Genomic DNA, 124,115 nt, shown 5'->3' with positions numbered 1-124,115 from the left:
GATCCATTGTTTCTTATCCTGCTCCTGCAGTCCTGTGTGATGATTTATTGCCATAGGGAGTCTGTGGACCTTCAGAGTTTACCAGCTACCTTTACACAAAGTATTGAACCCTACATGCACATTGTATATAGAACCGCATTTGTTGCTTTGAGTGAGGTTTTGTTATAGAAGCAGACACCGATAATAATGAGAAAGGACTGGAAAAAATAAGGTAACATTTCTTGAAAAATGAAAACTAAGAAAAATATTTCTTTTTTAAAAAAACACTAAAATAAGTTTTTCAAAATGTTCTAACACAAAAAAGGGAGAAACTGTATTTGTTTCCTGGATTCCCTACCCCCACTCATTCACCTCTGAAACACTCATCATACCTGTTTTTCAGTTGAAACATTAAAATTAAATGAAACCTTTTTTTTTCCAACAAAATCTGTTGTGATTTCAAACACATTTTATGTTGGGAAAGCAAGAAATGTAGATGGGAAGTATTAATCTAACTTTCCTGATGGCTATGGCCCTTCTTTCTGCCATTAATTACATTTTCTTACATGCTTGGAGGGTTGATTTCAAGCCTTGTTCTCCATTGCTTTCCAACTATATTTAGGGATGTGAAAGGAATTATTTGCATATAATCATGGTAAAGCTAAGCTGTGACAGTCTGGTGCAGCTGCATGGGTGAGTGTTCTTGGCAGATTTCTTAAGGTTCCCATTGCTGTCTCTAACAGGGATTTCCCCACGAGAACTGTCTCCTACAGCCAGAGTGACAGGAATTAAAGATGACAGCTTTTTCTGTGGTGTGCCTTAATCACAGGATTCTTGAGGAAAAAACAAATTCTCCTCCAGCCAAGAGAATGATACAACAACAGTATTTCAAAGCAACTGTGCTACAACAACTGCCTTAAACTCAGCCAGCTGTTCGCTAGGTCAGCTGCAGGGACGGATCGTAGCATCACAGAACCATTTAGGTTGGACAAGACCTTTAAGATCATCGAGTCCAACCGTTACCCCAGCACCGCCAAGCCCACCACTAAACCACGACCCTAAGCACCACATCTACATGTTTTTTAAAACACCTCCAGGGATGGTGACCCCACCACCTCCCTGGGCTGCCTGTTCCAGGGCTTGACCACCCTTTCAGTGATGGTGCCAACATGCCCCCCCTGTGCAGACTGACCCCTGTCATTTCCTCCATGGGATTGCTTGTGATGGTGGGCTCCCACAATGAGCTAAGGCAAGCTTTGCAGACACAGCACCACCTGCCCAGCTGCCCTCCCGCACTGGCTCTGTCCTGCTGGAAAAGTCTGCCCGATCGCTGCCAAATGCTACTAGTGGAAGATCTCTAGAAATGAATGTACTCATGTGTACACAACCAGGGGACTGTAACTGGTTTTATTCACACACAAGATCTTTGTTACTGGGTAGAGAATTGGGGTCGATACTACATTTATGTATTTTTCCAGATTAATTTCCATTAATTTTGTGTAAGCAAATGAGTTAAACAGGCTGGGAGGTTGGTGGGGTGAGACTAAGGGATCTGTACTAAAATGGTGGAGGGTAGGAGAAACAGGATGAAAAACTCAGCAAAATTTTTTTTTTGCTTTCTAACTAAAATGTGCTAGCGTTTTATTGGTTTTGTTGAAAGAAACCTTTCCAGAGTTACGTTTCTTTCTTATCTGATCTAAAAGATTAGAAAAAAGTATACTTTCATGTGAAAATTTCAATTCTGTTGTAGTTTAAAAGAAGTCCATTCAGAAAGCCAGTCATTGACCTGTCCTCATGTTCAGATAAAGCGTGTGGAAGGAGAATTCCCTCTTCTCTCCCTGGCTGGGGTGGCACCAGCCCCACGTGCTAAGACAAGCCGATGTGCGTTGACAACTCAATCGCACAGGCTGAACCCTGCCAGGTGCATCGCTATGGGTTTGTGGCCGTGGAGAAGGGATGCTGCAAGGGATGTCCTAAGGGAGAGGTGCAGGGGATAACTGGCCAGCTCACAGCCGCTCCCTCCAGGCGCTGCCTTTCCTCAGGCCTTTCCACTGAAGCACCTCAGTGGAGCTCCTGTGAGGGCTGGCCAGCACCACGAGAGGAGGATGGAGGATGAAACAATCTTTTTTTTCATGCCAGCCTAAGAAGTGATTTGCATGTGACTGTTCACTGAGCGTGCTGCAATGCTATGAATAAAGTCAGCAGGATCTGGATTTGGACCAAACAACAGCCCTGGCTAGGGATGAAAAAGAGGGGTGGCTGGCTGCTGCTCTGTGATTATAAAGACCCTTTAAGAAGCTTCCAACTTTTTAAGCAATAATTTTACAATCCTTATTCAAAGCCAGTTCCATATGAAAAAGATGTTCAAGTGGCATGAAGGGATCTTGCTCCAGCCTCTCCCTCCTAAGATACAGCCCCTCTTAAAATTAATACTCTGCACAATGGAACCAAATGCATCGCAGGATGGCATGTTGCTAAGACATTTACACTCTCTCTTTTACTTTTTTTTTCCTTTTTTTTTTTTTTTTTTTTTTCCTTTTGGCTATTATGAATATCTAAAGATTAGCAGATAGGAAAAATAATTTTTAAACTACTGATCTGTACCTTTGGGACACCCTGTCTTTTTTAATTTCCTGCATGATCTTGGACAAATGACTTGATCCCCAGTAGGCGACGGTGATGACAGTCCTTCCCTTCTCCCAGTCCTCAGCTTGTACTAACCAGCACAGTTCATGAATGATGAATATCACAGCTGATTCTGTTGCCATTCATCATAGAAGACATTTATTACACTGACCCTTGGCAAAGCTCTAGTTTCCAGCTCATTTCTATTGTTAAAAATCTCGAGTCATTTCATAGATTCTAAGCAATTACATAAAAGCTCAGAAGTGACCATTCTGCTTGCCCTCATAACCCTAGCCTGCAAATTTTACTCGGTAACTCCTACGCTAATCCTGTACCTGGTAGCTGAGCTGTAACTTGGCTACTGGTTTCAGTAGTCAGTTGACGCTCTCCTTAAACACTTGGTAAAGGCTCCCAGAGGTTTGTGAGCCTCTTTGTCAAAAGACACCAAAAACAAAATTATGAAAGGCAGCAAACTATTTACAATAATATATTTACAAGTTACTGTACATGTATGCACCCTTATAGTACTGAATAGATACAACAGCATCAAAATCTGGCTCTTAACTGACAAGGACTGTTACATTTATTTTTCAGAAGTTTCCTCAGGTAATTTGCTCCCACAAAAACAGCACTGCCTACATTTTGGAATATTATTTCTGAAAGCTGGGAAGGTAATTACAAATGTATTAAATGCTGAATAACGGTACCTGCACATTAGTACTGCAGCTGAGATCAAAGCCAAGCTGCGCCAGGTGTTGTGCAAACACATCATGAGAGCTGATCTCAACTGAAAAGTTTACAAACACAATAACAAATCTCTCAGATTTTATTGATAAACTGGTCCTGAACAGGAAAACAATCCCTAGCAGATTGTACGTTTCACAAAAAGCTACAGTTGGAAGGGAAAGGTCTTAATTCCTGTCTTCTAGGGATACTTCCAGTCTCACAGGAGCATCTAAGGGATTAAAAATAAACAGAGCAGGAAATTCCAGCTTTCCAAGAGTAAGAGTCACCTCCCACAGCCATAGATAAGCAATGCAGGGAACAATTGCTCACCAGCAGGTGCCTCACAGTGGCTATAAGACCTCACGTAATCTCCTGAACTACCTGGGCTGCTACCAAAGCAGCCCTTGTGCAACAGCCTCCACGCTCTGTCCCTGCTCTTCTCCTGAGAAGAGCTCCTCCGCGCTCCTCCGCGCTCCTCCACCGTTAGGACTCAAGCATCAGCGCCGTGCACCCCAGGAGCGAGTGAAGAGGCAGCTGTCAGCTGAGTCCCTGTCTAAAAACATCTCTGTGGGTCCCCCATTCCTACCGCCTGTGAGTATAAGGGGTGCAACCCCATTCATCTTTTGTTTTTATCTGTGGTCTGGTCATTCATAAGCTCTCTGGAGAAATAAGCCAGATGCCACTCAGCTCCAAAATCAAATCATGCCCTTGGAAGTTACGGTCTCTAGTTCCTGCTCTTAGCCAGAGAGGACTGAACTGACACCCTCAGAATATAGAAGGGACAAATCCTCCCGACTTTCCTTTCTGCTGACAGACGCTCGGATGCGTATTGGCGATGCTCTCCTATTGATGACTGACATCAGGGGTGACTTTTCCACTGAACTGCTGTAGCAACTCCAGTGCTCAAAGCGAGTGTGCAGACTCAGAGGAGGTGGGGTACCTGATACATCCACGGTGTTTAGCAGTGTCCAAGTTCAAGAAAGACAGGGCTGGAAAATTAACAATTTGCTGTTGGTATTTAATTTCTTCCATTGTTTATTCCCCTTTCTTTCCTCCTCTTCCTTCCTTTCCACCTGCAAGGAGAATGAGTGCAAGCTGGGAGAACGTGGCTTGATTCCTTGCCCTTCCCGGTTTTCCCTGTGGCCTGAAGGGAGACTTTGGGCATTTCTAAGTGTCCAGATGATTCCATCAAGTGCCCTCATCACTCCTGATGCTCACAGCCTTGGGACTTACAGTCCTGGTAGAATTAGCATAGGTCCTAGCACTCCGATGCAATGCCTTCATCATCGGCTGAGCTTAAGCTCCGGCTCACCTTTGCAGACACCAGCAGGGACCAGCTCCCGAGCTGCCGTGGGACCCCGCTGCTCTGTGCCGGGGGTCCCTGCCTGCGCAGCCTGGGGCTTGCTTCAGAGCAGGGGCCAAGGCGTCGGCAGAGAACTCTGAGCATCCTGTAACCCACAGTGCAACTAGAAGCATATTTTGATGTGTTACCAGAGCTTGTAGAACACAGAGAAAGGTCCTGCGGAGTGCTGCATGTGACAGGCCTAAGTGACCACAATGGGGCCTGTCCCGCTCCGAGCGCTCGGGGTCACCCCCAGCACCGGGCGCTTGTGGCTGCAGAGGGGGGTCGGGGGGTCTGGGGGCCACAACCTCCTTTCGGCAGTTTTTAAAGCAAATTGAATAAACAGAAATTGCAGGTACCGGCCCGGAGCCGGCTGTCAGGGCTGGGAGGAAGCACAGCCCTTTCCTGGTGCCTCGCTCCTGCTCTGCCCAGCCCCGGTGCTCAGCCCCAGCCCAGCTCCGCGCTCACTCATCCTGCTCTGCGTGTCCTGCGCCGCCGCTCCCCGCGCAGCCCGCACCGCCCCCCGTGCATCCCGCACGCCCCCGCGCATCCCTCGCCGCTCCCCGCACCGCCCCCCGTGCAGCCCGCACCCCCCCGCGCATCCCTCGCCGCTCCCCGCACCGCTCCCCGCGCAGCCCGCACCGCCCCCCGTGCATCCCGCACGCCCCCGCGCATCCCTCGCCGCTCCCCGCACCGCCCCCCGTGCAGCCCGCACCCCCCCGCGCATCCCTCGCCGCTCCCCGCACCGCCCCCCGTGCAGCCCGCACCCCCCCGCGCATCCCTCGCCGCTCCCCGCACCGCCCCCCGTGCAGCCCGCACCCCCCCGCGCATCCCGCACCGCCCCCCGCGCCCGGTCGTCCCAGCCTCCCCCCACAGCCCCGTAGCGCGGCGCTGCCCACCGTGACCCACCCCGGCCCCTGCGGGGACGCCCGGCGCAGCGCAGCCGCCGCTTTTACAAATACCCCCACCCCCGCGGGACGGGGGCACCTTCCCCCGGCCTGGCCCCGCGGGACCCCCCACCGCACCCCCCCTCACCCCAGAGAAACACCTCCAGCCGCAGGGGAGCCCGGGGACCCCGCGGGGGGGCTCAAACCGGCGGGGGTGGCCCCCAAGCGCCTGCCCCGGTGTCCCCTCGGCCGCGCTGCCGGCGGCAGGGTGCCCCCCGGGCCGAACCGGGCCGGGCGGCGGGGCCGGGGCGCGGGAGGAGCCCCGGGGGGCGCGGAGCGGACCCTCCCCGGCGGGCGCTGCCCCGGCGGGGGGCGGGGAGGGCCGGGCCGGGCCGGGCGGATAAAGGCGGCGGGGTGCGGAGCGGCGCCGCCTCCCGCCCGGGCTGTCCCGCAGAGCCGGAGCGGGCGGCCCGGCCAGCCCGGGGTAAGGAGCGGGGCGGCCCCGGCGCCGCTTCTGCCGTAGTTCCGGGCCGGGCCGGGGGAGCCGGGTCCCCCCGAGGGCCAGAGGGGGTCTGGGGCGCTGTGGCTCGGGGGGGGCGGGGTCTTTCTTGTCCCCAGGCGCGCCAGGGTCTTACTAATGGGGGGGGGCGCCGTGCCCGCGGGGAGGGTGCAAGGTGTGTTTGGGGGGACTTTGGTTTGCACGTTGTTTTGGGGTGGGTGGGTGGGTTGGTTGATTTATTTATTTATTTATTTTCCCCTTCCTGGTGGTTCAGCCAGTGGGCTGGGTCGGGTGGGCGCCCCCGGCCGAGGGGGCTGCTGTGCCCGTGAGGCCCTGGTGCTGTGCCCAGCAGGATGGTTTCCGTGGTGCTGGAGGTGGGGGCCAGCCTTGCTGCCTGGCTGCTCCTGTACTGCTGCTGCCGCCGCTGGGGCAAGCGCCGGTCCTGCGAGTGGAGCTGCCGCCTGGTCACCCTGCTGCACGGGGTGATTGTCACCTGCCTCTCCGGTTACGTGGCTCTCCTGGACGGCCCCTGGCCTCTGACCCACGCCGGTATGTTTGGAGTCTCACCCTGACACATGTCCTTGTCATCGCTGCAGGCTCCTGGTTCTGTTACAGGTGGAGCTGGGGGGGGCTGATGGCTTTTGCTGTCTGTTCCCTTATGTGTATGTTCTTGGGGTGTGTCTGGGGCAGGGGTTTAACTCCTATGCTTCTTTCCCAGCCCTTACCACTTCTTAATGTTAATTTTATTTTTTTTTTAGTTCATGTACATATTGGAAGTTTTCAGGTTGGCAGCATAATTTTATTGCAGCATAGGTGTAGCAATGTGTTGGGAATAGATCAAGTGCTGCTCACATCTTTAAGGGTGTAATAAGGTGTTGCACCTGGCTGTGGGGTTTTGTTTGCTGTTTTCTATCATCACGTCTCAGTTCTGCAGATGGGGGTCAGGCTTTCTAGAAGGGTGGAGAGCGGAAGAGAAACAGAAGCATGGCAGGATGAGATTGCCTCCCTGGGCCTGCTGGGCAGGCTGAAGTGTGAAGGGAGAGCAGGACCAGACATCTAAGCTTCCAGCCTGGCACTTGTCCAGAGGATAAAGCTGGAAACTAAGGAGGAAAGAGATATACTCACAGCCTGTATTGCTCCATATTGTAGAAGAATGTCTCATTTAAGACCCCAGACTAACATGTATCTTTTGTTTCAGGTTCGCCAAATACATCTCTCCAGATCCACGTGCTGTCCCTGACCTTGGGTTACTTTATCTTTGACCTGGGCTGGTGCCTATATTTCCAGACAGAGGGGTACCTCATGCTGTTCCATCACATGCTGAGCATCTGTGGCATGATCATGGTGCTGGGGCTCGGGAAGTCTGCTACAGAAGTCAACGCTGTTGTATTTGTTAGTGAGATCACCAACCCACTGCTCCAGACCCGCTGGTTTCTGCGGGAAATGGGCTGTTACCACACTTTCCTGGGAGAGGTGGTGGATTTCCTCTTTGTGTTCCTCTTCCTGGTGCTGCGGATCGGAGGAGGAGCTTTGATCATGTACGTGATGGTGACATCCCCTGATCCCAACTGGCTCCTCAAGGCTGGAGGCCTGGCCATGTACTTTGTATCTTTGGGGTTCACGCTTGAAATCTGCCGCTTTGTCAGGAGAAAAATGTTGAAAAAAAAAAATTGTTCCTGGACAAGCCTGAGGAGTGTGAATGCACCTGTGTGAGATGTAATGGGCACTTGGCAGCTCGTTAACGGGTTGTGGATGACAGTCCCTTGGGCTGCAGTCCTGGCTACTGAAGCTTTTTCCTGTGGAAAGAACTCCTAAAAGCAATGTGGAATTGACTTTCTGGCACTGGCAGCGGTCTGCTACCCCTGGGGGAGATGAATCAGCGCTGGGAACAGGAGAAAACTGACAGAAGAGGGGTTCTAGTGGAAATCTGAGGAACCTGGCATGTCTACTAACTCTGATTCCCTGCCTTCTGCAGCGATGGTAGAGGCTCAGGGAGGTGGCAAAGCCAGGCTTGCATTCAGTATGCAACCGATAACTGCACAGACTGTATGTTCTATAATCCATATTGGAGGCAGAATTATTTTACAGCATAGAGCCAGAAAATCAACCCTGAAAAATACCATCTACCCATCAGGTAGGGGTGTGACCTAGCAAAGATTTACTGAGCCTCACTCTCCCTTAATCCTGGAGTTGGACAACACGCTTGACTGAGTACTTGGATGAAAGCTTCTTAACAAGATTCAAGCGCTTCCAGGGGTAGAGCAGATTTGTCCTTTGAGTGTGAAGTGATGGTACTTGAGGTGAGGCAACGTTTTACCTCATTGTTTTTAATGATATATATATATATTTTTTAATACTTGCATTCAAGCAGATACTGATCTTAGAGCAGTGTGACTTCACTGGACTGACTCAGGCCCTTGTAAGCAAGAGTCAAGAATTAGACTTGTGCCAATAAACTCATAAGCAGGTGTTCACCTAGCCTTGGATTGCTTGGGGAAAAAAGAAGACACACCAACAAAATCAGGCATTTTTGTGGGTGGGAGATGATAGAGAAGAACCCCGTTTCTGTTCTGGGGCTGGCTCATTTACAAGCCACTTAAGCTGAATGCATGATTAATGAATCTAGTGGGTGACTATATTTTCAGGGGTGACAGTAATGTTTAGGCAGTCTCAAGTGTAGCATTGCTCCATACCAGCAGGTCTTGGAGTATGGACCAGTTCTCTTGTTTTCATTACCTCTCAGAACTGTGTTCTGACATTTCCCCTGGGGTTTTAATGTGAATTTCCCTCTGTTCAAGGCTGCAGTTCAGATTTACTCTCCTGTACAAACCTTGCTTACAGCTGAGAAACAAATGGCCTTGTGTTGCCCTCAGGTTTAGCAAGGCTGGTTGCCCTTCCTTCCTGCCTCCAAAGACCTTGTTTAGAGGAGCTGCTTCATGGTGCTAAAGAGCCCCTGAAACAGCTTGTGCGGCTCTGGCTCGAGTGAGGTGTCACCCCTGCTGCTGAGGTGAAGGAGGGGAGCTGCAGGAATGCAGCTGCTGTGCAGATGCAGCTTTACCAGCTCCTCCCTGCCTCTTATCGCACTAACTTTAGCACTGTTCAGGGCAGATAGCTGCCTTGGCTGGGGGTTGGGATAAGGTGCTTGGAGAAATTAAGTAACAGTAAATAACCTAACTTCTGACATGCCCTTTGAATGCAATGCAGCTGTGAATCCAGACAAGTTAGCAGGCTAAGATGTCTAGAAAAACAGGAGCCTTGTGCTCCCAATAAGTTGCCAGCATGGCTCTGGGGGCCTGGCCTCATGAGCTATGAACTCTTGCCAGAGTCACTGTGCGCTGCCAAAAACTCCTATGAATGATGAGACTTCTAATAAAGTTATGTTCTCTTCTTTTTAAAAAAAAAAAAGAAACGATTGCTGGAATGTTCTTTTGTTCCGGATCTTAAGGAGGCAACAGGAGTTAACGCTGAGAAAAACAGGTTTGAGGGTAGCCTAAGCATGCTAAGGCTGGTAGTCACTGACGGTGCTCTGGCTCATGTCCTGCAGTTCAGGAAGCAGTGAGCTGGTGGGGAAACAAGCACAGGCTGAGTCACATGCTCTGGAGCTCGGGCTTTGAGGTGTGAAGGATAGATGAGGGTCAGCAGAAGCTCAGAATTGTGACTAATGAACCCATAACCTGCCACGCCAATGAACAGGATGTTAAATTGAGGTGTCTGCTCTTGGTGGATGCAAGGTCACAGGGTAACTGTTAAGTACTGGTTATGGCCTCCATCCCAGGTTGCCTTTTTTTTTTTTTTTTTTTCCTGCAGCACCAATGCTTCTCTGTTCCTGCATTTCATCCTAGGAATGACCCATTTGGATAGCTTGGGTTGCAAGGTGGCTTGTCTACACTATCCTTGGAGAAGCAATTAAAAGCTTGAGAACACCTTGGGTGTTATGAGACATCCTAAGCCACTGCTGAGTGGCTGTTTCCAGCTGAAAACTACTACTGCTGGGCCAGGACTCTGCTGTCTGGAGTGGATGTGGGCCTGGGCTTGGTTTCCACCAAGTAAACTCTTCCTGGGACAGTAACCCAGTGACCCAGCTTGTCTGCATGCAAAACAACTAATGGTAGTTACCCTGTGAGATTTGAAGCAAAGTGCATGCCCTTGGGTGGTTGTGCACCACATTTCATCTAAGAATAGTTTTAGTGTTAAACCCTCTAAGGTTATGCTAGAAAAGCATCTGGCTCTACCCTCCATATCTCCTTGGATTTCTTATTTGCTAACATTTCAAAGAATGTAATTTTTAATACAGGTGGCTGATTAATGTCTGTCAAATATCCTTGAAGGCTTTTACAGTTAAAAAAAAGTGAACAGCAGTTGTGCCTTGTCACTGTGGAAGGCTAGTGACTTTTTCTTGTGTATTTCCAGTTCTTACATATTTCCAGTTTATTTTTGGATGAGATGTTTCCCAGTGTTGGCAAGCTAACGTGTTCTGTGTAAGCTCTTGTTAGCGTAGCTACAGAAAGAAGATAAGAAAGAACATACTGCTGAGGGAGGGTGTAGCTACACTAAAATGGGTAGCAGTGTGCAAATAGCTGTTAGCAGAGGTGCCTGTCCTGAGTTGTTCTGCTGAATGCTATTCATCTGCAGGCAAAATGAGCTAGTGCAACTCAGCCTGCCCATTTAAATGGCTGACTGTGCACAAAGCAAACAAGAAAATTAGTGTATAAGCTGCACCTAACTTCTGGTACAATCCATGGGGAGATGATTTAATTTGCCACATTGCATCTCGCTAGATGCAAATTTTGCGCATTGTATGATCAAAAACCCCCACCACTTCTCTGTATTCTACCTCGAGTGGCCTTTGCCTTGTTAGGGCTTCCAAAGCCACCTTCTGCAGCCATCCCTGTGTCCCTGTAGTTCTTCCTGGTTGCTGAGTGTCGGTGCCATGAGTCAACATGAGCCCTGTAGCTTTCTGGCTGGCTGTCCACACTCTTCTTTAACCTAAGCTGAACAGCAGAACAGCTCCATCTCTGTTGTTACCGAGGCTTTTGGAGAGGGCCTGGTGCAGCCAAGGCGGAGGAAAGCAAGATGAGACCTAGGATTTGTCAGAGAAGCAAAGGGACTGTTAACGCTAGCGAGGATGCTGAAATAGCTAAAGGACTGGCATTTTGTAGCAATAGGAGCCTGTGCCTGGCCTGAACGGGAAAAGTAAGATAGATACCCAGCTGAAAACAGGCTTATTACAAGTGCGGTAAGAAGCAGGACAAGCCGTTCCCACCCTCTGTGTTTCAAAAGGTAAAACCTGACAGGATGAAGGAGAAAAAAACCAAAAAAACCCACCAAACCACCTGTTTCTGGGTGGGAGAGATCGCAGCTTAGGAAGGCGGCGGGACGGCACCTCGGGTGTCCCGCATCAGCCCTGGGCTCTGCTGCTCTCTGCATGAGGTGAAGGTGGGGGAGAGCGGAGCCGTGGGCTGCCGGAGCGGGCTTGTGGCGAGGGGCGGCCCGGGCCTGGGGGCCGGGCCGTGACCGGGGCGCGTTCCCTCGGGGACACGCGTGGGGCGAAGCTCCTCAGCCCAGGGGCGGCCTCTGGGGGGCCGGCGGGAGGCCGCGCCCGGCGGCCACGGGACCCCTCCCGCCGCGGGCTGAGGCGGCCGCCGGGCCCCCCTCCCCCCGCTCCCGCCGCCCTTGCCGTCCCTCCTCCCCGCCAGCAGGTGCCCCTCGGCCGCCGCCGCTTCCTCTTCCCAGCGGCGGAGGCCGGGCGCCGGGCCGGCCTCAGCGACCGCGGCCCTGCAGGTGGGTGCGCGGGGCCGGGTCGGTCGCGGGAAGCGCTGCGGGGGCGGCCGGACCGAGGGGAGGCCCCCAGGGCCCCGCAGCTGGGCGAGCGGGGCCGAGCGGGCTCGGCCGGCGCGGTTCGCGGCTGGCGGCGCGGCGTTGGGCCGCTCCGGGTTCTTCCTCCATTTTCTCTCTCTCAAAAAAAAAAAAAAACCAAAACCGGCGCGTTGCTGGACGTGCCCATCTAATTCTTGAGCTCTGGAGGTGCCCATCTAATTTTTAAGCTCTATTCGGGGAGAGCGGGGCTGTTTCGGACTCGGTTTTAAGCACATACAGTTACTGTAGAGCCTGCTGTCATTCCCGACCCTGCTACTGGTTGTACGAGCAATAGTACAGTTACTGCTGGGTTTTATTGCCCTGCTGACAGGCATCGTTCACAGGTGCAATATATAGTGTATACGCACATGATAGATGTTGAGCTTTGTGCAGCTGGAGGATGGACCCCTTCTTTCTTTCCAGGGGATGAGAAATGTCTTCTTCACGTGTAGGTGTGGAAAATACCTTAAAACGTTTTAAAGGTCATTCCTCTTCCTTCTGCCAGCCTTCTCCAGCTGGTCAATCCCTTTTGTCACATCAGAATTCCTCCTGCCTTACCTGCCCTGGCTCTTGAATGCAGTGCAGACCTCACGTACCAGGGATGTCAAAGGAAACACCTGGGCAGAGCAGTTAATCACATCCTTGTTTCATCTCCCCATGTTCCCAAAGCCCATTATAACGTAATGGTTTTGTTTACCCAGCCTCCTGAAGCCATCCCTGGTAATTCTTGCAACAGGCCGGGCAGGAAGGTTGGGCACCGCAGCTCTGACGCCTCGTCACGTGCAGCCCCGGTGCTCCCGGCGCGGCTCGGCGGGTGCCAGCAGGACCAGGGCTGCTTTGCTATTGTGCAACTGGAAACTCGCGTATCCCAGAGCGTGGCTTGGCTTTTTTTGGTGCTCTTCCCTGAATGCTCGGGAGCAATGAGACACATCTTATCTTTCATGGAAAGGTATTACAAATGTGAACGAGATGTAGATGTTAGAGTGTTACGTATCTGGGGGGCTTTTAGCAACCAGACCAGTGTCCTCCACCGATGTTTGTGCACTGTAATCTTCTGGCATGTCTTTTGCTTGTTTGAGAGATTCTGTGTTGCACAGTGAGTGAGGGAAGGTGTATGAAAGAAATACTGCTGAAAAAAGTCTTTTATGGGTATAGATTCTAATCTTCTCGCATCAAAAAGATTTGGAGGTCTTGGGGCCAGAAAAGATGAAGTGGAGCCCGCAGTTAGGAGAATTAAGTGGTTTGCACCTTGTCTTAAGCCTCTCAAACTGCAGAGGAGGGAGTGCCCAGTGCCTTGCCCAGGGGAGGTGCGGAGCAGGCGAGGGGCGCCCAGGGTGTGTAGCCAAGGGTAGGAAAGGGACTGGCTGTGGGTGCTTGGCTGTTCCCCAAGGTGGTGGGCCACTTGATTTGATCACCATTTGCTGGGGGTTGCTTTGTTCTAATCTGTGTTTTGTCCTCACATGCTCATGAAGCAGTTTGAACTATATATCATTCCACTGGAAGTCTTCCTGGGGAGGATGAGGGCAATTTTACGGTGTTTTTCCCCCGAATTATCTTGCAAATGTGTTAGTGCTAGAAGGTTAAAATTCAGTAGCAGGAGGAGATGGTAATGCCTTTATGTTTCTCTTGACTTATTTGCAGTTGGTGTCACTGCAACGGGAAGATTGATTAGCAGTGGACCTAGCAAGAGACTGTGTGTTTTGGATTTTCATCTTTTTTTTGTTTCAGGAGAGGAGGAACCAAGCTAGCAAACAGCGTGACAGGATGAGTAGGTCAGGTGGGGCAACATAAGCAGACCAGTCAAATGCAGATATATGGGCAGGGAACTAAAACTAAAGGGCAGGCGTAGCTCTGGATCAAAGTGTTATTGCTGGATGTGGTGCTCCTCAGCCTGTCCCACAGGCAGTGCAGATGAGCACTAACATATCCCAGCAGATCCTGCATTGCAGACTGGTTGGGGAAGTCCTCTGAGGTGCTTTACCAAGTTGTAGTATGTTTTCTGTTCAACCAGGCTAGGAACTCGCTGCCTCACAAGGTCATTGCTTTCTGTGTGTCTTCCCGCAGCTGAGGTGACACTGGTGGGGGTCTGTCTGCTGGTGGCCACATGGGGAATCTGCCCTAATTCTCAAGGATACGCTTCTTTGATGTAGGCCTTTCCCCAGAGGAACCACGCTTCCTCTGCAGAAAAAAATTGTTAGGAGGAAGCAACACCATCAGGAAACAGCACTGTACACTCTGGGATGGTTACGGGTGACATGCTGTGCTGGGGTTGTGCTAACACTGCCGAAGGACAGACTTTCTGATCCGTTTTGTCTTTCTGTTCTTGTGACAGGATGCTGTTCCCCCTGCCTGTGCGAGTAGCCTGCAGTCTGCTTGCCTGGCTGGCTCTCTACACTTGGTTCTGCCATCGTTACAAGCACCGGAATTACGAATGGAGCTGCAGGCTGGTCACGCTAACCCACGGCATCCTTGCTACCTGTCTCTCTGCATACATTGGCTTTATTGATGGTCCCTGGCCTTTGAGTCATCCAGGTAAGTAATGAAGTTGTGGTCCCAAGTCCCCCAGAGAGTGACGGCATAAAGTGGGGTTCTCCTACCGCTTTGGTATCCAGGCCACTTGAGGAATGATGATTGTAATGATATCAGAGCTGCTCTGTGATGGAAAGTACTAGAGGAAAGGAGAGACTGGTACTGTATTTTGCTAGTGTGTGGCCCTCCCCAGCTGCAGTCTGGCAGAGTGTGTGATCATACTGTGTGGCCATTACGTGTGCGCAGCTGTTAGACTAACAACTATAGTATTGTGACTTGCCTGACTTTTCCAGTGGAGCTGTGATCAGTACAAGCTAATACCAGTCTGCCAGTGCTGAAGGTGAATACCCCTTTCTTATCTTGGAACCTGCCTGCTTGTTGCCTCCATGCTTTAAAGCTCTCTCTGGTGTTATGTTTCAGGATCACCAAACACAACTCTTCAGGTACATGTGCTGTGCCTTAGCTTGGGCTACTTCCTCTTCGACCTTTGTTGGTGTGTGTACTTCCAGGCAGAGGGTGCCCTGATGCTGGCCCACCATCTGGTGAGCATCCTGGGCATCACAGCATCATTGGCACTCGGGGAGTCAGCTGCGGAGGTCAACGCCGTCATCTTTGGTAGTGAGATCACCAACCCACTGCTGCAGGCTCGCTGGTTCCTGAAGGAGATGGGGTGTTACCACAGTTTCACAGGTGATGTGGTGGATTTCTTCTTCGTGGTCCTCTTCACTGGGGTGCGGATTGGAGTGGGGGCCTGGCTGATGTACTGCGAGCTTGCTTCTCCCAAACCCAGATGGTACATTAAGCTGGGTGGTGTCATCATGTACGCTGTCTCCTGGGTTTTCATGGTCAGCATCTGCCGCTTTGCTAGGAGGAAGAGCATGAAGAAGTACCACGCTTGGAGGAGTCGGAGGACTGATGAGTTGTACTTGAAAACTAATGGACATCTCAAAAAACACTGACTGGATGCTAGGTAAAGACTTCCTTGAGTTCACAATCTGGCAAGAAGGGGATCGTGCCTGAAATGCCACTGTTGGGAGAGGAGCCAACACACGTTAGCAATTCTGGAGCCAAATTTATCCCTGGCATGACTCCATTGAAATCCATGGAGCTATGCCATGGATTCACTGGATCTGCAGTGTTTGGCCTGGCAGAGACTGGCTGAGTGTGTACATAAGCATACGTTAAATGATAGGAGTGAAAGAAGGGCTAATTTTACAGACTGAACGTAACCAGTCCAGCAGTGCAGGTGTAAATAGTAATGTTAGTAGCTAACTCCTTCAGCACTGGTATAATCTTGGAAGAGAGAAGAAAATAACACTAGATCTTCATGTTTGGTGTCCTGTACAGTCTAGATAGTTAGAGTGACTCTTCATACTGTTAGGAAGAAGCATGTTCTAGTGTTTCGTCAGAGCTAGGATTCCTGGCTTTTCCACCAACTCGTTATGTGACCTTGGGCAAGTCACATAACGCTAACTCTGTGCCTAATTTCCCCATCTGTGAATTGGGGGTGATGGAGCTGATCCATCTGTGTTATGCACTTTCAGATTTTTACTTGAGAGGTGCTATATAAATGCAAAATGATGGTTGTTAACTGCACTTTGTTCATTATCCCTATGTTTCCTTTGGGAGAAACAATTTTGGTGGTTGAGCTAGAGTGTGACTCTAGAAAGAACAGTATTTTAGGTAGGTCGTTTCCTACCCTTTCTAATTCCTTTTAATAACTTATTTAACAACATATTAATAACTTATTTTTCAGTAGTGTCCAGAAGCTCTAATCAGCACTGGCGCCTTGCAGGACTAGGTGCCCTGTGAACACACCCAAAGATACGGTACCTGGATGTGAAACGCTTTTCTGACGTTTTCCCTGTTCTTCATCCCTGACTGTTAAAACTCCACCCGCTCCCCCACCCTGCAAATACTGATTTTAGCTCCTTGAGCGACCACGACTCTGTTATGAGAAGCACCATCAGGACCTACCAGTAAGTGGTTTTCTGGCTGATGAACCAAGCCCCAATTTGTCTGAAGAATGCCAAAATCTGCTCTGCTGTGCTTATTGGCCCAAATGCAGGCAGGGCATGGAGCTAGCCTGAGTCCAAACGACATGCCTTGAGATTGTTAGACAAATACCTTCTCCAAGCTGCAAGAAACTTTTAAAAATAAGAACAGTAAATGCAGAGTGTTTTACTGCAGCAGTCTGCAGTCTCTACTTGGCTGTTTCTGAAATCTAAAGGGAACAGGGGCCAGAACCTGATTTGTAGTGAAGGCTGTGGATTTCTGCTGTCTTTCAAAATGTCATCCTAGATTCAAATCAGTGTATCTGAACGCAGAGTCTGCCACAGTTTTTGGGGATAGTGGGGGCTGTAGGTGGATGTCTGGGAGCTCTATGGAAAAACAACTGAAAAACACTTGAAACCAGCATTGATGTTTTTCCCCAGGACCATAAGGTATCAGTTTCGACAAGAATGTTTCCTCAGGTCCAGATGGGCATTTCTGGTTGAAGGGCGGCCAACATGTTTCTTCAAAACACAGTGGCTAAGGTGGAAGAGCTACCCAGCTTCAAATCTGTTCTCTGCCCTGTTCAAGCCAGAAACCTAAACTTGGCTCTCCATCTGAATTGATGCCTTGACTCCTGGGCTTTGAATTTACTTCTGTCTCCCTGCTTGGATCTGGGCCATTTTATAAAAGGGAGCATTTATAGGGTAAGAGATCTTATTTCACAGCCTAATAATCAAAGAAGCAAGAGGCACAGATTCTGGCCTTTTTTAAGCAAAAAAGTGAACCTGACTGGGGGGGGCGGGGGAAATAAGCGTTAACTTACTTGGTCCCATTTACAGGGAAAAACACTCCCCCATTTGGCAGCTTCTAGTGTTTATTCCACTGCATGTTCTTAAGCACTGTTCCTTTGTTACTGCTGTTACTATTATGATCATTTATTCTGAGCCTCAGCACCAGGCCTCCAGTGCAGCTCAGGTGCCAGGTCTGCTGTGAGCCTTGCCTGTTGCAGCCAAAGACCTGAAGAGCCCAAACCACTTCAGATTAGCAGAGCCAACTGGTGGGTGAGCTGGTCCTGAAAAGGAAACGTCACTCATTTAGCACAGCATAGTGATAAGACTGTTGATCCTTGAAGGGTGACGGGAAGGGCTGGCTGGTTCTTTCCCAGCTCTGCTGCTGCTGCCAGGCATGTCAAAGGAGTCTTTTTGCCTCAGCTTACCCACTTAACAAAGTGGGTACAGTATTACCTACCTCATGGGGTGTTTTCATTTGTTAACACTGAGCCATCTTTTATGGAGGCTTGGTGGTCTGTGTCAAGCTGTGCTGTATAAAGGCAAAATGCTGTTGCTTTGAGTGAAGCATGTCTCACTATGATCCATCATCAGCACTTTCTCACCTGAACATGGCACTTCCCAGCATCTGGCTTGCCTCACAGAAGCAGGAGTCCAAGGTGTTTTGCGGTGGTGCTTATGGGTAGGAGTCAAAAGGAGTAAGCTAGACACCCGCGTAAAGATCAGCTGTGCTGCTTTTGTTTGCGTGGGCTCCCAAGTTGAAGGATGTCTGGTGGGTTTTCCCTAGTAAGGATTGCAGTAAATATGGAGCCAAAAGAATTTCGGCAGCCAGCCTGACCAGAGAGTAAGGGCTTTCAGCAGCAAGTCCTGAAGAAATGTAGGTGAAAACAGCCTGTTCATTTCTCAGCGCAGCTGCTGACTTGCCCACCAAGAAGAGTTTCCTGAGCAGTCCTGTTGATTTGGACTCTGACCTCTGCTGAGGTTTGGTGTGCAGCTTACACATGCGTGGTTACAGCCCTGCTGTGGGAGCTGTACAGCCCATACCTGCCTGAGTGAATAACGATGTCAATTAGTGACTGCAGGTGTCTGTGAAACACCTGGTATGAAGATGTTTTGAAAGATAATGCACTTAATGGCTGGGAGGAAAACTTGGTTGGAAGAAGTAGAACACTGTTCGATGTTGAGGCTTTGGAAGTTAAAGGCGTCAAAAAACAATAGAGCAATTAGGAGTGACTTTATGAGGTAGAGCTAGTAATGATGTCTCAGAGCAAAGCCTTGCAGTCTGTCTAGTGGGCTCCAGCATAGAATCACAGACCCAGAACAAGTATAACTTTCAAGCTGTTGAATACGTGGTGGGACCTGTCCTCAGGCTAGTCCATAGTGGCTAGAGCAAATTGTGAAAGGAAACTGCAGAACTAGTGCAAAATAATAACTTGTGTTTGAATTACTGTGTAATAGCAACTAATGTTCCACCAGTGAATGGTGTAGATGCTTTGTAACATGTTTTATAAAATAAAGATTATTTATTATATGAGGAATTTGTTTTCTGTCTTTGGATGCAGTTCTTAAGTCATGTTGTGTATTGCTGGATGAGTCAGCACTGGCCATGTAAATTAACAAAGTGGCAGTCACCGGGTGCTTTTTAGGGACTGATCCAACAACTTCTACAGCTTTCACCATTATTGCTTCTTAGACATGTTAACAGACAAAGCTTTCTTTGTAGAGTCATCGAATGGTTTGTGTTGGAAGGGGCCTTTTATTTGCAAGGTCATCGTGAGGAGTACTTAGGAGTTTGGTGTTTGCTAATAGGTGCTTTCAGGTTGTTGACTGGCTGAACATGGCCCATTTCTTCCATAGTGTTTGTTCCCAGGCCTATCCTCAGGCAACTCGTGGAGCAAAAATGCTTCCTTTGTTTTCTGTGCCCTATATGCTAAAGGAGAAGGTTCTCCTGTGTTTCTGCACCATGGACCATGAGCTCTTCTCATTCATAAACTAAACGTACTAGGAACTGATGGGAAGAGAGTATGTTTCAGCGTCATTTAACGTTGCCTTGTGGGGGGTACTTGCAGCTGTAGAGATGAGCCAAAGTTAGCACTGTGCAAAGGTGGAGATTTAGTCTGGGGTCCCTGTGGTGCTAGTCTGTCTCTCCGTGTGCCTGCTGTAGTGTTACCACTTACGTACTGCGGAGCTGTCTTCATTCAGAGCCGGCATGAAACTCTCCGGCTGTGGAGCTGCTGGGAGCTGTTTATATCGTGTTCCGTTCATGCCCCAAAGCTCCTTGGGCAGGACTGCCTGTGCCACATAACCTGCTGTGGGAGATGTGAGCTGCCGGGAGGATGTTGTGCAGAGCTCAGGTCTGTTTGCACAGGGGCTTCGTGATGCAATAGCTTAGCACCAGGAAAGCCAGCAACACACAGAACGGCTTTGTCAAGTGATTTAGAAAGTTGTGTGCTACTTTTGAAAGCTCTGCTTCAAAGGATGCTCCTAAAATAAGAGGAGAGGGAAACATTTCTTTGAGTGATGCTTTCAGCGATTGCAGTAAGAGACCTCGGCACCAACAAGAATTTCTGTGAAGCAAGTGCTGTGCAGAACAGAAGAAAAGCCCTGCCCTGCGTGGCCTGTGCCAGCCACTCTGAAACTGTGTGTAGCCAGGCCACACCCAGGAAAGACCTGTAGTGTTGTGTTGGTAAAGAATAGCTACTCTGCCTTGCTTACTGTCGCAGCAGTTTGCCAGAGATCCAGCATGGCAAAAGTCTGTCTTCTATAAATAGTTAAGCCAATTTAGTTGTTTGGATGTAACCCTTAAATCTACCTCAAAATCCTCCAGCGCTGGGGAGCAGCTGTGTGGTGTTGATCCCTCTAGAGATGCTGGCTTGTTTACAGGCAGCTTGGCTGCATGATGAAGGGGTCTTAGGGACTGCAATAATTAATGCTGAGAGTTTGTTTAACCTCTGAGGTAGTCCAGAAGCAGAGAAGAAAGTACAGCAGCATTGTGAAGGTTTGTTTTAGAGCTGCAAGCATCTTGCAAGTTTGATGTCTTCAGGAATGACACATCAGAATCTAGCCTTAAGTCAATGAGCAGATGTGCTTTGACTGTACAGAGTGAAATCTGCTCCCCTACCCTCAAATTAATTCCAGTTTTTATCTTCCTGTTACTTCTTTTTAAAGCCATTTCTTCCCTGCTGCCTGCCTTTTGCTTCTACTGCTGGCCCTGCAGTAGAGCTTTACAAAATCAACCTCCTCTTTCAGTCCTCTGCCCTCTTTTTGGAGCTGAACTCCTTATTTGTATTTGAATAAACTGTAATTTTATTATATTCAAGGCTTTATTCCCTTGCAACAGTAGTCCAAGCACTGATGTAAAAGCATTAACATTTTAAGTCTTTGGAGGCTGCTATTAGACTAATACCAATGCTGTCAGCAAGTCTGTTTCTTGGACAAGGGAAGATGAGAGACAGTTTTAAACTTAATGGAAGTTGTGGGTATGTTCCTGATACTTGCAAACTTTGTATAGCTTGGCTGGAAGTAAAATAACATGTCTGCTGCCATTTCCAAAGAAATAAAATTTCAGACACAGAGAGAATCAGTCAGCATTAGCTTTGTGTTGCATAAGCAATTTCTAGGCAAGGAGCAACTCTTTTTTGGTTATACCAGTATACCAGCACTTTTCTTTTTCCAGGTCGGCTTCAATATGTGCTCTAGTAAATCCTTGTAAGAGAAGGTGTTAGCTTCGCTGGCTTTGTTCTGTTTCCCTCAAGTTCCAGGGGGAGTTTGGGAGCTGATAAGTTGGCAACATACGGAAAAGCTTTTGCAAAGTAAGAACGGTTTACTGGTAGTTCATTTCACATGGGAAGGAGAAAGGTTCAGTTTCTGTGGCTTCTCAAATGTTACAAAGTACAGGTTTTCAGCAATGCTTGTATTAAGTTGCTGTTTGAATTTTATATGGTCTCAGAAGGTTAAGATCTATTCAGTGTAACTGATAATCCTCAAATGTAATAAGAAACAATGTTATTTTCCATTTCTTTAGATTTTATCCTAATAAAAAATTATTTGTTTTGTTTTAAATCCCCCCTCCAATTACAGGACATTGATTCTAGCAGAGAGTAAGAAGGAAGCTCATGACAGACCGTACAGCAGCTTCATCTGTCCTTACAAAGGGTGCTGCTTTAATTATGCTGATATGGAAAGAAAGCTTAGTGCAATAAAAATGCTTACTGTGATGTGGATTATCCAGGTTTAGGAAGTCTAATAGGCAGTCTCAGTAGAAGCTCTGGTAGATTAGGCTATCTGTGTCTCAACAAAGTCAGCAAAGTATTGCATTTGTGTCCAAGTGACTAAAAAGCACGTACCAGCTGTGTATACATTTCCAGCATTTCCAGTGAACTGCCTGTCTGTAGGTAGCAAATCATGTGCCTATTTTAAGGTATGAGATGATAAAATGATTTGAAATTCCATAGCAATGTGGAGCACAGCACAAATTCATGGGGTGGGGTTTTTTCAGGTTAGAGTTCTATCCAGACATCCGTTAGTGGCCATGGATCGGTGGCATCAGATTGTGAAGCAGGCTGCATCCATGTTACAGTGAAGCTGATTAGCATCAGCCCAGCACCTGGCTGGAAAAAGCAGTAGAAGGGCAAGGAGATAGATGTGTGTCTGGATTTGATTCAGAGTATCATTACTATCTTCAGCTCCCTCAAAAGTTGAATCTCAGCGAATAACAAAATCCCACACACATTCTCAGCTGGCTCAGAAGAATCTTGTGCCAGAGTAGTCCCCCAGGATCAAAGGATGCTGAACTAAGCAGCAGCTGTTAGCTCTTAGGTGAGTTTGATTGGATGGGATTGCAGGGCACTACAAAAAAATCAGTAAGGCAGGAAGGTTTAAGTTGTGCTAAGCTTGAGAGCAGTCAGGCTTACCCCATCCCTGACACGAGGTCAAGGTCTTGTCTGTTCTTCAGGAGTCATGAATTCATACGCACGTTTGGGAAACGAGCTGTCTTCTCTGTCGGCCTTGGGAGTCATTTCCCCTGTGCCTTTCCTCTCCAGCTGTGCAAGGAGTAAAGGTTGACTGTTGCTTTGCAAAAGCATCTGACTTTTTTTTTTTTTTTTTTCCAAACAGTGGTTGGCATGGCAATTTATGGTAAGTTTACGTAATAGTCCAAAATACTGGTGCATTCTGTCACTGGTCTTAAATTGATTACTGGTAAGTAGCAAAAGTTAAAAGACTAAAAGACATTATCCATTTAATTTTTATGATGGAGGTCAGCAAAACTCAGCTAATAGCCCATCATGTCCAACTTAACAGCACACAGTTTTACAAACCTATCTGTTCCTTACTTGAGGTCTGCAGGAGATCCATTGCACTCACAGGTAAATTGCTCTAACGGCCGATAATCCTGTCTGAAACGTTACAAAGTGAAATTTTCCTGAAAGAAACCCGATTACATTCACTGTTTGCTCATACTTCAAATTTGAAGTATAGCAGCTGTCAGAGGCAAGGCAGTGTGATAAATCCGGCATCGGGGCGTAAAGGTAGGATCATCTTTTGCTGCTTCGCAGAGTCCGTAGGGGTGCAAAGCCTGGCCAGACGGCCACGGGTGCACCGCGGCGGCCGGAGCGCAGCAGGCACAGCCCCCCCCCAGCTCCACCGCCCCACACGCCCCTTCAAAGGGGGACCCAGGCGGTGAGCTGCACCTCGCCGCCCGCCTGCCAGCAGGCTGCATTAATATTGCAGGCAAGTTTCGGGAAGAGGTGCCGTACGCGGCGTTCCCAGCAGATGGCAAGAGCTCCTCGGTGAGCTCCGCGGCGAGCCTGGAGAGCTTCGGACTTTCTGCAAGGAACCCTCGGGGAAACCTTTCTCTGCCATCCCGCCTTCTCCGCAACCCCGTACAAGGCACCTCCAGGGACGTGCCCTTTTTGTGCCACCCTTTAAGGCAAAGAAGTTATATTTCGCAGGAGTCAACCTTTTGCTTCAGGGTCCTCCTTACCTGAGTTGCTCTGGATTGTGAAAAACGGGCTGTGGGGGACGTTGGTGCTTTGCCCTGGCGGCACGGACTGATGAACTTAGTACGCAGTTTCCACTTCTAGCATATATGTCTGTGTGTGGTACTCTATGTATATTCAAAGTGACGACTTCAGAGCTACCAAAACCCACCCCAACCTTTCAATTGGTACTGCGCAGTGTAACTGCTTATTGATTTCCCCTCCCCACCCCCCGGATTTCACATTGTGAAACTGCCTAGGCAGAAGTATCATAAATATGCACCCATATTAATGTAAATATGCAACCAGCTCCCAACCGAAAAAATCAGCATTTGCAGAAAAGAGAAGCAGTTACGGTTTCAGAATGTATTGAATATAGCTTCAAGCAAGGTATGGTCTTGCATGCCTAATGATGTATCTGATCCTGAGTTTCCAGAACCCTGTTTTCGTCTCTTCCCAATGTTGAATTGTTTTATTAGTGCTTTTTCTTTTTAATAGTTGCATTAAACATTGAAATGTGAATGCAGCCCATTATGAGCAAGAGTTAATCTACTGAACCCCATGGCAGAAGTTTATGCTTCCTTTTTGTCACTGGTATAGTCTTGTGTGATGCTGCCTTTGACAATACTGAGCAAATTTTTGTCAGATGTTAATCACTGTCACTCCACTGAATTTTGCATCAATTCACTGCAGCAGTGGATAAGCTTCCTTCTCCTTCCCATATATATATATATATTTTTTTTTTAGGATTTCGTCCAGCTAATTGTTGTTGTCATTATGTTGTCATGCTCAATAAAATATAATTAAAGTAATAAAAAAGCATCAAGACCTAGCATGCAAATGCTGGGCCTGCCATGAAAAAGATCTCCCAGGAGTCTTCCTTTCTCAAGGCACAGAACTTGATGTTCCCCAAGTTAAAAGCAGGGAGGGCTTGACTGCAGAGGAGATGCACTAAAGAGATATATAATAAATGTGGATAGATATAGTTATTCATTCACTCCATTACCACTGGCCAATGTATTGCATACAGCTGCAGAATGAGAGGCACCTGTGGTTGCGTGCCATGCACTTCTCCCCCCCACCCCCCGGCCTTTTTTTTTTTTCCCAAGCCTCTGTCTTCCTCAAAAGGAAATGAAAAGAGGAAGTATAAATGTCCTGCATATATATGTCAAGTATCACGTAGAAAATTATTTCATCCCATGCTTCCTCTCTTTGCAATGTACTTCATCAAAACGACAAATTCTTCAGACTATCAGTCTCCTGGCTTCCTGATTCATGCTCGCTTCACTCCAAGGGGGGGAAAAGCTGCATGTTGTGGAACAGCAGGGTCCTGACTATAGCTTCAAGCAAGGTACGGTCCTGCATGCTTAATGATGTATCTGGTCCCGAGTTTCCAGAACCCTGTTTTCCAGACTCTTTCCAAGTCCATTGTCCTGGCCTTGAAGAAGTATATCAAGGTAAGATTAATTAAAGGGAGGGAGGATGGTGTCCTGTATGATTTGGATTAGCTAATAAGATTATTTTGGTCTGTTGGCGTGTGGCAGGAAAGACTGATGTTCCACAAGTCCCTCTGCACTAGGAGGCCAGGTATTCATGCCCACCTTCCCTGGCAGTGGAGCTGTCCTGCTTTCTATTCCACTCCCGTGGAGCTCATGAGCTTTAATTCCTGGTGACATGAAGCACAGTAGCATGGAATGTTCCTGAAGTTCTAGCATATAGATATTATTCCATCTTATTTATCCCCTTGTGCTGGCAACGAGATTTTGGGATTAGGTAACGTGCCTAAAACTCAGCTTCTGATCTCTTATGGCTTGCTTTGTGCTGTTTGTGCACTGTCAGGAACAGGCTCTGCTGTTGAAATGTGTGTGGAATCGAGATGGGCCTTTCTCTCCAAAGCTGTGTCCTACGGGGCACAGATGGCAGGGAGCTAGAGCAATGTACCAGCAAGGATGGGTTTCTCTAGAGAGCTGTGGCTGAGGAGGGGAAAATCTACCCATGCTGAAATTTGAATGTCCGTATATTGTATGTTTAGCAGGTATGGTAAGGGGCAGCAGTCTACGTCGCTCACCTTTTCGTGTTGGAGGGGATTTTTTATGTTAAGTGGGGCAGGAACAGGCCCTGGGCCGCCCGTGTTCTGGGAAGGCTGCGATGTGCTCAGGGAGGGATCAGTGCTCGTTCTCATCTCGGGGTTTTGTCGACCTTCTGCGAGAAGAATCCCCGACGAAAGGCATGGTGGAAGTGCAGGGCCTCGGGATTCGGCACAGCGCTGTGGATGGTCGGGGTCTGCGGCGCAGGGGGCACTGCCTGAGCCCCTCAGCTGCGCGCCTGCGGCACCTCACTGCCTTAGTTTGCTCGTTACTTTCTTCCCGAGTTTCTTCGTTGTCGTACTTTCCACGCCGTGCGTGGGGAGGCACGGGCGCCCCTGCCCCCAGAGCCCGTACACCCCAAACCCGACGGCTGGTCGGGCCAGGGTGGCACATGGAGGGGACCGGCCCGGGCGGCGGGCCCGAGGGGAGGTCGCTGTGAATCCGTTCGGTGGGAAGCGAAGGCAGCACCCGCCGGCCTGCACACGGCTGAGGCCGGCCCGGCGGGTCCCCTGAGCGCCCGGGGGCCCGGCCCGGCCCCGCGTTCACCCCCCGGGGCCGGGGCAGGCCGCGGCCCGCTGGAGCCCCGCGGGGGGACCCCGGGCGGCGCGGGGGGGGGGGCCGCGGGGCTCGGCCCGGAGCGCCGGGTCTGGATGCGGAGCGGCGCCCGGTGCCGGGGGGGCGAGGCGCCGGGCCTGGTGGGGCGGTGAGCCGATCCCCGCTCCCGGCCCGCTCCTGCGCCGAAGGGGAAGGCGAAGGACCGCGGGGCTGGGCAGGGCCGGGCCCGGCCGGCGCCGTGGCCGGGAGGGAGGAGCGGCGGCCTGCTGCCGACGGAGGGGTCGGCGGCGGCGGAAGGACACGGCGGGAGGGGCGGGGGCGGCGTGAGGCGGCCCGGAGGTGCAGCCCCCCCCCGGAGTGCGGGGGAGGGGAGAGCGCGGAGGCGGCCCGGCCCGGCCCGGCTCGGCGCAGGCTCCGCCGGGACGCGCGGCTCCCGCCTCTCAGCAGCGCAGCGGGGCCGGCGGCAGGGCCGCGTCGCCAGTGGTCGCCGCGGGACTTTGCCCTGAACCGGGCCGGAGCGAGCAGCGCGCAGGCCGGGGCCCGAGCGGACCGAGCCCTCCCGGGGGGGGCCCTCGCCGGCCAGGCCGGGCCGCCGCGCCCCGCTGTAGCTCGGGCCAAAGCGGGACAGGCGGAGCGGCGGGGCATGGACCTGCAGGCCTAAGGGCGGCGGCGGGGCGGCCGCCCTGCCCGACCCCCCTGCGGGCGAGCCGGCGGGCGGGGGGTCGGGGCGGGCCGGCGGCGGGACATGGGCCCCAGCGCGGCCCTCGGGACACCGGCAAGCGGGCAGGGCGCGCCGCCCGCCCCCCGCGGGCGAGAGGCCGTAAACAGCGGCGGGGAGGGGGCGCCCCGCGGCCGGCGGGCACCCCTCGGCCCGGGGGCGGTGGGCGTGCGGCCCCGGCGTGGGGAGCCCCGCCAGCAGCCGCCGGCGCCGGGGCTGCCCTCCGCGCTGGAGCTTCGCGCCGCAGAGGATCGCTGCCTTCGGAGGATTTTTCCTGCTCGGCAACGCGTTGTATTCCCCCCGCCTGGGGGCCGAGGGAGCGTCGAGGGGCACGGCTGCTTTTGGTTGCTTTTTTGGCTTTTGTTTTGTTGTCGGAGTTGTTCCTGAACATCCCCCACGCCCCACTTCCGTGGTCTGGATATTCTGGGTGACTGCAAGAAGAGTTTCGGAGTTGTTCTGGATTCCGGCCCCCCCCCCCCCCCCCCCCCCCCCCGCCCTTGAACTGAATTTGTCCTCTGTGCATGCCTCTTCTGGACCAAGGCTGGATCCTGAACCTCAGTGCATGTGGGGGGCAAAGCCTCGTTAAATATTCCTGCAGTAATAGTAAAATGTAAATTGGATAATACGACTTATTGCCAAAGGCTCCAATGAGTGGCACACAGTCCACAATCACGGACAGGTCAGTATAAAATGAGTTTTCTTCCTTTTTTTTTTTTTTTTTTTTTATTTTATAAAGTCTAGGCTCTTCCCAGAGCTCGTGTACTTTGCATTCTGACGAGTGACAGCGGGACAGGCAGAATCAGAAAAGCGGGATTAAATCTGAATTTCTGGGAGTTGGTACATACCTACGGTGGTTGACTGTCAAGGCAAGTGGGTTAACTTTGAAACTGGAGTATTTCAAGTCCAACAGCTTTCAGGCCTGCCAGGCTGACTTTGTACGATCTAGAGGTTGCAATTCAGCTTCCCGGATGGGTTGGTGCTGGGAGGAACACCAAAAGCAACTGCTCCTGCCAGAAGTTAAAGCAAGAGGAGTGACAAGACTGTAGGATACAGCTGGAGCCTGAACTCAAAAACCGTGCAGAGGATGCCCTTGCTTCTCTTTAGGTCAAGCATTGTAGCCTTCCAAAGAGAGGTCACTTCAGGTGAGGGCAGGAAGGATAGTTGATGAGCAGGAATGTCTGCTGGCGTCTACACTACCTTAGCAGTAATCTGTTCCATGCTTTAGATACCTGCTCAAGCCTCTGGGCTTCTCTGCAGGTGCTGCCATGTGCATTTCATTAGCAGTCTGGGGTTCTTGCGCTTGTACTGGGATGCTTCAGAGACAGAGGAAGAAGAACATGTATTTTCTATTGTAAGAAAAAAAATCAAGTAGGAAACCTCTTACATGCTTTTTAGGCAGAAGTATGGAGTAAGTGTCTTCAGGCTCTTTTGAAGAGAGGAAGAGATACCTTTTTTTACATTTGTAAGCTGAAGAAACTTCTACTATGTGTTTTGTTATATTCTCCTTAATTGTGCACGTTGAGTAGTTAAGGTGTGAATGTGTGTGTTGAAGGCCTCGCTAGCCTTTCATGACCGATATGGCCAGTTCTGGCACAGGAGAGAAGCCAGGGCTGGGGCAGGTTGGCGATGCTTATGGGTGCTCGAGGTTACCTTTTAGACTCGAGGTACAGGCAGGAAAGAGAGCAAGTGTAGTTCTCGCTTACACTTAGTCCTTTTCATGGTTCCACAGGTCTTAACAGACAGTACAGTGCCTGAGCGGCGTGAAAGAGCTCTTGTACAGCTCAGAACCACCTATGGTTTGTGTTTATGACTGTGCTGTTCATGGAGTACTAAGTCTTTGAAATGAATTGTGTAGCATGTACTAGCAGAATTGGTGACAGAAGAAAGCCAATGTTTTTTTTCTTTTGCACTGTGTGTGCAAAAATAAATCTCTATTTAATGACATTAAAATAGACTATTTAAAAAAATTATTTCTAGTAGTTAAAAAAAATATGTCCTGGTCCATGCAACCCTGTGTCACAGGACGCACTTCTTCTGTACCAGACAAGACGGTGACAGTAAACAGAAGGTGGTGTTTCAGTGGCTTTGTGAGAATTTTGTCACGTACTTGAGAGGGTATGTCTTATGGCAGGTTGGGCGATATCAAAAGGAATGATAGGATTTTCATACCAAGAAGCAGTTGAGTGATGCATGGAAAGGAAAAGCATGAGGACAGGGAATTTAATTTGCTTCTTAGTAAAACAAAATACTTTCCGTTATTGAATTGGAACAGCCTAATTGAAAATGTGGCAGAGACAAAAGATGTCGCGTTTCCTTTTGCTTTCAGTGGTGGCAAGAGGATGTTTCTGTTTGGTGTGCCATTAAGGTTTTGGTTCAAAAGACTTTTAATGTCAGGTAAGGAGCTGTCTTCATAACCCTGGCAGTCGGAAGCTTTCTGGCAGCAGGGTTGTGTGACGATTGGGGGAGCGCGGGGAAGCAGGGAAGCCTTGCCACAGCCCTTCGCCTCTGGCCTGCAGGAAGCCCAGCTCTGGGGCTGCAAAGGGAATTCTGGCGGTGTGGCCCATCTATTCCCCAGCCAAACCTTTCAGCAGAACGCTGGATGATGTGGCAGTGGTGCGTGTTATTAGCATGTGGATGTCTGGAGCAAGGCCCCTCCTTTTTATCGGCAGCGTTGTGCAGGATCTGGAGATGGGGTGGGTTTTGGTCACTGTTGTCCTAGCAGTTGTGTTGGTGAAAAGCTTGCTTTCCCGTTAGGCCCAAGAAGCCTCTGCATTGCCTCTTTAAATCCAGCTCCTAAGCTTGGAATGTAAAACAGGTGCACTATAAATAAACTTGATGCTTCTAGTGTCATTACACCTACATGCTATAAATTGTACGACGTGTTCAATTCTCTCTGTATTTGTCGGTGCCCTTCCTCGGTGGGACCGAGTTGGGAACTGTCTTAAAACAGAAAAACCCAGCTTGCATCTTGTGCCCAGTGGCATTGTGAATATAACAGGGTAGCATGGGCCTGCATTTTTCTCTGTTAGCTTTACATATGTGTAGCTGCTTAAAGCCCTGTTACAGGCAGCAAATATTTACTTTTGTATCCCTTCAGTTTAAGATAGTAATCATACCGAGTGTTTTGATAGCTGTTTGACATTTCCCTTGTCCAGGCTGAACTCGTCCCATCCTTTACATGTTTTATGTCTTTTACGTTCTTGTTGATGTCATGTATGACATTAATGTATATGTAAATCAGAAGGAATGTATGAATGGCCATTTCTAGTGCTGTTCGGTAGCCAGTATGATAAATGATGTTTTCATTAAGCCCCCTCCTTCTTTTTTCCTGCCCTTTTTTTTTTTCTCATAATACTTCCCTGCCCCTCACCCCAAAAGTTCAATGGATTTTAGTGTCTGAGACTATGCTGAAATACAGTCGTGCCAGTTCATATCTCATACATCTGGGGTAATTTTCTCTGTGGACCAAACCTTAACCCTTTTCATTTTGATGCAGGTTATGCTTCATCGCCGAGTTGAACAGCTGAGCTGTTATCCAGCTGGCTAACAAAGCAACATCGTTTTCTTCTAGTGTCTTAAGACTGGAGGGAAGTGAATGCCTGGGGAAATGGGGGAATACCAGGTATTAAACAAAAAGGCATAACAGATGTTAAGACTTCTGAGAACGTAATGACTGTTCAGCAACCTTACTGAGGAAGCATCTGATACATCCCGTTCCCAGTCAGCTACTCAGCATTTGGAGAAACGAGTAAAGGGTGCTAGCAGAAAAAAAAGATTTTCTCGTAATACTTGAGGTTTAGAAATACATAAGCAAAAAGTGCCCCAGGATAGCCATGATGCACTACATGGCTTCTGATGCTATGAGAGAGCCAGAACTTAAAGCCAGTGACATTTACTTCCTCTTCTTTCTTTGGGGATGTTCTTTTACTTTGTCAGCTGCTTCTTTTCATATCCTGTTGCCCAGTGGACCACACCACACAATCTTCAGAAGCCTTACTGCTCTGCCACTTCACGTTTGTAAACATTTATACCCTTTTAATTTAATTCTCTTAGCTATACTGTATTTGTTTAGAGGCCTCCTCAGGTGGCATTTATCTTGCTTGACTTAGTAAGTTTTTGAGGTAGACATCTCTATCTGAGCTGGCCATCAAGATTGCCTTTATAGTTAGTGGAAGAAACTGGGCACATCTAGGGGACCATTGATTATCCTGAAGTAGGTATCTGAAATTGGTCAGGTGAATGAATGATAAGATGCCTGCTTGTCTTCATCCAGCTCTGGATTTAGATGAGATTTGCCACACTTTCAAACCTGAAAATTTCTGTTCTTGTTCTTCCTCAAATTCCTGTCTAGTTACTAGTGCTAGGTTGGATTTTTTTTTGCTGGGTATTGTTTTGGGCTGTCAGCGTGAGGATTTTGGAAGGGGGAGACTGGGCTACAGGGACTATCTAAAGCTTTGGGACCCCACTCTGGGTAGGGTATGTTAGAGGAGGTGGTTTTCCGTTTCTTCTGTGGGACTGCACATGAGTGTGCCAGCGTGCACTCACTTCTGAGCTCTTCTGGCCCAGCCGCACTTGGGCAGGCCGGCTGGCTTCCAGCCTTGCTCTGTTCTGCCGTTTGTGGCAGGCAGCACATGGCTGAGCGAGGTAGGGGTTTTATTCTTTGCAAGGACATACTGGGGCTGGGATGAAATTCGGCCATTTGCAGGCTCTGGTTGGCCACCGAAGGATGATCAGAACTCTGCTGTATCCTGTTATGACACTAAAGAAACATTTGTATGCTATTAATTCTTTTTTTTTTTTCTCATCGTTAACTTTATTTTTCTTCCTGTAACCATTCCAAACATGCTGCAGAGTTGAGCAATTGCACAGCTACAGAACATGCTTTATGTTTCTGTCTGTTTAATAAAGCACGATAAAAGAATGGAGGCTCTTTCTGCTTTTGCAGTACCTTGTTGAGGAACCGATGACTCTTCCTATGCAGTTGCTTGCAAATGAGTTTTATTTATAACAGTGCTGTAGTTTCTGTTGCTATGATTGGAAAATAGGAGAGGTAGAATTTACACATAATTACCTTTGAGAGGTTTTAATTCCTGATTTGCTCCTGACTTGGTACTAAAATAGACCCTAATTGTTTCTTATCTGCTTAGATGCACTTTCTCTGTCTTTGGCTGTTTGTAAGTCCCTGTAGTAACTGGGATTTCTTTAACTGCCCTTAGTGTTATTGAGTAGCTAGATGTTGTTATCATGCATTTTATTTAATTAGTAGAGTTTGTAAGATCTAATATTTATGAAAAGTTGGCTGCAGCACAATGTCTGTTTCTGTGGGCTAAAAAGTGTAATAGTCATTGAGGTAAGTTGCCTTGTGCTTTCCATCATTGTGCCTTCACTATGTTTGCAAATAAGCAGTTGACACAGTCTGTGCATAAATTCATTTTTTATTTTGCTTTTATTGAAGCTGTCAGAAGAGAGTACTGTCCGTGATGTTTACTATTGGCTAGGAAGCAAATGCTGCCAGTTCATGCTGCATAGTTTATTAGGGTTTTTACTGGAGACAGAAGTTGAGGTGAGCTTGATTTTCAAGTTTTGAATAGAGCTGTGGGCGTCATGATTATTTGGGTGGAGGCAGGAATGATATTTCATCTGTTAGCCCAATTGTATAATTCTCCCTGTGCACATAACTCCTATTATGGCATTTATTATTGTTTCAAATGGGTAGAGTAGGCATGGCACTGGGATGTATGCTACTTCAATTTTATACTTTTAAAAATCTTGTCTAGCTCCGCAGGAGTCAGGGTGTGATACATTTAGCAGCAAAAAATACTCGTCAGAGCTAGTTTTGAAAAGCCTAGAGGGTGTGCAGGACTGCATGAAAAGTCTGGAGAAACGGCCTGGTGATAATGTGAGCTCTTCAGATACCATTCCTGTCCAAGGGATATCCACAGGGGCCTCGTCACGTGAAACACAGAAACCCTTCTGCCAGGTGGTGAGGCCTCTGCGTTTCCCAGCCTGATACAGCCTGTTCTGCGGAGAACTCTTTGACTTACCACGGTAGTGTTTGAGTGCTGATCTGCACTGACACCACTAATTACTGTCACATACGGGTTGTCCTTTTTGGTGTTGTGCCCCTCCCCTTTCTGCCTGTGGACAATTGTTGGCGCATTGGAGTTCTTAAAGATCACCGTTCTGTTTCGGTTTGTTAATGCCTGCTGCTGCCCTGTTTAGAGATGTCTGAGAAGAAATGTGCATCTTACCCTTGGAGCAGAAGTTGCTGAGGTCACTGGTGAGCTTTGTGGTATTCATTTTTGAACTTCTCAGACCAATCTTTATAGAACTGACTTCTGTATTGATGAGCATGACCCATAGCGTAGAAGAGTTTCTTGGTCCTTAAGGGTGGCAGCATTGACCACGGTCCTCCTGCTGGAAGTCAAAGTAATCTTCTGTTTACTCTTGGAACTATTCTGTATCATGTTGTGAAGGTAGTGATTTAGGCACTGAAGATTATTTGGCAGTCCATCTGAAGGCAGTATGCAGCATTCGTGTATTTGCCTGGGGAAAGTGGTGCAGACACCTGTACCAGTTACTTTGCATATTTCATGACTATATCCCAAGATCTTTTGATTATTTCAAGAAGGGGGGTGGGGTGGGTGGGTGGGGGATGTCTCCTAGTGGATTTGTGCCTTAAGCATTTTGTGTGAATCTGGTTCAGTGAGTAGCTTCGATGCCTGCTTCTGTTTCCTTGCTTTCCCAAGAAACTTTGGAGTCTAATTAACAGGATTTTTGGCATTAACTGTTTTTTTCCCCATTTTTTCCACAGTGTTCTGGATAGCATTGTTGGCCTGTCATGGTTACAACCGTCAACCCCCACCCCAGCCAGCCCAGTGCTATAGCTTGTAGTTGTGCAAAGTATCTCAAAGAGGAGCAGTGTTTGCCTTGGTCTGGAGGCTGAATTCTCCACTTAAACCTCTAGGTGATCCTTCTGGGTCACCGGAGAAGTATGTTGGCTGTGCTGCTTGAAAGATAAGCTTGGGCTCTTGCTTTCAAGGCTTTATCCACCAGGTTTCTCATTGAATGCCTCTTCCTTCCCTCTGAAAATCAGCAGTAGGAGACTTATTAATGAATCCCATTTGTATTAGCTTTGAGTTTCTAGACTGGGTGATCTGAGTTGTTAATAAAAATTATTTTGTAATAATTACAAATTACAAATTACAAATGCTTATTGTAGCATTCCTAAGGCTCTGCAAATATTCCTCTGCATAAGCACTCTCCCTTCTTTCACTCTAGTCCTGATATTTTATCTGCTTTGAGATAACTAGATCTTTCTTGTGTAATGAATGCCAATAGCACTAAGAGAAAATAGACTTGAACGCATACTTTCTGGTAGGTGATGCTATGCTATGTTCTGTGGCCCTGTTCTGGGTAATTACTAGGTTTAAAGAACAGAAGTGTTAGTTCATGTCTCAGCTTGATTAAACTAAGGGTCAGGAGCCTGGATGTAGATAATGTCTTAACATCAGAAGAGAGGGCTCAGAATAAGGACGGGGGAAGCAGTAGCAAATTGATTAGTAAAATGAAAAAGGATGTAAAATGTGCGGTGTTTGATTAAGAATGTACAAGGGATAAAATACAAGGCAGGATACATACAGAATAGGAACAGCACACTTAGAAAAAGACAGGAAAAAACAAGGTTTACTCACTTTTCTTTTAAAAGAAAACATTTAAAAATAAATATATTAAAAATGACAGGAAAAAGCAGTGTCCTTATGCTTCAAATGTAAGCATAAGTATAAATAGTAAAAACAAAACAAACAATGTTCAGACTGTGACATTCACAAATGGTCTACTAAACATCACTTGTGCTTTGTTATTACCCTGCATCCTTTCCTTGAGTATTTTCAGTATTGGGTCTATTTCATTTCTCGGAGCAATGAACAGGAACCCTTTCTTGCATAGTTGCACCATTTAGCAAAGTCTGATGGTAAATAAGAAGCATTGCTGTTTACATTTGCTGGCAAAGGCTTAAATGTTATCTGCCTGGCTATTTTAAGCTTTGTTTTGACAACACTGAAACTTCTGGGCTCTGTGATGTCGGTTGGTAAAGTGCTTTATTAAATTGCTCTGGCACTGGAAAAGCAAATGAACAGTGTGCTTCCTGAGGCTGAATACCTGAGGTGGAAAGGATCCTAAGGCAGGGCACGTGAGTTCCAGTACTTGGAATAATTTGGTTGTAATCTGTCTGGATCATGGTCATATTAGCTACTTGGATCCTGACAAACGTCCTGCTGAAGATAGGTGGTGTTTCTTGCAGGACTGGCACGCTAACAGTCTGTGCTGTCTGGCACATGGCACTTGGGTCTCAGTTCATTTAAGGGTTCAGAAAAACTAAACGTTTTATCACCACGGCACAGGGCTATGTAAAAGATGGACTGAACTGTGTGTATTGAGCAAAAGGGCCTCTTTTGGTGGCTATGAAGAAGTTGCGGTGCTGGTGCTGGAAACCTAAGGGAGAATCCTTGGGTTCTGGGAGTTCTTGGTTGCTCTCAGATGGCACAAGAAGCGTATGTGCAAGGGCAAGACTTGAACTGATCTCTCTCTGCTCTTGAGCTCCTGAAATATGTATTGGGAGCTCCTGAAATATGTATTGGAAGGCTTCAGAGATATTGGTGGAAATATTACTCCTGTCCAGGTGCTGTTCCTCCTGAAAACCCTAAGTAGCAGCACAACTGTTCTTATTTGAGAAGCTCATGTTGAATTTATTTGCAGACGGTGAATCCTGGTTTGTGGTATCACAGGCAATCACTTTACCGAGAGCGTGGGTGACTTCCCAAGATGAACTAGTAACCTGTGAAGAGTTGGATACTCTTTTGTGGAGTCCTGAGTGAGCTGTAGTGCTGGGAGGGGGCTGGAAAGCTTAGGTGGGACCTGGATTAACCTGAGCGAGCATTTCCCAGTCTGGAGGAAAAGGCCCATCTATTTAATAAAGCACTAGACTGATCCAAGACAGGTATGGGATTCTGAGTCCGCCACTCCCATAAACATACAAGCTTCAACCTGTAGGCTTACCTAAAGTATCTGATGGCTGCTTGGAAGTCTTTTTACCCTGTTATGATAGTGGCTGTTAGCGTAGCTTATTGGCAGCACATCAGACAAGGCGTCTCCTCTCAGCACTCAACACTGGTGCACAGAGGCACCACTGCATGCTTCTGTTGTGCCCAGATGCAGAAGAATATTCTGATGTGTAGGGACTAAGATCAAAGCCACCAGAAAAGTGTTGGAAAAAAGGAGAAAAGAGGAGAATCGAAGGAGAGAAGTTATAATGAGCGAGGAGAAAAAGGAAATAGGAAAAGGCTGCAATGTAAGACATGAAAGTCAATAGGAAATGAGCGAGAGGGAGAGAAATGGGAGAGGTGGTGGCAACTGCCAGATAGGAGAGAGGTTTCCTGTCTGCCAGTGGTTTCTGAAGGCAAACATCAGCCACAAGGGACAAAGTAAGACCTGCTAGTGTAAGGCAAAAACCCCTGACAAGCCAAGGCTACAACTGTGTTTTCTGTGGAGGACTGAACATGTGTGCTTGGTGTCTGGGAGTACCTGTCTATTTCTTGAGGAGGCTGTGCAAATACTGTTCAGGACTGGGAAACTCTTCCAGCAGTTGTAATGCCTTCTAAAATTTTGCTCTGCTTTGAGTGGGAGCAAGTCCCATGTTGACAGTATTTGAGCCATGATGATGATTCCTTTTCTTTTGTTAAGTAGCTTTCAAAGTTGGTGCTTGCAAGAAAATAGTGTGGTTTTCTGATCTGTGTCGATAATTTCTTCTGCATTCTGAGAAATTACTGTGATGTCCCAAATTAAGCAGTGACTTCAACCCAAAAGCAAGCTGTTCTTCTCAAGTTGTTTCTGGTTTTAAGAGAGTGATTTTCACTGCTGCAGACTGGTGTATAGCCATCTGACCTGAGTTAGGTAGGCAGCATCATAACAACTTTGAAAAGATACTCAGGGGGAACTGTAGTAGAGAGAAGGGAGTGAATTTATGTGAACTTCCTAAATGCGTGTGTGTGTGAACGATGGTTTATCAGAAATACTTCTGTGTCAAGGATAAAAGCTCTTAGCTTAGAGATCTCATAGTGATGAACTGCAGCTCTCAAGTTGGCAATTTGTTCTTGCTGTCTGTTTAGAGAGACAAAATGATAGGTTGTGGTTTGCCCTGCGTAGTCCCTGTGGTTTCAGTAGCGGAAGTGGTTCATGTGGGTGCAGATCTGATCTTAGCAAACCAACAAGCTCAATAATTTTGGCTGGTGAAGGTGGTATGGGGATACTGCAGAGAGAGCCGTTTGCAATTGTTGTGGGATTTTCTTTGTTGTAAGGATGCGTCAAAGTCTGTAGGGCACTGGTAGTATGAATACCTTTGTTGCCGACTTCTTCTCTACCCTTGAGTTACAGTAGAACCTTCAGCAGTAAAATAAAATATCTTGTAATAGTTCAGAAATGGATACATGATCTTGAAGAACTGTGCTCTGTGTCTGGTTTAGTTGCTTCAGTGGTGGGTGCCTTCACGTGCAAGTTTGATAATATTTACTCAGTGGTTGGTAGGTATAAAGTTGCCAAGCACTGCAGCCCTTTCAGGCCTAAGTTTGACACTCGGGCATGTCAGGTCCCTGAAGTTACGTAAAATGTTCAGCCCACTCACACTATGGAAATTGTTGTGGGAATAAACCCCCTTAATACTGGGGGACGGAGGGGGGGAAAAAAAAAAAAAAAAAGAGGCAGGCAAGTACACTTCTGTGTTCTTCCAGCGTGGAAAGATGTAGGAATGTTGGTGATAGCTTTAAATGCTAGTGTGTTGTTTATTTTGGATGTTAACCAGTGCAACTTCAACTGTATGTATTGCATAGCAAACCTTGACCTCCTCTCCCTTTTCCTTTTAGTAGACTTATTATCAGGTTTTGCACTCATCAGTGAGACATTAACTATATTTTTTGGTGTCTGCACCTGTTCACCCATGCTTCTGACTCCCCTTTCGTAAGTGGGGTATCTGGCTGTGCTCTGCCCCTAGTGATCCAGATGCACAGTCCCTGGTTTCGGCCAGGAAGACACTTCTTTCCTGGTAGCGTGAAAGGTGCTTGCCTGGCTGTGAGATCCAGCAAGGAGGGAAGAGTTGCTGTGTGCTGATGGTGGCTTGTTTTGACAGTTAGCACCAGCCTGACTGGAGGAGGCTCGTTCTCACAGCAGAGCTCCTGGATCACGTGTAAAGCAGAAGCAGATAATTAAGCTTAGCTGCACGGGGGAGAGGAAATAGCCTTGCAACAGGTTCGAGTTTTGGGCAGCCTGCAGATCTAAATCCTCTTGCTGGAATCCAGCCAGATGGAGAGAACCTGCTCCTTTCGCCCTAGCTTTTTTTTTTTTTAAAAAATTTATTTATTTATTTTTTTTTTAAATCATCGTGGCTCTGTGGCTACTGGGAGGTAGCTTCACTGAGCCTGCTTGCTTACTGCAATGACAACAACATCACAGGAGCTCGGAGTGCGCTGAGAATCTTGCTCCATCTGTTGCTTTTTGTGTACGGAGAAAATGGCTCCTTCAGGTCTATAATATGCTTCTTGGAATATTGATGGGTTTTGATCAGTTGTTGGATCAGCTTCAGAAACTTGAAGTGTATTCCACCAAAACAAGTTGTTTCCCTGGTTTTATTGGGAAGTGAGAACGTATTTTTCCCAAAATAAAGTGTTCGTTTAGAGGGTGTGTAGGGATTGAATTTTTCTTTTCCTTTTTTCTTTTAAATGAAATACCTTTTAGATCAAAACTGCAATTAGCCCCAAAAGAATGATTTCCACAGTTAGATCAAGAGGAAAAAAATAACAAAGAACATGCAAATAATGAGGTGGGGTTTGGGTGTGGTTTTTTTTGTGTGTGTGTTTTTGGTTTTTTTTTTTTAATTAATTTCTAATTGATTGTGAGGACAGGCACAGAGGGACTCTGGACACTTCAAACAAAGACTGTTCCGTTCAGGGACCTTGTTTATTTAAATCCCCATGTGAAATCTCTTCATCTTCTTCTCAAAGTTGTATTTGGATCAGTTTGCTGTGGTAGTAAATTTTGAAATACAGTGATTAGCTGTATGGCAATGAGAAGCCTACTCAAATATCTGGGACCCAAAAATGGAAAGCTTGTTTCCTGTGGGATTTTCAGAAGTTCTTTCTCAGTCAGGCTAAAGCTAGTAGTATTCCTGAAGGTGGTCGCATGCTCTGAGAATCCACGAGTGCTGTATCCTCCCTTTGTCTCCGTTACCTCTCCAGCTGTGTGTGCACTGGCTGGAGATGTCAGGCTGCATGAATCTGGCACGGGAATAACAGATCTGTGGGGCAGCCCTTTGTCAGTGACAAACACTTTGGCTGTCACTGGGGCCCCAGGATCTCTTTCTCAATGGCAGTCGATCGAGTTCAGTTGCATGATAACACGCAGGAAGAAATGCTCAGTAGCAAGTAAATTTTGTCTTGTAAGATTGCGAGCTGCCTGTACTTCTGCTCCGCCTCCCTCTTTTCCATCATGTGGAGATGTTTGCTTTAAATTAAAGCACTTCTGTTGGCATCCTGGTGGTTTCCATGCTGCAGTGGTCTGATTACATATATTCCATTTCAGAACCCCAGGCAGAAAATACCTTGGGAGAAATTGCCTTACTGTGGGCCGTTAACAAGTTTAAAGAAAACTATTATTTCTAATACTGGTTCAGTGCACTGAGAACTGATGTTTTGCCGGTGACCAGTGCTTAATTTTTATATTTACAAGTTTCTTGCATGTGTGGTGACTTGAATCATCTCAGTTACTTAAACTCAGCTGTTGGTTATGGTGATAATGCAACGTTTTGTTTAGTCCTGTGAGAGTGTTTGGCTGTTGACAGCTGCTGATGGGTAGTAATCATGTTAATACAGTACAGTGGAAATTGGAGAGGGAGGTCTGTATATGGTGTTTGGAGCATGCTTTGATACAACATTGAGGGAGTTCTGGTTTCTTGCAAGCATGGATGACTCTCAGATCTAGCTGATAAGAACAAGTATAATAAAGTTTCTGTAGGTAAGCTGTGTGCATGCTCTGCTTAAATGGAAATTATAATACTTAATTTTGTATATTTGATGATCAAGTGTTATCTGAAAAGCAGCTGCAATTACGGTGTTAAAATTTGCCTGCTTTTAGCACCATTCCCCCTCCAGAGGCTAATGCAGGAAGTGTCTCGAAGCTGCAGCAGTACTCGGCTTGTGAGCAAATATGAAAAACTTCAGATGAATCAGCTGCCAGGCCCCACCAAAGTGCTGGCCTGCCCCTTTGAGGAAACATACCGTCATAATTACACGGGTATAACTAGCTGTGTGAACGCTCATCCTTTGGAATTTCAAAGTAAGAGGCAAATGCGCTGTTGCAGTTACAATGGTAAAGCATTCTGGCAAGATCTAAAATCTTCTTTTTCTCCCTGCCCGTCTCCTGACCCTTTGCAGGGCTCCAGCGGTGTGCTTTAGGCGTGATGGTTGGTGTGAAGCGGGGAGATGGAGAGCCCTGGAAAAGACTGTTGATTATGCATTGGCTTGAGGGCAAAGGAGAAATTGTCAATAGGACAGACTCTGAAATAAAATTAATTCTAGGGGAGGTAACTCAAACTGATATTTGGCTCATAGTCAATGTCTGGAAACACTGTGGACTCTAAATATCGGTGGTTGTATGTTCCTTGTCTCACTGAAGCGATGAGAGAATGGAAGTACGTTCTAGTGTGTTAAAGAAATGGATTTCTGCATTTTCAGAGGCTGGGGCTGTGAATACAGGTATTGCGACCTTGCATGTTTGTTTGCCCCCACCCCACGTTTAGAATTTGGGAGTGTAAGGCTACAGATGTGTAATACAGTAACAGTAAATCCAGTGCTGGCTGACTTACGGGGTCAACATTTTGTTGCAGTTCATGTCCTTTTTTTTAATTATTATTATTTTTTTTAAAATTTGTATTGTATTGTAGAGCTGGGGCAGGATGAAGTCTATGGTGAGTTGTGAATGACCTGCAAAATCCTTTGGAAAGAATAAGTTCAGCTTGCCCCCCTGACCCTGGTTCTTAATATATAAGCAGTTGGTAAAGTTTTTTAGGCCTGAAAGTATTTATTGCTGAAAATTTTCAGCAATAGAGTGTACCATAACTAGGTATTGAGTGCTAAACCCATGTTATTGTTCTTGTGTTTTTACCTCTTTGAATTATGACACAGTTTAAATAACTATGTTCAGCAGTTTGCTATGAATGAAGTAGATTTTATCTTAGAAAATGGAGTATCCCTGTTCTCATTTTTCTCTCTTTTCAATTTGTCAACTATACAATAATTACTTTTCTCTCTCGTTTAGTATGCTGGTTTGGCATTGATTCAAGCTTTAATTTAGTGACTGGAATAAATACTGTGTTTCAGAGCTGTTTTGGGGGCCTTTTTTTTCATTACAGGCTTACTGGAATCGGTTGAACTTAATTCAATGACAGGATAAGCAAAAATGTGTTTAGATAGGCTGTTCTGAAATGTTTAATGCCTTCTAAAATTGTTCGTGGTAAAAGATCAAGGAAGGAAACAGTATGACCTTTTAAATGAAGCTCCATATATCCCATTTTCCTACGCCAGAAGTCAGCCCAGACAATGAGACTGAAAGAATTAGGGTTCTCTTTCATAAAGGATCTTTCACTTTTTGCTTTTACAGATAGGTATTTTTCTTTATTGCATCACAGATGTAGCAGACTTTACAGCTGTCTTTTAATCAGTTTCCATATTTGTACCAGAACTTTCTTATTTTAATAACTGTCTGTAAAAAATTGTTCAGTAGCATATTGTGTGTCACAGTGGAAAATGATGGGTCCTTCTGTAATTTTTTCTTGGGTTATCAGATACTTTATTTCAGTAATAGCTATTACTAGTAAATGCGTGCAATTAACAATTGTGCTTAAAGTTTTGACGACTTCACTATTTTCTTTTTTTGAAGGTGTTTTTTTTTTTTTTTCCCAAGCACTGCATTCTGCTTAGGGTTAATGCAGCCATGCATTAAAAACGGACAGATGTGATTCAGTCTTGTAGTGATTGACTCTGTAAAGTAGGTTGCCGGTCTAATCCTAACTTGTGCTGATACGTGCTTTTTAGTCAGCTGGCTGGAGCCTGGAAGGTGGGTTTTGTGCAGAGCAGAGCTAGAGGACTTGTATGGTGAATCATTCAGTGAGGTACATAATAAATTGGGTTGTATCACAAGCAGTAGAGAGCTGTTATATTTTCTTGTCCTCTACCCCTGCATTTGTGTTTTCTCAGCCTGCTCAGTTTATCAGTTTCTTTCATGTCTAAATCATCCTTTCCTCTGTGGGTAGTACTTCTCTGGAGCTTGTCCCACATTTGATTTGACCTCCTCTTGTTTCTTCTATGACAGTTTTCAATTTGAATTTTGCCTGGCACTCTACACGTGCTGTCTGTTGAGTTTCACATAGTGACTGCTAAAGCTGTCAACTAATAATGTACTTTAAAAATGGAGCTATTTTTTAGGGGGTTCTCATCTGGTATTTGGGATTCTAAAAGCATTTGGTTAACTCTTGTGTAGCAAAATGCTCTGAAACCCAAAAGCTTGCAGGTCTTTTGGCTTACTTGCATGTGCGTTGCTAGCACTCACTTTAACTTTCCTTCCCAAAGATGTTGTGTATGCCAAGTCTCTGTAACATGGTTTCTGTACCTCACGGGGTGCCATGCAGACTTCTCTTACTAATCTTTTAAAAGAGGAATTATGGTACTAATTTAAGATAGAGTGGCTTAGTACTGGTCAGATAATCTGGATAGTATTTCTACTTCGGCAATTGTTGATCTACTTTTTTACTGCAAAAATAATTTCCTGTTTCTGTACCTCGGTTTCCTATTTTTCAAACTAAGTTCCAGTGATTTAAGGAATGTTTCTAAGGACCTGAAATAATGAAGTGTTTGTATATGTGAAGCAGTGGTTTTGCAAAATTACTACTTTATCTGACGTAAGCTCTCTTTAAATTGTCTATTCTGACTTGCAGAGATTGCTAAGGGGAAGCTTCTGTATCTTTAACTTCCACTGACTATTATGTAATGCAACATACTTTGGATACTCAAATGAAATATTAACTCATTTGTTCATCAAGTTGTCTTCTGTTTTTCCATAAAGCATGGCCAAAGTAGGCAAACAGAAGATTTCTTAGTTGTATGCTGCTTGTGAGTTGTTGCTATTTCAGGCCAATAAAAGTACATGAAGATACGGAGGCTTCACAGTGCTGGGAAGGGGGAGCGTACCCGCTGTGCTGTGTCGGTCTGCACAGCTCTGCGCAAGGCAGGAAGGAATTGCCTGCAGGCGATGGAACAAGTGTGTGGATGACAGCTGCAGGTCAGGCAACGTTTGGGTGCTGCTGCTGTCAGAAACTGCATTGAAGGATCAGTATCAGTTCTGTAAAGGCAGAAGGTCAAAGACCAAGATGTGTCTAAAGCAAAAATAAAATGGACGTCGCTTGAATATAAGGCAGCATAGCAAAGAGGGGAAAAAAAAAAAAAGGAAGACTTTATAGTTCTCTTGACAAGAAAGAAGTATCATTGTGAATGAAATATGAGAGTTCTGACCTTTTTGTGGAGGGGAAAATAAAAAAGAAATTGGTCATACTTTTCTTAAAGTAAACTTTACTGGAGTTCAATGTCTCTAACATTTTTGTGACTTCTAGGTAGGTATCTACATTCTGAGTAAAGGCCCACTGTTTTTGTACTTGAAAACACTCAGATGTGTCTAAAAGATGCAGGTAATCTAGTGGACTCTGTATTCTTGCAGGATCTTGCTGAAATATGTCAGATTTCTTGCATATCTTCTTGTCTGTACTTCTATATTTACAATCTCTTTCTCTCTCTCAGAAAAACCCCCAAACAAAACATAGCAGCCTTTTGCTAGTTCCTGTTCATTTGAGATGCATGGTATGGATTTTGTTGCTTTATATAAAAGATAGGAGGAATTAACATCCTGAGCCCACCAAATGAAAGAGGCAGGTTGAGGGTCAGTGCTCATAACATACGGATTTATAAAGTATTTAGATACTCTGATGGGGGATCTGGACAGCCCTTCTGCCTATCAGTTATGATTTTAGGGGCTAAGGAAGTGCATTGGCAAGCTTTTTGTATATTGATGTGATGTGTTGTAATGTTAGGGATTAATTGATTAAAAATGCATGTATCCATCTATCCCATATCCTGTGTCTGAACTAAATCCTTTTCCAAGAATAGGTTTCTTCATCCATGCCTCTTAGAACTTCCCAAAAATTGTGAGCGAGGTTCAGCCTCTTCAGCTAAGTTGCAAACAGGATGCTCAGTGTGTTGAAGCCTTAGGTTTTGTTACAGAAACTCAGCCAGCAGTGGTAGTGATCAGATGTGCAGCTCTTGCTGCTCCATGGATACTTTTTTTTTTTTTTTCCACAGGGGTGTGGACTCCATTCCTTGGGGACCATTTTGCTTCCGCTGTATGGAGCTCTGGGAAGCTGTTCTTTTCCCATGCCTGGCTCCTTATTGGGGTAAAGGTCTGTGAATTCACATAAATATTTACCATATCCCAGCCTGACCAGCTGAGAGCTGCTAATACTGTTATTGAACAAGAAGAGCATTGCTTATGTTGCTTGCAGGGTGTGTGGTTTGTGTACAGGCAAGCACTGAAGCATTCCTTAATCAATAGAGAGTGTGAGGGAGGGAGCAGGGACCAAAACTGCGGTTACTTGGCAAAGAATGATAGAACAAGGAGATATGAAAATTCTGGGAAATGAAACCTGAAATATACAGGCTTGTAACTTGTGTGGTATTTTAGCAGCTTTAACTTAATTGTCTTATGTTTTATTACACGTTTTCTAGAAGGACGAAGAAATGGGGCTAAATGAGGAGTTAGCTACTTATTCTTTTACCATCTTTCCTATGTTCTTAGGAGAGAGTTCTTTTTAAATGATGTGGAAAGTGGCATCTCTTGTCTATGTCTTCTTTCATTATCTTCCTTCTCTGCTGTTGTCCAGGACTGTAGAAATCCCTGTAGATTTAAAATAGTGATGCTACATTTACAGTTCTAGCCATATCTTGGCTATCTCTGATTTCTTCTAAAAAACTGGTTGCACCAGACTCTTTCTTGCTTTTTTTGATCACAGATTTTTTTTTTTCTCCTCCAAATTGTTTTCTTATGTCCTGTGGCTGAGAGAGTACTGAGGGAAGGAAATCTGGGAAATCAGAGTAGGAAGCAAGATATAAGCTTCCATTCCTGAATCTTTCTTGTTTTTACACTATTTCCTGGCAGCTGCATCAGTTTGTACTTGAAAGGAATGCATTGTGTTGCTTTTCCCCCAAAGCTGTAGATAAAATATAAATAAAAATTAATACTGTAAAAAATTGTAAGTTTATTATGTGCTTAAGCAAAAAAACTACAGCCAACAATTAAGTCTTACATAACCGGTCTGTGTAGTTCTGCAGTGGTCATACTGGATCAGTTATTCCTATACTCTTCCCTATCCTAAGTAAGAAAGAGGACTTTGTCTAAAGTTGTGATGCATGCCGCCTTTGTGACATTTTGAGTCAGGGCTTAATAGGCTTCAAAAGGTGGTTGGCGCTTTAGGAAGCAATGTTTTTTCCGAAATTCAGTATTTCAGGAAAGAAGCAACCTGCAGAACTGGCCCTGTTTACTTACACCAGTCCATCGTATAGTTTTTACAGTGTAAAAGAAGCCTTAGACCAAGAAATGAACAAATTCAGTGTTGGCTGCAAGAGTTCGTTCTCGTAATAGTTCTCCAAAAGTGCTGTTGCTGCGCCCTGTGCTTAAATCCTTTTTCTTTGATACTTTTCCTGATAGACTGAAATTTCACTTGGATTCTTCAAAGTGGTTTTGACTTTGTTATAACGAAGAGAAGGCTGCAATATCTATTTCTGAAGCTTTTAAGATTGTTTCATGGTAACAACACTTTTCTTTTCCCAAGTGTTGATGCCAATTAGAGAGTTTTTATGTTTAAGGGGATTGAAAATATGCCTTCTGAGATAAAGGCATGACACCTGCCTTCAAGCATATTCCTGTTGTATTTCTCCATTTCTTCATTGACCTGAATTATTTCAAGTTAAATATTTTACGTGCAAATTTCAAAAAGCAAGCACTCTGCTCAGAGGAATTTCAGTTTTGCAAGGACATAATATGTATTACTCTGCAATGTTGTAGATATTTGTTCTTAGTGATTGTAAAGCAACTTACAGATCTTAAATGTGTGGTATTTCCCTGCAATAGGGAATGCATTGAAGGGAAAACTGAGGCACACAGCTAGGGAATGTGAATATCTGTGGAGGGGAGCAGAGCTAGCTCTGACCATCCCTTCCAGGGTCTGCTTGTTGGAGTGCATTGTTTGGACCGCTGCAGTTGGTGAGAGAGTGCTCTGCGTAATGAAGGAAATGGGAAACAGCAAAAATTTTGTTTTAAGCAAAATACAGTTTACTAAAGTAAGGCATATTGGCCTGCTTGCATTGTTTCATTGACATGTCACTTAAGGGTAAGGAGCGTTAGGGAGAAGAATTAGGGAAGACTTGATTTTAAAATGTAATCCAGGTTTTAAAATGTCTCTGTTTTGACACCCTCATTTTCGTTAGCAGTGGCTGTTTGGTGCACGTGATTCTCATTCGGGCATGAACAAACTGGATATGAAGCTGTGCTCTGGGATTTGCAACGAGTTTTCCCTCGCTTCCTTAACTCTTTGTGATTTCATGTTTGCTTAAAAAAAATGCCCGTTCATTTTTTTCTTTTTTCCTGTGTTTTGGGTCATATACCAGGACTCTGAAAGGAAGGGGTGCTAGCCTGTGAGTGTCGGAGCAGCTGGCTATGTACTGGATTTTTTTCTTTCCTCCGGTTACCATTTTCTTTTTGCGAGCTGACATTTTCTTTTCTGATTTGTGAAATTCCTAGAAAATGAGGAGCTGGGCAAATGTTTCAAAATACGAACCAATGAAATACAGCTTACTACTATTTAGAAAATGATAATGCATGCCACTGGAAAAGATAGAAGCATGGAAAATACATGCTCTGCCTGTGAAATTATTGCATACTTAAAACCATGGCGCAGATAGATGTAGGGGCACAGGAGCTGATTTCTTTGGCTTCCTGTCTGCTGTGTAATTGTAGCCTTGATGCAGTTGTGGCTTGGAGATTATATTTGGTACCAGCATGCATTGGACTGGGCAGCGCAGCAGCTGCGGTGAGTGTAGTCTAAAAAATTTGGTCATGAAAACTGAGGAAATGCAAAAGAAAGTAACTACGATTCATGTGTTAAGTGGTTTGCTGCAGTTTCACCTTTTTAATAGGCTCCATGATTTGGGAAAAAAAGTGGAATTTAATTAAGAATGATAATTCAAATCAAATTGCCAAAAATTATTTTGATTGAGTTAGACTGTTTTATGGCAAAGGCTAAAATCGAGATCTTGCTTTCTCTCGCATCCTGCTGTACGTGGTGGCTTGGATGCTTGTTAATGGAGAGCCAGGCATCGCACTGCCTGGGGCATAGTTAGAGCCCTGGGAAGATTTACATTAATCAAACACAAACAGACAGTGTAGCGTGAAGAAATTTCTATCCCGCTAGCAGTGCTCACAAACTTAATTAGGTTATTGGGGCAGAAAAAGAAAACAGCCCCTTCACCCTCCAATCCTTCTTCCCCAGGGCTTGACCAGTCATACAAGCTGTAAGAGCAGTAAGCTTATTGCCCCCCTGGTTTGACCTCCTAGTTTCTTTCTCTGGATGACAGAAAGAGGCATGATTTCATTCTCACCCTCTTTCCTGCCCTCTTCTCTTCTAAAACAATACAGAGGCTCTGCTTTTCTGAAACTGTGTGCATTTCAGGTGCCATGGTGGTTGGATGTTTTCAAAATGCCTGAAAACAAAATACACTACGTGGCACAGTGTGACCCTGTAAAAGGCTGAAAGTGGATTGAAGGAAAAAAAAATCTCACTGCCCTATGCCAAGTCTTTGTTCATGTGCCTCATGTGATGCAGTTTCTTTGATCAGTGATCTGATGTAATGACATGCATGCCCATATATATCTGTGTGTGTATATCTATATAAACCCACATATACATGCATACGTACATATACATAAATACATACAGAATTTACGTATCAGTGAAACATATACATAAATACATGTTTAAGTATATATTGTTCTGTCCCTCAGGACAGTTGGAAATGCTGAATTTTATAATCCTAGCTCTCCTCTGCTTTCTTGTTGCATGCCGTCTCTGTGGGATGTACGCGGATGCTGTTCTCTGTGTGTCCATTAGCAGTGCAGCGTTGGGCCACAGCTGATGGTGGTTGGGAGGAGGTGGGAGAGAAGAGGTGGAGTTTCTTCCCTTCCCTCAAGTGGTCAGTGAAACAATCAGGCAGATGCCTCTCAAGGATATCGGATAAGCGTAAAAAAGCCAGAAAGCTTCCAAGAGGTGTAGCTTGTGCTCCTCGGAGAGGACTTGGTCTCAGTGTACTCCCCCTGGAAATGGGCCTTTGGGATCTCCCTGTTCAGCTTACTTTGTGCTGTGAAACAGGTAATATCTGAGACTCTTTGTTCCTATTCTGTCATATATGAATATACTGGAAGTTGAGAAAATAGCTTCCTTGAATGCAGAGGGGGGAGAGAGGATTTTTCCTTTAATATCTGTTGGAAAAAGGGTGAGAGGGGAGGTTTTTCTCTTAGGTTATGGTTTTTGTTTGTAGGGGTTTTTTTCCCCCCCTCTTTTAATAGCTGCTATGCAAACCTTAGTTACTATTTTCTGTTTTCATTGTGAAAATGGCCAATTAAATATGCTTGCTGTGAAAATCTGTGCCTCAGTGTTTCAGCTCAAGAACAAAGGTTTTGACAGCTAGAAAAGATGCCTTAGATACTGGCAGCACTACCTTCTTTCCATTTCCCAATGCTGAATTGCATACCAGCATGTTAGCAGAACCTCCTCATCAGCTTTTGCAGTCTGAAATGAATGTGATTTTTGATAAGCTGACATTTTATCCATGTCAATGTTAAATTAGATTTTGGTGTTCAAGAAACCATCTTTGAGTGTTTTGGGTGGGTTTTTTTTCTGAATACAGTTTTCACTGGCCGCCTTTTTTTTTTTTTTTTTTTTTGTCTTTTATTGTAAAGTCTTCTAAAAATGAAGCAAATTGCATCAGTAGAGGATAGTCACAATAATCATCCGGACAGTGCTGTTGGTGCAGAATTGAGGCAATGTTAATACAGTGACAGCCATCAGAGCACTGAGAGACTCCTCTCCATTTCCAATAGTTTCTGATAATATATGGCTATGAGGATTTGATGTAGAAGGGCTGTGAGATGCTCATCACTGCTGGGGGGATTTGGGTTTTACATATATACATACAAAAAAGGTTATATGTAAAAAGCTTTTTTGTCTGTGTTTTTTTGTTTTTGGTTGTGGGTTTTTTTTGGTTGCTTTATTTTATTTTATTTTATTTTATTTTTTTTGTGAGTCGATATGCTGCAAAGTGGTTACTTAGTTACTTCCCTTTGTGGACAGATGCTCATTTTCCAGGAAGGCAGCACTGTAGGTGGCTCTGACATGAAGAGGTAACTGTCTGAAATACTGAGCAACAATCTGCAAGTTACTGCAAGCTCTGCTCTCAGCCTGGGTGAGAGCTGGCAGTTGTCACCATTGTGCCTGTATGGAGGAGGATGTACCAAGAACTGGTCTAAGTGATGTGGGTGGGGAAACAACTTAAAACTGGTATTGATATTTCTGATAGCTCAGTTATCTCTATCCCACTGCCACACATCTTGAGGAACTTTCCTTCCATCACCTCTTAGCAGCTGGTGGGTTTACTAAGTAAATGTTTTTTTCTTTCTTCTTGGATTTTTACGTATTTTAAGAGACCCAAGAGGAAAATACTCATACAAACATATTCAGAGGCCTACTAATATCAATGTACTTGATTCGTATGCACTTCTCAGGATCCTGAGCCTTTTTGCAAGTACCACGGCTTTGCTACTGTTTGTTTGGTTTTTTTTTTCTTTTTTTTTTCTTTTTTCTTTTCCTCTTCCATTTTATAGTAGAAGAAACTAGGCTTGGTGTTGCTGTGAAATCCTAATCCTGTGTTCTGCTCCAGTCCTTTACAGTTGGTCTTTCTGGATTTATCCTGTAATTTAGATGAAGAGGAAGATGAAATGTGAAGGAGCAAAGCATGCCGCGAATGCCTGTGCAAACTTTTTCACTTCTAGTGCAATGTATGCTATGTGCATCTTTTGTCTTGTGTTTTATAGGTGAGACCTCCTGCATTTCAGGGGAGAAATAATATGTTTGCATATCACAGAAGTCTCTCTGTTTTTCTTAGGCCATGTAAATAACTAAGATAGCTTTGACTTAAGTATGTGGTGTTGTTAATCTCTTTCTAGTTCAGTTTACATCACATTGTCAGAATATACAAAAAAGAAAAACTGACATGTATGGTTGAGAAACTTTCTGTGGATACTTTCAAAATATGAGTTAATGCTAGGATAGAAACCCTCTTGGGAAGTGTTGAAGCAAGTAAGCTGAAATATTCAGTTAGTTGCATATTTTTAATTTAGTCTCAAATAGTTTAGATTTCTATTGCCCTCAGTGTTTGCATCTACATGAGTAAAACTTCACCAGCAGAATTAGCTAGATTGGAAGCTGTGCAGGACTAAGAGCTAATAATAACACTATACAGGTTAAACAACAACGTGGTACTGATTTCTTGGTCCTCTCTGCACTACAGCTTTTGTTTGTAAAATTGTGTATACAGTTTTTCCCTGGTGTAAATTAGGCCACTGGGAGCCCTTTGCCTTTGGGTAGTTTAAGACGTACTAGCTGTAAATTAGTTTATTGCAGCTGGCAAATATTTAGAAGCTTTGCAAAGGTCGTAAGGGTGGATATTGTCTGCACATCCCATGTAGAATGGGTGTAGTTTGACCAAAGGTTCATAACTGGGTGGGAGAAAGAAAAGGCAAGGCTGAAAATGCTTTTTGGTTGAATGCTTAGCTTTGAACTGATAAATTCCTAGTTCTGATGAACAAGTAAGTCTTGGATTTGAGGTGTTGGCATTACATTTCTGGACCAGTAAATGCATGTTGACCTTTAAAACAAACTAATGAGAACTGAAGGAAAATGTGAATTAAGACAAAGTGCCTTTCTTGGAGCTAAATATTTTAGTCATGCTGACCTTAGTTATTGTGTGTTGTACAGTAGGTCAGACAAACTGATAGTGCCTTTTGAATATATAAATCCATCGGTGAAGGTGTTGCTGAGCTATGTACTTCTGCTAATGTGTTCAAATTGTGGTAACATCTATATCAAGATAAATCTCCAGTGATGTATTAAGTCAGGCATGAGTTCATAATGCTGAAGAGCAGAACAACAACTTAGCCTTGTTGTTTTTTTTAAAACATCTTTTGAAAGACATGCTGGAGGAATAGTAAATATGTCTTAATGTGGATACTTTCTTACTGGTATCTAGCTAGCACCCGAGCTGTATTTATTAGTTACGAGCTACAGAGGTGTGGTGTTCCTGTGCCAGGCAACTGTACTCACTTACTCACCAGAAATGTGAACTCTGGGCCAAATATTCAAATACGGCTCTGAACCTTGTACGTATATTTGCAGGACTTAAAACTGGGTAATTGGAGTTTGTGTTACAGTATTTTGAAAGCTACATTTCCAGTTGTGTTACATGCACCATGTTTTTTTCTCCTCCCTTTCTAATTGCTGTCTTCTGCTGTTTTTAAGAACTGTTTCCACACTAGTCTTGTTGCTGGTTCATAACAACCACAAGCCAGGTATGGCATTAATAAGGAGCTAGGCTGTGTGCCTAATGAAATGCAAAAACTGCTTGACACGCTGGGGCAACGCGAGTGATCTCCAAGCCCTTATGCGTGCGTTGGGTGAGAGCACATCCCATGGTGGCTGATGGCTTTAGGTTTCTATGGTTGGTTTAGGAAAATAAAATTGTCTGGCGCAGCGCTCTTGTTCTTTTGTCTCTTGCTTTGATTTTTGTGCATCTAACTAGAAAGCTTTTCCAGACGCCGTGTAGGAGGAGTGAGTGGTGGTGGGGAGGCGGGGAGTAGGGCTGCTTCCATTGAGCCAGTTCTGTATTGCAATTATTGGCAAGCAAAGCAAACATTTCATTTCCCCGTAATTAACTCCAGTTTAGGGAGGCAGGTTAATTTTGACTGCCACGCCCTGTCTGCGCAAGAAACCTTGTTGCTTTATTTGATCCTTTTGCAGAGGAGCAGTTCGTGGGCAAAGGGATTTAAAATGCTTTTCAGAAAAGAAAACTGGAGAAAAGAAGCGGAACATACTTGTTCTGCACTTACCCGCCCGGCAGACAGCTGAAGCTCAGGGTGCCAAGATGATACGAAAATGTGGAGAAAAGAGCTATTTTGGAGCTCCTCTAGTACGGCCAAACCATGCATATTTCAGCTGCTTTTCCTTGCTTCAGGGAAGCTTGAGCTCTCCATGCCTGGGAATAGTTGTCTATAGCCTACTTCAAAATAAATAAGTGAGAAAACTGGGTCATAACTTCTGAGATCATGAGGCTTGACCTTGCTCCTCCTCTACCTGGTCAGTTCTGTTAAGTGGGTCATGCAATAAAAGCTTGCGACGAACAAATCGTGGACATTCCTTCTCTGCAGTGCTCTAAAGTTTTGTTTAAATTTTTGTTATGGTAACATTTTTTGAAGGTCATCTTAGAAGAATACTTGGCCTTTTTCAGTATTTCTGGTGTTTAATTCATCTAATTTTTTCCATTTCAAAGATGTTAATTTTTCTTTCCCAGAGGTGGAAACTGATGGATTTAGTAACTTGTAACCAGTCACGTTGGGAAACTGGTAGGAAATCACCTGTGATTTGGCAGCCTCTGTTCTTCATCGGTTTCTGAACAGAGTTGATTCCGGTTTTGAATTGCGTTGCTTGGGCAAACTGCATCCCTGTTGCTTGAATCTTGCTGTTAGGCTGAATCTAAAAGTAGCGCTGGGGAAACATGAGCAACTTGGTTTATTTATCTTCTCTTCCACTGCCCCTCTCCCCAGTTTTAGTTTGTCTGCTTCTACTCCACTGGAGATATATTAAACAATAGGTGTCCTTGTCTTAAAAGGCTGTAACTTCAGGCCCTGTAGATGGGAAGCTGATGCTTCTGAGCCTTGGAAGTCAGTCAGGAGTGGAAGAACAGTACTGGCTGCTGAAAATGTCTCTGTCCCCTCCCCTTTGTAGAGTTTCTGCGGGGACTAAAAGTTCTTGCAGGGTCCTGGCTTCGGCAGCAGAGCAGCACAAAGGCCACATTGAGAAAAGCTGCTGGGGAAGCCCTCCTTCCTTGCCTGCCCTGTAAATGCAGTTCTTTCTCCATGAAAAGCCCTGACATCAGCTCTTGGAAAAATCCAAGTGCTTGTGTCATGGAAAATAGCAGAGGCACTTGCTTGGGCTGGGACTGAATGACTGAACTGTGGATGAAACTTCTCTAGAGATGCGTTTCTTCTACCCTTTCCAAACGTTACTGTTCGTAGAGAAATCTAAACCCTTCCCATCTGAAAGTTTTACAGTGAAGGGGTGCTAAGGAAAGAACTACAGTTGACTATAGTATATTCAAAGTACCCTGCTTGTTGTTTTTAATTTATTTTTATTTTGTCTGTTTTAGCAGTGTGTAGATCCTTTTAGAGCTGTTCACATCTATCTGCAAAGGAGTATTTCCCAGAGAGAGCAATGTTCATTTGGAGGGACGTACTACCTGTATCATCGGGAAATTCCATGTACCTCCAAAATCTCCGTGTTCCTGTAATCCATTCCATGAAGATTTATCTTTGTGTTCTGTTTTTCTTTCATCTTTTTAAACTGGGTTTTTTTTTTCTCTTTTTTAGCTCCCTTCTCATGCTGCTGTCTTCTCTCCACCCTCTTGATGAAACCCTCACCCAGAATAAATCTCTGGTTAACTGCAAGAATGAAAGATATATCTTTATATAGATACATATTTTTTTTAAAGCTCAAAGAGGAAACATCCCTGTGATGGAAAGGTGCTTTCGCTAGCACCAGTGGAATGTTCTTTCCCTGTAGAAATACCTTCCTCTTAACTCCTGACCTTCTCATCTTAAAGACGATCAGAAGCCTGCTAGCTTTCTAGACTTGTGAAAAGGCATAATTTTTTTCCCTTTATTTTTATAAAATTTGGCTTAATCTAGTTTAAGTGCTTAATGCTGTCAGTTGCCATGGTGCTGGTCCTTTGCGTTGATGCTTATACTGATCCATTAAGAAGTATGTTGATGGGCTGTATTGGCTATTCTGTGTTTTCTAACCTAAAAGGAAGATTGAATGACACTTTCTAGTTAAGGTTAGAAACATTGGTGGGCCAGAAAAACAATACAACATTGGCTAGGTTGGAGGTACTCACTGATGCTTCATTAGGGCAAATCCAACACTGAAGTTGTTGGGAATGTTTAGAAGGTGGAGAGCTGTGTGGAGTCAACGCAGAAGATACTGGCTATATGGGCTCTCCAGTTGCTTCACTAAACTTCCTATGTGCCTTCCAGAAGGCAGTGACTAGGCTTTTTCACAAAGCTGTTGGTAATCTAAAGCTAATAATGCCACAGACAGTTCTTCCATGAGTCATTGCGTCAGCTGTGGTTGCTGCCTTGGACTCCTACAAAAACAACATGGAAACTTTTTATTGCATAGCTCGGTTTTGCCTCCTTGTGCACTTGCTACAAGTTCATAAGATCTGTCTGTAGGCTCTGACAGCGTCCCGGGTTCCATGCTGTTTGGGTCCCTTCTTCAGCCTGGCTGCTTTTCTGCACCTTGCGTCCCAGTCTGTTGTCACCAGTATGCAGTGTGGGTTTTTTGAGGAAGAAAACTCTGGCTTCCTGAGCTTATGTACTTTGATATGGGGAGAAGATGACACTGCATAAAGCTGCTCTGTAAGTGGGTTTATGTTAAGGTAAATAGACTTGATGTGTTGAATCAGTGTTGTCCACAGAATAGCTGATGTGGTTACACTGTAGTTGTGGGCAGTATAGTGAAATGGCAGACTTTTCTGTCTGCGTTTTTTCTTGGTTGCTTATAGCTGCCCACTTGCTGCATCTGTGTTTCTCTCTATCCGCCTGTCATGTGCTATCTCATCAGTTCCTTTTACTCACCCACTGTCCTATACAGAACATGGCTACCCCTTTTTGTTGTGACAGAAGGACTGCCTTTAGATCTATATTAAGGTCACATTGGTACTGCTGTTGTTCAGGTCATGTCAGCAGTCTCCCATAATACCTTTCCCAGGGCTTTTTATAAGCCCTGCAAAAAACTGCTCTGGTGGATATCTGTGTCTGCAAACTGGGAAAGCAAACTGACTGGTTTGGTTGTTTGTTTTTTTTTTAGTTCCTGTCTCTTTCAAGATGAAACTCTGCGAATTATCTGCAGAATGGCATTTAAGATGTCCATGCTTACTGTACTTTCAAGGCACTTACTGAAACCTGCTAGATTTAGACAGATGTAGCCTTTTTCTGACTGCTGTCAGTGCAAGCCCAACCAGGGTGTTGAAAATGAAGCTTAATAGGTACTGAAGGAGTTGTATGCACTAGATGCACTAAAAATAATCATGAAATTCTTCAGTGATTTTTTTAACTGACACCCAAGAACAGACTTCAGGTTTTCCAGTTGTAGGATCTGTTTGGGTATGTATGAGCAAGAGGAGAGTACAATCCAGCTCAGCATTCCAGGAGTGTGGCTGCTAGTTACACAACTTGCTTTTTCACCAAAATGCACGGAGGTGGTGCTGGCAGAAGGCATCTAATGCTTCTCCTTGATTTAATTGGTGAAAACCTCCTGAAGTAGGATGATGTAATTTTAAATAGGCATAGTTTGGCGTTTTTACTAGGAGGGCAGGTCGAACTTTGAGTTAACCTTTGGTTTTCCTCTTCTCTTTCTAATATGTGAAAAAGATGAATGAGTGAACCTGTAGTATTTCTGATCTCTCCTGCGCTGGGGATGATCAGGTGTCTTTGCTGCTGCTCTTGCAAAGTTACGAGTTCTGAAAGAGGGTTTGCCTGTAACAAAAGCAGTATCTTATTTAAATGAAACTAATAAAGCAATGAAGAAGCTTCTAATGCAACTGTTCATCTTCTAATTAAAAATTAGTTCTGTCAAGCAAGCAGTTTTTGGCTGTTCTCTTTTGTATGGGTTTCACAATATTTCTTACTCATCTCGGCACAAGTTGTAGTAATTTATACTTGCATCGTGCAAACACACACACAAGCTTAATTTCAGGCATGTGAATAGTCCTGCTGAAGTAAATGGAACTGAAGTTAGGCACATGAATAAGTATTTCCAAGGTTGGGGCCCTTGTCTGAATCTAAATATTTTTGTCTTTGATCAGTTTTTGAGATAGCAGATACTTGAATTCTGGTAATATTTTAGTATGGGAGGAAAAAAACCCCAACATGGTTATCTGAATGCAGTGCTATTTATGGTCAGCTATATTTTCAATCTCCTGGGCTAGAATGGAATGCTTTGTACTGTTGGAGGCTGGGAATCCTTCTTGCTCTGGTGTGTTTTGACACATTAGGTCTTAAAACTATCTTTTTCTGTCTTGGCTTTGAGGTAGTTACTAGGCGTTGGTCCAGTACTGAATGGTGCATGCATGTGTAAGCTAACTTGGAGAAGTATAATTTTTAATCCACAGTGTTACCAGGTGTATTTTTTCTCACTTGGCTTTACAGTAAATAGATTTTCCTAATGCAGCATGACTAAGAAGACATACTTTTAGTAATTTGATGCATTTAAATTACTTAAATTATTTTTTAAAAACAAAATGTGACTTGGCATTTAATTGTTCCTGGTATTTGGGAGAGTGGAACAACTTGTTTGAAAATGTGCTGATGTTCATCAGTTATCAGACAAAATGTCTACAGGGTTTTATTGTGTAGCCTAAACTTGCCAGCTAGATTTGGAATTAAATCTCCATCTGTTAACCGCACCCTGCTGTGCCTTCAGTTTGCATGGTGTTTACAATAGTAGGTGAAATACATTTTATATGATTATATATAGTGCTGAATACTCTTAACACAGGGGATTTTCAGTACTACTGTCAAACTTAATGCTATTTCAAAGTGAAGATGAGTTTCACTGAGATTAATACTTGCTGGATAAATTCATGGGAGCTCTTCAGTGTTCATTGATTATACTCCACTTAGCTACTTTTACTTGGGTTTCTGCTGTAGTATGCAAGTGACATAGGGTTTGGGGACTGGAGAACATCTTCAGCAAATCAAGACATGCTAGGTACTGCTCAGGTAGGAGGCTGGGAAAAGAGGAGGAACTTCTATATGAAGTGCTCGCCAGAGTGTGACTAGCAAGGACGTTAATCGCAGCTGTAGTCTTCACACAGCTGACTGGTCCGTCTCTGTTTCTTGTGATTTCATAACTCGGTGGCCTGGAACCATTTCAGGTCTGGGAGGGGAGTTTTCCCGGGGGGTGTGCATGTGTGTGCTGGGGAGCTTTACCTCCAGCCTAGCTGGACAAAGCCCATCCTCTTCCTACTCCACTGGTTTTATGGAATACCTCCGAGGTGAAGCAAGTGCAGGGGGGCCCTGGAGCTCCCTCAGCCTCACTGAACGTGCTGCGTGTGCCTGCGAGGCTGTGCTGCTGTGACAGTGGCCTGCTGCCTGCCCTGGTTCCCCACCACGTCCCTCCCTCCCTGCCCGCTTCGGAGAATAAAGAAACGCAGGATGGAGAATAAAGAAACGCAGGACGCTGGCGGGCGGCCAAGGGGCTCCGAAGTTTCCGGGAGCGGCTCCCGGCCTGCTCCGCAGCCGCGCTCCGTGCGGCCTGCCCAGGGCGCGGGGCAGGGGGAGCAAGCCCTGCCACCCCAGGCCTGGGCTCGGCTGTCCCGCCGTGGGTGCTGGCATGCATTGGGGTGCTGGGGACCCTTGGGCAGCCCTGAGCATCTGCCGAGTGCCCAGCCTGCCGCTGTGAGGGGGTGACAGCCTCGGAGTGGGAGACATTAGCTCCCACTCAGCGGGGCTGCTGTGTGCACCCCGAACCTCAAAGCACAGGAGAAATTCCTGATGATTTTGCAGACAAAACCTCTGCGTTCTCCTAAATAATGAATGTGAGTGGTCTACGTATAAGTAGAAAGGTTTCACACAACTTTCTAGATCTCTAGGATAGAGCATTTGCACTTCATCCTTGAACAGATAATAATTAGCTCTAAACCAACGAAAAAGGTACAACTTTATTTTGTCCATAAACAGTTTCTTTTGCTGGAGCATGAGCCTGGACCTGCTGGTCACCCAGGAAACAGGATAAAGTTTTGGGATAACGTTATTTCACTTAAATTCTTCATTAAAATATTTTCTAGTAGTGTTAGGATTCTTAAATGCAGCTCAAAAGTTCAAGTGCATCAGGTAAAAATGTGGGATAATTCACCTTAACTGTTTTTTCCTGCCTTTGGAGGGACGATGGGTTGTCTTTCCCCAGGATCCTTTTTCTCCGTTTCTGCTTTTCAGTGAAATACTTGATTACTGCTGCATGTGTTTATGGTGTTCAGACAGGGTCAGGCTGGCCTGAGGTGACTTTTGTCATCTTTGCTTTGGGATTCAGGTTGTCTTGCACAAAGTAGTTCCTTACTGGTTGAGATCCGTAAGTGGGAGGACTGGATTCTGGAGAGGTCTGGCTTTGCAGGTGGAGCAGAATGAGGAGAGGCTTGGTTAGCTGCACATTTCTTATTTGAATCTGAGTGGATTTCCCAGGCTTCTAGGATTAAAATATTGTGCTTTCTGGGGAGAGGAGGAAAAAAGACTGTTGCTTCTTATGCACTCTATATGCAGCCTTTTCTCTTCAGTTAATTAACTTATGTGCAGCTTTACCCATAGATTCCTAAGGCTTATGCAATCAAGGGACCTATCTACCCCCTTAATTTTGAAAGCGGTTGTTGTATTTCAGCTAAATTTGATGCTGTTATCTAAAAGATTGCATGTGTCTTGATGTGTATAATTAATTTTGGTAATAGACAACATTTTAATCTCACTTGCATAATGTGTCATCAGCTGTTTGTTTCAGAGTTGCCATATTAGTGCATGCTTGCATAGGGGATTGGCATGTGTGAGCTGGCCAGCATTTTGGGTGTATACGCGTTCAATGGAATACCTATTATTCAAAGTGAGGGATTAAGTTGACTACTTCTGCTGTGTATCTAGTTATGTTTTTCAGGTAATGGGAGGGAGTTACTGTAGCTTTAAGACTGTGTGGTATTTCTGGCTGGGCCACTTTACGTGTAGTTATCGAGGAAAAGGGAATAGGTGAATAGGTGACAAGGTGCCTCTCCTTTGGAGAAAGAAGCTTAAAACATGAGGGGGGTGTGTTGGGCAGCTGTCTTGGTGGTGCTCGAGGAATCTCTTGTAGTGCTCGGAGAGAATGGTTCGGTTCTGCGCGTTGGACCCGTTTGGTTGAACAAGCTCAGTTTGGTCTGTCCTGCACTGTATCCCTCCTTGGGACTGTCCTGCACTGTAATGCAGATGTGCCATGCCCTTTACCAAATAGGTCTGCTTAAAGTAAATTTAAGATAATAATAATAAATAAAAGGTTGATTTGTTTAATGCCCTGTTAACTTCCATGATATTAGCCTTTTACTTGAATCTCTTCTCTGCCTCCATCTCATCCTTACCCCATTACTACTTGGAAAACCTGTATAAACTGGAGAAACTGAATGCAATAAGGGTAACTGTTATGTATATGGGTGAAATTATCAGCTGTAATAATTGCAGTTGTCTTCATTTAGAGCAAAAAGTGACTTATGCTTTTCTTGTACATACACACACAGCTCTAAATGTCTGTATTGCTTTCTAGCAAAAGGATCTAAAAACATTTAACAAGGTAGGAATGGAGCTAAACTAACAAATTCTGAGAATAAAATGGTTCTGGTTTGTTTAGTAGAAGTTGGTACCTTAAGCTAGATGGCATACACCTTACTCTGTCATTTTTCTGCAGCAATTCAAGGGAAAAAATCCTGGTTTCCTAAGTCCCGCACCTTTTCCTTACTTAAAAAAAAAAAGCATATACACTTCTTCCTCCCTTTAACTTCAGGTTTGTGTTACCTGTTATCTGTATGCCCCAGTAATAATATTTGGAATAGTTAATATAATTTCAATTTAACTTTACTCTGTTGTGCTTGTCTCAAAGATGGTGAGTTCGTACAGTTTCATGAAAATAGTTAGAGATGTTCTCAGGAGGAGGTGTCAGCATGAGCTCCTGTATTACTAGATATTGCAGAACCCACATAGGAAGGAGATAGCTGGAATGTTTCAGCTATAGGAGAATTTTCAGTTAGAGTTTGGACCTTCGTTGGGTACCAGGTACTCGGTCCATCAGCAGGACAGAGTCAAGCTACATTAAGTTTTAGTGTATGGAGCTAGTTGTTAGGAGAGGAAGGTGACCCATGAACTATTATACTGTACTAGGAAAGAAAGAGCTACTAGATACTGCATTTGAGAGAACAGGTTTCTGCGTCTGTTCTTGGTTCTGTTTGAAATCTTAAGAATATTGGTAATAATTCTTCCCCTAGTTGAATCAGCTGTAAATGGACTAATAATTGGCTGAAATAGAAGAACACCAAAAAAGACATTCTCTTGTAAAAGTATTATGGAAGTGTAAAATAACTGTATTTAAGCACTAATGTTGATATCAAACATAATATTGAGAAACAAAGAGTTCATTAAACTTATCTTCTTTCTTCTTTTCAGGTTTCCTCTCAAAAAACCTACAAGGTGAGTTACTGAAGTTTGACTGCTTATCTGTATTGCAAATTATGACACAGCATTTTTGAAGGAGGAATGCCTTTAAAAGGAAAAAAAATGTACAAACACAGATAGCAATGCCCATTACAGATGTGAGGAAATTAAGATCCAGACTGGGCCAGGGTGTCAAAAATGTAGTTGGTGGTATACTTCAAGTGCATGGCATAGTGTTACTGTTTGCATTTCTATTACGTATGCTGGTGGGTCTCATCTTACGTGAGATTTGAGATGGTCAGAGAATGTGACACTGTGTTGGTGCATGAGGTACAGGTGCTTCCTTTGTGGGGTGGGGGGGTGCTATTCTAAATCTTTAATTTTTGCATACTAAAGGTATTTGAAGGTTTAATGGGAGAGGAGGTGGAGTTAAGATGTCATGAGTTTTATTCAGTTTTATGTAGCTTAAATTTAATTTGCTTTTAAAAGAAAACATGGCCTGGTGTTGAATGATAAAGAGAATGCACTTGCTGTTACTAATTTTGAAGGTTAATGAGACAGTTTCTAGAACATTGGATACCCTTCCAAAGATTCTGAGGGAGATCATTTTTCCACCTGAATTCAGTCTGGGAATAAATTTTTTAAGTGAACTCAATGCGTATGTTTTTATCTAAATCCCTTGTTAGCAGACAGAACTAGCTAAGGTTGTTCCTGAGAGCCTTACCAGTTAGGCAGTGCTGCTGTGGTGCAGTAGTCAGGATCCTCTCTTTGGTTTGACACAGACACGGCAGCATTCTGAGCAGAGAGTCTCCAGCTGACAAGAAACAGAAGGTTGAGCGCTGCAGTAGTACACACGACTTTGATCCGACAGGTAAAGTTCTAAAACGTCATAGGTGAAAATTTCTAGACTTCAAAAAGTAGCGGGGATTGAAATAAAAATGATTTTAATGTGTTCACAAATGCGGTTTTCAGAGCTGGGCTGTTCCACAATTGCAAAGCTGTTTTGAAGCTTGTGGGCATTGAAATGAATACGGCCTTGCTTTTAAACGTGCTCGTCTACAAAGCAGCTGTTAACTGTGCAAGAATAAACTTAGATTAGTGGTATCAATGAGTAATTCTAACTACTTCCTCTTTCAGAAAAGTCAGTCTGAAATTTCAGTAGGCAAATACTGTAATTAGTTGTGAGTAGTTCTTTTGGCTGTTTTAGTTGAAGTGTGAAATTGGAAATGTTACAGGCTTGACTAGGGCTTGATATTCCTGGTTGGTTTGATTTTGGTTTGGTTTGGTTTTTGAGCCTTAGTGGATTTTGATCCATCTCTGTCACTTGTAAAGTGAATTTGTACTTTCCAATGTGATATATTGTAAGATAAAAGTCTATTTTTAAAGGATATGCTATCCTATTTTTTTTTTAACCTTCCAAAAGGTTAAGTTAGGGTCAATTTGGTAAGCCTGTCACAGTGCTGTCTTGGAAATTACAATGCACGCAGGGAGTCTTCACTCTGTCTCTGAAACACTAACCTGTAGACTACTGTGTATGTTCATGAAGTGCATGACAGGCTCTTGTCTGAGCCTCTTGGCCCCATGCAATGTAAGTTTTTCATGTCTGTGTATTCTGCTGTTTAGCCCAGTCTTTTCCCTGGGGCTTGTAGAAGACATGAGAGTTGAATGTAAGGGTGGTAGAACTTGGCGGAATGTTTTTTACACAAGACATTTGAAGTGACATTTATAAACCACCCTGATCGTTAATGCTTTATGCCACTAGATCCATGACTCCTTCCTAGTGTGCACAAAATAAATAAAAATGGGCTTTTAATGTCAGGTAAAAAAAATCCTATACAGGAGAAAACCTGAATTAGCGCTTCTCTTTTCCTTTGTCCTTGGGAGTAGGTAATGTAAAATTATTTCAGGTTGGGGTAGGTCAGGAGAGGTCTCAGTCTGTGAACCTGCTTTGTAGAAGGAATTTGTTTTCTTCAGAAGCAAACTTCAGGAATCCTCTAATCTTAATTTGATGAAAGTCATTGCAATTTTGAGAGATGTTACTTGACACCACTGTTATGATGCTAGTGATCTGGTCTGATAGATGAACTCTGTACTGCAGCTTTCATAAAATTCTTTTCTTTTTAAGGGGTAAATTCAGAATGCTGAACTACTATGCATCTATTGATTACTTACGCTGGAGATTAACGTTACCGGAGTTTCTATGCTTGGACTGTTTTTTATCCAGAATGCTCTCTGTAGTTCATTGTAGAGAACTTCTTTAATTGTCTTAGATTCTGTAATAGATTCTCTGCGGTGTTACCTGTGTCTTCATGTTTGTATTATTCACCCCTTATTCCAAGTGTTTCACCTATGTTTTGTTCACATCTTATTTGTGTTTTGCACGATTTAACCTAATAAGTCAATCTGTGTTTTTCATGAAGTTTTTTTTTTTTTCCTCATGTTTGGTCTCCATATTTTCTATATCTCTCTCTCCTTTTCTCCTGCTCTCATGCAGATAGCTCCTCCAAGAAGACAAAGTCTAGTTCGGAGGAGAGTAGATCCGAGACGTATGGTAAGCTAAAGCAGCTGCTGCAGCCTTGCACCTTTGCAGTCTGCTCCATGCTTTCTGTCTGTGCACCCAAGGCTTTAATCCTTTACCTGATCTGCATGGTTGGCTCTGCAGCAGGGACTGGGAAACCGGGTTTAAATGTTGCTTCAGTGTATCAGCTTGTAGTTTTTATAGTGGCTAGAAACTAACCTGTACCTGGCAAGCATAGGCCCTCACCTGGATTCTCCTGTTATCTGTTGATAGCTGGGAAAACTTGCTGGGGCTGCCCTTCTTGGAAACCTCGTGCCACTGGGTAATTTTGGTGTTGTATGAGGACACAGCTTGTTCTGGACTCCAGAAGAGTTTTTGTGGTTGTAGAAAAGTCTGTGTCTTGCTCTAACTGGAGGTTAATCTGGATAAGCCAGCAGTTCATCTTTTTGCATTATTTGTAGAGGATCTTGTGTCAATTCCTTTTCATGTTTCACAGATGTGGGAAAATGTATCTGTAAATAATTTAAAAAAATATGGAAGAATATGAGCTTCACAATTCTTTGTTCTGAAGAGGGAATAACTTCCATGGCAGTCCCGTATAGTTGTGTGTTACTACTGTGTTGTGGGCTTGTAGACTGGAACAATTTGGCATGTTAACAGTTTGGACAGCCCCACGCATTATGTTGCCAATACACCATGATGGGTGCTGTTGGAAAGAATCTCTAGCAAATACAGCCTGTTTGCTCATACTCCTCCTTTAGCTTACCTCAGATACATCGATCTTCAGGCTGTGACACTCTCTCCATCCTACCTTTATGTTAATGACTTGTTGACATTCCAATCTCTAAAGATACTTGTATCTTAGAAACTATAAGGTAATAAGTTTTCACAAGTTGGTGGGTGGTCTTTTGGATCCTACTGGATTCTTAAGATTCTTGGACCTAGACTAAATTTGGCCAGTACTGCTACATCTCATGTTTCTAAGTGTGCATGTCCAGCTCTCTCTTGACTCCAGCTGTGGGTTGCCTTTCCTTTCCTTTCCTGTTTGGTTTTTTTTTTTTTTTTTCTTGATATTTAAAACAATCTGTGATACTTACTGATTTTTCTCTGTTGAGAAAATTGCTTGCTGCATAACCTGATGTGGGCTTTTGGACAGATGCAGTGTCTTCTAGTATCAGCTATGTCATTCCACTAGAATAAAACTGCCAGGTGTAAATGGCTGTAATCCAGCGTCTTAAACCAGCTATGTAATACAAAATGATGCTGTCATAGCTCTGGTTGTAAGGAACATTAAAAAATAAAAGCAAAAAAACCCACCCAAACCCCCAAAAAACTGACCCTGAATTGTTCCTTCCAAACCAACATAGGCATGTTAGCAAAAGCCCTTTAGTTGCCTCAGTTCAGGGAGGTGTGATCTGTTCCTTCTGTGAAAATGAGATCTCTTAACTTTCCCTGGAATTTTGAATCATGCTTTTTTTTTTTTTTTTTTTCCTCCTTCTTTCCATTTTTAAAAGGAAAGTGGTATGACAGTCATGTTCCTCAGGGTGTGAGACTTCCTCAAACTACAAAGCAGAGCTGGAAACCTGTCTTAGGGAGACCAGGCTTGCTGCAGCTTGCGTGTCTTCCTCCCATGCTCAGGGTGAATGAACAGGGACATGGCCTGCTTGAAAAGCATGTGTTTTGGGATGATGCTTCTGATGGACTTGTGTTGAAGGCTTAACCAGTTCTTCCCCTTGCCAGGCAGGTGCTGGTTAGTGACAGCGTAGTGGAGTTCACTAGATCCCTATGTCTTGAACCTGCATTAATTTTTGCCTAATGCTGCTTACCCATAATATACTGGAGGTGCTGTCAAACTGTTGTAGGTTAATTACAGGAAACATTTGGTATGCTTGATGGAATGTATCTGTGTTTATACTTCTCCCTCAGTCTGTGCAGTGTCCTGGTTTTTTATGAATAGCAGAAAGGAACATGACTTCCTAATGTAAGCCTTTACTTCCCCCAAAGTTTCCTGCAGATGCTCTATCCATGCCCAGTATCTATGGGAGCAGTTTCCACTCATCCTTCCTTTCCAGTGGCCTTTGCTGTGTTGGACCTTGCCCTGCCTTTTGTCTCTGCCCTCTACCTTTGCAGGTTCTGTGGTATGCGTAGAGAAGTCTGCTGTTTGCTTTGGATGGGACCAAACTATTTAAAAACCTACAAGTAGAAATACTGCACTGATATTTTTCTCACTGGTGACTGGATGTTAGCTAGCCATCAGAAAGTGAATAATAGAAAAGTCTTGAATGACAACAAGAAAAGGAGGTGTGGCTTCTGTGTATATGTTTGTTCTTACCTCTTGAAATTCTTAATTAAGGAGCAAGAGACCAGAATTTCTTGAAGTATATGAGTGGCTTGGGGGTGGGCAGAGTGTTTATGTAGGGAAATGGTTCTAATACGTGCAAGTTGATCTGTAGTGACATGAAGCTTAGAGTGCAGTATTTTCTTCCGCAAATCCAGACATCTCATATTCATGTATTCAACAAAACATAGATGATCAGGAGAGAGATTGAGTGTAGTTTCAGATATGCTGGAATTTACTAATTAGTGCCATAACCTCCCACAATACTTGATACCTGTTTCTCGAAGTAGAATGTAATCTTTTAATGAACTTGAAATTAGCTTTCAGGGTGGTAGATGAGATATCAGTTCCTCTTCCCTTTTTGCTATAACTTGGTCGCTCTCCAAAGATACCTTCCTTTATGTTTGGTAATGATCAGTCTCTGGCCCAAATATTAAACTAGGCTGTGTACATACTCTTTTCATATATTCTTTCCAACACTGGGATGAGTTTTTAAATCTTTTGTTTTGAAACCCCAGATTTTACCCCTGTTGAGATGTTTTTACATTGAACTTACTCTTCTGGTTTTGTTTCTTGCAGTTCTTGGCAGCCCTGTGTCTTTGTGTTGTGGCCACCATTTTCCAGGCTGTTAAGAGGACTCTCAGGAGCCCCTCGTCACTACCCTCACAATAGCCAGGAGGCTGTGAGCGCAGGGGCACTCGACCACAGGGGCTGAATGTGTCGTTGCCATGGGAGCAGATAGTCCTATTTATCATGGTTAAAATACATGGGTCTCTTTTTTTCTAGAAAGGTTACCAAGCCTTGTTTTATGATAAGTTTTAGCAAGACACTATATGCTGCGCTAATTTCAAACAGTATAGTTTTTGGACTGGCTTTACATGACTTCTGTTACCAGGTTATTGGAAGAATCTGAAGAATGCTGCTAGTATGGCATTTGGCATGAAGATCATGGTAATAACTAGAACTAAGTGAAATTCAGAATTTCATCCTTTGAGAAATTTTATCTATAAAAGCTGACGGTATTATTTTGTGGAGCAGCATTTCTGAAAATACTTTATAGAAATAAAGCTTCCCAAATTAAGTGAAACGTGTGGACGTTCTCAAAACCCCAAGGAGTTTGTTTTTGTTTATTAAATGATTCATGTCAAATCGCTGTATTAAATTGCATTTTCCCACTGTGCCCTCATGCCTCCAGGGAGGTTATAGTTCACAAGTCTCCTCCCATGCCATGTCACACACAGTTTGATTAGAGGAGAAGCTACATTGTATTATGGGAGATGTAATTCATGTCTGCTGTCTAGTGAGTCAGGTTTTTAGAAGGAACCCCTGCTTTATTTGTGCACTGCTAGGGAAGTGAACTTTCCTATTTTATTGAATAACTTCCAAATACTTAGGATTTGTGGAAGAGAAGGTGGTAAACGATCTTTTTGCTAGAGAAGCTCTTGGGCAATTGAAATGTGTCTGGAAAGGCTGTTTGAGACAGTGATTTTTACCATGATGTGTTGGTGACCTTGAGAAGTTCGGACTTTACCCTTCCCTGTTGCCAAAAGGCACACTGGTCACGGGCTGGAGCGCTGAGCCACCATGTCGCAGAGGGAGCAGTGCCACCTATTGAAACGTTGATCGTCCTCGTTTTTCTTGCAGCTCCTCTTCTCTGACACTGGTCGTTTCTGACTGCTTTCATTTTTAATCTTAAACCTCTTTAACTACAACACATAGTTAGCTGCTTTACTGTGCTCCTGGCTTGAGGCTATACCAGTGAGTTTTTATAATACACACGAGGATGAAAAAGGATTTTTAAGCTTTATGTTTTTTCTCCACAGAATTTTATGAATTCACTCAAGATACGAACATGTAGTCTCGATTTTGTGTACTTAAAGTATAGAGTGATGTCTCCTCACTGCATGCCGTCAAGATACTGTCATGTCAAAGTGAATGTGGGAATCAGATTATTATTGGTTTGGTTTTTTGAGTACTATTGATGATAAGTTTCTGTTGACCTTGTAATGTTTACTAAATTTCAGTTGAAAAAAAGTGAAATAACGTGGTAAGATATTTCAAAATGAATGACTTGTGATTTCCATTCAGAAAACGTGAGGAATTGGAACAGGAAAGCGAATAAGGTGAATGAAAAACTAATTGCCATTTGCTAACGTGGACTCTTCAGTGTAGCCCCGAACTCATAGACTTTAATTAGAGTGGGTGAAGTTGGTTTAGTTAGTAATTTAATATAAGTGTTTCTGTACGTACTTGTGATGTCCAGGCGTGACAGTAACAGCTGTTGAAAACCTTACGCGGTGTGTCATTGGGCACTCAGTGGTTTGTGGCTTTCCTTTAGGTCCATTCCAGAGTGTCTGATGAGGTGCTCAAGGTACAAGATGCGGGTTATGAAAACATTGCTGCTCTAGTCTTAAAATTCCACCACTAAGCAGATTTGAAATTGAATGTATTTCATTTAAAGAAGTGAGCAAGTGACAAATTTGGGGGGTTTCTTTCCTAATTTTTCCTCACAGCAGTGTAAAAGAGAGCAGTTGAAGGTTGCTGTCTTTAGTTTACCTGGTTCACAGAGGGAGTGCTATCAAAGCTGATCCACTTCTGTAGGCAATGGTGTTATCTTCAGAAAACTTTCAGATAACTTCATTAAAATCACAATAAAGCTGCTGTGTATCTCCATCAAGCATGGAATCTCTCAGCTGGCCTACCTACACCTCATCCAGCCTTTTCTGTTGTTTTAGGAGGAGGGTTAACTGCCTGCTTCTTGTCTGAAGGGAGCAAATACAGGGAAAAAGCAATTACGGACTAATTTGGGTTCAAGCTGTCCTAATTTCAGTTGCCTCCCCATACTAAAATTAAAAGGTGGTCTTGGGTGAAATTGAGTCTTGTGGTATGAAACAGTTTAACTTGATTATTCCTGTAACTTAAATTACGCTCTGTAAAGTCGTTTTATGTTGCATCTCCTACTGCATTGCCACTGCTTTGGCCGCTGGTCAGGTGCATTCAGGGAGGAAGATTATCGGTAGATCCAAGGGTTATTGGTTCTGGAAAAGAAACGAATTTGGTGGAAGAGCAATGAGCACGCAGGGCTATACTGTGCCTTTAAACAAGGACAGTTCTTATGAGTCAAAAGATTAGTTAGTGTCTTACTCATAAAACCTGTACGTCTGGCAGCAGGGTTTAAAATGAGCTGTTTTTATGAAATAGCATATGTTCTCTTTCCCACACCCCACCCTGGGGCATCATTCTTGTGAAGTGAGACTTAAAGAAGCTTGGTCATATAGAAAAATGGGAGGTACAAAAGGGAGAGGCATGTTCTTTCACTTAACCATATAAAGAGGGTGTGAAAGGTGGTGGGTTTTTCCCCCTCTTGTCTGCTTTCACCTTGCATCCATTCTATCAACTTACTGCAGATAACTATGTACAGTATAATTTGTTTCTACTTTATCAGCAGAAGGGGAGTTACTGGGATATGATACTGTGACCAGACCGCTGCAGAAGTGCTGGAATGCAGCTTTTCCTTTCCCACTACTCCCACACCCATTTTCATATATGCCACACTGGAGGAGAACAGGGCTGACTGGGCAGACAGTGTTTTCACTTGAGGCTCCTCATTTCCATTAGGAGTTACTCCAAAGAAGTGAAAGGAGCTGTAGTGGTGCGAGAGTAATTTAAGACATGGGTATGACTCCACACTTTTTTCTAATTCCTTCCTTAAAAATTATTCCAGAAAAGACAGTCTTGCTGGAGCAGCATCTTCACAATTCCCTTAGCTCCCTCTGTGCTAACAGAAACTGCTATGATTTTGGTATCTCATTGTGGAGAACACTTAATTCTTTCTCAAGGTGCTGGTGTAAGAATTCTGCCTGATGTGGATTTATAAATGAAGCAGCAAAGCAAGCTGTTAGAAATAAGTGATGTTTAGTAGCTAGTAGTTTCTGTTGTGTAAATAAAAGAACATCAGTGAAGCATTTTGCAGAGTTTTAAGGTCGCTTTTCAAGATAAGGGCTCCATTGTGATAGGCTTTTTGCAGATGCTCCTGGGAAAGTGCCCTGCAATGAATATTCCAGGACTGCTGATTTGTTTTGGTTTGGTTTTCCCTTATTTTGTTTTCAGGTGAGCAATGGACATAGACAGCATTTCACTGTTTGAAAATGCTGTACCTACTAAGTACATTTATTTCTGCAGTAGTATTTATGTTCATGTTATACTGAGTAATCCTGACACCGGGAAACAAAACAAGTTGCCTTTGATGTCACACAGCAAGTTGAAGGACTTGCACCTCCTGGGATTTTGGCCCTGTAGTGGCTCAGTGGGAAATGAGCTTGATTGCAGAAGTTGTGTTCAGTGTAATGTGGCTTGTACCTCTTTATGCTGCTGTTCTGGTTCTTCGTGATAGTCTCACCTGGAGCAGAAGGTGCTCCAAGATGAGATTTTTGTTGAGAGATGGGTGAAATTTTCCTGATCAATAGATCTGTTTTAGTCCAAGCCGCTGATGTAGCTGCTGATGTTAGTCTGAGAGGTTTGTGATTTCTTTTTTAAAGTAGCTTGTAAAACAAACACTTGTTTGATGTTTTTGATGGTGTACTGGAACATGACAGCCTGCTGCCATACTTTGAAGAACTATTAATACAAACAAAGGGAAATTGTGCTCATTGGTTCGTGTACCTAGCTGCCCTTCTTAAAACGCTGCTTCTACCTCAAGTTGTGTCTGATGTGCCAGAGCTGTCTGCATCTCTGCTGTTGTAGATCTGTTTTGTGTAACTGAAGCAATAAGCTTGACCTGTCTTGACATCCTATCTGTTTCTGGACTGATGCCCTGTTTCTGTCTCTCATATATTTTCCCTTGTTGTATTGTACCAGTTTCTTTCAGTACTCTGTGATTATCTAGGTGGATAAGGTTTTGGACTGATGCCTAGCTTGTGTCTCTTTGTATTTTTCTCCTTCTCTTTCTTCTGCCCTTTCCCTACTTTCTTATGCAGGTCTTGTTCAACGGTGTGTTGTTATCCAACGGGATGAAAACGGATTTGGGCTGACAGTCAGCGGAGACAATCCAGTCTTCGTGCAGTCCGTCAAAGAAGGTAAGCAGACTTGTTAAATGTGCTAGCCAGTGAGCAGCCTTGAGGGTTTTCCTGTGAGTCATAGAGACATTTGCATGAGCTGGAGGAGAAAACTCCAGATGCCTTCCTCATGGGTGGGATGGCTGTAGGTTCGGAATAGGATGTGCAAGGACATTGCCTGTTGGGATGCAGTGAATCACCTCCTCAGTGTCTGATGTATTTAGAAACTGAGCTCTTGTATCTGAGAGGAAGTAAATGACTCCTTGGAACGTGGTGGGACTGTGGCTTGATATATACACTGCAAAACAGAAGTGCTCTAGTCTAGTCAGAGGTTTTAATCTGATGGAGTCAGAGGAAGCTTGGGTGAGTGCAGCAGGTAGCTTTGTGTGGAGCTGCAGAGGTACTGAAACCAGTTCCCCCTTGAATGGTTCTATTGACGTTGGAACTAAATGATTCTTGCCTCTCTAGATGGAGCAGCCATGCGGGCTGGAGTGCAAACAGGTGATAGAATTATCAAGGTAAGGGCATCCAGATCGTCAGAGAAATGGATCCTTTGTGTTGAATGAGCTCTTTCCCTGCAAGAATGTCATTGATACATCTGCTGTAATGTTTGCATTTGCCTGTGGGATAGGGTGATAGCCTAAGTTTTGATGTTCTGGGGAAACCAGAACAGTAACCACCGAAAGCTCACTACTGGACATTAGTTTTTTTGTGGAGGTCACTCCCATTTCAGAACTTTATGGGCAAGTTCAGCATCCTACAAGGTTCAAGTACCACACATAGAGCAAAAACAGAACTGACAGGAGAAAGAAGGAACGGAGTAAATAAATAGTCTTCCTGGATTATTGTTTTTCCCCTAACTGCCCCTAGGTCTGTATTCTGTTTTAGTCCCAAACAACTAAGAAATCAAGTCAGTAACTAAAGACTCTAAAATATCGCTGCAAAATAATGGTTGTGCTACAGCAGCTACTGACACAGAGCTGGGATTTCAACTACGCATTTAAATTAATTAATTAAATTAGTTACCCTAATTTTTTTTCTGCCCAGTCAGAGGTGGATTGCTTTTTTTTGTTTTTGGTTTGGTTTGAGCGCCTGCTTTTCTTTGGTATGGGTGTATAGGTGTTTTTTGCAGAGCTCTGCTCACCAAGTTAAACTGTTAGAAGGACAAATTGTTTATGTGTTGTCTTGAAAGATACAGTAATGCAGATGGGGGGGAGGAGAAAATATTGTTTCTCATTCTAGTGCTTATTTTGTAGCGTATGGGTACCTTTGATTGGAAATTGGTAGCTAAACACTGTTAACTTTTTCTTCCTCCCTACCCCCAGGTGAATGGCACTCTTGTAACACACTCAAACCATTTGGAGGTGGTAAAGCTGATCAAGTGTAAGTAAAGAGAGGTTACTGGTTTTATCTCTGTGCTCCTTTTAATCATGAAAGGCATAATTTTAAAGAACCAATGACCCATTCTGCTGTCAAGTGACAAGGACGAGGTCTAACCATGCCCCATACTGAGAGATAAAGGGTGTGTATGGAACAGTGAAGCGAAACTGGGGTAATTTTGACATCTCAGACCTGAGCTGATACATACTGTTGCAGTTTATCTGTAGCTTGATTACCATCAAACTTGCCAATGTGTCTTCCCATCTTTTGATTCCACCTTAAATACCACAGCTATTCAGGCACTCTTAATGTAGATTACTGTATGCTGTTTACAACGTACTGGAGTTGATGAAGGAAGTGTGTTCTTGGTTGATTTTCTTGTACAAGGAAGAAGGTGGTAGTGGTTTCTTCCACCCTAACGCAGTTTATTTTGAGGCATGAGCGTATGTATTCTGTAAATGCAACCTGGTAAATACAACTGCTGGAGTAGGAATTGGATTGCGTGCTTTTATTAAGGATTATTACTGTGAAAGAATTTGGATTACCTGAAATTTAAACAGAGATCTTTAAAACAGAGCTGACAGTGCTCTCAGGTTCTCTGGTTTGAAGAACAAATGGGTGAAGAATGGTCCGAGTTTTGTCTCTAGGGCAAAATGGCAACCAGATAAACAACAATCACAGAAATCTGCAAGTGTCTCTGAAACGTGAGTTGTTCTTGTTCTCCCTGCAGCGGGTTCCTATGTAGCTCTCACTGTTCAGGGGCGCCCACCAGGGTCGCCCCAGATTCCATTAGCTGATTCTGAAGTGGATCTGGCAGCATTTGGGCATATGTCTCCCATCATGACATCTCCCTATTCACCTGGCACATCAGGAAATGCAGAAAGGATTACTAGCCCAGTGCTTGTGGGGGTAAGATTTAAAACTTTTTCAAAGAACCAGTGTAGCAGTGGAAGAAATGTAGTAATATATTTTTTTTCCTGAATTGTTTTGTACTTCTTGCACATGTCACGTATTGGCATCAGAATATTTATCCTGCCACCCAGTGGGCTTTTAATCACATGGGGAAAAGCAGTTTGCAAGTAAAAATACCCAGTCCTAGCTGAGATAATAAAAAAAATGGTTTTGAGGGGTTATTCATAGGTTGTCTTGGAGATATACTGTGATTTGTGTGATAGGAGTTTATACATTTTCTGGTCCAAACCAGTCATGCTGTAACTGCTACTAAAAAGTGGATTGTAGGTATGCAGATGTGCAGCAAAGAAGAGCAGGGAAAACAGATAGGCAAACACCTCTGTCTTATTATTTATATTTATATGTTGATAGCTATGTTTAAAAGTAGAAAAGAATGCATAGGATTTAGAAACTTGAATTGCTTCTTGTAGGGCTTTTCAGAGCCCATGTTTAGAAAATGGATGAAAAGTGGGCATATCCATTTTCCTTGTCTGTCTTCCCAGCTCCACCAAAAAACCCAACCCTTAATCTCTCCATCTTTTCTAGGAGGAGAATAATATTGTCCACAACCAGAAAGTGGAGATTCTGAGAAAGATGCTACAGAAAGAGCAGGAACGGCTGCAGGTACTGGAGCTGCCTGAGTCTGAAGAGGGGTGGAGGAAAGTATGATGCAAATATAAGGATCAGTTGTGGAATCACTGCTTAGTAGCATCTTCAACATTCGCTTGTGTAGCTTGTGTTTCAGCTTAGCTTTTCTATATACCGGACTGACAGCAGAGATCTAGTCACTCTTAGTGATCAGTTCTTGAGTTTTTAATCCTTGGCAGAGTAAAAAAAAAATAAAATTGTGGGAGCTCTCTTAAGTGGAAATGTACGTAACTGTCAATCTGATCTAATTCTTGGTCAAGTAAGCATCTCTGACTTAGAGATTTCAGTAAATCTCTAGAATGTGGTTATTTTTGTATGGCACAGGAGAGAGACAGGAGAACTATATAAAGTGGGCATTCTGTAGCATCTACTTAGTAGGTGTGCATATGTGCTATTTACTATTTTAAAAGTGTAAATGGAATGAAGATTAGTAATAGGTTGTGTTTCAGAGCTTTGAAACTGAGGAGATACTGAGTGAAAGCTCATAACACTATTTTTCAGTCTCTGCAAGAAGAGTACAGCCGATCACCCACCACACGACTGCTCAAAGAGATACAGGAAACGAAGAAGCACATTCCTCAGCTGCAAGAGCAGTTGTCCAAAGCCACAGGCTGTACTCAGGTAACAGAATGTGTTGGGCTTCTCTGTGGTATGTTCCGGGTGAAAATTCTTAGGGGATGATGATGTTCTGGGCAAGCAGGAGTTCCCGGCTGTGCTCGTCTGTGCTTGTACAGGCAAACTGCACCCTCTAGAGCTGAGATTTTGTCATTAGGCTTGCAGAGGCTGTCAGGCAATACAGCGCAACGTGAGCGTATGAAGTGGACTTTGAAATCATTCGTGAAAAACTGCTTTTAAAATATTAAGTGCAGACTATGAGGTGTTTATTAGTCTGTCTGTCAATACAACTTAAAAGAAACCTGTGAAGTCATTCTTACATTGGAGAATGAATAACTGGAACATAAAACAGCTTTGCTTTTGCAAAAAATAAAAAATGTAGGTGATACTATTTTTCCCTTTTCCCCTCTGCCTATAATGTTATAAGTCCTGAAAACTGGGTGTGATTTTTCTGTTGTCTTCTATTAGAAAAGCCTTACAGCCTTTTCTAGATAGATAAAAAAAGTTTCATAAATAAGTTGAACTGTCTCCATTTTGAAACAGCTAATTTTTAAGGATTGTCTCTGGAAATATTCTACTTGCTTTGTGCTGTCTCCCAAATCACTTTATTTTTTTTTAGGATGGAGTCTTGTCCTCCAGGTCTGTGACAGAATCACTGCAGATCAGTGAAGTGGAGGCAGAGAGTGCGGATTGTGTGAGCAAACTGGATTACAGTGGTGACAGCCCCTCCCGACCAAACAGTGATGTTGCTGATGTGAGTCTTGAATGGCTCCATAATTTTTCTTCTATACTTTTGGATTTGGTTTTCTTGTGCAGATTCTTTTATGTTTGTGTTGTCCTGCATGTTATACATATGTAGTGTATCTCAGTAACGTTGTGTATTATTGGAATAGGCTTTTCAGTACACACCAAAAATCTTTCTCTGAGAAAGCATACTGTATTGGACTTCATTAGAGACTGGAAAAGAAATAGTGTGGAGTTTGGGTTTTTATCTAGGATTAGATTTTCCTGGCACAATCCCTGTAACCAAACAAAGAAAGATGGATGCCAGCATCTTTTCCAGAACTCAGAGATGCCAATTAGAGCATCTTTTAAGAGTGTGGTAATATTCCGATTATGGCAGCTGTGACTCAGATCCAGTCAGTGGGCGAGTTGCCATGAAAGTGGGGAAGAGTCTTACTTCTACCGAATAAGCTTCAGTTACTGCCAACAGTAAAGACTTTTAGTCTGTTCATTCGTTAGTTATCAATCTAGTGTGTTAGTTATCAAAAAAGTGTGCTCCTATGGTCTCCCTACTGGAGTGCCTTAGCACCTAATCCTTAATTAAGTCACTGTTTGATTAGTGCAGAGGAATTGAGACTCTGTACTTGGGTTTTGGCATTAGTCTGTTGTTTAACTTAAGGACGTGGGAGCTAAATTTGTACTAGCAATTGGAAGGGAAAGAAAAGTGGGTCAGATGTACCTCCAAAATGTGAACATAGTGAACATACATGGTTCTATTTTGAGGCATTTGTCCTCCAACTTTGACTATACACTCATGTCTGTATACAATAAATGCAGAACAAAATTCATAAATATATTCCTAATGAAATTAATCCTGTCAGTATTGTGGAAGGCATTTGGTCACTGGAGGTGATTGACACGCCAAACAATCGATCTTTTCAATCCCAATGGTGACCCTGAGAAACTTGAGGATTGAGGGCAATAGAAACCTTTTGAAGTTTAACAAGAAGTCCAGAGTTCTACAGCTGGGATGGGATAACACCCATCCTGCATCATCATCCATCAATGCAGGCTGGAAACCAACAGGCTGAGTAGCCTGGCTGAAAAGACGTGGTTGTTACTGCAGACACACTGAGATGAGCCAACAACACATGCTTTTTGCAAATAAAGCCAAGTGTCTACTGAGCTACAGGAGAGAGGGGATTGCCAGCAGGTGGAGGGAGGTTATTTAGCCCTTTCTGCTGGGCCGTGGTGAGACTAAACCTGAAATACTGAGCCCATTGCTGGGAGCACCCTCTTCAGAGGGGATGTTGAGAAAGGGGTCTAGTCAGAGCGCTGGCAACATGGGTACTACAGAAACTGTCAAAGAGGTGAAGAGAGCAGAGAGAAAGCTAAGGACAGGTGCACTAGCAGAGTTTACAGCTCTGCTGTTACTCAATGTCACTAGCTTTCTTACTGAAACTGCTTCTGCATTTGTTTGTTTTTGGGTTTTTTTGGAGACTGTGCATGTAGGTCACACAGTTTTCTTGTTCATAACTCAGCTGTTTAACAGTTCACTCTGTGAGAAAGGAGAAGTTTTGGCTGTTGTGGCTGAAAAATGTACTGTGCAGTTCTCATTTTCCTGGATTTGCTGGTACTCACCAGAACTGAACTTTCTTTCCCAGAGTCCACGCAGTGGCTTGAAGGAGCGGATTTATGCAGATGAGAGCCCGGAAAAGACTGAAGTTCAAGATACTGTGAGTACAAAACATAGTGTCGCAACAGCATCTCCTGTAATGGAGCCGTTAAAATCTTGCTGTTTTTTTCCTGCTTTCTAGATGGAGCATGCATAAACTTTGCTTTAGAAAATAAAATGCAATTAAAATTGTGCAGGGAAAGTTAACTAGCTGAGTAGATGTTTATGGAGTTTAAGAGCAGGCCCATTTAGAAGCGAGACATACATAATCAGCAGTAAAACAGCCAGACCTAAAATAGGTAGAGTACTTTGTACATATTTTATTCTTTGAGTCCAGAAATCAATGAAACAGTTTTTTCTTTAGGGTATTTAGTCATTATGAGGCTGGCATTATCAGGGATGGCCTCAAGATCAGGTTCAAAGCAGAACACAGCAGAAAGTGCAGACCTATCTGAACGTATTACTGCCTTCCATAGAATGACTTGTGAAGTATTTTTCCCCTTATCTGCTTGACTTCCCAAAGTAATATTTCTCCATATGTACTAAGATGGCATTTGTCATGTGCCACATGCTTAGTGTGCTCGTGTCTGAGGATGATGCAGCTGGTTTTGAGTCATCTGATTTAATGTTTCTGAATGCTTGCAACTTGGGAGAAACATTAGTAAGGGGATCTCAGAACTGCAAATTCGGACAAGGTGGACTTAAGTGATAGGGGTTTCCATTAAGTTTTGAAAATGAGAATAAAAATTATATTACTGTCTCTAACTTAGTAAAGAAGGTTTACTGTGCCAAGAGGGTAATAGCACTGTACGCTGCTTCCTTCCCTTCCATCCTTCTCTTCCCTCGTTCTCCACTCGTCCCAGGATTCTCAGTCCAGTGTTGGAAGTCCTCTATCCCGAGTGGGGCCTCAGATCATTGGAGCAGAGGATGACGACTTTGACACTGAACAGGAGCAGGTGGGAATGACTTTTAGCCTCAGCCACACCTTTTCCCACTTGACCATAATTCTCTTCCTCTGTGCCTAAAATACAGGTGCTCCATGACTTGTTCTTATTGAGCAATTCGTGTGTAGTGAGTTAAGAATCGGAGAATGTGATTCCTGCTATTGCTGATCTTGCCAAATAAAAACATTTGGGGAGTCTATGACAATATGCCGTCTTTGATTCTCTCTGTTAAGTTTTCTTCTCATTACTTCAGGCTTTCTAGAAATTAATTTGCCTTATTTAATTTTCTTTTGCTTATTTAGTTTCTATTAAGTTCTGCATTGTTGTCACAGCAGTATAGCTGCTGTGGCTTTTGACATATTTAATCTGAGTTATTTTAGCTGTCCTTTGCTCTGAATTATATTTCATTAAATTGTACATAGAGTTCAGGAAATTATTTAAAAGAAGTGTTTGTATTGTAAGCTCTTCCTGGTATGTTAGAATGGCATTGCAAAGGTTCTGGAATTGATCACTTTTAATTAAACAAATGAGGAGCTAAGCTGTTGGAACAAAACTTCTTGGTTTTTCTCACAGTAGCTTTCTTGAATAATTCAAAAAGTTTCTGTGTATCTCTACAGATTAATGGACAATGCAGCTGTTTCCAAAACATTGAGCTCCTGAAGTCTCGCCCAGCTCACCTGGCTGTTCTTCTGCATCATGTGGTGTCCCAGTTTGACCCTGCAGCATTGGTAAGGTGTCCTGGAATTGTTTTGCTCACCCACATTGATCACCTTAACCAGGGTGTATCAGAATCTCCTTGTTCTTGTGTAAGTGCACTGTCAGTGATACCGCTGGGTTGGCAAGGAGAGAAATGCAGCTCCTGTGCAGGCATGAGAGTATTTCAGATAAATGAAGAGAAGCACAAAGAGAACTCTCTCCCTTACATTTAGCTGTTTACAAATAAGTATTTAGCTCTTGAAAGCATTTCATTCCACCCTAAGTCTATTGACTGGTGGGATTAGCCATCTACAGGGGAGGTCTGATCTCCTTCTCCCCCCACCCCCCCTTCCCTTCTCTGCTGATTACTGGGGCAGCCTAGCTGAGGTTACCTGAGCAGTCTAGATGGCTGAAAGTAGCTAGGAAGAGTTTCAATCCAGCAATGCTGAATTCCTTGAAGTATTTGAAAAAATATTGGAGTTAGGGGTGTTAGACGAGTTCTCATGGTATCACTTAATTTCTTCCCCTTCTGTTTTGCAGTTGTGCTACCTTTACACAGACTTGTACAAGCAGACCAACTCCAAAGAGACTCGGCGTGTCTTCCTTGAGTTCTACCAGTTCTTCTTGGACCGAGCTGCAGTAGGTTCCAGTCATTTCTCTCATTTTCAAGCATATCTAGCAAGCTGACTTCTACCTTTCTCCGCTCACCTGAAAAGGAAAAAACTAAGGAGTTATTTCAGTTCTCCAAAATAAGAAGTTTTTTTGTTTAAATGTTACCAGTGAACATGGCAAAAATGAATGGTGTGTAGCCTCAGATGCCTGGTAACTCAATAAATCACAGGGAATGCATTGTCTGTTAGAGGAAATAATTTTGTGATTTGCAAGCAAGTCCTAGCTGTTATACGTTGCCTTTTAGTTAATAATTGCTGCATATATTGATGTGGCTTTGCAATGACTGGGAAATTTTATGTCTGCTGGAAAGCCTGAACAACTTCCTTACCGTCATGAATTTGACGAGGTAGTGTAGCAGAGGCTAGTACCACATGTTCAGATGCAACACACATTGGGGATGGGAGTCTCCCCTTAATACCATCATGTGTTCAGGTTGTATGACTTTGGCTTTTGAGGGATTTATTTGTATGTTTGTACTGTGTGTTTTATTGGAGTGGCATTTGTTGTGCATGTTCTCCCGGCCTTTCTTTTCTTTTACAGAATCTAAAAGTTCCAGTTCCAGATGAAATCTCCTTAGAACTAGGTAGGGTGCCCTTGCCTCAGGTATCTATTTCTGCAGTTTCTACTCTCTGAGTCAGTCCAAGTTTCTGAAATGTGCTCGGGGTTGCTTCAAAGACAACACAGTGTCATGTGTTACAGGGAGAGACAAATAAACGCTTCTTATGTTTCTTGGGGAGCACGTAATACATGCATGCGTGTAAGTGGTGGGGAAGCACTGGCCACATTGTCATGTACATTTTTTAGTATGACAGTGGATGTGTCCAAAACTGCTTACACTTAATGCACTGAAGTTCATATTATCAGCAAGTGAAAGGCAAAAAGATACTTTTGGATGGGTTAAAATATGTATGTGAATGACTTTATTCTAAGGTGGAGAGGACAGTTCTCGAATGCTCTATTTTCTCTTCTGACTTCCAGACAGAAGACGGCCGGAACTCCTTCCTGAAGAGCTTCATCGCCAGTTTATACAAACTATGCAAGATAAAGTCTGTCCAGAAGTTCAAAGGAATCTGGAAGATTTCAGGTAACAACAGTTGTCTATGTAGTTTTCATTTAATTCATACCTGCCCTCTGTCAACATGTCCAGTACAGGGGCAGTCCAGACTTGAGGGACATAGTGATTTGGCGTCGACTGAATACGAAGATAGTGCTGGGTAGACAGCCTCCACGGTCACCCTGTGACCAGTCTTTGAATGTTTTTTGACACCGTGTTGCAAATAATCAACTGCAAGATCAATTTTAGAGCTTGGAGTCTTCATTCCTTAAACCTATTTGAGGCAATTTCAGAATATTGTTTCTTAGCTGATGTTATATAAATCCTTCTTACTAATTGTGTTTGTAATGAGCTTGTATCTTTCTTGTGTTTTTCCTTTTTTCTTCCTTTTTTTTCCTTCCGTCTCCCCTTTGGGCATGGAATAATCACATGGGCATATAGCAGAATTTGATAATTAATATGCCCTGTCATGTGGAGTCATAAGAGCTCTGTGCCAACATGAGACATTATACCACCTAAAAATGTTTCAATTCAAGTATATGCTTCAAATATGCAACCTGGCATGCTTCAGAAAGAGTAACCAGTTTTTCTTGACTCTTGCAATGGCTGCCTTTCTTGAATAAGTGCCATACAGCTCCATCCCTCCAAAGGGTATCTTAGCTATGTTTTACAGTGAGTGTAAATGTTATAGAGAAATGTCATGACTTCTCCATTTTCATACAGAAACCAATAGTGAAACCTGTTCGACATTCTGAATGTCAACAGGTTGCTTTTCCTTGTAATAGGCCAGTATTCAATTTCAAGTGATGCTTCCCTCTCCCTGTTTTCCAGGCAGAAACGCAGCATGGGATTGACCCTGGCAGAAGGAGAGCTAACCAAGCTGGACGCAGAAAGACTTCGTGACCGGAATGCAGTGGAGAAGGAAAGAGCATGTGCAGAACAGATTATTGCTAAAATTGAGGAAGTCTTGTGAGTAACAGCAAGTATAATTGGGGTGTGTCTGTGTGTAAAAAAAGGTTCTACCCTGAACCCAAAGACAGCAGAGCAAAGGAATTAGGAACTAGAAGCACTTTGACACCATTGTGTTTACATTGCTTCCCCTGTTTGCTGTCAACGTATGTTTGAGTGATGATAGCAGAAAGTAACCTAATAGTTAAGTCCATATATCTTTTCAAGAAGGCTGCTGTTCATATAGCAGAGGTAATGTTTCCATTGTCAGCTTTTTTTTTCAGCGCATTATTAGATCAGGGTCCTTTTTTGGGGGTTGTAGAAACCTATAGCTTCAGAACCCATTTTTTCTTTTAACGCGAGCAGAGTCCAATTTTCCCAGCTGAACCTTCATTTTTGTTTACTGTTTTTATTCCCACTCGAACACAACTGCTGATGCTCTGGGTGGATGTGGCTGGGGATTAATTGGCTTTTGAGTTTTGTTTTGAAATTCTTTCTTGTTTTTAGGATGACATCTCAGCCTTTGGAAGAAGACAAGAGGTAATGGAAGCTGTGTGGGCTTTGTGAAATAAGAACCCCGCTGCTGACGCTGTGTTCTGCTGAGCAGAACAAGGCAGCCCTCTGCTGGCTGCAGCCACAAACTTTTTCTAAATTCCCTGACATAATTTGAATTTAGAGCATCAGTCTCTTGCTCTCAGCCCCTTCTTATGCTGGTTTGTTGCCTTTGTTTCAGATCTGAAAAAGGTTACTGTCACTGAGAGTTCGTGTTTCTCTTGGGTTTTTTTTGTAGCTAACATTATTTTCTCTACATGCCTTGCCGCCTTCAGTTTGTATGTATGCAGATGTCTGGTAGCTTTTACTATAATCTCTACAGAAACCATACCTTTGACTGATACTTATTTTTACCATAACTATAATGTTATTTCAAATATGTATTTAGGATATAATTTTAGAACCTTCTGTGTAATTCTCAAAATGATATTTTCACCTCCTAGGCTGGTACATCTTTTATATACTCCATTTTTTATTTACAAGAGGACAAATTCTGTTCCTGGCTGAGTCTTTCCCATTGTCTGTGAAAGTTTCCTATCAAAAAAACAAAACCGAAAAGATGCCAAGTTCTTGTAGTTGAAAAATGGTTAATTTCTCAATAGAGCCTTTGCTTTTTTAATTTTCTTGGAAAAATGTATTTTCCCCAATACATTTCTCCTTAACCTCCAACTATTTTTTGTTTGTGTTTGTTTTTTTTTTTTTATTATTTTTGTATATACTTGGCAGTTCCACAATGCAGTATGTGATTCTTACTTACATGAAACACCTGGGAGTCAAAGTTAAAGAACCTCGTAACCTGGAGCAGAAGCGTGGCCGTATTGGTTTCTTGCCAAAGATCAAGGTAGTAGTGTTGTGGCCAGAGTGCATTTGTTTAGAGCTCCCAGCATGGGTGCTTTGTTAGAATTCAAAATCTAATTTTGCATGACACATTAGAAGTTGGTATGATTTTACAGTCTTCATTGCTGCATCGAGAGGAGCTGGGATTACTGAGCTGCGTAGAAAACTTAACAGTTGAAATTGGGTTCTACATATGTTTTCAGACACGTGGATTAGAAATGAGTTGTCTTTCTTTCTTTCTTTATCTGTATGCCTGAATTCTAACTGCCTGCTTTTCGCAGTTCCAACATTATTAAAACTTTGGGTGAGAAATGTTTCATATAATACAACCTTGAATCACATGAGGATCTCATTAAGGCTAATCAGGTTGTTGACCTGTATACTTTAGTTTTCATCTTGAGAAACTTGCCCAAAACCTCATGTTTGTTGATGCAGTAAAGCTACTCTTCTTGCCACCCACACTTTCCCAGTTATATAATGAATTTTTCCACCAACACTCCATCTTTGTGGGTGTATTCAGTTGTCTCCCACAGTATGGGGGTGTATCTGGTCACAGTAGCTATTTATTTTCATCAGCATTTCAACTTCCTTTGAAATGTTAAGACCCATCAACAAGCAGTTCTCCCATGACAGTGCAAAAAGGTTAGATCAAGCATTCGCAGCCTTTCTGAAGTGGTAGGATAAGTTGTATTTCTCCCAGATTAGAGTCTGTATGCTTGTGGAGGTTTGGAGTCACACGATGTTATGCCTTAGAGAAACAGGGTGCTGTGGGTCACTGTGACTTGGTCTCTTACCCTAGGGATCTGTTCAGATGCTGTGCCTCCTTGCCGTTAACCCTGTTATTACACACCACTGATAGTCTGTCTGTAGGCTGTGTTTGCCTCTGATGCTGCAGGTTGTTGACCTGTCAATAACTTGTTCAAAATAAAATCCTTTTGTACCAAGCTCCTGTAGTTTTAAAGAATTAGTCAGTATCTCAGTAAATAACTGAATTTGAAGAAATGTGATCTGTTTGCTTTGCTTTTTTTTTTTTTGTTATATGTTAACTGCAGCAAAGTATCAAGAAAGAGAAAGAAGGAGAGGAAAAAGGAAAGAGAAGAGGCTTTCCTAACATTCTGGGCCCACCAAGGAGACCGAGTCGACACGATAGCAGTGCAAGTATGTCAGACAAGGAAATGTATGTTCCCTAACTATTAGTCTGAAAGTCAGATAAAGTCTCTGCTGTCTTATAAAAATCTGTGCTAAGAAGATTTAGTAAACTTTTTGTTTTTAAAAAATGTTTTTGAAGATACATAAACCTTGTTTTGCCCTGAAATGCTTCCTCTCTCCGTTGCTGAAAACCGGTAAATGCTCTTTCAGCAATGTAACAGCTCTGTGTTTGTTTAGTTGGCAGAGCCATGGAGATGCAGAAGCCCCGCCATCCCAAGCACTTGCCTACAGCGTCTTCTGTTAGCCCAGAGCCATCAGACTCTGGCAAGATGCGCCAGAGTGGGTCCTCCAGTGACGGAGCAGATGCACCATACCCACCTGTCAACCCAATGTCTCCTTTGGCAATGGGTCCTTTTTCCTCTCCAGAGGGGAGCAAGGACAGTGACACAGGTAGGATAATACAAGCAAGGAGGAATGATTAAAGACAGTGAATGGGATGGGCAAAGCTCTGATGCAACAAACTTAACAAATTGGGAAATGTTTTTATGTCATTAGACATGGTCTTCCTTGCCTTAGTCATCTTTTCTGACTTATTCTCTGGTTCAAATTAGGAAATCTTATCATGGCCAGAAATTGTTGTTAGGCAGGTTCTATCAGTGTGGCATCGGAGCAGGAAAAAAGCCAGTCTCAGGTGCCTGCTTTTGTAAGCACAAGTCAGTGTCATCTAGAAAGATTTGTCACTGAGATTTTTCTTGCCCAACTAGGAATTCAGTTCCTCTAGTTCTAAGCTGAAATGAGGCGGTGCATCAAGAAGCTGTGAAGAGGCCGTGAAGTTCTTTGATGTACTCTAATTTGGTACAGTTCTTGGTATTTCATACTTGTTCTGTGTTTAGGTTTGAAGCAGACTGGAGAAGCTCCACCTGCTAATGACTGTATGGATGGCACACCCCGCACACCTAATAACACCTTCGAATTCCCATCTCCTTTGGAAAACTTGCAGGAGGAGGAGGGAGAATCAGAGAGGTAACTAGGGAGCCCTGGTTGCTTGAGCCTTGGAAGAGCCTCCATGGGACAGTGGCTGTGGGAGCTTAGTCCATAAAAAGTGACATCATTTGTGTTAAATATTATTGGTAGAAGTAGGAAATGTTCTGTGCCTGCTGCTGCGGTAGTATCAGAAAACTGTAGATCAGGAGGGTGAGGCTGACAGATGGACAAATGTTCTAGCATGGAGGTGAGGCCTTTGGTCTGGAGTTGTGTGATGTCTGGGTGGGGTGAAATTCTTGCATAAGCTTCCCTAATAATTTATTTCATTCCTTGCAGAATGGTTGACATGGGAACACCAAAGCCTTTTCGCAAGTGAGTATGCTTGTAAATGTTCGAATGTCACTGAATTTGTTTAGATTTTAACAAGTTATGAAGTAGAATGTGGTGATGTTCATAGTTCTGAGCTGGTACAATTGTCTGCATGATCTTTCCTTTTCTTAAATAAATACATGAAATGAGACACGGGCGTCTGTATATGGGACAAGTGGAGTAAATCGTATGCAGATAAGCCCTTTGATCTGTGAGTGAAATATGGTATATGGTGATTGTTGTACCTACTGATTCAAATTGATGGGTTAGGGAGTTGAGATTTCCACACGTTTTCCTCTTTTTTTTTTTTTTTTTTTTTTTTTTTTTTAATATAAAATCTGTGTATTGCTGTTAGGTCCATATCTGCCGATAGATTGAGGGAATAAATTGTAACCTGCCCTCTCACCGCTTGGTATTTGACTTCAAGCAAATTATTTTATCTGTATCATTAAAAGGAGGATTATAGAAGTACTGTAAGAACAGATATTCACTCTTAGTTGTTCTGTAAAGGGCAAAATTAGAAAATGTGCCTATAGGTTCAGACATCTAACAGCCTTCAGTTGTTAGGGAGAGCATATTCGTAATGCTTTACAACTGATACATGTACTTAGTAAAAAAAAATAATAATAATCGTTCTTACTTCCCATTTTAGGCATGGATTTAAGGATCTGACCTGTTTTTTTTATGTTAGGATGGACAGTGTTGGCTTCGCAGATGTACAGAGTGAGGATGAGCTGTATGATTTTGACATGGACATGGACCCTCCCAACTGGCAGCAACTCGTGAGCCGAGAAGTGTTGATGGGGCTGAAACCGTACGAAATCAAGCGCCAAGAAGTGATTAATGGTGAGATGGGTATTTTTTCCTAGCTCACCAAGCACAAAGTTGAAACCTATCCTGTGAAACTCTGAAGTTCTTAAAATTCCATACCCTCTCTGTCTTCATTAATCTGCTTGAAGTAGTGGCCATCTAAGTCTTCTGGTTTGCAGAGCTCGTGTGTTGTGAAACTTGTACTTGTTACTGAAAAGTATCCTGCGGTGAAACTAATCCAGTCCTTGGAGAAGAAATAAACAATATTAGGTGGTTTGACACTGAAAGGCCAGTTTGCAATATCATGTGCCATAAAAGAAGGCAAGAGGCGCTGTCTAGGCTGTTGGAAAGCACATGATGCAAATGGAAAGCTACTACCAAACTTCATCTTCAAAGCTTCATCTCAATTTCAGATCTTGCAATCCTGCAGAACTCTATGTGGCTATAAGAGCTGCTGAGAGCTCTCTGAGTCATGAATCAGTTAGTGTTTCTGTTCTTTCAAACATGGAAGTATAGCAGAGCATGGCTCCATTCCGGAGCAAGCTGGAATATGGGCCAGCAAGGGAGGTGTCGGTAAGGGAGACTTTTTGTAAGTTCATACTTCTGCTTCTGTTTGCTTCACATTTGAATCCACGTTGCCACACCTCTTTAAGAAGGTGGTTACAATCCTGTTTCCCCCTCTTCCTTCAGAATTGTTTTACACTGAGAGAGCTCATGTCCGCACGCTGAAGGTTCTGCATAACGTCTTCTACCAGCGTGTCACCCGTGAAGGGATCTTGAACTCCAGTGACAAACGGAAAATCTTTTCAAATCTGGAGGATATCCTTGGGCTTCATGGTAAGAGCAGCTGAGGTGCCTTTCAACTTTGTAGTTGCAGCTGGAATTCTGGGTGTGTGTATGTGTGTGTATATATATATATTTTCCTGAAAAATTTAAGCAAGTGACCCAGAAACAACAGGGAACTTTGTAAAATGCTTCAGATGAACAAGGATACTTCAGCTGTTCTTCCTTTTTGCACGTTTTTTCTATTTCTGATTTACAAAGATAATTTCATAAGGAATGCATGTGTTCAGTGTTTCAGGTACTTGCTTTTTCTTATCTGTGTACACAGACTCTCTTCTGCTGATTCATGCTTTGATAAAAGGAGCAATGCTTTGACGAATGGTTTCAATGGGTCAGTGTTCAAAATGTTACAACTGTTTAAGAGAATATGAAAACAAATTTGGAAGGATTGATGGCTTGCAGGTGGTTTTGAAGGGCAGCCCTTCCTAATTGTTTAGGAAAGAACTGTTCATAATTAGAATTTCAGTTCTGCCGCTGAGTAACCACTTGTATAATTTTATGCAGGTGGCTTAAATTGCGTTCTACATTATTCCTATATTTTTAAAAGGGCAGTGATATTGAGCCTCAGGAAAGGTAAGGCTGGAAAGGTTCTTAGTGGACATTTGAAGAGAGGTGAGACAGAAGTGCAAAGGAGTTATATAATGTTTTCTTAGATATTCTGCTAAATGTATTAGGTTGCAGGATGTATTTAACGGAAATTACTGCAAATCTAGTCTTTTCCTAGGTAGTTTTTATTTTAAAATCAATGATTAAAACAATTTGAGCAGCATTAATAAAATTTACTTTTTTTTTTTTAAGTTGTATTGAACGATCAGATGAAAGCTGTCCGAAAACGGAACGAGACTTCTGTTATTGGCCAAATTGGGGAAGACTTGCTTTCCTGGGTAAAATCCTTTTTTGCTTCCTTGTGCTTGAAAATAACATTTCATAGAATGACAGAGCCAGAGGTTAGTGAAGGTAATTCCCAGCTAATGGGAACTGAAGGTCTGAAGAGCTGTCATTTCTGTGGAGCCAACATAGAGCTACAGAATGAAGGTTGAAGGAAAGCAGGAAGAATTCATAGGATTTTTCATTTGGCTAGAGATAAGAGTAATTTAAAGAAGAAAAAATAATTTCCTTATGATGTGTGGGTAGAGCAGAAAGGTAGTTTTGCAGACATAAAGCTAAGAATTAGATTTTGAAAAAGCTGATAGCACAGTTTATTTCAGTAACACTGAAATACAAGTCTTGCGTTGCCTGTGGTGCAGTTAAAAATAGATTAAAATACTGGTTTCCAATCCTAGAATTTACATAGCTGGACCTTTTCAAATTTATAACACTGTTGCAGGCTTCCTTTCTGAGATCCAAATGACAGGAGCAGGAGTGACATAGATTCTTTGAAAAAGGAGATTCCCAAGAGAGAACTTACCAGTTTGTTTTCAAGACTACTTAATTTAGGATTGAAGATTGATCTGCCTAATTCTTTTCAGCTCTGCATAGGTCTCTTCTGGTGTTTTTTTAATATCCCACTGTTTGTCTAGTATTCCAGAAAAAAAAAGAAGGAAAACAAAAGTCAGGTGTGGCTGGTAAAGAAACACCTCCAACCCTTTCAGTTTTCCTGTGTATTATGAAAAAGTGAGAAAATACTTGCTAGAGCAAGCTAGAGTTCAAGCTAATTGTTATATGCCCTTGTGTAGTATTTTGGCTAAGTGACTGAAACAAAAACCCACGGGATCTCATTCTCTGGAGTGAGTATTTCAGGAGTTACTACACTGCATCTCAGACTGGGTAGCAGGAATGGGAAGAGTTGCAGTAAGAGGTTAACCATCTGTCATTTCAAGTACATTTCTCAGCTCTGCTCATGGCTATCATTTCCCCTAACTGTGTTTCTGTAATACTTTTGTTTAGGAAATAAGATGTCATGTTAATATTCTGGTTTTAAGCATGGGTGTCCCTGAGAAACAAGATGACTCTTGGCTTTGCTGACTAGCAGTCTGGTAGATAATGCCTTGTCGTGCATCTGAGTGCAGTTTTTTCTGCTTTCCTTGTGGCTGCTAGTGGAGACATGGCACTGTATTCTCCCTCTGAATCAGTAGTGCATCTGTGGAAAAGACTGGATGTGCTACGGCTGGAGACAGGAGAGCTGCAGAGTTTGAGATGCAAAGGGTTCCTCAGTAGATCGGGAAGACAAGACCTTAAGAACAGGATGGAAATTACTTCTCATATACTGCCAGTAATTCCCTTCTTCCCTGGCAAGACCAGTTCTGCTATGTGGCTATATGTTGAAAGTGGCACATGCTGAACTTGAGTCTGTCTAAATGTGGCTTTCTTGTCTTTCTGGCACAGTTTAGTGGACCAGCAGAGGAGAGGCTGAAACATGCAACTGCCACTTTCTGCAGTAACCAGCCCTTTGCTCTAGAGGTCATCAAGTCACGCCAAAAGAAGGACTCTCGCTTCCAGACTTTTGTGCAGGTGAATTTTATGCAGAGGTTTGAGTTGCCTGAGGATGTGGCTTGTGGCCAGCACAGCATAATGAATGCTTGTAGATAAAGTTACTATAATTAATGACATCATGTCTAACGTTGTCTTCAGATTGGGATCAGTTCCAATACTGTATTTATCTCTACTAATCATTTCTGGAGGGAGGAGCCTTTAGTTCTGGGGAACACAGAATGTCCTGATAGAATGCAGGAAAGCACGCGCTGTCCCAGGCAGGAGGTGACACTTCACTTGAGGTGGCTGTTTCCCAAGGATGAGTCCTTCTGTGGGGAAAACTGCTTATAGTAGTGCAATTTTGATGCATTCCACGGGCAGAAGACAGATGATATATACCTATCCTGCCTGCCAGGAAAGGGGCTTGAATACATTTGGCAGTTGGAGGAGAGAACATTATCTTCATTACCACAGACTGAGAAGAATTCTAGTAATACAAGGGTTGAGGTTATATTGAAAAATGTACTGTAGGTTTGCTGTAGTGTGAAAGTCTAAACTGATGTCTTCCCTGCATGGCAGTGACTGAGATTGATTTGAGATGGTACCAGGCCTGTGTGAAGTAATGAGGGAAGGAAGCCGCTGCTTTTGTGATGAGCCTTTCCTATACGTAATTGCAAAGGGAGAGGGGATGTGTTGTCTGAATGATAGATCCTGGCATTTCTTGTCTTGTATTTAATTACTGGAAAGTGAAGTAATAGGCGTTTACGTGATGTATAGATGTTACACATTCAGGTAATTATAGTCTTAATAAAAATGACAAATGTAGATATTGTGCTGTTTAAATTTAGGATGCTGAGAGTAATCCACTGTGTCGCCGGTTGCAGCTGAAGGATATCATTCCCACAGAGATGCAGAGGTTGACAAAGTACCCCCTTCTGCTGGATAACATTGCTAAGTACACAGGTAAAGCCTTTCCACCAAGGTTTGTGCATGCATCTCGGCAGGTTGTCTAGACAAATGCGATTTCAAGGCGTATGTTGAAGAACAGTTCAATTGTATGGATCACTGTCACTTTTCACTGTGACCTCGCTGCTGCCTCCCACACAGGGGAGGGCAGGTTAAAAAAAATAATAAAATCCAGTCGTTGTTTCTACGTTAAATTCATTTTCCTTCTTTGTACAAAAAATAGAAAAAAGATAAATCCAATGTGAAATAAGCGAATAACAGTCTGCATTGGGTTGTAGTGTGTGTAGAGTGCAGTATAATAAATTAAACGTAGTTTTAAAAAGCTCAGGGGGGAGCGCTGAAGTTTTGAAGATAAACCAAACCACTCTGCTTATGAAAGTTACTGGCAAAACAACTCGATTTGCTATTAGTTTTTGAAGAAGGAAACCAGGAATTCCTGACTGTCTCCTCTCCACCCTCCAGTTCCTAGCCAGTTTCTTAGTTTTATGCTGATGGTTACTGTTATTTACGGCTTGTAATGATTATGACAGCCAAACAGAAGTGAAGAGAATGTTTTCTGTGCACCCTTTATATTTCTGATTGTATACGAGTATGTGATAATGTCAATAGCTGAACTTACATTCAGAAGGCATAGAAGCAGAATAAAAAGAGCAGGTATCATGTAACTCTTCCTTGTTACGTGCTCTTAGCAACCACATCTTTAGGAACTTACTGAAAGGCAAGTTGCATTTGTGCTATTGTTTTGAATAGTCATTAGCATACCTTGTTCTTTCTGTGATTTTCTAGATATATTTAACTCACTTCTGTAATCTTGAAGAAGGAAATAACTAGAAAGCATGCAATCACTAAAGATGATACTCTGTTTCAATAAAGTGGTTTTCAATAATAAATATACTCTGATAAACCTTTTTTTCTTGAATTCAGGGCATTAAGATAGCTAAATCAAACTAGTAAGAGACAACGCATTTAAATGAATTCCAATTTCCATGTAGATATATTTGAGAGAGGAAAAAAAAGATCTTCACTAACAGAAATCCCTAATTGTCCGTTACGAACATAAAAATGTGAACAATGAAGAATCTAATAAAAACCTATCAAGTTATTCCGTTGGTTAAACAAGCTTGGATAGACATAGGGCATACTTCTAGGCAAGGAAGAAGAAAAGGAAGATTATAGAATCTAAGCAAAGAACATGTAGTGTTAAAGCTTATGGCAAATCAACATGTTTCTTCAAGAGACCACAAATCAGGTAATACAGAACAAATTGATTTTATTTTTTTTTAATGTCAAGGTTTTCTTGTTACTGAGTAAGGGTGTTTGGTTTTGGTTTTTTGGGTGGTGGTTTGGGTTTTTTTTTGCTTTGGTTTGTTTTTAAAATCAGTCCTCAGTTACTAGTTCAAAATTGCCAGTATCTTTGAAAATGGTCAGAATGCAGTCTGACCTACACCCCGAAAGTCTGATATAAAAAAAGCTTCATAAAAAAAAAAAAAAGGATGTTCTTGACATAATGTAAATGAAGAACAACTTGGAAAGAAATATTTCCCTACACAATAGACACCAATAGAATCTTAATGAAGCCTTCTTTCCTCATCTGTTGCGTCTCTAAAGCACTACAGAATGTTTTTATGTTCTTGCAGAGGGTGGAGTTTAGCTAGGATGTGTTACACTGGCAGATATTTCCAGCATAACAGGCGAAAATATGATTAATAATACCACAAGATGCCTTTTCAGGTTTACTAGCAGTACCTGCTGTAGTGTAATTTCATTACTCATAAAAAAATATACTGCATTTACAAGTTCACTCTAATCATAATTAGGAAGCATGTGATACTCCATTATCCTTGATGTACTTGTTTATTTGCCTGTTTACTAGATTCTTAATGTGGCTTGCGGTAGTGAGAATTGATGGGGTTCACCTGTGTGTCTCTCTGTGTATGATCAAGTGACATTGGCTGGAAAGATAACTTGTTTGCTCTTGCTGTAATGGAAGACTGTTTTTTATAATCAGGCTGCATGAATGTAGCCAGAGATACTTCTTTCCTAAGCTGTTAAAATAAATACAGGTTATCTGGGTGCAAAAAGTTATTATGTAACGCATTTTTAAATATATTTTGCATTATTTTTCTTTATCTGTTTCTCTCTCTTCCAAATTATATAAATAAGAGGATTGGTAGAAATACAGAAGAAAGTAGTCAGTTGCCAAATCCTGGGACTTTGGCTAGCTGGCTGTGTGCGATTTTAAATATGTACCCCAAAACTGTCTTTGTACCACAGTGGAGTCTTAGTAAATTTTTTAGATTTCTCAGAATACTTCTCAGATTGATGCTTGTGGAGTAAATAGTTGTCACAAGCCCCTCACAAAAGGAACAGTAAGAAGTGCTGTGTTGTGCATGTTGATCATCAGAGGCTGGTGTCCTGTGCAGGGCAGAATGAATTATCTCCTGTCACAGATGTATGGTTGTCATTTCACCTTTGAAATGCAGCACTTTTGTTGATAGGCTATTCTGTTTTTAAGTTCTCTTTCTCAAATTCGAGGACAGCAAACTGCACTAGATCTCTGACTTTTTCACTCTTTATTGGAAAACATTACATTTCCCTTTTTTTCTTGCAGAGCTGCCTGAAGAGAAAGAAAAAGTGAAGAAAGCAGCGGATCATTGTCGTCAGATCCTTAACCATGTGAACCAGGCTGTCAAAGAGTCTGAGAATAAGCAGGTAGGAGGTGAATGGAGTTAGCGTCAAAAGTTGAGGAGAAGGGGGTTGAAGGGCAGCAAGCTGTTTTAAGACACCTAGGGTCTATGTACTAGTGTTTTGATGTTGTGCTTAAAGATGATTTGTGGCATGAAATATTCCTGTGAGAGGAGGAATCCCGAGCATTTGGGAACGTGTGAAAGTATTTGTGACTGCCTACGCTCTGACACTAGTGACTTCTGCTAATCAAAGTGACTCCCTTCATTGCATTTTCTGCAGCATTTGGAAGATTATCAGCGTCGTCTCGACCTATCCTACCTGAAGCAGTCTGAGGATCCCATGATGGATGAGTTCAGGGTGAGTAACAGCAATAAAGCAATCTCTGTGTAAATCATGATAGCAGCCCTGGGTGTTCAGCTTACGGTTCTACTAAAGTCTTCTGATGTACCATCAAATGGTCTTTGGAGATGAATACCTCTGTACAAAAATTAAAACAATTGGTCTCAGAAATTTGAGTTTTTCTACCTTTCTGAAGATCTCTGTGGATGTAACAACTTGATTCTGCACATAGTAGTGTTGATGAAGCTTGTAACCTCTGTGGAACAAGTATTAATGGTCTGCAGGCTAACACAGTGTATCGCATAAAAGATATCCTGGTGGACAATAAGCCTTATTATGGATATATATCTCATGTGATTGCATGTCTTAGTTGTGCTTTTGGAACTGGAGAGGCCTGAGAGTCACGAGGTGTAGCAATGCAGTTGGCTTTGAAAGAAGAACTTGTACACAGATAGGAGATCCACAGGTATAGCCAAATAAAGTCTTAAGTCCAGGGCTAAAAGTACTGTGTTTCATCACCCCTGTAAATTCTTGCAGTTATGATAGTGAAGCTGGTTACTTGTTGTCAGCTGCTGTTAAATGGAATGGGCAACACCATATCCTTGGAGCAGGACTGACTTTATGAAATTTTCACATTTCAAGTGAATGATGCATGCCAATAGGCACTTGCAACTTGAAACATGTTTTTTCTTTCTCATATGTTCCAAATACGTGGCTGCTACACAAGGACCCTTCCCCCTTTGCTCCTGCATCTTTTCCTTGTGATTTGGTACTTTATCCCCAGTTCTTAATTTTTACCACTGTCTAAGCCTGTGTCTTGTATAGATTCTCTGTTATTTATCACTCTCCTACCTTCCCCAAAGTCAGCATGTATCTAAAAAATTCTTATGTGAAGACTTTTCTGTAAAACTGTGTCATGTATCCTTCCACAAATAAACTTGCAAGCATTTAGTTAGGAAATGAAGAACTTACTGGCAGTTATGAAATCTTACTGTCATTGATTGTAGTCTCTGAGACTTGGAAGGAATGACTTGTGAAAATTGTCACTTCTACTTGCCTGCAGATCTAAATGTCACAAGCACTGAAATGACTGAAGAATCCATTGACATTATAAAGTCCATCAGATCATTGGAATGATTTGTATATCATTTGTAGGCACACTTGACTTGCAAATTGAGTGCTGAAGCATTAACTAGTTTTAATACTAGAACTGGTGATTTCATACGGGATATTGGAAAAACTCCTCCTAGATATCAGGTGACATCGTACTGCCTTGGTAGCATGACTTAGTACGAAAATTCTCTACCCTGTGACCCCTGGCATCTGCAAAAGAGCAGTGGGAGAGGAAGAGTGATAACAATTACCCTTCACAAAATTCTGGTTTACAAGCATTACCCTACTTCTGCTCCACACTTCTCTTTCCAGACTGGGTTTAGCTGCTCATCTCCAAACTGGAGTGCCTATCCTAGCCTTCCCTCTGACATTCCCTTGCTTTACCATTACTTGTTTCCACCTAAATTTCATAGTGCAACTTTTTTTGCTTTCCCCTGGTGACAGAACTTGGATCTAACGAAGAGAAAAATGCTTCATGAAGGACCTCTAACTTGGAAGGTTAATCGTGACAAAACTATTGGTGAGTCCTGTTCCATCTACTGACTTAGCAAGCACACACAAACCCAACTGAGAAGGAGAGAAAGAGAAAGCATTTCTGCAGTTTGCAATTATGATTCTTACTGCCACCTATAATAATGCCTGTGTGTTTCTCAGAGCTGATTAAATTATTCTTGTCAATTCTGAAATGTGCTGGAGTATCATTAAGGCCATGCCGGGACACAGCAGTCAGTCATGAGATGATCCAATTCCATCTGTAGCATTCTGCTGTAGTTTTGATGAAGAAGATTTGCAAGCTTTGCCTAGAATGGCATAGCACTGATTACAGCCTCTGCATGAGTAATCAAAAATGCAGCCTTTTTATTTCTGCAGGGGAGTGATACAAAACTATGAATCTTTTAACTCATTCTGGGTTCTTTTGCACTCGATGCAGATCTCTACACTCTGCTTCTGGAGGACATTCTGGTGCTGTTGCAGAAACAAGATGATAAACTGGTACTGAAGTGCCACAGTAAAATCTTGGCATCGACAGCTGACAGTAAACACACCTTCAGTCCTATCATCAAATTGAACACTGTTCTGGTTCGTCAGGTGGCAACAGGTCAGTGTAACCAATTGAGAAAGCAAAAGAGGAAGCCAAAAACGAGCATTAGATCAGTTGAGGGTAGATTTTTTGTCTAGAGTTCCAGAGTAGAACATGGAAAAATGTGTAGGCTGAATTCTTGGTTGTCCAACATCTTGCTTTGTATGTATGAGCTTTTTAACTTCTTTGCAACAGTAATAGGCATGGTTTGAGTTTTAAATAGACTTCTAAATTTAAGTACTCTGATTGTATCAGATGAAAGGTAGTCTAGAAGTTATTAGGAGGGGAAAAAAGGAGAAATAAATCTGTTTCCAAATGGTTTGGGTGGTAATGGCTCTTTTTTTTTTTTTTTTGGACTAATAGACAAATTTCCTATATAGAGGAAGACTTATGTTTGTATATCATAGCGTTGGAGGGTTATCTCATGAAGTCTTCTTTCATTGCTTCTCATTGGGGTTATGCCCAGTTTTAGGAATTTTCAGAAAGCTATGTGGGACGAGGCAACTAGTTAAATTCTTCCCCTCCCTGTGTTGCTTCAGATAACAAAGCTTTCTTCGTCATCTCCATGTCAGAAAATGGCGCTCATATTTATGAACTGGTGGCACAGACTGTTTCAGAAAAGAATGTGTAAGTAATTGGTTCGGATCCATCTGCTGCTTGATTTGTTGTACTTGAGAGATGTTGTACACCTGCGTGCCTGTGGTAACTGTGCAGGTGTCTCTGAATTACCTGAGTTCCTCTCTAAGCTTAGCTGAAAACAGTGATGTTGACCTATGTAGGAAGTATCCAAGGATAGTCCCTCCCAACTTACAAAAAGCAGGGGAAGGGTGTATACACAGGTGTTAGTGAGTGTGTGTGTATATATATACTTCTAAGCACGCCTATGTATTAAAAAACCCCACCCCATACATACACTCAGTGCTTCTGTTATTTTAGCTTTGCTGTCTGGCTCACTCCAGACCGTTTTCTGACCTCAAAAATGGCTTTTGATTACCCTTGCAGTTCTGGTCTTTTATGACTGCATCTTCGTGCAGAACCAGTTAGCTTTGCAGACTTTGGTACTAGCGTCATGAGCACCCCGGTGCATGAATTTGATTCCCTAGCTAAATGCTTTTTTTCCTCTTTGGTAGAGGAAATGCTTTTCTTCTGAAGCGTAAGCAGGGCATAGACTTTATTTGTATGATGCATAGCAACTGTTCTAGCGCGTCATATATGAAATTCTTCAGTAATATCTGCAATGTTACTTAATGCTTTTGTGTATGTATATATAAAATAACTGCCTTGCCTGAGAACTCCTGTTAAGGTCTTGTCATTCATTTCCTTCTGCTGAAGAGTATCCTGGTGAGGTGAGCATTATGCTCTGGTGCTTCATTTGTAGCTGCAAGGTATTGCTGAGGAATTGAATGTAACAGAGTTAAAGATGTTTCTGTTGGTAAGAAAAGCAGTAATAACATTAACAGGATTTAAAAGGTGTTAAATAGAGAAGTATTCTTTATGCTGCATGTCTTGCATGTTTTTATTTGATGTTTCTTCTGCAGATGGCAGGACCTTATTGCTCAGATGGCAGGGACTGTAAAAATGGGGAGTACCAGAAGAGTGATTCCATTACCACAGTCAGGACCTGGCGAGTAAGTAAAAGCAGCTGGAAGAAGAAGGGCTCGTTTTTCTTTTTCCAGTACTCCTTCTTCTGCTCAAAGTTTGCCATTCAAAGCACGGATTCTCATGCAGCAGTTCAGATATGTGACTAAAAGAATGTGTTTGTTCTTTCCTCCCTGCAGAGAAGAGCGTGAAGAAGAGGAGCAGCAGAAGCTTAAAGAGCAGCATGACATTCCTGCCAGTAGTCTACAAAGTCCAGGTAAAACAGTGGTCCAGGTAAATGGTGTCAGTAGTTTTGCTGCATGGAGTGCAAATGTGCCAAGCCTTATTCCTTGTGGCTTGGGGATCTTTTGGTAGCTTTGACACTTTTCTGGAAAGAAGTGATTTCTTTACAGGTCATATAGAGAAGTGATACTGAACCTCTTGACGTACCTCTCACTATTTCCATCTGTTTTATTAATTGCTGGGAAATATTCTTTTTTCCCCTGGGAAGAATTGACCTTTTACCAATCCCATGCTAAAGAACTGTATTTTTCAGTGTTTTCTGAGATACCTGTGTGAAGCAGAATTTTCTGCAGTTTAACATCGTATTTGACATAGTTGTTTAACCTGAATGTGTATTTTCTGTTTACTAGATAAAGATTTGGGCCTCGAATCTCCCTTAATACTGAATGCTCAGTCGTCTTCGCCCATCATGTCTGAAAAGTCCAAGGTAGAAAGTCTTCTTGTGTCAGAAAGACAGTTTGATAAAGTGCAGCAGGCAGACCTGACACTTAAAGATTCTTCTGCATGCTATGAACACACAGCCACCAGTTTACCTTCCGTATCAGAAGGGCAGTGGGCACTGGATGCATTAAGGAACTGTAAGTATCTGTGGGCAGTGTCTGGGATGCGATTTGGAAATTGTTAGGTCAACCATCTAAATCAATGAGCTAATATAAAATCTAAAGCCCATTTCTATAAAATATCAATTCTCTCTGTGCTGTACATCACAGTGTAGCAAAACAAAATGGATCTGACAGCAAGGAATTCTAAGTTCTGAATTCGTATACTGGCCCTTTCTGTGGCTTGAGGCCTCTCGTTGTTTTTCTGTGGTTTTCCCATGTATAAAATGATGGTGGTAATGAATTGTTACTTACTGTCCATGAAGTTCTTTGATGACGGCAGATTGCAGAACTTTGTGCAGTGCTGTACAGTGCCATGGCTAGTTGGCAGTTTTTTTAAAAGACAATGCAGTTAGCCTGTGGACTTATTTTCATAGCACTGGAGCAGAATAGGAGAGGTTGCATGAGTTGCAGAATATGATTCTGCATATTTTTTTGTAAAATCCTACAAATGAGATTGGATATATGTGAGCTTGGCAAAGTCTAGGTTCAGATTTTCTGAGGAATTGGGAGGTGGTTGGATATAATTAGATCAACACTTGTTCGTGTTGAAAAGAAATTTTCCTGATGGACAGATTATTCTGTAGAATTGTTTATAGAAGATTTTTAATCACTTTCTCCATCCTCTGGTATACCTCCTTTCACAGGAAGAATGCAGGGCTACGCAACCTACTTGATCAGAGCTAGCAGTGCAATTCCTAAATATAACTTCCTAAAATTTGAATGAATTCATTAATCCATGTATCTCTTCTTGGCAACTCTGAAAGGGACACGAAGTCCCTCAATTGTACTTGGAGGGAGTAGCCAGTATTGCTTCTCTGTGGGTCATTTGCTTTTACCCAAATGCACAGCATTCATATCCTTGGCCCAAATTCCCTCTTCCATCTCCCTCTACAAGTAATGACAGTTCTCTGCAATCTAGTAGGTTATCTCGGATCTTTAGATCCATTTATGCTTCTCCTTACAGGGTTCAAAGTCCTTTTCTAATTCTGAATGCTGTACAAGTGTCCTTGGTACTTGTTTTCAGAGACTAGCGATAAGGTAATCTTAGTCTGTGGGGTGCGTAGAGACAGTATTAGTGACCCAGCATCTCATGACTATTCAGGCTGTAAAGAGCAGCCCTCTGACAGCAGCCGTGGGTCACTCACATTTTGACAGGAGCCTTCCACTTAGATGAGTGACTGTTCTGTTGTATGAAATCATAGCTTTTCTTGGGTGTTAAATGATCATTATATGTTGAGATTGAACAGTGTTCTTATGCTCTTGACAGTATCACATTTTTGTTTTGAACAATGTGTCCTTATTATGAAGTGTTTGGTTGGGATAATTTGGGAACCAAAGGAATGTGGGTTGAAGTTCAAACAAGAATAAATTTGCATGAAATTTTGGGGGAAATGTGTCTTCAATTTTTTTGATCTGTCATTTCAAAGTTGAGTGGAATGTTCTCAATATGCTTGTTTCTCAGGTGGGAATCCCCTATTACAGCCGTAAGTTTTAGGTCATCTGGGGGCATGAGTGAAACCTGGGCACTCATCAGTGCTCCACCTCACTTGCTGGATAATTTCAGTAGGTGATTTCTCGGTTGTTCCCTAAGCAAGGTGGAACTTGCACTGATCTGTTTGCTGTTGCTTGTAAGGTAACATGTAGACTAAGGCTTCAGACCGTACATACTTATTTTAATCCTGGTTTTTCCTACCAAGAGTAATAAGAGGGCTGGCTGCTATGAGAGAGAGACCTTTATGAAAGGGTGGCCTTAGGTCTAGCTTATTCGTTGTTAGGGAGGTTATGGTCTGAGAAGCCTTGTGAACGTTATCTCTACTTGCAGTGGGCTTGCTGAAACAATTGTTGGTACAGCAGCTTGGCTTTTCTGAGAAGGGGACCCTTGAAGACCGGCAACGCTTTCCCAGGTTTCGGACCGTTTCTCATGAAGCCCAAACGGAGAGCAGAAGTGAGCCTGGACTACAGCACTCTGACAATAACAAATTTCACCAGCCTGGAACGGACAGAACGCTTCTGAGAACCGGAACTAATGAGTCCACAGCTGGTTATGGCCTCCGGACTTCAGCTGAATCACCAGCTTCAGGGGATGCCATGCAGCTGATCGTGAGAGACCCCAGATCAAGTAGTACCTTAGCAATAGACCGCATGAGTATGAATCTGGAGATCTCAGCCGCAGAGCTGGAAGGGGTGGCCGCTGATGAAAGTGGGGAGCATTTTTTTGATGCTCGAGAAGCTCACAGTGATGAAAATCCATCTGAAAGTGAACTAATGGAAAGGAAGGAGGAAGAGGATGTGCAAATACGGATCTCAGGTGAGCATATTTCATTCGCTCATTGAATGATAGTCTGTCTAGATTCAGTATTAGAGATGTCCCCTTTTCTTACATGGTATAGGATATTTAAAGTTAACTTTCAGACCCTGACAGTAATTTTAGCCCTGAAAAGGGCTTTGCAAACATGTACCTAATGAATCCTCTTTTGTATGAAAGGAGAAGCTGAAATACTGTGGGGTTAATACACTGTGACAGACTGTAATTATGGAGGCACCGGGCACAATGCAAGCTCTTGATTGCGGTTGCCACAGGACTGCTTTATCTCTCAGCTGACTGTTGGGACCTGTAGGGAGAACATTTTCCCTGAAGGAAAGCACTTCCCTAGTCTGTACACACAGAGTCCCCATGACTCCTGCTATTTTGTAGGTACTGTCTTGGTAAAAAACCGAAGAGTTTAGCTTTGCACTGTAATTATCTCCTGCGACCTTACCCCAATGTGAAGTTCTTCAAAGATAATTTTTGTTATTTCTATTATTTTTACTACATATGGTATATTTGGCAGTTACCTGAGTAACATCTCAATGTGTATCTATTGCAGCCCTCAACAAGGTTATAGAGCTTTTAACTCAGCAGATAACTAGCTCTAAGACAGCAGCTGTGAGCACTTTCATGGGGCTTTGCATGCTTTGTGTTTGGAAAGTCCTGTGATGATTTTGATCAGCTGACATGGTGGCACACTACTAAATTTAGTAGACAAGTTGAGGTTTATCTCACATGTATGTTATAGTAGATGTAGGTACTAGAAGGTAGATTCTATATGACTATTAGTCTTAATTTCTCATCCATAAATGTTTTTGCTTGAAAACTGGATTCTCTCAATGTGAACAAGCCAATTTTTGACTTTTGACTGCCTGAATGCTGCTTTCCAACTACATATTGAAAATAATTTTTCTTTCCCTGAATTACTGAGACATTTTAAATTATTAAAACTGAGCCAACAACTTGAAGCATCTAATTTATTTGTCACCTCTTACGCTGTTTACTTTCTTAACTGTGCAGGCACATCAAAATTAGATTGACCTGTTTTTAGTCAGTTCTGACTCCACATGCTAGCTTTGCTCTAATACTGTAGAGAAATTATTTAATATAATCCTATTGCTAAGTGCAGGTTGTGAAAGCATTTCTGTCTATAATTGCTTTATCTTTTAACATATCATCAGCAAGCTAAACTTTAAAGCTAACCCATCTAAAACCATCGTCAGCACCATAGCTAGTTAAGCGGAGGTTAGAAATCTAGCAGTCTGTCGGGTACCATTAGTGTAAGTGCACGTTTTTCAGATGTTATAATGGAAACACAGATTTTGGAAAACAGGAAGGTAGGTGCTTAGCTCATCTAATCATGTAATTCTCAAACTGCAGTCCCCAAACCAGCCATGATCTCTGAAGCCTAATTCAGAATCAAACTAGTCTGGTCTGATACAATCACTATTCTGTATAGTGTTCACAAATGCTTTTTCTTACCCATTTTGAAATGTCTCAAGAGATCTGGGCCTCTCACCACTTATCTTCCTTAAAGTCTGCTTAAACTGTCTACAGTTCAGTGGTTCTTGGTGATTATTGAGCTGGAGGTGTTAGTAAAAAGCTGTTCTCTTAACAGGAAATTATTTGATCCTTGATGGATATGGAACAGTGCAGGAGAGCTCCACAGATGAGGAGATATCATCTCTGGTTCTCCAGTGCACTGCAGGTGGCCGCACCTCTTTGGACTCTGCACAGCAGCAGCCACTTTCCCCCCGGGACACGCAGTCGGATGGAGGAAGCTCCCCGTTTGCTGAGGAGATGATGGCCTCACGCTGGGGGGGAGTGGAAGAGTCCTGCTCTTTTGTAGCAAGCCCTCACTTCTCTATAGAGTCACGTGTGCAGATGATGCAGTATATTCAGAAGATAGAGGATGACCTTGAAAAGTTAAAGGTACGCTAAGTTTCTATTTGCAGTATCAGGATTTTCATATTCCTCCCATTTCATTTCAGAAAAGAGCTTGAAAATAATTTTGAGGGGGAAGAAGGCAGCCATGCCTGCTTTTTTGTCTTTGACTCTTACCTCTAGAACCTTTTGAAGCAGAAACTTGGTGCTGTTTTGGTTGCATTGAGTTGTGGGTTACGAGAGGCAAGTAGTTCTGCTAGAGCTAGCGGGTATGTATGTTGCTTTGATTTGAATTCGGAGAGTTTCCTGAGGGATAGGACAAAACCGAAGCAAATCTGCAGCAGTGGAGTTTTGAAGGGGCCACTGGCCTAAGGAATAGGAATTCCTGACATAAAATGACTTACCAAATCTGTTGTATACTGCTGCTGATGTCAAATGGAGATGCTAAATTGCAGCAGACCGGTAAACAAGGTTTTCAGACTTGCTATATTCAAAATGATGGTTTTGTATGTGCTGGAGATTTTTTATACACAACAGCCATTGCTGTAGAAGTGTTATAGCGTCTTGGTGTGCAAGTCATACCGACATGTTAGGTCAGTAGCCAGCCTTTAATTTAACTGAAGTCTGAAAAGTGGAGTATTGCATCCAAGTGGAAGGCCTGATGAAGGTGCCGATAAAGGAGCTGAGATCCACTGTGGGTCACTGTGCAACATGGGTGATTTCAGTCCACTCACTGGTAGTAAAACTTCCCTTTTCCTGTTTGAGGCCCTCTTTGTTCACTTGGTAATTAAAGAGCCACTTGAGTTTTGGGGTTGTTTTTTGTTTTGTAGGAGGTTGAGGAAGACTACACCATTCTCCGACGCCAAGGGCTGGCTGGATCAGCCTCCACAGGAGAGCACTCAGGTACGCAACCAGACTGTCTCTAATTGGTAGCATATACCACATTAGCTTCAGACATTAAACAAAGAGCACAAAGTCAATTATTGATGTTTCTCACATGCACTCAAAAGGTTTCACCTACTTCAGCAGCTTTCACAGGGCTGAGACCATGCTGATTCCGGGAAAGGTCAGTTGTATCCATCGAGACTCACGTGTGCAGAGGAGCTTGTTCCTTCCTCTGAAAAGGTTGCTCACAAGCTGTCTCACTCATACCTGCCAAAGACCTACATCTCAGGATGTACAACTTCTCTGTCAGAGAAGGCTAGATTGATGTAAAATCCCAAAGGAAGATTTTTTGAGCATGTAAAATGAGTACAGTCTGTCTTCTCTTTCTCTGGAGTGTCTCTAGTGCTGTGTAAAGTGGTTGCCGTGGGTCCCTTTAAATTGGCCTTGAGCATCCTAGAAATGTAATTTGCTGGAATTAACTAACAAAGGTCGTCAAGGTTAAATGGCTGCGCTGTTTCTCATATAACGCGCTTTCACTGCTAATACTAGTGTTTAGAAATGTTAGCCATTCTTCTCTCATTGCGCTCCCTTTCTCTCACCATCCTTTTTTTTGTTTTTCTTCTTTTTTTTTTTTTCTTCTTCCTTCAGACAAAAGCTAGTCATGTTTTCAGGAGTGACTGAAGATTGGATGAAGAGTATCAGGATACAGTACCCGCTGTCTTCCTTGTGGACTTTGAGACAAGAGGGTTTGGACCATCCACATGTGAACCATACTTTAGCAAAGTGGGAATGGGGTGCTTTTCCTGTGGGGCATCTGCACTATCTTGTCAGTGAGGGAGCCTATTCTATTCTGCTCCTTTCCTTGCTACCAGAAATTCATTTTTCAGAACAGAAAAACCAAACCAAATGTACAGAGCTTTGGGTGTAGGATATAAAAATGTATTTAGACATTAAAAAAAAATCAATGTATTTATTTGACTTCATTCCGTGTATCAAAAGCACATTTTAATTTTTTAATCTGCCTTTTTTTGTTCTATTTTAATTGGGTAGTGACAGTTCTAGCCCTCTGCATATAGTACACCCAGCCTGCCACTGCTCCTGAACCAAAGGTCAGGTCTGAGGGGAGAGGGTGTGCCTATGTGCAAGTGTATCTTTACTTCACTGGACTGGACTCTGCACTCCCTGCTGGCAATCAAACTGCCATGCGAAGAGCTAATTACGAAGGTGTTAGGATGACTTCTGGCTGGAGCTATCTGTATTCAACAATTGCATGGGAACTGCTCATGTCACCATATGTGTAACAAGAATTTTCCATGCACTAAATAGCCAGGCACTTGAGATGGGCAAATTTTCTTTTTCCCCTCTCCCATTAGGGGTCTCCTTCGTTGACATGCAAGATTAGGGTGGGAGAGGAGAAAGGTAGGTTTAATTTTTTTCTTGACTTTGTTGGCTTTGATCATTGTCTCCTTTTGTAAAGTGATAAAAATACTTGGACCTGCAGCACTTTCGTAACTCTTCTCTGGATCAAAAAGAAAAAATGCAAACCCAGAAGTGTTTCAAAGATGTGGGGCAGATCTGCCCCTGATCCACTACTGAATGAATAAGGGCTGCCATTTGAGTTAGCCACAGGTACTGCTGATTATAGGGCCAGTAAGTTTTAGTACCTGAAAGTATGTCTTGCTGAGGGCTTGGGGTGGGTTTGGAGGTTTTTCTGGGGGGTGGGCTTCGGTTCGTTTTTGGGTTTGGTTTTAGTTTTTATATATATATAATATATATATATATAAAAAACAAACCCCTGGTTTGTGCCAATGTGTTCTTACTGAAACAGAGATGTGCAAAACAAAGTAGGCTGAAACAGCTCTCTAGTACTTCGTTAGGCCTGTTGTAATGGGGTTTGTTGTTGGAATTCCTTCCAGTCTGGGAACAAGATGGTGAATATCAGGCTGCCAGCAAAGCTAATGTGGGACAGCCTAAGCCGGCTGCACCTCTGCTCTGAAGTTGGTCCTAGGGCAGGCAGTTCCTGCTTGGCATAGGTGGTTGAAGCTGTCCCCACTATCACAGCCACCATGAACAGGACTGCTAGTGGGAAGTGTGTAGGGCAGTCTCTTTTGCACCCTCTTCCCAAGTCTTAAACTAGTTAACGAACCCAAACCGATCAGCATGCCAGACCTGTAAATTGCATTAACATGTCAGAACTGCTATAGCATTGTTTGCATCATGAAATGCTGAGACTCTGTCTTTGGTCAGCATAAAGATCATGCTCCTTGCTCCTTTAAAGCAAATGTTTTCTCTTTAGCTACTGGCAAGAAATCAGATCTGTCCTTTGTCTACTTATGTAGGAAAAAACCAGTTATTGTTCTTCCCATTAGAGATATGCAAGGAATAAGTTCTTGTAAAGACTGACAGAGTTTCAGCAGAGATGATCTTGGGCCTGGTGTGGAAGTTGGAGCCATGAACCCTCACAGAGTAGGGAGGAGTTTCTCTTGTTTTAAAAGCCAATTGCACAAAGTGTCATTTTTCACCAGCGGAGCATTACACTGCCAACACAAGCCACGTTCTCTTCCAGGCTGGCAGGAGCTTCCTCTTTCCTAGCACCCACCAAGGCCTGTCCTGTTGCACCTGTATGAGTGTCCTGGCAGTATTAGCTGAGCACTTCCATTCTTACGTGGGTGGGATCTCCCCTCCTCACCTTCAGCCATATGGTTCCTTTGGTTATAAACTTGTAGGCTTCCCCTGATAAACCCTGAAACTAGAATGCTGCCTCATGCTGATGTGGTGTCTTGTACTTGATCCTGCCAGAAAGAGAACTGGGCTATAGCCAGCGTCAGTGTTTAAGGCCCTTTCTCCCTCCCAGCTCCCCTTCATCGGCTGGCATGATGCTTGCCTGGGTCTACACTCCAGAAGCAGGAGCAGTTACTATGACCTTAGCTGTCTAAAAGCTTTCCAACAGGCTTCCATGGTTGGTTGAAAATTACCACGGAACTATTAGAGAGCTTAGTCTGGCTTTCCAAGAGTGCGCTGGAAGACCAGGAAAGGCGGGACCTGTGAAGCCCTGGTTGCTTAATACTTCCCTTGTGACTGAAGGTAAAATCCTTGGTTCTCGGGTTTTCTCCAACTTGCATGAATTTCAAGGTTCATGGTGAGCAACATATTGCATGAGATGTAGCTGTTCGGATGTGCCACGGGGGAGCAATCTGCCCTTGCTGCTTCTGAGGTTTTCACCTTTGCATAAGCATTTTGTAGCATCATCTGCCACTATATTGTTTCATCTCTCATAGGTGTAGTAGCAGTGAAAAAGCTGGGAGTGCAGAGTATTTATGCTGCCATGTCATCCTTACGTTATTGCCTCCAGAGATGCTGGAGTGGAATTTTCCCCACCATCCCCTAATACTACCTTGGACATAATCGACTGGGAGGCCAGGTGCAGTTTTGTCCCTGTCAGCTCTCAAGATGTACAAGGGGAAACATCCACACTTTGTGCCAGGCTCACAAGGATGACAGAGAGGCCTTTGTGCTAGATGAAATGGACAGTCTGCAGAGCAGGAGATTGCAGAGAGCTTTAAGGAGTGTTAGAGAAGACCAACCCATTTGAACCCAGTTTTATGGGCAATATAAATGACACGCTGTGCTCTGTCCTGTTTATTTTTTTCGTTTCAGCTGGCCTTCTTATGCTACATTGATCGTCCTCACAAATAGGGCATTACTTCTCTAGAAAAATGATGGTGGGGTCAGGGATCCATTATCTTCTGAGAGCAGTAATCTGAAATAATGGGCAGTCCTTTTTCCTCTCTAGCACATCTACTGTATAGCAGACATCAGGCCATGTCTTGCTGTGTGGAAGGAGCTGGAACTCAAATGCACTATGCAGGATTCTCACACTTTTTTTTTTTTTCTCCCCCTTTAAGCCATAAGATTACCCTTTTTAAAATTCCAGTTTGCAGTGTAAGGGAGCATTTTAATTTGCCCCTCGTTGGTGGATGGTTGATTGTACATTCCCTTACTGAAACTGGATAGCAGAGCAGGACAGTGTTCTCTGGGGTTTTTTGCCCCAGGCCTTCCCAATGTTTTGGGTTTTTTTCCTTCCCCAAATAAAAGATGAGCAAGGGTTTCTCATCTTGGGAACAAAGACAAAGTATAGCAGCCATTCTTGCATATCCTTCTGAGAAGTGTTTTCTGCTGTTACGGGATGTAGTTCATGGACAAGCAAAAAGGTCCGATGGGTATTTTCTGGAATGGGCAATTTCCTTCTCCTGTAGAAGGGTGGAAGAGCAAACGTGTTTGATCACTCTGGTTTCTTTAATGAACATGCCTTCTCTGTAGGGAGGGGAAATTCCTTTAATGTGTCCTGTAGGTGGGATCAGAAAGAAGGATGAGGAATGTAAACCTCAAGAGCTAAGAAGTCTAGATGGCTGGTCAGCTTTCAGACAGCACTATGCCTATTTCCAGTGTTTTCATAAAACGTAGATACTCTGATTTACAGGTACTGTCCCTGTTATTAGAAGACGGGTCTGACGCTTCAGCAGGTGACCCTCAATTTTAATCTCAGTGCTTGATGGTATCTGGCATTGTTTTCTCCCTGTGTTCCCCAAAGAAATCCCTGAATTCCCTCCCCCTCAGGTGCCAACTGACAAGCAGATGTACTGCAAAAGGGATACTGCAGCCAAAACACTGCTGTTTTATTTTGAATTAAGTCTTGTGGAGCTCTCTTCATACTAGAATATTTTTATTTTCTTTGTACAACATACAATCATGTACTCTTAACAGAGATTTACTTTAAAGAGAAGAAAAAAATCTGGAAGTATTCTTTAAAAAATACACAAAAATCTTTATTAATAATCCTGTATTTTTACTGATCATGTTTGAATGTCTAAAAAGACTTTATTGTTCTAATTATCCAGATGTATGTTTGTAAAATAGCTCTTTTATGACTTAGCTGATAAGGTTGTATGTTTCTGGAATTAAATATTGGTCACTTAAAAAAAATATCTGTTTTCAGGATCTGGGAAATAGAAAATTTAAGCGTTTCAAGTATCATTAAATAAGCTTAAAGGAAGTAAGTTTTGTCTGCTGGATTTTTTGTTTGTTTTTTTGGAGGTTTTTTTTGTTTTAATTGCCTCGAATTTTGGCAGGACAAACTGTCTTGATTGGCAAAGGAAGCTTTCACTTGGTACAAGTGACCTTTCAGAATCTGTTGTTGCTGATGCAAGTGTGGGGACCCCCAGTTCTCCCAGTTAACACAATTCTTGTTGAGCAGCTGCTGTTCCTTGAGGAGGGAGTGAGAGCCTCCTGCCAGCAGCAGAGGGGATGCTCTCCTGGGGACACTGCCTGTGCCCAGCTGGTGGGCAAAGGGAGCGAAAACGCTGCTGTTCTCGTTTGGTCGAGGTAGAAAGGTCCTGTATTTCCAGGCACTGGCTGTTTCCCCGCCTGCTGTCCTGTCCCCTTCTAGTTTGAGTGGGAATGTTTGGGCTGTGTGAGCAACTTCAGTTCTGGTTGATGAGTTCACTCCAACCACCTGCATCTCACCCCCACCCTAACCTTGTGAATAAAGTGCAAGAAATTGATGCTTTGGACTCGGTGGCCTCTGCTTAGAGGGGCTTCTAGCAGTGTATCTCATTTGGTGTGTCTTCTCCGAAGCTCTGTGCCCAAGATGGTCCTTAAAAAGAAAAACACAGGGGGCGAGAAGTAGTACTGAATCTCCAGAGATCTTACTCAAGTCTTAAAACTTCTGACACTGAAGGCACCGGGTGCAGACTCTTCACAGATCTTCAGTACCTTGACCAAATTCCTGCTGTTCGGAGCGGGTCAGTGAGTAGCTAGTCTTATTCTGAAATCAAATGAGCCTTCCTGAAAGAACTGAAGTTCCGGATCGGTAAGTAATCAATGTTTATGCTCCTCTCACATCCTGGACTTGTACTTCTTTGCTTCTCTGTGTTGGTGTCAACAGCAGTCCTGTGTGAAGGCTGTAATCAAGCAGGGGTATCTGTATATGCCATATAATGTAATGAGTATCCTGGTAAACCAGGGCAAAAGAAAGCTCACGAAATAAGAGCAGAAGGGTGCTTGTTTGGGAGCTGCCTTTCACAGGATGGTGCTGTCGGGTGCCTTGCCGAATGCAGTCTGCGTTGTACAGGGAAGAACGTCCCTATGTCTTCCCTGTGGTGTTGACCAGTAAGGAGGAATTGGCACAAAACATCAACAATGAGAAAACAAACAAATCTGCGACTGGATCTAAGCAGAGGATAGCTCAGAACGCTCCCCACGGTAAGTGATGCATTGGTTGTGTTTCACACAGCTTGTGGTGCAGCTGTGGCTGTCCTGTTTGTTTCTGCGATTGCTGGCTGTGATTTGAAGTGGAGTTTTGCCCTTCAGAGTGATTTTCCTACTTGGGTGCAACACCCGCTATCGCATTCACTGGAATGCTTTTTGTTTGCTGATACTTCACTCTGTATCACTAACAGCAGTTTAATGAACACTTTAAAAAGTCCAGCGTAGCTGTCACCATTCATGCTTTGGCTCATCTGATCACGTTTGACAAATCTGAGCAGTGAGTTTCGCTTTCTATTTCAAGTCGGTTTTGTGTTGCTGTGCTCCAGCACTTCACCTGCTGTAGGGGCTGCTTTTAAGTTTCTAGCATTGTAGTTATAAATCCAACCAGAACCATGGTCCAACGAAATGAAGTAAGTTGATTTTATTAACTTAGAAGCTTATTCGTATTTTTAAAATGGAATCAGTTTTGACTGTTAGGAACTGTTGGTATGTAGCCTTTCAACATGATACTACAGCTTTAGTCTCTTTGCAATTTTTTATTGTTTAAATCTTGCTGGACTAATTTTTCCCCTGATGCCTAACTGCAAGCATTTGCTCTTCAACCAAAAGGCTGCAGCTTTATATCAAATGTTAGCCAGAGTCCATTGGCTTAAATGATAGTTTGCTTGTGTTCTGTGAAGTGACTCTTTTTCCCTTATATATGTCTTTTGGGTTTAAACTTTATACCTTTTGAATAAGTTTGGTTTCTTCCAGCAAGTTCCTTTTGAGCCTGCCTTCTCTGGAGTGTTCCCAAAGATGGTGCGTATGTGTGAGGTGATGTGTGCGGCAGAACAGGACACTTGTTTTTCCTCTGTAGGCTGCTCTGTTTTACCAAGTTAGAGTTTCTGGAAGATGAAACTTCACCCTTGTGCTTGGCAGCTCATGCCTCCCCTTCACACGGTGTGGGATAGTGTGCCTTTGGGGACAGTCACGTAAGGGGAGCTGTATTATACTGGTCTGCGTATCAGTGCATGGGAGCACTTGAGACTTTTCATTTCCATTCTTTTGCTGGATATTTTTCCCTCCACTAGAATCAAACAGAAATTTGAAAGAGAAATGAAACTGAAACGTGCTGTTGAGGGAACTTGCAAAATTTTTAATAGGGAACATCTGTGCTAAGAGTTCCGTGCCAAGGCCTCTGTTTTGTGGTGTTATCTGCAGAGGGTGCTTTACCGGAATACCTGTCATTTAGCGATATTCCTGTCTTTAGCTTTTGACTTCCCTGAAAAGTGATGCAGTCACATTTCTGATCAACAAGATGATAAAAATAAATGAATAAAAAACAAGCACCAAAACAGAACATGAACTAAATCAGGTATATTTCTGAAAGTTGTGTCCCCTCTTCTTTTTATTATCTTTTTTTTATTCCCCTTCTGCAGTATGTGTATGAAGCTCTTTGAGAGATTACTTTATTATAATTGGTAATCTGAGCTCTATTATGCTTTCCTAATGATGCTGTTTGTGTTTTGCCTATTTAAATTTTATTTTACATATTCCCTTTACTGTGCTGCTGTAAATAAATGATTCTAAATAAACAGCTCAGAAAAAGCTGAGCTTTGTGTCTTCTCCTGCAGCCTATTCCATTGAATCCCAGCTAGGGATGGGGGAGAACCATGCTGCATCGTTCAGGGCTCTTTCACATAAGTGATCATGGAATTAATCTCTTTGCTGCCTGCCGTAGATAGGGAAGGAAGACACAGGAGAGGATTCAGAGAGTCTTACTTCGGGTGGGTTTGTGTAATTTCTGGGTTTTGTTATTTAAAGTATTGTGGTCGTGCAGCATAGCTCCCAGAAACAGCGTGTTTGGTAGCAGTTGTCCATGAATACATCTTCTGTGGGAATGCCTGACGGTTCTAGCTCGGACTAAGGTCCTCACTATGCTACAGACTTTTCAAGACCAATTTCTGGGCCAGAAAGCTTGGAGTTTAGGTAGAGTTGCAGCATGTGTTGGGATCCTGAGATGGAGGAGTGCTGACTTTGTAACGTGTCTCCTGTGCCGTTCACCTCCCGGCCTTTCTTGTGAAGTGTCTTTCCCAGCTTTACCTGGGCCTGGGGGTATTCACCTAGAGGGATTTGCCACTGTTGCTTGCACACCCAGTGATCCCAGGGTCTTTAGGGTGACAGTTCTGTCCACCCACCACCCCAAATGGTAAAAGATGACTCTTTATTGTGTTGTTTCAGGAAACATCTTTTGGCAAGGGTGGCCTTGGTATTTGCTGAAGAATGTCTACAAAGTACCTTTTCTTTTTATCAGCTACTCACTGCATTTTAGATTATTGTTTTTCTTCTCCCAAAATAGTTGTGAAGGTTGGTGTAAAATGGAAATTGTCCTGTCCTTAGCACGTATGCTTTGCCAGTTGGTCAGATTATCTTGAGGGTGAATATATTGCCAGAGAAATGGACTCGGGCAGGGCACAGCTGACACAAAATGAAAGCTTGGATGTATTTGCTTTAAGAGTGATCCAACATGCTGGCAGTAAAGACACGAGTGTCGTGCCACAGCATGGGACTGATACTTAGCATATGTCTGTTTTGAGATGTTGGCTTAAAAAAATCTTCAAAACTTTGTAGACACCTGCTCTTTAAAAAGGAGGGCCAGGGTAGCTTCTGAGGGGGAGGCTTAGGTAGCCAGAAGTTTTGTTAGAACCTTCAGTTCCACGCTGGAAATGTTGGAGCAGCGCGGCCCAGACGGTGTGAGATGGAACAAAGCAGGAAAATACGGCGGCTGCTGTGTGAGAGACTGTGGAGCTGGAAGTGTTGCAAATTGGTTTCCAGCCCCATTAACTAATTTGATCACTTCTTGGAAAATATTTCTGGGAGAAGTGTGTTCCTTGCTTGAGATGACTGTGCAGATCCCTCCTGCATCTCTCCATATTGCAAACAAAACAAACAAACAAAAAAAAACCAAACCAAAAAAAACCCCACAGGGCTTCCTCCTTCAGTCAGGGAGCATCTATTTCTCCCCTTCCTTGCCAGATGGGAGTTTACAGCTGCAAATCATCAGTCGGGCTTTTGGCAGAATAAAATGCCCAAAATATCTCTGCCACTTTCTTGTACCAGTTTGTTTGTTTCCAGATGTCTGCGGCTTATTCAGCGTGAAGTATTTTCCCTGATCAATATTTTAACCTTCTTGTTGATATTTACTTAGTGCTGCTGAATAAACTGTATTAAGTGGAGCTCCATGGATGGGAGAGTAAATCTACATTTCTATCAGCTCTCTGGGGGTTTTGCAATAATTCATATTATCTGAGGTTATTGTTATACTAGGATATTAATGAGCACATCTTCCTTCCTCCTGTCTCTTGAAGCTTCAATTCAGGTCCCACTTCTGGTGCTAAAACAACATCTCAGTTCTGAATTAGCATGGAAAGGAGAGAGCTTTGTGTTTGCCTCCGGTTGGTTCCAGTTTGAAAGAATGCTTCCTCTTTAGTTCTATAAAGTCGTGTTTGATATAACTCCATCTGTTTCCCTTTGACCTTTGTGATGAGAGGGAGATTAAACCCTTCTCTGTGGGTCTTCATTGCATTTTGAAATCCTGCTGGAGGTTTCTGCTCCTTCTTGTACCATCTTCTTTTAAACCTCTGAAGTCTAATTAGACAGCACTGAGCAGAAGAGATGCTCTCGCTTTTCTCCAGCAGTTCTGGTGTTTGTTTATATTCAACACAAGAACTTGATTATAGAACTGCCTGTTCTGTGTTCTGCTGTGCATGCCCTTTACGTAGCATTTCACCTCCAAATACTGACTCTTTTTAGCTTTTTTTTTTTAATAATTTCTGTCCTGGAAGAAACATGTTCTCAATGTTTTGAAAGCTCTTCTGACCCATTCATCATCATCATTTTAGTGAATGCATGCAGCAGAAGTCAAATAGCCTCAATTGTATCTTATATTGAACTCTTTTTTTTTTTTTTTTTTTTTTCCTCTGCAATGTCTTTATTCTGCTATAATAAAACTACCCCTGTCACTGCTGAGCTATTGCTCATCTGTCTCTCTCCATAAGATGGGCTCTGCTTCTAGACTGGAGTTGGCAAAAAGAAAATGCTTATGTGAGGTAGGACACCATCAGTCCACCTTCAAAACAAAAAAAGAACCCATCACAAAGTATTTCTTCCATGCTGCTGCTGCTGCTGTTGCAGGTGGCAGCTGCAGCGCACGTGGCGTGGCAGGGATGGTGGGCATCTCCTGTTAGTCTTACACGTGGGAGAGCTGGTGGTAGCTCAGCCGGTGGCAAAGGAGCAGGGAAAGGCTCCGCTCTTGGCTTCTCTTCCTTTGCAGTGAATGCCACCCTCCGATGGCACATGTTCCTGTGCCAACGTCTGCACCAGAAGCGTGTGCTGGGGTGGCTGCCTTGCTTCAGCTGCTCCTCTGGGATCTGCTCTGTACTTGGAATCTGCTTAGGAGACCTGGGGGCTGGATTCTCAGCAGATCTAAACCTTTCTGTTCAGGTGACCATGCTGATAGACACCATCCCAGGCCTGAGCCTTGGTCTTACCTGCTTTACTTTAACTCTTCAAGAAGTATTAAAGCTGGAAAAAGCCGAGCACTGTGCCCATGAGAAATACTGGAATGGGATGCTTGGAGGCCAACTTGGGACAACATTCGCTGGCTCGAGGCAGCTTGGTGCATGGACCTGCCACCCCTGAGGCAAGCGGGTCCGGGGCACCAACAGCTCCTTCAGAAACTGCCAAGAGAAAAGGTGGCTCCACACCCCCGAACGCTCCTTCCCTGAAGACCGGAGGTTTTATAAATCGGTGGAGATTTAAGGGCGCCAGAAGGAGCCACGGCGAGAGCAGAGACTCCAGGGTTGGAGTTCCCTGAACCGACGGCGCAGATGGGGAAGGTGCTGCGGCTCTCTGGGCTTCGGAGGTTGTGCCAGTCGATGCCAGAGCCTGGAGCAGCTAAACCGGCATCTCCTCCTCTCCGCGCTGCGTTCCTGCACCTTGGACTGACCTGCTGATGGGATCTCTGAAGTCAGTTTCATTCTTCGTTACTCCCTTTCCTAATTATTTCTCACCTGAAAGTCTCTTAATCTTTTGCTTTCACTGCATTTCAAAGAGAGGTGTTTTTTGTGGGGTTTTTTTTTGTTTTGCTTTGCTTTTTAAATTACTGCTTTTATTTTTCTTAGGTGCGTGAATAGAATACATACAGGAGAAAACATCCTTTGATGGCAGTAATTACAAGGAAGAGAACACCAAAAAGCAAGGAAAACTAAGATGCAAGTGAAGATAAACACTTTGCAAATAATCAGTGTGATATTTATTATTGTCTGGGGAGGACAGATCTCCTTGCGAAAGCCCAAGGCTGTGGATAAAGGTGGTCTGGGTTTCGTTCTGAGGTTTGCTCCGCAAGCCTGACCTTACTGAAACGGTGTCGTTGCTCCAGCCGCCTGTCTCCCTTCTTGAAGATGGCAGGGCACCACATGTGCTTCTTTAAACCTTATTTACGTGCTGTGATCTCCCAGGGTTGTCTCACCTTGTGCTCAGCACCTGAGGAGGGTACGTAATCAATCTCTCTGGAAGCGTTGGGCCCTAACTACATACATATATATATATATACACACACACATATTTATGAGATTAAATGGCAGTTAAAGGAAGGGGTTGCTTTCAGAATTGGGGATGAGTGGGAGTGTGAGGATGGAGGCTGTTAACAGGTAAGATATGGCCTAGAAAGGAGCTGAGCGCCTGGCTGTTGATGGAGCCTGACCAGGCGTTCTGGTGAACAGGGGTGCGTCACCATGGCCCGAGCAGAAACGGTCGCTGTGGCTGTGGCCATCCAACGGTCAGTAACTCCCGCTTGGCCCCAGGGCTCCCGCATCCCTGGGCAACAGGCCTGTACAGCAAGTCACCCCCCCAGAGCGCCTGGGAGACCTGTGTCCCTGGCTGCAGCGCAGTGAACCGGCGGATGCCAGCGGTGGCCACCACGTTTCTTATCTCGCGGAGCCTGGATCCTGCAACCACGTCACACCTGCTTGGTGCTGTGCACGATCCGGCAGGGGACCGTCCCTCACCCAGCGAAAAGCTTTGGACCTTTGTGTGCCTTGCGGGGTGTGTGTGTCTGTATTATACAACACAGGGTGTGCAGCAGCCTCTTCAGATGGGTCTACTAGTATCCCCCCGGATTTTGCATCAGGATCACAGATGCCATTTCTGACTTTAGCTCTTTTAAATTCACTCGCGTTTTCTTTTGCATAAAAAAGAAAGCAAACTGTTCCACAAAATGTTCCTTATTTATCTAAATCATCCTACTAACTTCTTTGAGCCATCTAAATATATATATATAATGAGATGTGCTTTTTTTATGTAACTACCACAAGATACTTACTCCGCTTAACCAGTTCCTTCGAAGCTGTTCTTATCTAGAAGATTGTCTAATTTGGACATGTTCTATTACCAATAGGAAGTTGTTATGAACCTTGAAGAAAAAATCTGGCACATATAGAATAGATTTATTTTTTTTATTTTTCAATCAAATGAGAAATCTTGCCTTTTGCAAAGTCTTTTATCTCCGGAAATCTCTCAGTACTTCATGCATTTGACTGATTTTTTTTTTTTTTTTTGCTTGGTTTTTTTTGGTTTTTTTGTGGTTTTTTTTTACAGTGGTACTGTTACTTACTCTTGTACTGAAATGCAGCCACCTATGAAGATAAATGTAGCAGTTGTTTAAATGATTCACGACTCGACTTAACGTCAATTTGAGATCAGAGCCCCTCTTAGTGCAACTGAGAGAGAAAAGATAATTTAATTGCTTAGATATATAATATGCCATGAGGTAAGCAGTGTGGTTACTGATGGTGGCTATTTCCCCCAGATGTTTGGATCTGCAGACGGATTATTCTGTGGAACAAACAGCCTGTTGTTTGTGAAGATGGGGTGGGCTGATCCATACGTGTCAGTGCAGGCGTGCTTACACCCTGCATGGGCACAGCTAGTAAAGCTGCTGCTGGGGAAAGCGTGTGTTGGGCTGGATGGGGCTGGCCCTGTGATAGCACAACCATTGTTTTGAGCTCCTGGTTTGGACAATTAACTTGTTTTCTAAGATGATCTGATCTCCCCTCTGTGTCTCGCTGACCTCGGGAAGCACCTGAGCAGTGACTCCCAGAGAAGGAGCTTTCAAGGGCTGCCTGGTGCAGCAGGGACCCGTGCTCTGCCCTGAACACCCCACAGGGTCCTTTGTCCCTGAGACCCTGGGACAGATGCTGCCTCTTCGGCTTTCTGAAGTGTCAGTGTCTCTTCTCTGTCTTTCTCTGCCTCCGCGTTTAAGCGGGATCCCAAACCCTCTGTAATCTCTGGATTCGTAGTCTTACAACAACAATAGTTCCTTCCACAAACACAATTTTCTAGGTCATCAAACTCCCTTGCTTTTGCAGGCAACTGTGTCGCATAACCTCATTCATAAAATGACCAAAGTCTATTTAAAAAACAATTGGATGGCTTCCCTCCCTCTCCTCTCCCCACGTAAGACTTCGTATGAGAAGTCAGTTTCGAAACCTCTCGTTGTTAGAATCCTTTTTATTTCCAAACCAAAACAGCTTTATTTGCAGACCGTTTCTACCCCATTTGTTCCCTTGCTGACTTACCCCAAGCACAAAGATCCTAAAAGGTTTTAAAGAAAACATAACTGTCTCGGAAAGTGGAGAGAGCAAATGAAGTTGGAAATAATTGGAATCCAGCCCCCTCTGCTCAAACTTGGTGGTGAGCAGCAGGAGGGGAGCTTTCTGCAAGCGGGGGAGGGGGAAAGGGAGCAGGACCGAGCTCAGCCATGCTGTCCTTTGTCATGCAAGACTCATAGGATGGGTCTGGTCCTGATGATATGGTGAGGGGTGCTGGGCTGCTCCCCTGCCTTCAGCTGGGCTGGAGCTGTGCCCACCGTGGGTGAGGTGAAAGGAGGGCATCATGCTGCCCGTCTGGGTCAGGCAGCACATCTGCCTTCTGCTTCCTAGGTCCCTGGCGGCCACACACACCTCTGGGGCAGCTGTCCCCTCCGCATTGCTTGCTCTCAGGGAGCTCTCGCCTGCTGCTGGCTGGCGAGGGTGCTCTGATTGATACCATGCCAGGGGATGGCTCACGGAGATTTTGAGGCAAAGGCTCTGTACTGGCTTTCCAGGTCTGAAGTTACCTTCTAAGAGTACAACAGCAAGGCTGAGGCTCCACATTGCATGAAGGGCTTAGGGCCATGCAGGGCTCTACCTGAGCTGTGCAGAAGATGTCTGAAAGAAAGCAGTGTGGTTGCACAAGCGAAGCCCTCCAAGGCAGGAGGTAGCAGGAGCCAAGAGGAGGTTGCAGCATCTGCCGGGATCATGCCTGCAAGAGGCAGGCAGGGGAAGCCCTGCCTAACTGTAAGAGGTGGGTTCTGTCTGTCTTCTACTTCTGGAGCTTGCACAGAGGCTGCTTTCGGTCCAGAAGCCCTCCCAGCTCTGCCAGCCAAGCCTGCGTGTTCCTGTCGCCCAGAGCCCTGCTGCCACCGGCTCTGTGCACACGCAGACACGAGCAGAAGGCGTCGCTCTGTGCAGTACTGAGCTGCGGTCAGTTGTGAATCTGGACCGTGAGGGCCACAATCATAAACTACAGGCAAATGCAGCGCAGACATAGGGAAATGCTCTTCTATTCTGAGAGTAATAAATGCTGGGAATGGACTGTGGGGCAGGGTCGCTGGTGCAAAGGCACAGGGATCCTTCACAAAGCAATTCACGGGTAGCTGTTGTCCTGAGGGAAATGATGTGTAAAAGGGATGAGCTCAAAGCACCCTCTGCCTGTTACCTCTGTATCTTATGAGTAATTTGCCTCTGAAGCAGAGGCGGGTTTTTTTGGTTTGAGATTTTTTTTTCCCCTTCTGTGAAGCTGATTCTTCTCTTCCAGCTTATTTCTTCTCAGCAGGAGAGGAAGATGAATTTCTGTCAAATAATAGTTCATTGCTCTTAATGCAAGAGTCCAATTAATTGATGGTTTAAAAGCTTTGCTTTTCTCGCTATTAAAAACAAACAAACAGGAAAACAAAACTGCAGTGTGGGAGAGAGGGCTGGAGCATTACAGCCCACAGGGACATCACGGCTCAGAAAAGGGAGCGTCTGGTACTGCATTTCTCAGCCTTGCACTATGAGACAGGTCCAGTTTGTCCCATTCCTGCCAGTTTCCTAGTGCGACATGATGTCTTTTGCCCAGCATACATTACTGTTCAGGGCACAAAGAGGAGATTAACATTTAATATGAAGATTTTTAGCAGCTGTGGGCAAAAGTGTCTCACCCTGTGTCCTTCTTGGGCAGCATAGATGGAGAGGACACAGGGGGGAGAGTCGGGGCCCTGGCTAATAGCCGGGAGTCCCAAAGCAGTTAAGGATTTGGGAGGTGAGGGGACAAGGTGCAGCCTTTCCAAAAACCAAGTGTCCCTCCCAGGAGCGCTCAGTCTGGGCTTAGGAAAACTGGTCGCCTTTGGAAGGAATAGTTCCAGTGCCCCACCGCTCCCTGCCCGCCCGCCCGCCCTCCTGGGTCCCCAGTGCTCCCGCCATCCTGACTCCTGCCCTCCCTCTATCCCCAGCCTCCTGCCACTCTGCCATCCTTCCCCTCTCCACGCTCAAGCCCCTGCCTTCCCTCCATCCCCGGCTCCCCCATCCCCCCATCCCGCCCTGTCCTTCCCTCCCGGCTCCCCGCACCCCCCCCCCCCCCCATCCCCTCCCGCCTCCCCGCATCCCCCCATCCCCTCCCCGCATCCTCCCATCCCCTCCCGGCTCCCCCATCCCCCCAGCCCGCCCTGCCCTTCCCTCCCGGCTCGGCTCCCCTCCCCCCGGCCGCGGCCGGCCCGGCGCTGCCCCGCCCCCGCCTCCCGGCCCCTTCCCGCGGCGCCGTGCCCCGGCGGGCGCCCCCCGCCCCCTGCAGTTCCCGCGCTGGCCGCTGGGGGCCGCGGCCGCCGGAGCGGGGCCGGAGCAGCCGCGGGCAGAGCCGCGCCGCCCAGCGCAGGTAGGAGCCGCCCGGCGGCCGCCGCGGGCGGGGGGGGACCGGGATGCTGAGGGCGGGGGCGGGGGGTCCCGGCGCCGGGGGGCGGCGGCCGCACGGGGCGGGAGCGGCGCCCGGGCGCGGCTGCGGAGCCGGGGGGGCGGCGCGGCCGCGGGCTGGGGGTGCCCGGGCCCCGCGTGGTACCCGGCGGGCGGCGAGGGGGCTGGCCTGGCCCGCGGCCCGTCCGTGCGGCCCCGGGGGTGGCGGCGGCCGCAGCGCCGGTAGCGCGGTGAGAGTTGCGGGTGTCACACTCCGGCTTCCCGGGGAGCTGAAGTTCAGGGAGCGCGGGGAGGGGGGGGCTCCGCTCGTCCGGGCCGCCCGGGTGGGGGCGCGGGGGGGGCTCCCGGGGCGGGGGTCGCGGAGCGGGGCCGGGGCTCCCCGTACTCGTGCGCCGCGGGGGGCGCAGCGCGGCCTCCCGGGCGCTGCGCTCGGGCTCGGGGTCCCCGCAGAGCCCCGTTCGGGGGCGCGCCGTGCCGAGCCGTGCCGAGCCGTGGTGGTCGTAGGTTTGTCTTAAGCTGCCCGAGGCGCTGGTCGCGGGCGCGGACGTGCAGGTGCGATGCTGGTCAGACTCCAGTGAAGAAGCAGCCTTGACTCTGGGCAGGGGGGGAAGCTCCCCGCAGAGACCTTTTCCCAGGCCTAACTTTATTCTGTGTTATTTGTGCATAAACTCTGGCACAGCCTGGAGCTCTGCATAGGGGCGAGATGCAGCCGGTGCTGTTCGCTCTCCTCATCCAGCGGTCTCCCCCTTTCCCAGCCTGGTAGGCTCGAGACCCCCAGGTTGCGACCCTTGGGAAAGTTCGCCCGACACACCGAGGTTCACCTCGCCTCCCACACGTGCGTCCTTTGTGGCGAGGGGCCACTTGCCGGAGGACCCGGGGCTGCGCCCTCACCTCCCTGGGGGCCTCCCGGGAGATGCCGAGGGGCTGCTGGCTCTGCCACCGCACCCCGGGCAGTGTCCCTGCGGGCGGCCACCGGCTGCCCCCGCCACGGCAGCGGGAGATCCCCCTGCTCAGCCCCGCTGCCTTTGTCTCTCCGAGGCGAGACAGCCTTTTCTCTCTGAAAAGACGTTCAGCAGCCACATCCCGGCTGGATGTGGCTGCTGCAGTCGGCGAGCAGAGCCCTCCTGCTTCCCTGGACAGGGAGCCGAGGCTCTCCGGCACCGGGGAGCGAGCGAGCGTCCCCACGGAGCGGCCAGCACTCCTGTAGAGCTGCCAGCGGCTGCTCCTGCGACCGGCTCCTGGCTGTTAGGACGTGTGTGCTCACAGGTAGGAGGTGGATGGTAACCGCGCTCGGTGTTTTGCCGCTGCGGCTTGCTTTAGTCCTCAGCTCGCACAGGGCTGGAAGCGTGCGCTCTGAGAGCAATCTGCGGCGAGGCTCCCCGTGTGCCAAGGCATTTTTAAAACGTCTTGATGCAAGTCTGCTTTAGTATCTGTGCATATTAGGCTGTGTATTTGAAGGGAACCATCTGGGTAGAGAAATAGACGGTAAGCGGCTGAACCTTTCCCCGTTGGTTTCCATTTCAGGGCTGGGCCTGATCAGCAAAGCCAGAAGTTGGGAAAGTTGCCGTGTGGCTCCTGGTTTGCAGGTGCCTCTTTCCCTGCGCCTGGGACGAGCGAGCACCCTGAGACCAGAGATACCTGTGCCTGGCTGTGGGGAGGGGGCAGCTGACACCCCTGCTCAGCAGAAAGAGGGCTTCAGAGGGGCAGCACAGCAGGCAAGAATGCGGCCCCCCGCAAAAACCCACCCATTTTTCTTAACCCTTTGTGGGCTGCCTCCTGTGGGGATGGTGCCTCTGTTCTTGGCAGTGGGAACAGGGTGCCTGAGGAAGGTGAACCCCGAAATGAAGGGCTGTGGGTAGGGGCAGGCCAGCGTGTCTCCCCAGCTCCTGCCGGGGGGGTGGGAGGGGAGGCAGCGAGGCTGATGGAGGCATCAATGGCTGCCTAAGGAGAGTCACCTGTGAGGGGCTGGCTCTGAGGGGCGGTTAGAGCAGCTGCCTGCAGCTCTGACACACGCACACAGGCAGCGCTGCTGCTGCCTGCAAGTTTCTTGCTGGAGATTTCTTTTGCAAGCTCTGCAAGGAAAATAAGCCAAGGAGTCATGTGGGCTGGCAAAGGCCTGAATACCTAGATGCCAAGGAGTGTGCAGCAGTCTGTGGGTGAATGGCGAATGATTTGAAGGAGCTGGTCTTCGGAGAGCTCCTCAAGGGAACAGCCAGGCAGGTATGTGCAGTGCTGCCTCCAAACTTACCTGTTCCGAAAGTAAAGCGCGTGAGGAAATCCCACCTCAGCTGCACGTGTGCGTGCTCACGCTCATTTCTTTGCTTGATGGAAAAGCAGCGGGTGAACCTAACGCTCACCCAGGACTTGGGGGAGATCCTCAGCTAGACGCTGGCTGATCGCATGGGTTCTGCTGGGAAGGCATCCGACTGCAGCACGGGATCTCTGCTTTCTGCCACGGCAGCTGTGCTGACCGTGTTGGTTTAGGTTTCCCTTTCTCTGGAGCAGCGGCTGGTTTTGCACGTGCGATAGGGCCAGAGGAGACCGAGGAAAGGCCTTGGGCCCCTTTGGCTGGAAGACAAGCTGCGTGGTTTTACTGGGTGCGTGTACAGAGCGAGTGATGCTTGAGCCTGCGTGGGGAGCGAGGGCCTGTGTGGGTGGGAGGAGGGGTGGGCTTCCATGTTAGTGGAGGAAGATGAAGGAGGGAAAAGCAGGGGAGAGGAAGAGCATGGAGCGACACAAGTGATGAAGGACTGGGAAGGAGCAGATGTGTGCTTAGAACGGGATGCTGCTGGTCCATACGGGCAGATGAGGACTCCCTCATCCAAGAAACCCGATTTTCTTTGGAGATGGTTTAAGCTTTATTCTGTTCTCAGTCAGGACTAAGCATGTGCAGATGGGTCAGTGTCTTGCCCCTTTTGAAGGCTTGCTGCTGTGCCTGGGTTGTGGATATTGATTCTCGCTGACTTTAGGGGGGAGCTTTTCATGCGCAGCACTTGTTACAGTCAGATTTTATTTATTTTTCATGCTTCTAGGCAGCCAGGCAGAAGGCGAGACAGAAGTTTTGCAAGTCTTCTCAGGAATGTTTTCTGCTCTGGGCAAGAGGCTTCTAAGGTAGCATGTACAAGGCTGAGGTTTCTGTTAATACATGGAATGAATCTCTTGCTGTGTGTGAGTAGGAGGAACACGCTGAAATTGTGGTCTAACAAGGTGAGAACAGCTTGAAGGACGTCTCGTGGGCTTGAGGGAACGATATGGATAGATCAATGGGATATTAGCGATTCCATGATGAAAGCTTTGTACGGGGACGGAAAACTTGGCTTTCAGCTTTGTACAGAAAAGAGACTGTGGTACTACTGCAGAGTCGTGCCTGGGCACGGGAGACTACAAACTCCAGTTTCATGGGCTGCGTGCACTCAGGGGAACTGTGAATACCGTTTGTGGGTTCTCTGACAAGAAAAATGGGGGACTTGGAGAGGTAAAAGTTGTAAAACCTGTGAGGAGGTAATGGAACAGTTTTAAGGAACCCCATCATATCTTTTCATCTTGTCTGTGGGATATGGCTTGGAAGGACAATTTGTGGTGTTAATGTAACAGTGCTTTTCATGGTGTTCTGGTGCCTGTGGAAGACTTCGTGTGCTAAGATGGGGGTTGCTGTGGTGGTTACTTTTAATGAAAGTGGAGGAAAATGTAGTGAGGGCCAGCTTGAACAGGGTTATTTCCACACTGGTCAACAGTGAGTGGCTGCTGGGTAGAACAGAGCTGGCAAGCTTCAAGCAGTTCAAAAGCTATCAAGGCAGTAAAACCAGAACTGTTTTATGTACCTTAAAATGCTCAACTAGTGTCAAGAGGAGCTAATGCAAATAAGTGAGCACGGGGCTCCCGGAGTACTTTTCAGCCATGCGTTTGCAGGTGCCTTGCAAGGCAGATGAGAAGGGAGCTCAGCTGTGATTTACGCAGCTTTCCCCACGTCAGCTCCTCTCTGTGACTCTGCCAAACGAGGTGAGCTGGACACGGGACCTGTCAGCTGTAATGTTGCCCTCTGCTTTGTTTGTTTATTGCTCTGCCTCTGTGGGAGACCTTGCTGGGGCTGGAAAAAATCTCCTTGTGTTCCTGGGAGCAGCGCAGGTGGCATCCAACACGGCTGAGCCACCGCAGGATGCTGAGATGCCTCCAAGGGCAGCAGCAGTGAATGGCGGCGCCCCAGGAGGTGTAGGGGGCTGGGGGAAAAGTGGAATCATTTCCCTGCACCAGGATGCTGAGGAAATCCCGGTTTGCGATAAATTAGTACTGATTGAATCATTTAGAGAGGAAGTAATGGACCAGAGGAAGAAAGCTGGGTGTTGTAAATCAGTAGGACTGGGGATGATGCATCCGAGGGCCCTGAGGTGAATAAAGTGTGGAAGAGCAGCAGGTGTTACCGTGAAGGGGAGGACTCTTCCTCCTCACGGGGAGTTGCTAAGGCAGGAACCCAAGCGGCCAAAGGGAACTGCCAGGTACAGCAGGGGCAGTTTTGCCATGCGATTCCTTTCCAGAAATCACACCTGAGGAAGAGCGAGGATATCAGGCAGGTGAGTTTGGCTTCTGTGCTGTGCCTGGGGGGGGGACAGTCACCGCTCCAGCATTTGGATGGGTCAGACATCACCACAGCTTAGATGAAGAGGATGGGTGCGCAGCGGGGCAGCCTGCCTTCCTAATGCTGCTCGTGCTTTGCAAAGCTAATAAAACAGGAACTGAAAATGTACCAATGGACCTAATTTATTTGGATTTTTCATTAGACTCACCCAAAAGAGACTAGTTTAGGAAATAAGTAGCAGAATGTGGGCAATAAATAGCTGGTAGGGTAAGGGGCAGAGTTCGGTGCTGGCTTTCCTAGTTAAGCAGTAGAAAATACCAGTGTAATGGAGGAGCGCTGATCGGAGCGTAGATAGGTGATTATGAGAAGGTTCCTTACCCTGAGTCTGGGCTTATTTATTATCTTTAATGATTTGGAGGTGGAAACGGATCAGAGCTGGGTTAGAGAGAGCGAGCGTGCCAACAGAAAGGGTGTGCTTTTGCTGCTCGTAATCTGGAAGAATTAAGAGACAAGGCTGCTGGATTTGAGTGTGCCGGTGGTTGGGCCACTGTAGCAGCAGTCAGGGTGTAAATCAGGACTGAGTGTTACAAGCATGTGCAAAAGGAAGAACCTGAGCGGATCTTTCCCTAATGATGTGAGAATGCTTCTGTGGGATTCTGCCAGCAGGACGTGCAGGGGCGTGCAGGGGTGCGTGTGGTTTGTGTGTGCAGCTTACGAGACCCCCTGGGCGTGTGAGCAAGCTGCAGGTGATGGGGAGCCACAGGAGATGCTCTGATGTGGCACACAGTGCTCTGCATCTCGGGCACTGCCGTGGTCCAGGGGCTCTGTGGAGAGCGGTGGTCGCCGTGACATAGCAGTGACAGTCAGCTCTTCCCAAAGCCTCTCCTGTCGGATCAGGGATTCGTGGCTGCTGGAGCAGGGGCTGTGGGCATCCAGCTGGGCCGGCTGCCTTTAGAATGAATCGAGAGGAACTTTGCTGAGTCCTGGTGAGCTCCTTGACCGTCTGCTGGGACCTTCCCC

General features: G+C 44.3%; 3 protein-coding genes and 1 long non-coding RNA gene across 11 annotated transcripts; 3 read left to right on the top strand and 1 right to left on the bottom strand.

Moving 5' to 3' along the window:
• Positions 1–2,735: 2,735 nt before the first annotated feature.
• Positions 2,736–4,723, bottom strand: LOC119158317. The gene is made up of 3 exons (XR_005107834.1): positions 4,643–4,723; positions 4,271–4,403; positions 2,736–3,559 (listed from the first exon to the last, which is right to left on the bottom strand). It is a non-coding gene; the product is annotated as an uncharacterized LOC119158317 (long non-coding RNA).
• Positions 4,724–5,984: 1,261 nt separating this feature from the next.
• On the top strand, positions 5,985–8,532 carry LOC119158210 (TLC domain-containing protein 5-like). Of its 2 annotated transcripts, none has more exons than XM_037409856.1 (3): positions 5,985–6,043; positions 6,333–6,607; positions 7,257–8,532. In XM_037409856.1, exons 2-3 carry the CDS (start codon positions 6,412–6,414, stop codon positions 7,769–7,771), a joined length of 711 nt encoding a protein of 236 aa, XP_037265753.1. In that variant the 5' UTR covers positions 5,985–6,043; positions 6,333–6,411; the 3' UTR covers positions 7,772–8,532. The 2 variants fall into 2 exon arrangements, with proteins under 2 accessions (XP_037265753.1, XP_037265754.1); XM_037409857.1 differs by lacking the exon at positions 5,985–6,043 and adding an exon at positions 6,086–6,233.
• Positions 8,251–18,769, top strand: LOC119158208 (TLC domain-containing protein 5-like). Of its 6 annotated transcripts, XM_037409851.1 has the most exons (5): positions 8,274–8,358; positions 12,616–12,863; positions 14,247–14,446; positions 14,864–15,413; positions 16,200–18,769. In XM_037409851.1, the coding sequence occupies exons 1-4, from the start codon at positions 8,347–8,349 to the stop codon at positions 15,400–15,402; spliced, it is 999 nt and encodes a 332-aa protein (XP_037265748.1). In that variant the 5' UTR covers positions 8,274–8,346; the 3' UTR covers positions 15,403–15,413; positions 16,200–18,769. The 6 variants fall into 6 exon arrangements, with proteins under 6 accessions (XP_037265751.1, XP_037265749.1, XP_037265748.1 ...); XM_037409854.1 differs by lacking the exon at positions 12,616–12,863 and adding an exon at positions 9,866–10,166 and having other exon boundaries at positions 8,251–8,358; positions 14,864–18,769; XM_037409850.1 differs by having other exon boundaries at positions 14,864–18,769.
• Positions 18,770–27,085: 8,316 nt separating this feature from the next.
• ARHGEF12 (Rho guanine nucleotide exchange factor 12) lies at positions 27,086–107,283 on the top strand. 2 transcript variants are annotated; one of them, XM_037409848.1, is made up of 41 exons: positions 27,086–27,243; positions 60,324–60,347; positions 61,094–61,182; positions 62,806–62,862; positions 70,144–70,242; positions 70,690–70,739; positions 71,547–71,604; positions 72,332–72,510; positions 73,099–73,176; positions 73,702–73,821; positions 74,435–74,569; positions 76,203–76,274; positions 77,077–77,169; positions 77,775–77,885; positions 78,394–78,492; positions 79,066–79,108; positions 79,504–79,609; positions 80,411–80,548; positions 81,035–81,067; positions 81,806–81,920; positions 82,969–83,074; positions 83,303–83,515; positions 83,959–84,088; positions 84,386–84,421; positions 85,110–85,264; positions 85,919–86,065; positions 86,870–86,955; positions 88,397–88,522; positions 89,332–89,446; positions 92,061–92,161; positions 92,417–92,494; positions 94,034–94,109; positions 94,521–94,688; positions 95,210–95,297; positions 96,209–96,298; positions 96,449–96,525; positions 96,902–97,129; positions 98,976–99,461; positions 101,080–101,393; positions 102,176–102,248; positions 102,879–107,283. In XM_037409848.1, exons 1-41 carry the CDS (start codon positions 27,212–27,214, stop codon positions 102,887–102,889), a joined length of 4,635 nt encoding a protein of 1,544 aa, XP_037265745.1. In that variant the 5' UTR covers positions 27,086–27,211; the 3' UTR covers positions 102,890–107,283. The 2 variants fall into 2 exon arrangements, with proteins under 2 accessions (XP_037265745.1, XP_037265746.1); XM_037409849.1 differs by lacking the exon at positions 62,806–62,862 and having other exon boundaries at positions 102,879–103,191.
• Positions 107,284–124,115: the final 16,832 nt, after the last annotated feature.

This window comes from Falco rusticolus, chromosome 16 (genome assembly GCF_015220075.1).
Source record: "Falco rusticolus isolate bFalRus1 chromosome 16, bFalRus1.pri, whole genome shotgun sequence".
Taxonomy (NCBI): domain Eukaryota; kingdom Metazoa; phylum Chordata; class Aves; order Falconiformes; family Falconidae; genus Falco; species Falco rusticolus.
This window is presented reverse-complemented; position numbering and strand designations above follow the sequence as displayed.

Coding starts and splice junctions, on each gene's coding strand:
- ARHGEF12 (XM_037409848.1), top strand. CDS start 27,212: ATGAGTGGCACACAGTCCACAATCACGGACAG. Junction 60,348..61,093: donor CCTCTCAAAAAACCTACAAG/GTGAGTTACTGA, acceptor GGTTTGACACAG/ACACGGCAGCATTCTGAGCA. Junction 80,549..81,034: donor GCTAAAATTGAGGAAGTCTT/GTGAGTAACAGC, acceptor TCTTGTTTTTAG/GATGACATCTCAGCCTTTGG.
- LOC119158210 (XM_037409856.1), top strand. CDS start 6,412: ATGGTTTCCGTGGTGCTGGAGGTGGGGGCCAGCCTTGCTGCCTGGCTG. Junction 6,608..7,256: donor CTGGCCTCTGACCCACGCCG/GTATGTTTGGAG, acceptor CTTTTGTTTCAG/GTTCGCCAAATACATCTCTC.
- LOC119158208 (XM_037409851.1), top strand. Junction 12,864..14,246: donor ATCTTATCTTTCATGGAAAG/GTATTACAAATG, acceptor TTCTTGTGACAG/GATGCTGTTCCCCCTGCCTG. Junction 14,447..14,863: donor CTGGCCTTTGAGTCATCCAG/GTAAGTAATGAA, acceptor GTTATGTTTCAG/GATCACCAAACACAACTCTT.